Source organism: Thunnus albacares, chromosome 22 (assembly GCF_914725855.1).
Source record: "Thunnus albacares chromosome 22, fThuAlb1.1, whole genome shotgun sequence".
Classification (NCBI taxonomy): domain Eukaryota; kingdom Metazoa; phylum Chordata; class Actinopteri; order Scombriformes; family Scombridae; genus Thunnus; species Thunnus albacares.
The window spans coordinates 12,100,278-12,204,839 of record NC_058127.1 but is presented as its reverse complement, the minus strand read 5'-3'; the positions used below and the strand labels follow the sequence as shown (position 1 = coordinate 12,204,839).

The 104,562-nt window shown below is 36.7% G+C and overlaps 5 protein-coding genes and 2 long non-coding RNA genes across 7 annotated transcripts; 6 read left to right on the top strand and 1 right to left on the bottom strand.

Moving 5' to 3' along the window:
- The first annotated feature begins 9,854 nt into the window (after window positions 1-9,854).
- On the top strand, window positions 9,855-12,019 carry LOC122973505 (pre-mRNA-splicing factor 38B-like). Its single transcript, XM_044341078.1, has 4 exons — window positions 9,855-9,969; window positions 10,100-10,125; window positions 10,210-10,250; window positions 10,362-12,019. The coding sequence occupies exons 1-4, from the start codon at window positions 9,955-9,957 to the stop codon at window positions 11,801-11,803; spliced, it is 1,524 nt and encodes a 507-aa protein (XP_044197013.1). The 5' UTR covers window positions 9,855-9,954; the 3' UTR covers window positions 11,804-12,019.
- An 8,962-nt stretch (window positions 12,020-20,981) lies between these two features.
- LOC122973521 lies at window positions 20,982-21,983 on the top strand. Its single transcript, XR_006400058.1, has 3 exons — window positions 20,982-21,022; window positions 21,643-21,738; window positions 21,931-21,983. It is a non-coding gene; the product is annotated as an uncharacterized LOC122973521 (long non-coding RNA).
- A 19-nt stretch (window positions 21,984-22,002) lies between these two features.
- Window positions 22,003-24,067, top strand: LOC122974490 (ubiquitin carboxyl-terminal hydrolase 12-like). Its single transcript, XM_044342525.1, has 6 exons — window positions 22,003-22,062; window positions 22,148-22,279; window positions 22,409-22,446; window positions 22,531-22,571; window positions 22,683-23,365; window positions 24,053-24,067. The coding sequence occupies exons 1-6, from the start codon at window positions 22,003-22,005 to the stop codon at window positions 24,065-24,067; spliced, it is 969 nt and encodes a 322-aa protein (XP_044198460.1).
- A 10,696-nt stretch (window positions 24,068-34,763) lies between these two features.
- Window positions 34,764-94,158, top strand: LOC122973502. Its single transcript, XM_044341075.1, has 21 exons — window positions 34,764-34,855; window positions 34,949-35,057; window positions 35,162-35,286; window positions 35,843-35,913; window positions 36,054-36,179; window positions 38,462-38,557; window positions 89,136-89,267; window positions 89,353-89,484; window positions 89,615-89,652; window positions 89,737-89,777; window positions 89,889-90,086; window positions 90,268-90,364; window positions 90,469-90,593; window positions 90,924-90,997; window positions 91,101-91,226; window positions 92,600-92,695; window positions 92,888-93,019; window positions 93,105-93,236; window positions 93,367-93,404; window positions 93,489-93,529; window positions 93,641-94,158. Exons 1-21 carry the CDS (start codon window positions 34,798-34,800, stop codon window positions 94,063-94,065), a joined length of 2,412 nt encoding a protein of 803 aa, XP_044197010.1. The 5' UTR covers window positions 34,764-34,797; the 3' UTR covers window positions 94,066-94,158.
- LOC122973514 (E3 ubiquitin-protein ligase RNF19B-like) lies at window positions 60,261-62,793 on the top strand. Its single transcript, XM_044341092.1, has 3 exons — window positions 60,261-60,335; window positions 61,572-61,721; window positions 61,872-62,793. The coding sequence occupies exons 1-3, from the start codon at window positions 60,270-60,272 to the stop codon at window positions 62,331-62,333; spliced, it is 678 nt and encodes a 225-aa protein (XP_044197027.1). The 5' UTR covers window positions 60,261-60,269; the 3' UTR covers window positions 62,334-62,793.
- LOC122973513 (probable E3 ubiquitin-protein ligase ARI8) lies at window positions 73,536-78,720 on the bottom strand. The gene is made up of 4 exons (XM_044341091.1): window positions 78,545-78,720; window positions 78,304-78,404; window positions 74,485-74,634; window positions 73,536-74,334 (listed from the first exon to the last, which is right to left on the bottom strand). The coding sequence occupies exons 1-4, from the start codon at window positions 78,630-78,632 to the stop codon at window positions 73,879-73,881; spliced, it is 795 nt and encodes a 264-aa protein (XP_044197026.1). The 5' UTR covers window positions 78,633-78,720; the 3' UTR covers window positions 73,536-73,878.
- Window positions 80,467-81,140, top strand: LOC122973522. The gene is made up of 3 exons (XR_006400059.1): window positions 80,467-80,551; window positions 80,861-80,931; window positions 81,038-81,140. It is a non-coding gene; the product is annotated as an uncharacterized LOC122973522 (long non-coding RNA).
- Window positions 94,159-104,562: the final 10,404 nt, after the last annotated feature.

Genomic DNA, 104,562 nt, shown 5'->3' with positions numbered 1-104,562 from the left:
TACCCTTTATTGAAAAATTGAAAAGTAAATTAATTCATTAGAATCGCAGGTTGGAAACAAGCCACTAACACTATGCAAAATCTTAAGACTGTACTAACAGCCATTCTCTACGGCTGCTATGAGTCAACAATGTCAGTGTCAAGAATCTGCATCCTGGAAATTTGAATGACTTTGAATTCACTTGGAGTCTTGATTTTTGGTCAAGGTCAAACTTTGACTACAAGTGTCATATTGTGAAGGGTTACTGTGTAAATAGCATTTAAACATTTGTTAATTAATTCCCTCTATCACCTAATGAAACATAATATCCTATTCTTGGTATTTCTAGGGTTGTATCGTCAAATATATGATTATTTCATAACTTGCTGTAATCAATTTCTATGTCAAATCAATTGTTGGTCAATATTGTGACTGATGACCAAGTATTAATGGATTTCAACTTTGATTTGTTACAGTAGGAAAAACACAGGTGTTACTAATACTCTGTCTAAGTTACCCAGTGAACCAGCATCCTCAGTATCAGTGGTGGAAAGTAATTAAATACATTTATTAAAGAACTGTACTTAACTATAATTTTGTGGAACTCGTGCTGTTGTTGAGTATTTTTTGCTACTTTAAAGGCTACTTCTATTTAAATATTTTAGAGGCAATTTGTGTACTTCGGGTAAAAACAACTAAAAATGGTGCAAAAACCATGAAAACCACCCCTTAATTTATACCTTTAAATGCCTTAATTTTCTAATTAAGGGGGAAACTCAGGGGTAGTTTTCCAGGGTTTTGGTCCATTTTAAGGGGTACAAAACCCTTGATTGAAAATTAAAACACCTTACTTTAATTTATTTCAATCCAATAATTTATACATGAATTATCCCCTTAAATACTCATCAATAAATACCTTAATTCCATCATCATTAATGGGTAAATTAATTGAATAGGGCTATTTTCAGGCTTTATAGCCTACAGTAATAGATCAGTGACAGGATCCTTTTTCTGTGGACGTGTACTTTTACGTTTGATACTACTTTTAGTCTACATTTTGCTGCTAAGTACCCGTACTACTTTTAGTGTAGAGTGTTTTCTTTAAAAGTTGGAGCATATTAGCCTTCTTAAAGGTAGTACTTCCTCAACTGCACAATAACAGCACCTCAAGCAGCTAAAAGGAATTCATCCTCATTACACCTGAGCTTTTGCTACGGCGACATTTCAAAATGTCTTCCGTGAAGTATTTTTGAAATGCAGGTCATAACATCCTACCTCGTCTAATAATCTGCGACACCAGTTGGTGAGAGACGTCGGAGTTACAGCATGACCACAGGACATCTGCGCTCTTCTAGACTTGAAGCCTTCACACAGAACTGAGAAAAACACACGAAAGCGTTATTAAAAGCTTGAGCATTAGGCTTGTGTTTATCTTAGCTCAAAAAACATAAACTGATTTTCAAATTACTTTTCTTTTCATGCAAATTACTTTTCTTTTCATGGATTGACCGAGGACAAATTCGGCTACTTACAATCTAAATCATCATCTCTATCGACAAATTTAAGACTGGTGTCGCGAGGGTCATAACACTTCTCCATTTTACGCTGCTGTCTGCTGTAAATAACGACAGACAGCAGTGGTAGGCGAGTCTCTATGCTACAAGACAAGACGTTTTCGGTTTCATTTCTGATTAGGTTTCACATTGATAAGTAACTTTCATAGAAAGTACCCAGGTCTACGAAGCATGGACAAAATAACAGGAACTTATCTCGAGAAATAACATCAACTAACACAGTTACACTGTTATGATGTTCTTGTCAATCTTTGCGGCATTGAATGTGCCATGTACGATGACCCGATATTCATAATAGGCCTATGATCACCAGCCATCAAAACAGTTTTCTTCAAACCACATTATGAGTTACATTCATTATAATATTTGTAACGACATAAAGTCAAAAAAGCTAAATGCAAAAAAGTGAAGTAGGTCTATGAGTTACAGATAAGTACAGACAGCTACAATATATTCTGCTTAAATACATTGATGATCATGATTAATAGAAATATCGTTAAAAATTAAAGCTGCAAGCAGCGTTGAACAGGCCTTCGCGCCCTTGCGCAATCGAAGGGCTTCTGTGACGGGCATGTAGATGTCTTCAGACCCAGGCTGTTTTCAGACTGTGCAAGAAGTAGATAAACATCACTTCCTTTGTCCACTATTTTGCCCGCTGTTGGGGCTGATTTACTGAAATGTCGTGGGGGGCGCTATTCAGCCGGTTTGCATCACTGATGGAATATTGTCATGCACACGCGTTCAGGCCAGGAGTCTTATCAAACATGTAAAGTTTGGTGCAGATTGGAGCATTTACAATAAAGTTACAGCAACTTCCTCTGTCATGGCGAAACATCAAATCTCAATTGTGTGAGGATGAGAATTTTCTGCAGGGTGAGACATGGCTGCCTTGCTCACACCTGTGCCATAAAAATCATGCAAGTTTTGTGCCCATTCACTTGAATTTCAATTAGTAAATTGAAAACCTTTGATGAGTTTGTGTGTAAAACAAATTAATTTCCTAATTTTCATCAAGTCTATTTTTAGGAATGTAAAGACTTTTAACTTGGGATGCACAACATTAGATTTTTGCCGATATCCGATATGCTGATATTTCCAACTCATTGTGGCCGATTGCCGATGTATGCACATATTTTTACCAGCTGGCTGAGGAGGCTATTATGCACGCAAGCATAGATTATACTATGATCAAGAAAGACAATATATGAAGGAAGGACTTAGGAAGACTGGAGTTCAGTAGCTCAGCATTAAAGTTCTTCCCTCATATTGGCTATAGTCTTTCTTGATCATTAATACAATATATGATTACATGTATAATAGTCTCCTCAGCCAAGTGGAAAATATATGTGTATATATCAACATCAGCAATTGGCAAAAATGACAAAAAGTGATCATGTTAAATAATCATGATCTCAATATTGAACAAAAATAATTGTGATTATGATTTTTGCCATAATCGAGCACCCCTAAAAACAACATAAATTTTGATTTACACACACACACACACACACACACACACACACACACACACACACACACACACACACACAAAGAGTTTAAATATGTATGTGATAAATTGTAAATATGTATGTAATGAATTGTTTTCTTTTAGAAACTTGAACATTTTTCAGTGTGCTCCTTAAGTTATATGTGTGCTCCTATTTTTTTTTTATTTAGGAGCACATGTACTCCTTGAAAAAAAGTAAGGATTGAACACTGCTGTCGGATGTGTAGAAACACTGGTGCTGGCAGAATCAATTTGCAAGACTGTTCAGGATTATTGTCATGCTCCTTCACACTGTCATCTTCCCCATAGTCAGCCTGACTCATGTTTTTCCTGTTGTTCTCCTGGTTTAACCTGATCTGAGATAATGTTATGTACACTTTGATAGAACTCTTTGAACCAGGAAATATATCTAGATCTAGATACCTCTGCCAATGACTCAGAAACCTGTGAGTGAAACATCAGCTGTGAAATTCCTGCACATCGAGCCCTGCCCTGAGAGACTATGTTGTGCCACTGTCAAAACACTTGCATTTGATTTTCACTTGCAGTCTCTTGCACATTTACAGGAATTCACTTGACTTCTGGACAGTCAGGTGTGTGTTTCTCTTCTAATCTCCTATAATTGAATGTTTATATGTCACTTTATATTGTAAGTAATCATATGGCCATTAGGACATCATGTATTCAGAGTCAAAACTCAGAATGATGCACCAGTTTACTTGTTTACTGTTTAAAATAAAAAGATTCACTGCATGGATTACTTCACAGTTAAAATGCAGCCTGATCATTTATTTCAAGATTCAATAACTTCATATTTTTATAATGAAAAAGTAGTCAAAAGTCCAAATCCAGATATTCTATGTAAACCTTAGCACACTGTATAAAATGTACTGTATTAAAATGAGAATTACTGAAAGAATCAAGCACTTGGCCTCCGCCCTGTCCTAAATAAAGCTGTCATCAATCTAATAGACTGTGTTGTGTTACTGTGTTCTGAGATTCGAGTTTCACTTTCATTTATTTACATTTACAGTCATTTACAGGAATCCACATGACCTCTGGACAGTCAGATGTGTTTTTATCTTCTGTATCTCCTTTGATTGAGTGTTTAATGGTGCTGAAACTAGACTATGATTGATTATATGTAATATATTAAGATCATTTATTTCAAGATCTAATAGCTGCATATTTTGACAGTGAACTAAATGAAGAATAGAAATAGTCAAAATTCCAAATCTAATTAGTTAAACAAAAAACAAAACAGTAGCCTACCAGGCAGCATGAGCAAAGCAAATCTTTTTAAGTGTGGTAAAATCTGGTTTAGTAGCCCCTGCCTTCACATTTAAGGGTCTGACATAAAAAAGAAATGACTGATGCTCATAAAACCAGTAACTTTAGAAAGTCCCAAGTAAAAAACTAATATCCAACCAGGATTTTGATTCTGACATACAATTAACCTCCACTAATCAATGTGCTTCAATACACGCTTTGATATGGACTGAATGGATGAGTGTCTGGCTCTGTAAGAGGGAGGAGACATAGAGAAACTCAGGGTTTGTTGAAGAAAACCTGCAAGCGAGCAGACACAGGCTCCTGGTCTATAGAGGATGGACAAAACAGCAGGAACATGATACGAGAAATAACATTAACTAACACAGTTACACATCAGGCAAGTCTTCTAAAAATGTCATAGAAGACATCAATGATAATAGTCTGTGCCATTTATAAGGACCCATTATGCATAATATGCCTATGATCACCAGCCATCAAAACAGTTTTCTTCAAAGCACATTATAAGTCACATCCATTATATTATTTGTAATGACATAAAGGCAAAAAATGCTAAATGCAAAGTAAAGAACCATGTGTTACAGATAAGTACAGACAACTACAAATACCGTGTAAACATAAAATATAAAATAACTCAACAGTATGAGAACATTTGGACATTAAATATTTTCTGACAATTGTATTACAGTATTACATAAACACCACAAAAGCATAGGCATATGTTTGTGGTACACGCAGGCACATCCTGTTTGATAGGTTTTAGTATCAGTTCCTGTAGGCAGTTACAAGAAGTCACATGAATGATTATTATGTCATGTCATAAAGCCATTAGTGCCGATATAGGAGGTCTAGCCAATGACCCAAAGCACATATTCTTGAATAGAGCAGTACATTCTCTGGTTGATAGGATCCTGAGGGCCCTGAAATATCTAACAAGTCCCCAACAACATGAGGACAAGAAATAACGTGTTAATAATTAATTCAACTGTCACAACAATAGCCTGCCTTTTCCACATATTGCAGAAAATTAAACAATTACAATTACAGCCACGTTTTTTTTTAAATGGGCTATCTTTGACAAAATTACATTTATCAAATTTCACTTGACACTTGGGGGTCTTTGATGCTTAATATATCCTATTCTGAAACGCTCTTTCATGATGAAATAATTACACAGTTACGCAATTTACCATTTCTCACCTCTTTAAAAAATATATTGCACCTATGCATGGGCAGATGTTACTATAGTCCTCCTCTAGACTTCACTCTGTAAATTGGTCTTGTACATACATCCTAACTGATTTTGGCTGACAACAAATAATGCTTTTGGGTGTTGAACTATTTTGAAAAAACATATCAAAATGTGCAAGCACCATTGTAGGATATGTCATTATTAGCCAAATCCAACTTGCATTTCTATTTTTTATCATTTAGTTTTGATAATAATACTATAAACCTTCCTTGTGGGTCGTGCTAAACCTGATTCTAATGCAATGTTTCCAATACCCATGAATGCAGCATTCCGGTAGGTGTGGCGTTACGCGAAATAGAAAGTATTCCGAGGTTTGTATGATACGAGTGTACATGCACGACAAACGCGAGAACAAGATCTTCAGGAGTGCCTTTGAATTGTTAATCTAACAGCGCGATGAAGATTTGGCAGTCGTGGACTGATATTTTCGGCAGATCGAAGGAATCAAAATGAAAGAAAGCAAAAAGAGTGTTATCCCTCCAGGTAAAATACACGCCTCTGCAAGGCCAGTATTTCATTCACAACAACGTTTTGGAGATAGATGTGTAGTTTACGTGCATTACTGATTGTCGCCTTTCAACAGCCAATAGATACCATGGCTTAAAGAACCAGGGAGCTACATGTTACTTGAACAGTGTGCTGCAGGTGCTGTTCATGACCAAAGAGTTCAGAGAGGCTGTGAAAAGGTTTGTTACCAAACTTATAATGCCATGCTATTTTTGTCTTTTATTATCTATTCATGTATATTTAAGTGACGCTACAGTGTTTTTTGCATTACTCATGGCCAATATGTGTTTATTTTGTTTAGGGAACAACCTGAGACTGAGCATATTGATCTTCATCTTACAAACTTGTTTGATAATTTAACAAAGTGTACAGCTCAAACCTGTCAGATCACAGAGAATCTGGGCATCAGTAGAGGTACAGTATGTGTTAGCAAGTAGACTTACATGAATGTTTAAAGACAAAATGGAAAAATCTTTCACTGATCATTTTACATTTGGTTACATGAAGCAACATCTTAAAGTAGTTCTTAACATGAAAAGCCTCAGTTAAAGTCTGTATAAGAATACACACATTTTATAGATTTAGAGATAGTGTTTCTTCTGCCAATGCTGTCATCAGATAAAGTATAAGTTAAACAAATGACCAGTTTTCTGAAAAGTCACATGATAACTGTACCCCTCGAGTAAAGAAGCACATTTAATTTGTACTCATTACACCTCCAGTGCATGAACAACGTGATGCTGCTGAGTACTTTGAGAAGATTTTAAGTCACACCAGTCCAAAGGCTTCGCAGGTATTGACATTATCAACATGAAATCTAACAGACATTGTTGTCTTAAGTGAAGTGTTAGTGAGTAAATTCAGATGATACCACTTTAGCTTTCTCTGTATTCTTTTAGATATTTCAAGGACAGTTGACGCATAAGAACATATGCTCTAAGTGTCACACAGAGACTGACACTGATGGACCATTTTGGAGTTTACCTCTTGCATTGAAGGACTCTTACAGTGAGAACTATAGAGTGGTAAGAACAAAACTGCCAGCTTTAAAACATTTTATTTCGCCAGAAGTCATTTATTGGAATAAATATGCCATTTGCAGACTAAATTAAATGTTTTCAGACATTTAGTTCAGAACTGTGACTGAGGAAAATAAAATCTCATGGTTCAATCAAACATTATTCACATGGGCCTTTGTGATATATCACAGGATGGGAAATATTCCATGTATCAAGTAAAACTCAGTTTCCATGAATGTATTTCAGGTGGATGGGATTAAAGAGTTTTTCAAAGCTTCAGATGTCAGTGGAGATAACCAGATGTACTGTGATGAGTGTGATGACAAAGCGGACGCTACTATGGTGAGTTATAAGTAAACACTCATTGTGTACATGAACTCTAAGAACACCAGTCAAGGCAGTAAACTGATGCTAACAGCTGATAACACCAGCGGTCCTGTTGCACTTTAACTGAGGAGCTAGATGATGTATAGTGATGTGGGTGTGATAGGAATATTTCACCTACTCTGCCTGTTATCTGAAGAGTCTTTGGACAGAACACACAGATGTTCAGTCTCTGTCATATTATACCGATAATCTGTCTGATTAGAGCAACACATTTCACATTGTATTGATTTATTGGACAAAGTGTGATACAAATAGTTTCTTCTTATTTAGGTACCAACTAATCTTCATCTCTTCTTATTGTTTTTGTGTATTTTGATTAGAAATGTGTGATGAAGCACCATCCAGAGGTTTTAGTGCTGCTGTTGAAAAGGTTCGAGTTTGACTATCGTTACATGGAATATGTAAAAATCAGCCGCTGTGTGGATGTTCCCTGCACCCTAAAGATACCAGAGGTATACTATATACAGATTATTTTCTACTTCTTAAAACATTTTTAATTAGGGCCCGAGCACCAAGCGGTGCGAAGGCCCTATTGGATCTGAAGGAATTATTATTATTCTTCCAAACCAAATGCATTTTTGAGGGCCTAAACATGCACGAAAAGTTGTTTAACTTTGCACATACATCAGAAGTGGTAAAAAAATTTAATATTTATGGGTCTCATAAAAAGGCGGAGCAAAATGTCTCGACAGCGCCCCCTAGAAAATTAAGAAAATTGAGCCCCTTGACACGGATTGTCGTAGAAGAACAAAATTTGGTATGCATATGTATCATGACCAGACGCACCAACAAGTCTCTTGGAGACATACCCTAAATCCAACAGGAAGTCAGCCATTTTGGATCAAATCTGTGATTTTGACGCCGATTTTGCCATTTCCAGGCCGCATACTTTAGCCAACTCCTCCTAGAGATTTGACCCCAGCGACTTCAAATTCAGTCAGTATCAATTACAGGCCTTGGAGATTAAAAGTTATCAAAACGGTGAGTTTTTGACATTGCCAAGGGGGCGTGGCCGGGCGGTTAATTTCGATCCTTTGCCATGAAAATTGAAATGGCTATAACTCCGGCATACATGATCCTAAGAGACCCAAATCTTTTTAGCTTGGAAAGAGTCCCGCCCTGAACACATTCATGTGTCAATACTGGATCTGAGTCATAGCGCCACCTACTGGCAACATGAAGCTACATGTTTTACACTGTGACGCCCTGTGGGTAGCACGGTGATAACTTATAACTTGACTCCACATGATCTGATCTTTTCCAAATTTCATATGCTTGTTAAGAGTCCCGGTCTGAACACATGTAAAGGCCCATATTTAGTGACAGTCATAGCGCCACTCTTTTGTGAACTACTCCTAGCAGGTTAGTCAGAAACACATCAAATTTGGTCAGCCAAGGTGTAAAACCTTGATGATGATAACTCGTGAAGCTTTTGAGTTTTCATCAAAAGCCGTTGCCATGGCAACACATTGTTTGCCACAAAATACGAAGCTGTTTTTAAGGGCCAAGACATGCTTTAAAACTCAAAACTTTGCACACACATGGCAGTTCTTAAAGTTTGTAATTTCATATCACTGGCTGACATAAGTGTGGCAGAATGGCTCTACAGCACCCCCTACAATATTTCAACAAAGCAGCCCCCGCCCCACGTTAAACTTACATGTATGAATAACAGTACATACATGTATCATGCCAGGGCGCATAAAAAGTCTCTTGGACCCATAGCTGAAACCCAACAGGAAGTCGGCCGTTTTGAATTTAGTGGTCAATTTTGGCAATTTTGCATGTCTTATATTTTAACGAACTCCTCCTACAGAATTCATCATAATGACTTAATTATCAATGTGTGTCATCTAGACTACTATGTGATCAAAAGTTATCAAAGGATTTAGTTATGGTTGAAGTGTGTGGCCGTGGCGTGGCGTTGAGTTTTGATGTTTCGCCATGACAGAGGAAATTGCTATAACTTTAGTGTACATGGCTGGATCTGCCTGAAACTTTACATGTTTGATAAGAGTCCCGGCCTGAATACGTTTACATGTCAATATTCAGTTATTGATGAAAACTGGCTCCATAGCGCCCCCTACAACATTTCAATGCAGCAGCTCCTGCAGCAGGTAAAATAGTGGACAAAGGAAGTGACGTTTATCTTGGGCTGTCTGAACACAGCCCGGGTCTGGAGACATCTACATGTCCGTGACAGAAGCCGTTCGACTGCGCCATGCCCCGATGTGCGCAAGGGTGCGAGGGCCTGATCATCGCTGCTTGCAGCTTTAATTCAATACTTGATTTCTGTCTTTTCTGTCCTTTATTGGTTTTCAGAACAGGACATATGAACTGTATGGGTTTGTTGATCACTTTGGTGATCTGAGAGGTGGACATTACACCGCAACAATCAAGTGCCAGGATGACAAGAGTTGGTATAACTTTAATGATACCATGGTTACCAGACTGGTAAGACTGATCACCTCCACTCCAGTGTTATTGTTCCCAAAGTATCAGTAGTTCATCTTGTGCAGTTATGTGACAGATGACAAAAAAAACTATTCATCATGTAACACCTTGTTATTCTTTTCATCAACAGTCATTCCAGATGAATAACACTATGAAGTAAGTTTTCATCTATTTTTCCTCAATATACATTTTGCTGAATATGAAACAGACATTTCATTCTTGTCATGTTTCTCCCGCTAGATCCAGCAGTGCTTATCTTGTGTTTTACAGGAAAAAGACTGGTAAGATAGCAACCATTTCCATTATGCTCACTGATGTGTTGTCTGAATGATTGTAGGACATTAGTAGTTTGTCTGAATTAATTTTACTTTTATCTTTGTTTCATTTTCCAGTGAAAGCTGCAGACAAGGAGGTGTCCACCAATGCAGGCTCCCAGTCTGATTCCAGTCATACCAGAAAGAGGAAAAAGGATGAGGAAGCAGCAGGAGGGGATTGTTACACTGTGGACAAACAGGAAAATAAGAAGAGAATAGTGGATAATAATAGAGACACTGAGATAAAGACTGGAGATGATAAGCCTGCAGTAAAGAGAGAAAATATCCTAGTGAAAAATAACCATGGTGAGGGACAAGACAATGTTGATCAAACCAGTCAGGAAAGTACAGCTGATTATCAGAACAGTGAACAGACAACAAGACACAAACAGTCTATGAGAAGTAAAGGAAGAAATCCCTCAAAACAGCACCACAACAAGGATGTCAAGCATCAGGGCGAAGAAACATTAGATAATGTTAGACAGAATAAAACTGAAGATCAGGAGGGTAAACAGGAGCAAGATTCTGTTCGTGTGGACAAACAGAGAAATGAAGAGAAGCCAGTAAAAGATGTTAAGGTAGATGAGGATATCACACCTGAAGCTAGTGAAAGAGAAAAGGCATCAGTGAGTGGAAAGGGGAACTCTGATCCCTGTCATGGGTTTCAGAAGAATGAAGGAGTTGGTGATTGTGAAGAAAACATGTCAAAGAATCAGGGAATCAGTAACACTTCACCTACCAGACATGAGCAACCGGGAGAGGAGAACAGGGATGTTAAGAAAGACAAGAAACAAATGACAATAGAGTGTAAATATGCACAAATGGGAGACACATCCATGACACACCAGGACAGTAGAAAATTAGGTGATGTTAGAGAGGAACAGAGATCAAGACAAAATTCTCTCGTGGAGAATAGAACAGCTAATGACTTTAGTCAGAACAAACCAAATGATGCGCAGGAGGGCAAACAGGGAGAAAGCAGGGATAGTGACAGAGACAGACAGCAGAAGAGAGGACACAATGAATGTACACAAAGGAAAAGGACATCAGGGAGTCACGGTAGTGAGGGTGTGGAGGACAAACCACAAGAGCGACTGGAAAAGGAAATTGGACATAAAGATGTTGGTGATGAGACAAGAATCAAGGTGGCAGAAAAATGTAATAGACATATTCAAAACAGAAAGGAGTCTTTTAGACAAACAGGATCAGCAGGAAGCAGAGATCTGACAGAGAACCAGAGAGTACACAGTGGACAGATGAGACCATGTGACCAATATAAAAGACAGGGGGATACTGCAGAAGAGGGATCAGAGTTGTATAGTCTGAAGAAAAATGTGATGGAAGACAGAGGCGGGCAGTTAAGTGATGATAAAAGAAAAGGTGAAGGAGAATTTAGTCCAAAGGCTGAACATGAAAGTAAGAAAAAGCGACGCAAAAAAGGAAGAAAGAGTTGGCTGGAGCGTTTTTCATGTGGTCTTCTTCGCAAAAGAAAAAGAGATCGGCATTCAGAGTCAGAATAATATGGATAACAGGATATATGATATACCAGGATAACGCAAATTGTTATTTTACAACACTGCATGTTGTCATCTTGACACATAAGATTATTGTATTGTTTAGTTTTTGATTGATGCTTTGCAGTTTTACACTCTCATTGCCAGAGATCAGTTGGCAACTTTGGCAGTGCTGTAGAATCATTTTCTTTTGATTTTTGTTTCATGTATTATGAGTTTCTGTTTGTAGTGCTCTGTTGTAAGTCTTTCATTGTCTTCTTCAGTCCATCTAACGATAGAACAGAGGAAATTCAATCTCACATGTATCTTAGATAGATATTTCATATAAATATATGCATCAGTAGATATTTCATAGATATTTTAAGTTTTTTTCATTTTTGTTTTTTTTGTTTGTTTTTTTATTTTACCGTTATACACTGTAATAAACTACTTTAATAAGGGGAAACGGCCTTTTGGTCTCAGTGAGTACACTTGTGAACCAAACCCACTGACTATTGTTGTGTAAAAAGGTTTAAATTTTGTGTGTCACTTGTATAAATTACACATCAAACATGTGGCTGCAGATATGTGTAATCTGTACTACAGGATATATTAATAATATAAAATATTAAAAAACAAATGCCTTGGACTCATCTCACATGTCATATAGTTATGAGGGCAGGAGAGATTGCCCTGCCTTATTGACTTTTATTGAACAGTTGGAGACACAAGTGTTAACTGTGATATAAATATGCAATTACATGTGGTGTTATAATCTAAAAATGAAAGTGGTAAAAGTTAAAGTGTTACCCAAATTTCTATGAACTTTTGGAACTTTTACAATGCATGTGTTGACTAAATTCACTCATTCACTAATCACATCAAATCAAGGTGTTTAGAAACTAAGGACCAGCATGCATTGTGTTTGTGTTAAAGTCACTAATTAGAGGAAAGTCATTAATGAAGTTTGTTGTGTGTGATTTTATACATGTGTCTCTGATGAGTCACATGGTCTTCTCCCTGTTTATCATCTCTCTGATATGTGTCCACTGCAAACACTCCCTGCACTCTTTCTAACACACTTCAGCTACAGATTGTAAACCATGATCTATTGAACATCATGTGACTGTCACCTGTACAGAAATAGTTGTTGTTATTGGGGAGTGTTGGACATGAGGGAATCACACTTGAAACTATTTTACTGATGGAAGATGAATAAAGTTGGAAAACATGTTAAATAGATGTTGAGAATGTTTTCACTATAAATGTTCAAGTTATCTAAATAAAAACAAATGATCAGTGGACTGAACTATAAGGAAGTGGAAACAGCAAATCACTTTGCTGATTCAAATTGTTTCTCACTGTCGGTGCAGCCAGATTTGATCATTTAAAGACTTTTGACCACATTTGTCTTTGTGGCAGAATCAATTTGCAAGACTGTGTTCAGGATTATTGTCATGCTCCTTCACACTGTCATCTTCCCCATAGTCAGCCTGACTCATGTTTTTCCTGTTGTTCTCCTGGTTTAACCTGATCTGAGATAATGTTATGTACACTTTGATAGAACTCTTTGAACCAGGAAATATATCTTGATCTAGATACCTTTGCCACTGACTCAGAAACCTGTGAGTGAAACATCAGCTGTGAAATTCCTGCACATCGAGCCCTGCCCTGAGAGACTGTGTTGTGCCACTGTCAAAACACTTGCATTTGATTTTCACTTGCAGTCTCTTGCACATTTACAGGAATTCACTTGACTTCTGGACAGTCAGGTGTGTGTTTCTCTTCTAATCTCCTATAATTGAATGTTTATATGTCACTTTATATTGTAAGTAATCATATGGCCATTAGGACATCATGTATTCAGAGTCAAAACTCAGAATGATGCACCAGTTTACTTGTTTACTGTTTAAAATAAATAGATTCACTGCATGGATTACTTCACAGTTAAAATGCAGCCTGATCATTTATTTCAAGATTTAATAACTTCATATTTTTATAATGAAAAAGTAATCAAAAGTCCAAATCCAGATATTCTATGTAAACCTTAGTACACTATTAAAATGAGAATCACTGAAAGAATCAAGCACTTGGCCTCCGCCCTGTCCTAAATAAAGCTGTCATCAATCTAATAGACTGTGTTGTGTTACTGTGTTCTGAGATTCGAGTTTCACTTTCATTTATTTACATTTACAGTCATTTACAGGAATCCACATGACCTCTGGACAGTCAGATGTGTTTTTATCTTCTGTATCTCCTTTGATTGAGTGTTTAATGGTGCTGAAACTAGACTATGATTGATTATATGTAATATATTAAGATCATTTATTTCAAGATCTAATAGCTGCATATTTTGACAGTGAACTAAATGAAGAATAGAAATAGTCAAAATTCCAAATCTAATTAGTTAAACAAAAAACAAAACAGTAGCCTACCAGGCAGCATGAGCAAAGCAAATCTTTTTAAGAGTGGTAAAATCTGGTTTAGTAGCCCCTGCCTTCACATTTAAGGGTCTGACATGAAAAAGCTTTAAATGCTTTATACTAACAACAATTGCTAAAATCGCTTTGACTCCATAAAGAATATAGAACCGAGGCTTTCTGTTGATTTATGTGTTAGTGTAGTCCCATCAGCACCAAGCTTTATTTGTTTTACTTTATTTATCCAACAAATCCTTCCTTGCAGAACCTTTAACTGTGTCTGTGGAAGGAAGTTAAAGGACAGTTCATAATTCCAATATTTCCGAAAACCTTGAATGCAGCATTTCAGGAGGCGCGTCATCGAGTGAAAAACAAAGTATTCTGACCTTTATTTTCAGGACAGATAGTCCGCTGTATGTCTTCCCACTAAACTGTATTAATGGTGCTGAAGGTATAGACTCTATAATGGTCTAGTTAAACTGAGGTCTTCAAATAGCTTAATTCAAGGGACTGAAACAAATTGGTGTGCGGTGTCTGAGCATCAGACAAACAGTAAACAGATGAGCTGGTAAACAAAGTCTTGTCCTGATCACAGCTGCTGGGAATATCAGGTGATTAATAATTAACATCGGCCATTAATGGGCTAATTACAAGTCACACAACCATGAGTCTTTTCCAAGAATACCACACTCAGTGACAGAAGCAACATTAGATTTCGGTCTCAACACATCTGAAATGTTTTGATATTGGAGGTGGTTGTTTAGCTGACACGTGAATGTGTTATTAATGCTTTATTTGCTTCAGTACTAATGATTACATATTCATCAAGAATTCATCTGTATCTGTCTTTTGCTATGAAAGAACTTAATGCTGCATCCCAAACCAAACTACTTGTTAGGTTGGTAGTGCTGTACAATGCTCTTTATTAACTGACGGGACAGTTAAAACTGTCAATTACGGGTAGAATATAAATAATGCACAGTAATGATGCTTTCACGGTAACAATAGATTAATTCACCAGTTTACACGATTGACGATGGTGAAAACGATTCACTGGCTACTTGACTAAACTCCCCTTAACTAACAGTTGTAAGGAAACTTGGTTAGTTTTTACAAGTTTCAATAAAAATAAGCACCTTGTTGGCTGTTTTGTTTTTGGAATAAAATCAGCACATTACTTTGTTTAGAGGCAATAATCACACGAGGAGGCTCAATTTTATAGTAAAATGTATTCCTCTCTTTTCTCACACGTATAAAAATCTGAAACCGTGAACATCTCCAAAGGCGAAATATATCGTGTATTAAAACGTTAGTTGGTTATGTGCGTAATTATTAAAATTCCGAAAACCTGGAATGCAGCATTTCAGTGGGGGTGGTGCTCAGTGAAAAAGAAAGTGTTCCTTATTTTGAAGACAGACACATAGACGGCTGCGCGTTTGCTATTAAAAAATAGCAAACGGTAGTCTTACTTGTTTTCCAATTAAGCTATCTGTGGGAATTTTGTCAAAGTGTGACGGTTATTCCAGAAGAATTTAAGTTTACCCTTTCGTTGGTAAAATTGCAGAGCTCAGTTGCTCAGACGACGTTTAAATGGACAGGAAAGCTCAGCAAAGTAGCATCATATCATATTTATCCCGCATGTTTACCACTCCAGGTGAGAAATGCATGCTGTTTGACTGGTTTGTATTTACAATAATGATATCAAGACAGTTCTGCAATAACATGTATTTTGATGATATTTGCTTTACAATTACAGTTACAGTTTATAATGGCTTGGTGAACCAAGGAGGTACGTGTTACTTGAACAGTGTGCTGCAGGTGTTGTTCATGACCAAAGAGTTCAGAGAAGCTGTGGAAAGGTTTGTTACAAAACTTATATTGTAATATAATGTTGTCTTTATTTGAACTGAACTGAGGTTGGTGCTGTTCTGCACCACTCATGGTCTGTATTTACTTTCTGTAGGCACACCAGTGAAAATCCTGACACAGAGTGTTTTGAGCTTCATCTTAAAAACTTGTTTGAGGACTTAAAGAGATGTAATCCAGTTTACACCGTTAACATCACAAAGAAGCTGGGCATCAACAATGGTACAGTATATTCTTTACACCTTACATGACCAAAGTTACAGTTACTTTGGGAAACTGCATGTAGTATTACAGCCTAAAATAATATCTAGTGATTTAGATATCTGCATCTTGTGTGCAGAACACATTAACAGTTATCAGTAAATTAAGCCTCATTAATGGACAGCATATCTGATATAAGGACAGTCCCAGCTCCTAGAAAATCCAGAGTTGGTGTTTGTATTTTTCTTTTCTTTCTGATATAATTTCTTAGTTGGCCAAAATGGTCAATATGGTTATTTTGCCCTCTATGGAAAGACAAACACATTTGATTTCTAATCTTCCCACCCTCAGTGTTTGAACATCGGGATGCTGCGGAGTACTTTGAGAAGATTCTGACCAGTCTGACTAGTCCTGAGGCATCACAGGTATCAACATAATATTACATCAACCAGGCATCACTGAAACTGAAGGATCTGTAAGTTTAAAAAATAAAAACAATGCTAGCAGTCTGTGTTCTTGTTCTTTAAGATATTTCAGGGACAGCTGACACACCAGAACAAATGCTCTAAGTGTGACACAGAGACTGACACTCATGGACCATTTTGGAGTCTACCTCTTGAGTTGGTCGTTTCTGACAAGAAAGGCTATAGTGTGGTAAGGACACATATTATTTAAGCTGCCATTTTTAATACATGAGTGAGCATGCGATAGGGAGGGGAATGACAGAGGGTTTGAGACATAAAACTACAGATGTGAGCATGCAAAAGATAGTCTTCCTGACTGAACTTTTGCTAGAGCTCCATGATACTGCTTCATGGATTCAGCTTTAAAATGTTTGGAAAAACCCACAAAAATAACAAATGGATGTTTTATATTATTATATTATTGTTTTATATTATTTTATGATTCAGATTTGAATTGGATTGATGCAAAATGACTCATGTGAATGCTGGCATGAAGTGTATTTCAGCACTGTACTGAATTACAAAGTCAGAATATTTTTTATGTTTTAGTTCTTGTTGCTTGTCAACAACTTTTTCATTGTAAACTAGCAATGACACAGTTGTTGGTATTTCAGAGGAATGTTTCTTCACTGCCCTCTACTGTATGTGTTCAAACTGTCAACCATGCTGCACCCCAGTGCTCACTGATGTCACAGCAAATGTTTTGCCTTCAACTAGTGAAGAAAACACCTGCTGTGACATAATTGTTTGCAGTGAGAGAAATCTGCTTGAAAGTTTTCTCCTTGTGTATATATAGATGAGTGTACAAACACCCTGTTCAGTTTATTGGTTAACAAAAAATTCAGGAGCAAGAAACATATCTGCATTTTTCAGGTGGACGGCATTGACAAGTATTTCAGAGGGTTGGATGTCAGTGGAGCCAACCAGATGTACTGTGATCACTGTGATGCCAAATCTGATGCAACTATTGTAAGTGATGGAAAATGATGCTTTATGGTTTGTGTGAAATCAACTCTGATTTAGGGGTCGCATTATGAGTTTATATGTTAAAAAGGTCATGATGTCATGTAAAGTTTGTCACATTACGTCATCTTATAATCACTGTTTCTATTGCATCACATTTAATTTCATTTAATTTCATTGTTTTTGTGTTTCAATTAGAAATGTGTGATGAATCATCATCCAGAAGTTTTGACGCTGCTGTTAAAGAGGTTTAAGTTCGACGACATTCACATGCATTATGGCAAAGTCAGATGTAGTGTGGATGTTCCCTGCACCCTACAGATACCAGAGGTATATACTGTATATTTTACAATTTTATAACATAATCTTTATATTCCTGGTCCTGATTTCTGACACTTTTTCTACTGGTTTCCAGGACAAGACATATGAACTGTATGGGTTTGTTGATCACTTTGGTGATCTGAGAGGTGGACATTACACCGCAACAATCAAGTGCCAGGATGACGAGAGATGGTATAACTTTAATGATACCATAGTTACCAGACTGGTAAGACCGATCACCTCCACTCCAGTGTTATTGTTCCCAAAGTATCAGTAGTTCATCTTGTGCAGTTATGTGACAGATGACAAAAAAAACTATTCATCATGTAACACCTTGTTATTCTTATCATCAACAGCCTGATAACCAGCCAATACAGATGGATAACATTATGAAGTAAGTTTTCATCTATTTTTCCTCAACGTACATTTTGCTGAATATGAAACAGACATTTCATTCTTGTCATGTTTTTCCTGCTAGATCCAGCAGTGCTTATCTTGTGTTTTACAGGAAAAAGACTGGTAAGATAGCAACCATTTCCATTATGCTCACTGATGTGTTGTCTGAATGATTGAAGGACATTAGTAGTTTGTCTGAATTAATTTTACCTTCATCTTTGTTTCACTTTCCAGTGAAAGTTACAGACATTTCTCAAGACATCAAGGAGGGGTCCGCCAATGGAGGCTCCCAGTCTGATACCAGTCATAGTAAAGAGCAATGTGATGTAGAAACCAGAAAGAGAAAGGAGGATGAGGAAGCAGCAGAAGAGCATCATAACACTGTGGAGAAACAGGAAAATAAAAAGAAGAGACGAGTAGATGATCAGGAAGGTAAACAGGAGCAAGATTCTGTTTGTTTGAACAAACAGAGAAATGAGAAGCTGGTAAAAGATGTTAAGGTAGAAAAGAAAAGCACAGATGGAGCTGATGAAAGAGAAAAGGCATTAATTTACAATAATGATATTTAGACAGTTCTGCAATAACATGCATTTTGATGATATTTGCTTTACAGTTTATCGTGGCTTGGTGAACCAAGGAGCTACGTCTTCCTTGAACAGTGTGCTGCAGGTGTTGTTCATGACCAAAGAGTTCAGAGAAGCTGTGGAAAGGTTTGTTACAAAACTTATATTGTAATATAATGTTGTCTTTATTTGAACTGAACTGAGATTAGTAATTTTCTGCACCACTCATGGTCTGTATTTACTTTCTGTAGGCACACCAGTGAAAATCCTGACGCTGAGTGTTTTGAGCTTCATCTTAAAAACTTGTTTGAGGACTTAAAGAGATGTAATCCAGTAAACACCTTTAACATCACAAAGAAGCTGGGCATCAACAATGGTACAGTATATTCTTTACACCTTACATGACCAAAGATACTCTTACTTTGGGAAACTGCATGTTGTATTACAGCCTAAAATAATATCTAGTGATTTAGATATCTGCATCTTGTGTGCAGAACACTTTAACGGGCATCAACAAATTAAAGCTATAATATGTAATTATTCCGCATTAAAATGTCTAAAAACAACTAGACATATGTTATATATGTTGTTGAGTTTTGTACTTACATTATCCCAAATGTTTCCAACAATTTTCAAATCCAGAGAAATCTGTAATCTTAATCAAAGAAACGGACCGTTTCATTTGGTCGCATATCAACGGCGTCATACCCCTCTACCAAAGAGTATAGTGCACAAGATGCCTGTGTCGGCGCTGTGTTTGTCTGCTACAATGGTTTCTACCGAAGAGTAACTTACACACATACAAGATAATACATTGGCGTTGTGGTTGTTTGACAGAAACTGTTATAAATTGACTTTTATTCAGTTTTAAACCACATTTTCTTGATAAATTTTTCATCATTTTTAACTATATATTTTAGCCGGATAAAGGATTTTTGTCATTGGACGTCTGGATCTTAAATTATCAGAGAAATAAACTGGGCAAACGTTAGCAGTAGTTCAACTAACAGCTCCCCAGGAAGTCCGGTGGTCACCAAACACCATCAGAGAAACACTGATTTTTTAGGTGAAACAGCTTTAATTAGATTTTTAACGATTTTAATCTGCGTGTATGTTTGTTTTTGGAGAGGAGGAGACCTCTGTGGATAATTCGGCTCCCGGGAGAAACCGGCCAAACGTCTGGATCTAAAGTTATAAGAGAAATAAACAGAGCATATGTTAGCAGCAGCTCGGCTAACAGCCCGTACCGGATGTCCGGTGCTCGCTGAACATTGTTGGAGAAACACTGATTTTTTAGGTGAAACTGCTTTATTCAGTGATTTTACCTGTAATCTCCGGTTCCGTTTGTTTTGGAGAGGAGGAGACGTCTGCGGGTAATTCGGCTCCCGGTAAAAACATCCCAAACGATTAATACTGGAGCAATTCTATTCCGGTGAAGCTGGTTGTTTAACAACGAAGACAACAACTCCCATGATCCCTTGCTACTTCACACTGTCATCACACTCCATATTTTGTTATTGTTTTGATTGAGAGACCCCTAGCGGCTGAAATGACATATTGTGCGTTTAAGCCTCATTAATAGACAGCATATCTGATATAAGGACAGTCCCAGCTCCTAGAAAATCCAGAGTTGGTGTTTGTATTTCTTTTTCTTTCTGATATAATTTCTTAGTTGGCCAAAATGGTCAATATGGTTATTTTGCCCTCTATAGAAAGAGAAACACATTTGATTTCTAATCCAACCCTCAGTGTTTGAACATCGGGATGCTGCGGAGTACTTTAAGAAGATTCTGACCAGTCTGACTAGTCCTGAGGCATCACAGGTATCAACATAATATTACATCAACCAGGCATCACTGAAACTGAAGGATCTGTAAGCTTAAAAAATAAAAACAATGCTAGCAGTCTGTGTTCTCGTTCTTTAAGATATTCCAGGGACAGCTGACACACCAGAACAAATGCTCTAAGTGTGACACAGAGACTGACACTCATGGACCATTTTGGAGTCAACCTCTTGAGTTGGTCGTTTCTGACAAGAAAGGCTATAGTGTGGTAAGGACACATATCTTTTAAGCTGCCATTTTTAATATATTAAATATTTGGCAGGAAAAATGATTTAGACTAAATATACTATATCCAGACTAGATACAGGTCAGCACACATTTGGTAAGAGCTCTCATCCGTTGAGTGAAACACCATTCACATGAGCATTTGTGATATTTCAAATAATGAGAAATATTTTATATATTGAGTGAGACTTGCAGTATATGTTGATGTAACACATGGATTGATGTAGAGTTTGTGAAAAAATGTGAAAAAATGTGTAAATGCTGTCAATCCAAAAAAAAGTAAACTTCTTCAGGGATTCAGCTTTAAAATGTTTGGAAAAACCCACTAAAATTGCAAATGGATGTTTTATAATACAGATTTGAATTGGATTGATGCAAAAAAAACTGTCAACCATGCTGCACCCCAGTGCTCACTGATGTCACAGCAAATGTTTTGCCTTCAACTAGTGAAGAAAACACCTGCTGTGACATAATTGTTTGCAGTGAGAGAAATCTGCTTGAAAGTTTTCTCCTTGTGTATATATAGATGAGAGTGTACAAACAACCTGTTCAGTTTATTGGTTAACAAATTTCAGGAGCAAGAAACATATCTGCATTTTTCAGGTGGACGGCATTGACAAGTATTTCAGAGGGTTGGATGTCAGTGGAGCCAACCAGATGTACTGTGATCACTGTGATGCCAAATCTGATGCAACTATTGTAAGTGATGGAAAATTATGCTTTATGGTTTGTGTGAAATCAACTCTGATTTAGGGGTCGCATTATGAGTTTATTTGTTAAAAAGGTCATGATGTCATGTAAAGTTTGTCACATTACGTCATCTTATAATCACTGTTTCTATTGCATCACGTTTAATTTCATTTCATGTCATTGTTTTTGTGTTTCAATTAGAAATGTGTGATGAAGCATCATCCAGAAGTTTTGACGCTGCTGTTAAAGAGGTTTAAGTTCAACGACATTCACATGCATTATGGCAAAGTCAGATGTAGTGTGGATGTTCCCTGCACCCTACAGATACCAGAGGTATATACTGTATATTTTACAATTTTATAACATAATCTTTATATTCCTGGTCCTGATTTCTGACACTTTTTCTACTGGTTTCCAGGACGAGACATATGAACTGTATGGGTTTGTTGATCACTTTGGTGATCTGAGAGGTGGACATTACACCGCAACAATCAAGTGCCAGGATGACGAGAGATGGTATAAGTTTGATGATACCATAGTTACCAGACTGGTAAGACCGATCACCTCCACTCCAGTGTTATTGTTCCCAAAGTATCAGTAGTTCATCTTGTGCAGTTATGTGACAGATGACAAAAAAACTATTCATCATGTAACACCTTGTTATTCTTATCATCAACAGCCTGATAACCAGCCAATACAGATGGATAACATTATGAAGTAAGTTTTCATCTATTTTTCCTCAACATACATTTTGCTGAATATGAAACAGACATTTCATTCTTGTCATGTTTTTCCTGCTAGATCCAGCAGTGCTTATCTTGTGTTTTACAGGAAAAAGACTGGTAAGATAGCAACCATTTCCATTATGCTCACTGATGTGTTGTCTGAATGATTGAAGGACATTAGTAGTTTGTCTGAATTAATTTTACCTTCATCTTTGTTTCACTTTCCAGTGAAAGTTACAGACATTTCTCAAGACATCAAGGAGGGGTCCGCCAATGGAGGCTCCCAGTCTGATACCAGTCATAGTAAAGAGCAATGTGATGTAAAGTCCAGAAAGAGAAAGGAGGATGAGGAAGCAGCAGGAGAGCATCATAACACTGTGGAGAAACAGGAAAATGAGGAGAAGAGACGAGTAGATGATCAGGAAGGTAAACAGGAGCAAGATTCTGTTTGTTTAGACAGACAGAGAGATGAGAAGCTGGTAAAAGATGTTAAGGTAGAAAAGAAAAGCACAACTGGAGCTGATGAAAGAGAAAAGGCATCAGTGAGTCAAAAGCTCACAAAATATGACCTTGTTTATAGTAATGGGAACATGTCAAAGAATCAGGGAATCAGTAACACTTCACCTACCAGACATGAGCAACTGAGAGAGGAGAACAGGGATGTTAAGAAAGACAAGAAACAGGAGGGCAAACAGGGAGAAAGCAGGGATAGTGACAGAGACAGACAGCGAAAGATAGGAGACAATGAATGTGCACAAAGGAGAGGAACATCAGGGAGTCACGGTAGTGAGGGTGTGGAGGACAAACCACAGGAGCAACTGGAAGAGGAAATTGGACACAAAGATGTTGGTGTTGAGACAAGGATCAAGGTGGCAGAAAATGTGATGGAGGGTGGAGGCCGTCCAAACGAAGTTCAAACAACTCATAGTAGTATTCAAAATAGCAACATAAATACGAAAACAGAAACCTTTGGGCTTAACTTGAGAAGACAGTTAAGTGATGATAAAAGTAAAGATATAAGAAAATTGGATCCAAATGAAGATGAACTGAACACTTTGTCAGAGGGTTTTGGCAATTTAAAGCTAAATGATTCACTTATACCAGGAGGTAGAGAGGAAAATTAGACAAATAGTGCAATTGAGTCAAATGCTGGAAAAATGGCAAAAGAGTAAAAATCTCAATGTCCCACTGAAGCAACACAGAAAAGAAGAAAAGAAGCAGAACAAAACTTCTGGGTGTTTTTGTACTTTAAGAAGAAAACAGAAAAATGCAGACTAGATTTCAGAGTTGCAATAAGATAAAATACATTCTTTTAATGAGGATAAGAGACGTTATTTTACAACACTGCATGTGATCATGGTGATCCACAAGATTGATGTTTTTATTTATTGATTGATGCTTTATTTTTCTCTGTACTTGCCAGAGGTCAGTTAGCAATCAGGCAGTGTGGACAGTACTGTGATATATTTTCCCTTTGACTTTTTTGTTGATGTATTTTGAGTGTCTGTTTTCTTTGTTCAGTGTGGTTCAGTCTTTGTAATAGATCACCTTTGCTGGTTTTTGATCATATAAAATGCATCACTTCCTGTTTTCCACAGGAGCAGCAAATGTAAAAGGTTTAATGAGTTAATTTTAGTTAAAATGTTCATAAATATATGAATAGATGGCACAGAATGCAATGTGTAATATGATTTCAGTCAAGAGATTGTTTATAAAGGAAATGACACACTCAATGAAAATCTTTGTATTTTTACATTTTATGTTTTCTTATTTTACTGTGTTAAATTAACTCTCTTAAAATAGGCATTTTGGTCTCATTGTTTATCAGCAAAGCAAACTACACTTGTAAATTAATACTGCCCACATATTAATTTCATGTAAGAGGCTTTAGATTTTATGTTTATCACTTAAAATAAATAGATAAACAAAAAAACAAATCACAAATTAGCCTCAGGGGACTTTACAATCTGTACAGCAATATAACATCCTCGATCCTCAGACCCTGTAATGTAAATGTTTGTATAAATATTTCATTTTTTACTTTTTATGTGTTTTGTCATTTTACTGTTATGTACTGAATTATAGTAACTCTCCTTTTGGTGTCAGTATTGTTAAATAGAAAAGCATAATTGTAAACCATTACTGCCCACAGAATAAGATGCTTTGAATTTAATGTTTATCACTTTGAACCAAACTATTGTGTTGTCATTAAATTTCTGTGTCATTTGTAGATTCTGGTGGTGATTTTAAAAATAAAAAACACACATTATGTAAAATTTAAAAAAAAAGAAAGAAAACAAAATAAATCATTGTTTTGTGGAAGGTCACAGATTATGATGGTTGAAGAGATTATCAGTTACAAAATTAAGAGAAATAATATATATGCAATAAATATGCAATTGTGTTGATAAAAATGTCAATTTTGTATGAATTTATAATCTGTTGAATGTTACTTGTCCTTAAAATCATCAGATCTGTCACCTCTTTGGGGCAGAGTCTAGTAACAACCACAATCTGTGACTGTGTTCAGGATTGTAAATCATCCTCCTTCACACTTTCCTACCGTCAGTCTGCCTTTGACTGGTGTTTTTCCCCTTGTTCTTCTGGTTTAACTTCACCTGAGATCATATCATAATATAACAGGTTCTTAAGGGGTTTAATAAGTGGTGCATGATGTCAGAGCAGCTTTTTAATCAAACAAACAGCAGCAGGAGAGCTCATAACAAAGTCTAGTTCAGACACCAGCTGCTGGCAATATCAGGTGATTAACAGTTAACAGGTCAACAACAATGTATTATTATCACACCCTGTGATAGCAACATAGCATCGCCGCCAAACAAACCTCTTTTCCTATGTGGCCCAGAAACAATCTTAACAACACCAGGCTGTTCTTCTGTTGATGCAACACTGTGGTCTTTGACAAATGTACACAGCTATGTGTTTTGTTTGAGAGAAACAGCAGCAGAGGTCATCATCATCACTATCATCATCATCATGAATGCTGTTTGTTTTAAAGTAAGGCCCTGAACGATGAAGATGACAAATGTAACATATACTGTAAGTCTGAAGCATTTAACAACTCAGAAATTGTAAATTACCTGAAATAAGTGTTTTATTTGTGAAAGAAGTATTTTCATTTTCCCAGGAAACCTTTGTCTTTATCACGATCTATTGTTTCAAAGTTTTGGCGTTTATTTTGACAACTAAACACATCAAGTTCATATTCAAATACCTATTAAGCCACATTACTACATAATATATAAAGTATCTGCATGTAGTTATACTTCAATTTCTACATTTTTTAATGTCATAAAATATCATTATCATTTTGCCCTTTTTATCTTTATAATATCTTTATCCATTCTCTTATTTCTTCTGTTTATGTCAATGCTTGTTGTTTATTATTATTCTGTTTTACTGCTTCTTTGTCCTTTAAACTTTGCTCGATTTCCTGTTAAATAAAAGTCAAAATATAGAATTTGATTGAATCAATTATTTCTGTTTCACATCAAAATGATAATGTAAACAACAAATTAGTCAAACACAAAGTAATAATTTGTTCAAGTCTCAACACTGAAAGTTCACATTCAAAGGTTTTCACAGCTACAAATCACCACTGTGATCCTCTGGGTCAGTGTGGATCCTGATCTTGTAGGAGCAACATTTCCTGTAAGACACCATGACTGCAGCCAGGAGACACACAGCAGCAGTGAAGCAGAACGCTGTGGCTACAGTGACCTCTGTATCTGAGAAACAAACACAGCAAAGAAAGGACAAGTAAAATGATTAAATGTCAATTGAGAACTGTGGATCTGTTTGGTGTTGTAGTATTTTTAAACATCAGTCTGCCATTGTCACATCAGTTGTGATGATTTATCTGTAAAATCACTGTAAAGAAAATCTGAATAGTGCAGAAGGAAAAGTTTTTCCTTGTAGCATCCAGCTTACAGTTAACTAAAGATAAGAACTTATGCGTCAAACATATTTTAACGTATTACTGTATACTGTACAATTATTTAAGTAATAGATAAGTATATTTTAAAATATCTCTGACAGTATTTAGCATGTACAGTATCTCTCAACAATCCAGCTGATTTATAATAGAGTAAAGTCAGTTAAGTGTTGTGTCATGTTACCTGAATGGAGCCTCCTGCTGCACAGTCCACCCATTCAGAACCAGACACCTCGATCTGGTACCTGTTAGGTCCAGTACACCTGTGTCTGTAACAGCGGCCCTCTGCAGAGCTGCTGGACAAGAGAAAGTGACTCTAAAAGAGAGACAGGTGGAGAAAGAGGACAGTAGTGTTAAACATAGGAAGGCGTTGAGATGACTTTGAATAGGAAAACACAGAAATTCTCTCTCTCACACACGCACCTGTCTGTTCAGGATGGAGAGGAAACGACTGTCAAAGCCAAAGATCTCTCCGCTCCAGTCCTCTTCAGCTGACTGTCTGTCATTTTCCTTTTTCCAATACTCACTCTGAAGAACAAAGAGGAGGAAAAAAGAGTGAAACTATGGGGCTGCAACAGCAATAAAATGGCAACGATCACAATTAAATGCACAAAAATATAGAGCTGACAACATATTCCTGCTCCACAGAATTTTGGAAATGTAAGAAAAGCAATTCGTTCTAGACATTTTGGAATTAAGAAATGAAAAATGATTAAAATAGAATTTCCTTCTCAACAAAATCACATGACAGTAAACAAAACTTACTCCATTCTTGAGGGGTTTGTAAACAAGACACTTCTCCAGGTATTGATCAGTCTGGCACTCCCTTTGTGGAGGTGAAGATAATGACACCCAAGTCCACTCAGAAGGAAGAATAATACAAATATCCATGCTGAAAATGTACTATGAAAAGGAAAAGTGACCCACATCCCACTTAAAGATATAAATTGTTGTGTAGAAAATAATGATACAACTTTAAATCTACCTGCCAGTGCAGAAAAAGGTTGAGGAGTTGTTCTGACAGGTTGACACAGAGCCAAACATAGCTCCTTCACCTATATAAAAAAAACATTTATCATTAAATTTTATTAAGTTTTCTTCTGCAAACAGTCTTAAGACACAGAAGTCAGACTGTTGGAATTATATGTAAACATATCCTGTTTGTAATGCATATTTTCAGTCCTCATGATGCAGATTTTCCATGTATTTATGTTTTTATATGTAATATCTACATTGCTCTGCTGTTCTCTCAATGTCTCCCCATGGAGGTGATGTTGCTGGACTTTTCTTTGCACTCCTTTGAACAAACTCTCACACAATAGTGCCACCCTCTGGTCATTGCTCTTATCAACAGTCCCCTATGGCCAAACCCAGATTTCCTGACCCACTTTTGTGTCCTTTCACCCTTGGCAGATTTAACTATCACTTTGACTGTACTTACTGCAATACAGCTTCTGAGTTGGTGGAAATGCTAAACAGCTTTATATTCACACATCAACTCTCTGGTCTTGAATTCACCATCTCTGACACATTGGCCATCACCTTAATCATAGTCAACACTCCTGATCCAAAACAAAAATGTACTGTAATCTTCTGTAATCTCAAATCCATCAACCTCTCCTCTCTCCAGATTCCCTGGTTGAAAGAAATGTCCATGTCTTCTCCCCATCTACCTATTGCTGTCTTTATCAGCTGATCTTGCATTATCCCACAACAGATTTTCAAATATTCCAGTTTATAGATGTTTATAAAAGAGACTTAAAGCCTTGACTTTCCCATCAAGACTCATTGATAGTTTGGTTTAGAATCTCTCTTGATTTGACATTCACAAATCTTGTTTGTCACTGTTCTGACTTTTCATTTCTAATTAAATGAATGTATTTGCTCTTTAAATTAGCCCAAGACTTTATTTAGATCCAATGAGAAGGACCTTTGTCAGCCAATTAAAGACAGACATTACTTCACTATTGCCTGCTTGAAATGTAGTTTATTACAAGGCTAGGTCTGTACACTTCTGCTGTTTATGTATGTTAGAAATAACCTCCCTTCTTTCTCTTCGAAGTGAACAGAAATCCAGGACCAGGTGACCAGGAAGCTTATTTTACACATTCAGATGTTGAATCTGAAGGAAGACGTGACAAAGCAGAGAGAGGAGAGGTTCCTGTTCCTCGTCATCAGCTGAAGGACAACGGAGGGAAACACTTGAGACACTCCAATGGTGATATAGTAAAGAAGAGCAACGATGACACGGTTAGGAAGAAAGTGCTGAACATTTCTGGAGAACCGAAAAAACAGACAAAACAGAGAGCAGCATGCGTGAGGTCACTCAAATAGATGTTGCCTCAAACAGACTTTGTAGCAGATGGAGACAGTTTAGATCAAGTTTGTGGAAATCTCATTTTCCAAAGCCAGAAAATCATGAAGAACAAAAAAGTCATGGGCCAAAAACACAGCAGCATGCTATAAACTCAGAAAGAAGCATTAAACAGAGAGTTTAAAGAGTATTAAACAGAGAAGAGAAGCAGGTGTTAGGTCAAATATGGGAGATTGAGATGTTTCATCAAATGGCTGCTCTTCTTCATGTATGCGCTCAAAGAGTCTGTTGACACTGAAGGAACCCACTGAGTTTAATTCACCCAATCTATGCAGAAAATCAAGCAACTTAAGGAGGAACAAGGAGAAAATGCAGCATGTTATTCATGTAGATGACGGCTGCAAACTGCAGGCTGCACAAACTGTGACAAAAGGAGAAAACACTGCAAGTCTGAGAGAGAAAAGAAATGCTAGGAAGAGTGAGGACAAAGTCAAAAAATGTTTCTGCTTCTGAAACAGGATTAACATTGAAAAAATACTTCTGTAGCAAGACTCATGCAGACCTTTTGACATTGTTGGCTGTCTATTATGTATTTCTATCAACTGTGACACATAAACTGACTGTGATCAGGGATTTTTTTGTTTGTTTGTTTGTTTGTTTTGATTAAATGTCTTGCTTGTTATTGATAAATGTTACCATTTGGTACAGCATACAGAAATAGGAAGTGGTGGAAAAAGTACTCAGATCCTTTACTTAAGTAAAAGTAGCAATATCTCAATGTAAAAATACTCCATTATAAGTGAAAGTCCAGCATGAAAAATCCTACTTAAGTAAAAGTACAGAAGTACTATCTGCTAAATTTACTCAAAGTATTAATAGTAAAAGTACAAGGTTTGTAGAAAATCCACAGCAGTGACTGATACATTAAATATGTTTGATAAAGTACATTATTAATACTAATGAATCGGTGTGTAAGCAGTATTTTACTGGTTAGTTTCGACTACTTCATATTTGCTAGTTCAGTGGTTCCCAACCTAGGGGTGGGGCCCCTTCCAAGGGTCACTAGATAAATCTGAGGGGTCATGAGTGTCACTTCCTGCCAGGACTTTCTGTATGTGTCTGGATTTTTAGTTTAGTTCCTGTTTTATTTTGATATCATTTTTGTACCTTTTACGTCTGTGTCTCAGTCTTTTGAGTTATTCAATAAATATTCTGCTTTTGATCCTGCCTGCCATCCTTTGCGTTTGGGTCCACCTGCTCCACTCACTGTGACAGTGATTAATTAGAGAGGAAAGAAGAAAAAACTAAGTTTTGCTATAAATTTGGATTCATTTTCAGACTTTTCTCTAATCTTTGATTTGGAATTTTACTCTTTGGGCTTTGAACCATGAAACCATGTGAGAAGTCTAGAGGGAAAATGTCTCTTTGGTGGAACTTCTAACAACTCATAAATATCTTAAACATGAGCTAAAACTACATGCTGATATTGTAGAGGAGCTCAAGAGACAACGTTTGGAACTAGGGGTTTAGTCTTTAACAATGCAGCATAACTTCTAAACTCATGATTTTGTGTAAAATTTTAATCTGAAAAGTAACTAGTAACTACAGCTGTCAAATGTAGTGGGGTAAAAGGTATAAAGTAGCACAAAATGGAAATAGGCTACTCAAGTTAAGTAAGCTACAAGCATCTTAAAATTGTACTTAAATACAGTACTTAAGTAAATATACTTTGTTACATTCTATGTCTTGTGTCTGCACAAAAAAGCAGAGGAGCAACTAAAATCATTATCAAGGTTGTCTTGGATGGCTTTAGAAGTGAAGAGATGTTGATCGACCTGTGCGACACTGAGGAGCACCAGAGGAACATAACAGTACACAAAAAATAAAAATACCAAAGTGTGGAAAAACTCTGAAACTATTCAGGATATATCAGTGCCTTGCACTGTCATGCTTCACACTGATGTTACACCAGTGTGGCACTCTGGTGGTCCAAGTGGCCCCACTATCTGTGCACATGAAGTCCTGAACTATGGACAGACTGGGACACTGTAACCAACCATTTTGACTCACATGAACCACAGAAATTTGCCTGGTTATTTTGCAACAGGTACTGGTCACATAAAATCAAATTAAAGCATGTAGCATGGCATTATTGTCCAAAGAGGACAGGAGGAAAGCTACTGAATGAAGAAAAGGGAGAAAATTATACATGTACAATATGTGCGCACATACACATACATCACTTGGAAGTGATATCAGTCCAAGAATATGCCAAAAGTGAGGCACAACTAGCAACAGTCAAGCCATCTCCGGAAAGATTAATGCAGAGGATTTCCTACCAGACACTCAAAGAAGCCACACAGACAGACAGCAAGATGTTCTCTACATCACATTAACAAGTCTCACCTCAACAGTTCAAACAAGAAGTGACAAGCAAAATTATTGGAGTAAGTCAGGCTGCTGCTATCCGTCTCTGTCCTGTACCCTTCTTGTTTAGTTTAGAGTTATTGCCATTTGGTCGTCACTTCAGGATTCAATGGACAAAATCATACAGTCTACTTTTTTTTTGCTGGACTTGAGTTATGTATCAGGTTTTGGATGATACAGAATCAGGGATCTTTTAAAATAACAGTGTTGGACTCTAATAAAGTTGTATTGGATTTTATGACTTACGATTTTTTTTTAAATTTCCTGGTACTCTAGTATTAACTGATGTGGCTGCAAAACAAACTGAATGATACTGACCAGCACACACTGATTATTTGTACTAACCTTGTAAAAACAAAACCTTGTTTGACCTTGTCTTGTCCCTGTAAATGATAAACACTCTGTGGAGCTGTTTATAGCCACCATAAAGCTGTTAAAAACCTCTAAATTGTATCCTTAAATCCTTAACTCTTAATTCCTACGTGTGAGGCATGTTGTGTCTACTGATAGCGCTACAATTTACCGATGTCCCTTAAATGCCTCACAGGCAGGCTATCAGTAGACGCTATAATTTAACGATGCTCCCTAAACACCTCACATGCACATTATCTGGAGACTACAGTTTTGAGTTGAGCTGAAGTTGATTGGATTTATGTCTGAACGTGCCTGAGACATTCAGCACTAAGTCTCGAATGTACATGCCAAGTTTCATTCACAGTACACTATTTAATAGTAGAGCTTAAGTCTCTTAAACGTTTTCAAATCATTAACACTATGGATGTAATCCCACCTCTACTTCCAACCACAGTGTGGGTTGCAATGGCAGAGTAGCGCTGTCCGTATTTCTGTTCGTTGACTCCACGGGCAGAAGAAGAAGAAAATTAACGTTATTTATTAGGTATTTTTATATATTTCTCGAGAACTGCTCATCGACATTGCACTTTCGACATTGCACTTTCTCCTTTCCCCAGCAATCCATCTGCCAGATATGAAGTAGATCGGATGAAAGGCTCTCGAGATATGCGAAGGATAAACCCACATATATACATACATACAGACAGACAGAGATTCCTTGCTTTACATAGAAGGAAGAGAGACAGAGATATAGAGAGAGGATAAGAGAAAAGAGAGGGTGAGTGAGCTGAGAGCACGAGCGAGCCACAGAAAGACAGACTGGAAAGCTTTCTCTGAGAGAAAGAATGACTGAAATATAACTTATTTTCTGATTGTTTCATGACCCTGGGAAGGAAACACCCTTGTCTCATGATGTCATTGTCATTGTCTCATCATTTGTCTTAATCTTTCTATACAAGTTTATTTTGTTAAAGGTTGTGGCCTATTCTTTTGATGTGTGTGTCAGGGCACCATTGAAAATAAATTGGGTTAAATAAAAGTTTGAATGAATTTTGAAACTACGGAGCCCCTAAAGTCTCAAAAGGTGGTATTTTTTTATCTTGTTGTTGTTGATAATTATCTTGTTATCACAAGATAATTATCTTGAGGGAACAGGTTAATATCTGTACAGTAAAGGCATCCAAACCTAACAGGGGATTAATGGGTCAACAAAAAATGGCTACCCCAACCAAGGCATTGTAGTTCAAATGGTCCAACACTTACCTGATTTAAAGCACTTCGACTAAAACAGGCAAAACAAAGTTAGGTAAGTAAAACCAAAACAGAGGATAAGTGCTGCACCTCCACCCCAAACCCCACTAAACAATTGCTACCCCAAATCCTGAATTCAGGGAAGAAAATAATATGCAATTTCATGTATGAAACCCCTCCACATTGGCAACAACAGGCAGCCATCAAGGCATACACACATGCCATGTGGATACCACAACATATGCAAGATTTTAAACATGACAGGCCAACAACAATCCTACAAAAAGCGAAAATTGACAAAAATTTACAAAGGATTAGGTTTACCAGAGAAAAAGCCCTCATTTGTCACACTCAAGCTAGACTCAAAAAGTTTGGACAAGCCCCCATTTGTCATGAACTGGCTCAGAGTCAGTGACAAAGGAGGGAATCACACATGAATAAAGCTTTTAAAAATGAGATTTATTGTTAACTTAATATAGAATATAATAATGTTAGTCAGCTAAATCAGTCATGAATGCAATGTATGGATGAGTGAAGTGTGTGATGCGTGCAAGCAAAACAAAACCAAAGTCTAACCCATCTGGCTGGTGAAGGCCTGGAAGGAAGAGAGAGAGAAAGAGGTTAACAAGAGGACACGTAAATTGGCTGGAGGCCTACTCTACCCAGGTGCAGGTAGTTCCCTGACCCACGCTGCTGTCTGAATATGGAATCCAGCAGCAGTCCAACATTCATATGGTGATAAAGGTTCCTGGAGGACTGGCAGCTTGATGCAGACAGAGAGACCGTCACCATCTTCAACTCCTAGTGATTTTCTACCTCTGTGTTCTGCTGCTGCTTTATGTATTGGAGATACAAAGATTTTACTGTATATGCTATTTTATTTAACATTCCTGCAAAAAAATCATATTGCTAATCTAATCAGTGACAGCTGAGCAACCTACAAAAAGGCCCTTCCTCCAACTCCTCACCCTCTCTCTCTCAGCCAGCAGACTCTGCAGATGTAGTCTCCTCCACACTACATTATTTCTTCTTTGTTTTCTTTTGATGTGTATTTAATAAACTGACTTTTGTTTTATTCAGTTCCCCATTGTCCATGTTACTTCCCCGAGGTCATAACATTGCTTCTAAAATGTTTGCTGTTTTCTGACAAATGAAGCACAGTAAGCTGTAATTTAGAGCATCAGGTTCTTTGATTGTTATACAGTGTCCATTATGGCTCCCTGAAAGGGTTTTAGCAACCTACAACAATTCCTAAAACTGTCAAATCTCTTTAATTTGCATCACACTATAGAAAGTTGGATAATTACATTCTACATCAGCAATATACAAATCTTTCAAGGGAATTTAGCATGAACCCATTTGTTCAAATTATAAAAAATAAAAAAAAATCACTGCCAATAAAGATTTTGTGATATGCAAAGAACTCTTAAGCTCTGGATATGGTAAACACTTCAATATATGATACACAAATAGGCCATTTGCAGTTTCGTATACCAGTTTCCAGCCGTACATATTTATGTTTTCCTGAAAAAAGCTCCTACATCTAATATGTTACCATTTATCTTGTGTTATACAAAACTTATTTTAGTTGCTGAACTATAACAGAGAAGCTTGTGCTTCATTTTTACAACTAGATCAATATAGAGCTATTTGTGCTACATGACACATGTAGGTCTATTAGGCTATGTGGTTCTCCGGATCTATTATCTACATCCGTCTTTATGCATACGTTGAAACATTAGGCTTTAATACAGGCTTTTGCATTTGTTTTTTCTCACTAATAATATTCGATTTCCATGTTAGTCACGTGAGCCGTCTGTAAACAAATCCAATATTTCCGACACACTCTGAATGCAGCCTTCCAGCAGGCGTTTGCGCAAGCGAAAGAGAAAGCATTAAGAGGGATATATTTCGCAGGAGATAGAAATGGTATCCATCGACAATAAACAGAGAAAAAAAACGTATTCGTTCCCAAAACAACTGAGTGTCAACTGCAAATACTTTGCACCGAGGTAAAAGAGGACTGATATCCAAAAAGAATCAAAATGAATACATTGGTGGAAAATGATAGACGGTTTCTCAACCATGGTTTTACCTCTCCAGGTAAGATATACAATATGTGCTGTTGCGTGTTTTTAATTCATAGTAATGGCATGAAGACCGTTCTGCAGTTCACATGTATTAATGTTCTCCCAGCAGCTGATATTAAGTACTATGGCTTGATGAACCAAGGAGCTACGTGTTACTTGAACAGTGTGCTGCAGGTGTTGTTCATGACCAAAGAGTTCAAAGAAGCTGTGGAAAGGTTTGTTACAAAACTTATATTTCAATATAATGTTGTCTTTATTTGAACTGAACTGAGGTTAGTGCTGTTCTGCACCACTCATGGTCTGTATTTACTTTCTGTAGGCACACCAGTGAAAATCCTGACACTGAGTGTTTTGAGCTTCATCTTAAAAACTTGTTTGAAGACTTAAAGAGATGTAATCCAGTTTACACCTTTAACATCACAAAGAAGCTGGGCATCAAGAATGGTACAGTATATTCTTTACACCTTACATGACCAAAGTTACAGTTACTTTGGGTAATTACATGTAGTAGTACAGCCTAAAATAATATCTAGTGATTTAGATATCTGCATCTTGTGTGCAGAACACTTTAACAGTTATCAGTAAATTAAGCCTCATTAATGGACAGCATATCTGATATACGGACAGTCCCAAATCCTAGAAAATCCACAGTTGGTGTTTGTATTTTTTCACAAAGACGCTGGGTATACAGTAAATTGGCACATGGAACAACAAAGTCTTTGAATAGGCTATGTGTCAGAGGACCAAAACTTAATTGGTGGAAACTTTCTCAATTTAAATTTAGGTTACATGAAGTGTAATATCTTGTGATTTAGATCTGCATTGTGTGCACAAAAAGTTTTAACATACAGTAAATTAAGCAAAATAGATTTTCTGGTGTTAGGAGATATCCCCTGTAGTAGTACAGAGTTTGTGTTTTTATTTTTTCTTTAGTTATAAGGGATACCAAAAGTTAATAGCTGAAGAAATAAACACTGATTTGTAATCTTCCTACCCTCAGTGTTTGAACAACGTGATGCTGCTGAATACTTTGAGAAGATATTAAGTCTGATGAGTTCTAAGGCAATGCAGGTAAATTCATCATTAATATCAAATCAAATAGACATGGCCTCAAGGAAAATTATCTGTAGCTGAAATTAAATGTAACAATTTAATATCAATTTCTGTGTTTTTAAAAAAATATATCAATCTCTGCATTTTTGTACTTTCAGATTTTCCATGGCGAGTTGACACACAAGAACAAATGCTCTGAATGTCGTACAGAGACAAACACTGATGGTCCATTTTGGCATCTTCCTCTTGCATTGGTGGATTCCTCCAGTGAAGACTATAGTGTGGTAAGAATCTGAAAATGTAAAGGCAAGCATCAGAAAGAAGATCCACACACTGTACTAATAGTTCCCAGCAATTTTAATTGAGCAACATTTCTATCTAACAGAGATTTTCGTCAGGCATTGTCAAATCACAAAGCACAACAAGCAATATATAGACACAAACATAACTATCACTCAGGTGACTGTGATCTGCATGATTGAGAGTCAATCTACTCTCAAGCTGGACCAATCAGAGCAGAGCTGGACAACACTGTCGGATACTCCCACATGAGGGACAGAGCACGCCTCTATGAAAAGGCCAAAAACAACTGGAAACATCAAGATCAGTATTATACAGGCACATACTAAATACACACATCAGAATTTGAGTCAAACATATATCATAAATCACATTAATCGTCCAGAAAAAAATAATTATCATGAAAACTACTAGAAAAATACATAGAAAAAGATAAAAAGTTTTTCAGGAATAGAGACAAATTCAGCCTAACAACTGGACAGCGTTAGTATGTATGCTACTTGTATGCTCTGAAATACTAGTCTTGAGACAGCGTGTTGTTTCTCTTGTGTAAGCCAAACCACAGGGGCATTTCCAAATGTCCCTGTGTGGCTGTGCATTTCAACTCATTCAAACACAGCCTGCCCACACTGAGATACACTGAGGCTACAGTCAAATAGTTTTTTTTTCTTATGAAGATTACTAACTGAGTTAAATGAAGTATGCAGTAAATGAAGTATCTAAGTGGCAGCCATGATAAGAGTTATGCCTGTGTAATATTGATCTTGATGTTTCCAGTTGTTTTTGCCCTTTTCATAGAGGCATGCTCTGTCCCCAATGTGGGAGTATCCAACAGTGTTGACCAGCTCTGCCCTGATTGGTCCAACTTGAGAGTAGATTGACTCTCAGTCATGCAGATCTATATATTGCTTGTTGTGCTTTGTGATTTGACTTTTCCTGATCTCTGTTAGATCAAAACATTTTCAATATTTTTTGAATAACATTGCTGGAAGCTGTTAGTACAGTGTGCAGATCTTTTGTCTGATTCTTGCCTTTAGTTTGATTTTTGATCCAACACCTGGTAAAGTTTTTGGATGTGCATACTCTACACCCTGTTTGTCTAAGGATCTGACAACCTGAACATTTTGAAACATTTTTCTTTTACCAGGACACATTCAGTACACTAAATGTGCCATTTGCAGACTAGATATTCAATTTGTTAAGTCAGTTGAATGAAACATTTGTGATATATCAAAAACTGGGAAATATTGTTATATATTATATGTTTTTGGGGTGTGTCACAGTCCACAATTTCAGCTAGTTATACTTAAGATGAAGCTTAAGTCATCCACCAACAGACTTCATTATATAATGATATTTGAACAGACAGTCTTACAGGTTTTGGCCACACCCACAATGATGCAACATGAGATGTTTCAGTGCAGACCTGATGAGATTTGAATAAAATCAATGCTAAATGTCTTGTATGAAAATGGCATTGAATCATACAGATTGGAAAGATTCTTTATTTAGATCCCCAATAGCCTCCTCAAAGTTGTTGTTAGTCTTGGGGTCCACAGAGAAATGCTGCTGCACTGCCCTCTAATGCATGTGTTGAAACCTTTGATGACACAGGATGACACAGCTGAATGGTCAATGAGGTCACAGCAGGTGTCTTAATTTGAGTGATGAAAGAGATGAAAACCTGTAATGATGCCGTTTAAGGTTCATTATAAAATTCTACTTAATAAACTAGTCTTTAGGTCAAGATGATGTTGCACTCAATTTGTAGCACGCTTACCTTACAGGGAAAACTCAGACTGTTGTTGGTGATGGTGTTGAGTCAAGATTTCTTGCAATCAATAATGGGGTGCCACAGGGGTCTGGTCTAGGTCATTTACTATTTACATTATGTAAGCACTATTTATATGGCCCTGGCTCTACTCCAACCTCCTAACTCATCTTTAGTCTGCCTCTGACGCATGCCAGACATCCTTTTTTAATCGTCACTTCTTTTTAATACATGTAAGACCAAGTACAGTGATATTCAATATCTACAACCAAAATTAAAGTAGTCTGTTAAATTAAATAAATGGAATTACATTTAAAAGAAACAGTGGGGTCCCTTATGACCAATACAAAACAGGTAACAGTAGGAAATACCCAAAATAATAAACATAAACAATCTTTTAAATATCAGTTGACCTCTGACACACTCATTAAAGCTGTTTAGGACATCTGTGCAGAGGCCAATTTCAAACGCAAATGACATCAGTGTATTTTTCAGGTGGATGGCATTGAGAAGTTTTTTAGCACCTCAGAGGTCAGCGGAGAAAACCAGATGTATTGTGAAAAGTGTGATGACAAAGCTGATGCTACTTTTGTGAGTATCTAATTTGTGTATATTAACTCTATAGTTGTGCAATGATAACATTAAGAGTTTATGATGTTTTAAGGGAATTATAACGACATAACAACTAATGTTGGGGACCGGTGTTTTTCTTTCAGAAATCTTTAATGACACATCATCCAGACGTTTTGATGCTGCAGTTGAAAAGGTTCGAGTTTGACTACCGTTACATGGCATATGTTAAAATCAACCACTTTGTGAATATTCCCTTCACCTTGCAGATACCAGAGGTATGCTGAATATTTTACTATTTTATTTCAATTTAATTCAATTCAAAGGGCCTTATTAGCATGAAAGTTTCAAGAACAATGTTACCAAAACATCTAAGTACAATTTGTCCAAATATTTGGACAGTACACAATAACAGTAATATGAACATAAACACAACATTAAGATTGATATATATGAATCATATGTATATACAGTATATCCTATGCATGTATTTGTGTGTGTGCGTGTGTGTGTGTACATTTAGAGAAGGATGAATGGGCATCACATTGCATTTCTTTTTAAATTCTGATCCTAATGTCTAATTTTTTTCCACTGCTGATCAGAATCAGATATATGAACTGTATGCAGTTGTAGATCATTTTGGAGATCTGAGAAGTGGACATTACACTGCAACAATCAAGTCTGATGATAATGACATATGGTATAAATTTGATGATGCCAGAGTGTCAAGGGTAAGAATGATAACTTCAACTAAAGTATTGTGGAAAATTGTTCCAAATTCACTTTTTATGATAATTATTTATTCATCTAAATGCTTGGTTATTCTTTTCATCAATAGCTTGAATACCAGCCATTCCAGGTGGATAACGCTGAGAGGTAAGTGTCCATCTGTCTTTTCTTTCCCACTGTACAGTTTGCTGATATGAAAATAACTTTACTTTCTTTCTATATTTTTTCCTCTAGATCCCAGACTGCTTATCTTCTTTTTTACAGGAAAAAGAAAAGTAAGAGGCATACATTTTCATTATACTTATAGTTATGTATGTGTGAATGACTGCATCAAATTGTTTGGTACTTGATTGATTTTATACTTACTTTCTAGCGGATGCTGCAGATACTTGTACTCAAGACACCAGGGAGATGTCCACTTCTGAAGGCCTACCAATGGACATCAGTGATAATGTCGAGCAACTTCAAGATGCTGTTAAGATTAGAGAGAAACATGAGGGTGGGGAAAAAGTAGAAGTGCGTAATGACACTGCAGAGGAGGACATGGGAGGAAAGACAGGAGCAGAAACTTACTTTGATGAGAATGTAGAGGATGAGATGAATGACAATGGAGGACTAGATGATATTACACAGAGGAGATCACGTAACATGTTGTCTAAAAGAAATCAGCAACAGAGGAGACAGAGAGGAGAGGAGGAGAAGGGTGTTACGGGAGAAAAGGAACAAGAGAGAAGAGATGATGAAAAAAGGGAAAGAGCATCACATAAACAACAGCACTTCAGTCAGGGTGCAGAGGATCAGAACAATGTAGGATTTGATAATAGGCAGAACATACCAGAGCAGATAATCAGTGTTACAACACATCAAGAAGTTGGTGTGGAGAAACAAGCCATAGAGCAGGGAAAGAAAGGAGATAATGAACATATGCAAAACAGGGAGGACTCTTCTCTGCGACAGGCAGGATTAGCAGGAAGCGGCAGACTGACACAGAACCATAAAGTTGGTGACAAGATGACAAGAGATGTTAATTCTCAGCCAAAAGCAAAATCTGGATTTCAAAAAATATGGAAATTTATAATTAAGAAAGAATATGAAACTGATAGTGGTATTGAAATAAAAGTGATGGATTACATAATAAAAACTCGTCAAGGCAGCGTCATGTTGTGACCCAAGACCAATAGCCACGGTGGTGAATGGAATGCTACAATGTGTTTTTGACGCTCATACCTTTAGTTAATCCTTTGTCACTTACTTCTTCTGTCTTGGTGTAACTGTAGATTGCAGAATGTAGTTTCCTTGGCTTTGGTAGTACTTGCACAATGTTTAGAATCTAGCCTATTGTTTTGTGTTACTTAATTGGGTTGATCTATATTGTACCATTTTGTGGTGACAACCATTACATCGCCTGCAGTCCAAGCACAATGAGGCTACACTTTTGTGTTTATTTGTTGCTTGATTGTGTGACATTACCTATCACTAACATGTTAAATGCCCTCTTGTAGCCTGGCATACTAATACCCAAAAATATAAACAAGTCTTTCAAAAAAGAAACCAAAAACCACCCATATTGGCTCCAATAGTAAGATTTTTTCAAATAAATGCTAAGAGAAAATCTGATCCAAAAACAGAGCCACAGGACACTCTGTCAATGGGTGTTTGCAATTTAAACCTGAATGAGTCAAAGAAATAAACTTTGCATCTGATTCAAATGCCAAGAAATTGCAAGTTGCACCTGATGCACAGGCTGTCGGAATAAAACATAAAAGTAAGAAAAAAGATGTGGATGGGAAAAAAGAAGAAAAAGGAAAAGGGAAAAAAGGGACAAAACAAAACCACTTTTTGTTTCATGTTCATGATAACACACATAGATATTTTATTTTCAGTGATCTTCAAGATTATATTTTTTAGCTTTTATGATGATCTCTATAATAGGCACTGTTAAATGGTCCATCAATGTAATATGTCTGTATAGGTACTGGATTGATTTGCATGGAAATTTGTTAAATCATTCATGGTCCCCAGAAGATGAATCCTCCTGACTTTGGTGATCCCCTGAGTCTTCCTGTAGTGCCACCACAAGGATGACATTTTGGCGTTAAGTGATTAGTTTAGAAAAGTATTGGATTTATTGTGATAAAACTTGGTACAGACAGTCATGTTCCTCTTGTGTTTACTGCTGTGAGTATGTAAATGTAGTGCTATATTAATGTGAGCATAAGACGCTGAACTAAGAGGTGAACATGGTAAACATACCTGCTAACATTAATATGTAAGCATCATCAGTGTGAGCATATTTGCATGCTAATGTTAGCATTTAGTTAAAAACACTGCTGTGTCTAAGTACAGCCTCACAGAGCTACTAGCATAACTGTAGACTCTCATTTTAACAATTGATAAGCTGGTGATTTACACTGTGTCAGCAGTATTATGACATATTTTTCCTTTGAAAAATACTTTTTTGCTTTTTCCTTTGTTTTTTGGTTAATGCAGTTTGAGTGTCTCTTTTGATTTTCAGTATGGTTCAGTTCATGTAACATGACCTTTTCTGTTTTTTGGTAATGTAAAATACATCACTCTCTGTTTTTTGTGTGTATATAGAGCAAAAAATGTATAAAAGTTTAATTTAAAAAATGTCAAGGTATGAAGCAATATGTTTTTTTGTGTGTGTAAAATTCATTTCACATTTACTGGCTGAGTGATCATATTTCTTTTTGTCTTTTGTTGCTCCTTAGAAGTTTCTTCAAATTTACAATGTATACAGACAAATGTATCGACCTATAGGCTAACATTTTATTTTCATGTTGAATTGCTCAAAGATACATGAAAAGACGGCACAGAACGTAACGTATAATATGATCTACGACAAGAGATTGTTTGAAGGAAATTAAATATTATCTGTAAACCTTAGTATAAGTGTTTTATTTCCATTATATGTTTTCTTATTTTACTGTTATGAATTGTATTAAAATAACTCTGTCCTAAATGAAGTCATCATAAATCTAATAGACTGTGTTGTGTCACTGTGTTCTGAGATAAGAGTTTCACATTCATTTATTTAAACTTACAGTCATTTACAGGAATCCACATGAGTTCTGGACAGTCAGATGTGTTTTTCTCTTCTGTATCTCCTTTAATTGAACATTTAAAGGTGCTGAAGCTAGACTATAATTGATTATATATAATATAGTAAAGACAATTTATTTCAAAATTTAATAACTTCATATTTTTAGAGTGAACTAAATGAAGAAAAGAAATAGTCAAAAGTCCAACTCTAATTAGTTTTACTCCTAATCTGTCCTCACATGACAACCTCACAAAGCCATAAATCACCTAGTGTTAACAACAATTGATGTGCTTGTTGCTAAAATAGCTTTGACTCTATAAAGAATATTAAACAGAGGCGTCCTGTAGATTCATGTGTTAGTTTAGTTCTATCAGCAGCAAACTTTACTTGTGGGCATTAATGAGAAAGTTTTACTGTATTTATCCAACAAATTCTCATATGCAGAACCTTTAATAGTGTCTGTGTCAGGAGGTTAAAGGACAGCTCCTAATTCCAATATTACAGAAAACCTTGAATCATCATCAAGTGAAAAACAAAGTATTCTGACGTTTATTTTTAGGGCAGATAACTTTCTATATGTTTGCAATAAACAAAAATGCAATAATAACTTTTCAGTTATTGGTGGAGACGTCTGTAGATACCAGTTGAAGGTATGCTAATATCTTCTTCTGTCCTGAATTTGGATTTCTCTTGTAATCCAGTGTATCAGTTTCTAGAAAATGTGTTGTAGTTGACGACCTATAGGCCTATATGAACTTCAAATGAAAGCTGTCAAAATGAATCTCTATCTGCATTCTATACCAACAGTAATGTTCCTAAGACAGTCCTGCTATAAACATGCATTATTAAAAATCTCATCCCAGCAGACAATAAGTACTATAGCTTTGTTAAGTCAAGTTTTATGTCACAATGTATTTTTAAATGCACCTCTGTGTCACTTTTAAGGGATAAAGAATGTTGTTTGTGTGTGTACAGGAGAGAATTTGGGGACTGCGGTTGATCTTCATGGACAAGATGCTGGATGGAGACTCCACGCTACTGTCTGAATATGGAAACCAGCACGTCCATCATTATTAGTCCAGGTGATATGTAAAAATGATGTTCAAAAGTGTACCAAGAATGAAACTTGGCCCTGAACATTTACAGAAATTGGGCCATCACAAAACGCTTCGTGGCAGTCATGGTGGCCATTTTACTTTCTGCCATAATTGAGTTATGTATTTTGCATCATACCTCCTGAACCAAACATGATAACACGGAAAAGGTGATGTCTATCCCAATGTTTTGATGGTCAAGGATTACAGTGATACAATGTACAACATCATAAACTGTTCAGGTTAAGAGTTAATGACAATGAATGCTGTGACGCCGTGAGAAGGAAATCACAGTATTTGAATATGTAGGCTAGACTTAATAATATCATGTCTATTGCATGCATGTTGTGTAGAGTTTTAAAAGCTTAAAGGTTCAATATACGACATTTTGAACATTGATATAGCAGCAAACGACTATTTGTTATGTACAGATATTTGTTATGTATTTGTTTGTTGAGTCTGGCTTCAACCTGAAGCCAGACTCTATATAATCAATTATACAGAGTTTGGCTTCAGCACCATTAAACATTTAATAAAAGGCGATACTGAAGAGAAAAACCACAACAGACTGTCCAGAAGTCATGTGGATTCCTGTAAATGTGCAAGAAACTGAAAGTAAAAATCTAATCTCAGTGAACACAGTGACACAGCACAGTTTATTAGATATGTATTCAGGGCGGAGGCCAGGTGATTGAATTCTCAGCCTGTATGAGTCAGTGGAAGAGGTATTTATATCTCAAAGATGTATTTCCTGGTACAAAGTGTTCCTGATATTATGATATGATCTCAGGTGAACTTAAACCAGAAGAACGAGGGGAAAAACACCAGTGAAAGGCAGACTGACGGTAGGAAAGTGTGAAGGACGATGATTTATAATCCTGAACACAGTCACAGATTGTGGTTGTTACTAGACTCTGCCCCAAAGAGGTGACAGATCTGATGATTTTAAGGACAAGTAACATTCAACAGATCATAAATTCATACAAAATTGACATTTTTATCAACACAATTGCATATTTATTGCATATATATTATTTCTCTTAATTTTGTAACTGATAATCTCTTCAACCATCATAATCTGTGACCTTCCACAAAACAATGATTTATTTTGTTTTCTTTTTTTTTTTTTGAATTTTACATAGTGTGTGTTTTTTATTTTTAAAATCACCACCAGAATCTACAAAGGACACAGAAATCTAATGACAACACAATAGTTTGGTTCAAAGTGATAAACATTAAATTCAAAGCATCTTATTCTGTGGGCAGTAATGGTTTACAATTATGCTTTTCTATTTAACAATACTGACACCAAAAGGAGAGTTATTAAATTCCCTAGTGTTTCCCTGTTGTTTCCAGTGCTCCCCTGTCTGTCTTTCTGTGTTTATGTTTGTGTGGGTGTGTGTGTTGGCCTGGGCGTGGCTCTCCTGGTCGCCTGCCTCATCCCCACTCCATCCACCTCCATTCCCCCCACTTCCCTGGCAATAAAGCCTTACTTCATTTACTGTCACTCTAGTCTGTGTCTGCATTTGGGTCCACCTTGCAAACCATAACAGTAAAATAACAAAACAGATAAAAAATGAAATATTTATACAAACATTTACATTACAGGGTCTGAGGATCGAGGATGTTATATTGCTGTACAGATTGTAAAGTCCCCTGAGGATAATTTGTGATTTGTTTTTTTATTTATCTATTTATTTTAAGTGATAAACATAAAATCTAAAGCCTCTTACATGAAATTAATATGTGGGCAGTATTAATTTACAAGTGTAGTTTGCTTTGCTGATAAACAATGAGACCAAAATGCCTATTTTAAGAGAGTTAATTTAACACAGTAAAATAAGAAAACATAAAATGTAAAAATACAAAGATTTTCATTGAGAATGTCATTTCCTTTATAAACAATCTCTTGACTGAAATAATATTACACATTGCATTCTGTGCCATCTATTCATATATTTATGAACATTTTAACTAAAAGTAACTCATTAAACCTTTTACATTTGCTGCTCCTGTGGAAAACAGGAAGTGATGCATTTTATATGATCAAAAACCAGCAAAGGTGATCTATTACAAAGACTGAACCACACTGAACAAAGAAAACAGACACTCAAAATACATCAACAAAAAAGTCAAAGGGAAAATATATCACAGTACTGTCCACACTGCCTGATTGCTAACTGATCTCTGGCAAGTACAGAGAAAAATAAAGCATCAATCAATAAATAAAAACATCAATCTTGTGGATCACCATGATCACATGCAGTGTTGTAAAATAACGTCTCTTATCCTCATTAAAAGAATGTATTTTATCTTATTGCAACTCTGAAATCTAGTCTGCATTTTTCTGTTTTCTTCTTAAAGTACAAAAACACCCAGAAGTTTTGTTCTGCTTCTTTTCTTCTTTTCTGTGTTGCTTCAGTGGGACATTGAGATTTTTACTCTTTTGCCATTTTTCCAGCATTTGACTCAATTGCACTATTTGTCTAATTTTCCTCTTCTACCTCCTGGTAGAAGTGAATCATTTAGCTTTAAATTGCCAAAACCCTCTGACAAAGTGTTCAGTTTATCTTCATTTGGATCAAATTTTCTTATATCTTTACTTTTATCATCACTTAACTGTCTTCTCAAGTTAAGCCCAAAGGTTTCTGTTTTCGTATTTATGTTGCTATTTTGAATACTACTATGAGTTGTTTGAACTTCGTTTGGACGGCCTCCACCCTCCATCACATTTTCTGCCACCTTGATCCTTGTCTCAACACCAACATCTTTGTGTCCAATATCCTTTTCCAGTTGCTCCTGTGGTTTGTCCTCCACACCCTCACTACCGTGACTCCCTGATGTTCCTCTCCTTTGTGCACATTCATTGTCTCCTATCTTTCGCTGTCTATTTCCCTTACCATCCGACTTCTCTCCCTCTTTCTCCACCAAATATCTTGAAACATTTAACTTGCCACTGATTTCCTGTTTGCCCTCCTGCTCATCATTTGGTTTGTTCTGTCTAAAGTCATTAGCTGTTCTATTCTCCACGAGAGAATTTTGTCTTGATCTCTGCTCCTCTCTAACATCACCTAATTTTCTACTGTCCTGGTGTGTCATGGATGTGTCTCCCACTTGTGCAAATTTACACTCTATTGTCATATGTTTCCAACTTCTGGATGATGCTTCATCACACATTTCTAATTGAAACACAAAAACAATGACATGAAATGAAATTAAATGTGATGCAATAGAAACAGTGATTATAAGATGACATAATGTGACAAACTTTACATGACATCATGACCTTTTTAACATATAAACTCATAATGCGACCTCTAAATCAGAGTTGATTTCACACAAACCATAAAGCATAATTTTCCATCACTTACAATAGTTGCATCAGATTTGGCATCACAGTGATCACAGTACATCTGGTTGGCTCCACTGACATCCAACCCTCTGAAATACTTGTCAATGCCGTCCACCTGAAAAATGCAGATATGTTTCTTGCCCCTGAAATTTGTTAACCAATAAACTGAACAGGTTGTTTGTACACTCTCATCTATATATACACAAGGAGAAAACTTTCAAGCAGATTTCTCTCACTGCAAACAATTATGTCACAGCAGGTGTTTTCTTCACTAGTTGAAGGCAAAACATTTGCTGTGACATCAGTGAGCACTGGGGTGCAGCATGGTTGACAGTTTGAACACATACAGTAGAGGGCAGTGAAGAAACATTCCTCTGAAATACCAACAACTGTGTCATTGCTAGTTTACAATGAAAAAGTTGTTGACAAGCAACAAGAACTAAAACATAAAAAATATTCTGACTTTGTAATTCAGTACAGTGCTGAAATACACTTCATGCCAGCATTCACATGAGTCATTTTGCATCAATCCAATTCAAATCTGAATCATAAAATAATATAAAACAATAATATAATAATATAAAACATCCATTTGTTATTTTTGTGGGTTTTTCCAAACATTTTAAACCTGAATCCCTGAAGCAGTTTCATGGAGCTCTAGCAAAAGTTCAGTCAGGAAGACTATCTTTTGCATGCTCATATCTGTAGATTTATGTCTCAAACCCTCTGTCATTCCCCTCCCTATCGCATGCTCAGTCATGTATTAAAAATGGCAGCTTAAAAGATATGTGTCCTTTCTTGTCAGAAACGACCAACTCAAGAGGTAGACTCCAAAATGGGCCATGAGTGTCAGTCTCTGTATCACACTTAGAGCATTTGTTCTGGTGTGTCAGCTGTCCCTGAAATATCTTAAAGAACAAGAACACAGACTGCTAGCATTGTTTTTATTTTTTAAACTTACAGATCCTTCAGTTTCAGTGATGCCTGGTTGATGTAATATTATGTTGATACCTGTGATGCCTCAGGACTAGTCAGACTGGTCAGAATCTTCTCAAAGTACTCCGCAGCATCCCGATGTTCAAACACTGAGGGTGGGAAGATTAGAAATCAAATGTGTTTGTCTTTCCATAGAGGGCAAAATAACCATATTGACCATTTTGGCCAACTAAGAAATTATATCAGAAAGAAAAGAAAAATACAAACACCAACTCTGGATTTTCTAGGAGCTGGGACTGTCCTTATATCAGATATGCTGTCTATTAATGAGGCTTAATTTACTGATAACTGCTAATGTGTTCTGCACACAAGATGCAGATATCTAAATCACTAGATATTATTTTAGGCTGTACACTACATGCAGTTTTCCAAAGTAAGTGTAACTTTGGTCATGTAAGGTGTAAAGAATATACTGTACCATTGTTGATGCCCAGCTTCTTTGTGATGTTAAAGGTGTAAACTGGATTACATCTCTTTAAGTCCTCAAACAAGTTTTTAAGATGAAGCTCAAAACACTCAGTGTCAGGATTTTCACTGGTGTGCCTACAGAAAGTAAATACAGACCATGAGTGGTGCAGAACAGCACTAACCTCAGTTCAGTTCAAATAAAGACAACATTATATTACAACATAAGTTTTGTAACAAACCTTTCCACAGCTTCTCTGAACTCTTTGGTCATGAACAACACCTGCAGCACACTGTTCAAGGAAGACGTAGCTCCTTGGTTCACCAAGCCATTATAAACTGTAAAGCAAATATCATCAAAATGCATGTTATTGCAGAACTGTCTTGATATCATTATTGTAAATACAAACCGGTCAAACAGCACGCATATCTCACCTGGAGGGTGTGTAATAGAGAGAGGAATTTGTCGTTACTTTGCTGAGTTTTCCTGTCCATGTAAATGTCATTGATTGTTCTGCAGTTTTATTACTTCTGGAATAAATATCACACTTTGACAAGATTCCTACAGATAGCTTAACTGGAAAAAAGCACTTTTTGCTATTTTTAATAGATATACACAAGCATGCAGCACTCTATATGACTGTCTTCAAAATAAGGAATATTTTCTTTTTCACTGAACACCACACCCACTGAAATGCTGCATTCAAGGTTTTAAGAAATTAAAACAATACGCACATGACCTATTAACACAATATATTTCACCTTTGGAGATGTTCGCTGTTTTATACGTGAGAGAATTGACAGAGGAATAAAATTACTATGAACGTTCCTAATTTCACTGGCTGTGAACCCAAATAACTAATTGTTTTTCTCTTTAACATGAAGCTACTCCAACTCTGTTAAGGTCATATGATCTCTGTTTAAAAATCAATAACCTAAACCTTGTGTTGTAGTATTAACATTACCACTGGTATATGTGTATGTGTATGTACTTTTACTTGTATTATCGTGTGCCTCTTTTTTCTTCTTTCTGTTGTCGTCCTTATTGTCTTGTAAAATGTACAGAGACTCTCTGGGTGATGTGCACTTTAAATAAACTGAAGTTGAAGTTGAATAAAATTGAGCCTCCTCGTGTGATTATTGCCTCTAAACAAAGTAATGTGCTGATTTTATTCCAAAACACAACAGCCAACAAGGTGCTTATTTTTATTGAAACTTGTAAAAACTAACCAAGTTTCCTTACAACTGTTAGTTAAGGGGAGTTTAGTCAAGTAGCCAGTGAATCGTTTTCACCATCGTCAATCGTGTAAACTGGTGAATTAATCTATTGTTACCGTGAAAGCATCATTACTGTGCATTATTTATATTTTACCCGTAATTGACAGTTTTAACTGTCCCGTCAGTTAATAAAGAGCATTATACAGCACTACCAACCTAACAAGTAGTTTGGTTTGGGATGCAGCATTAAGTTCTTTCATAGCAAAAGACAGATACAGATGAATTCTTGATGAATATATAATCATTAGTACTGAAGCAAATAAAGCATTAATAACACATTCACGTGTCAGTTAAACAACCACCTCCAATATCAAAACATTTCAGATGTGTTGAGACTGAAATCTAATGTTGCTTCTGTCACTGAGTGTGGTATTCTTGGAAAAGACTCATGGTTGTGTGACTTGTAATTAGCCCATTAATGGCCAATGTTAATTATTAATCACCTGATATTCCCAGCAGCTGTGATCAGGACAAGACTTTGTTTACCAGCTCATCTGTTTACTGTTTGTCTGATGCTCAGACACCACACACCAATTTGTTTCAGTCCCTTGAATTAAGCTATTTGAAGACCTCAGTTTAACTAGACCATTATAGAGTCTATACCTTCAGCACCATTAATACAGTTTAGTGGGAAGACATACAGCGGACTATCTGTCCTGAAAATAAAGGCCAGAATACTTTGTTTTTCACTTGATGATGCTCCTCCTGAAATGCTGCATTCAAGGTATTCAGATATATTGGAATTAGGAGCTGTCCTTTAACCTCCTTACACAGACACAGACACTATTAAAGGATTTGTTAGATACAGTAAAACTTCCCCATTAATGCCTACAAATGAAGTTTGGTACTGATGGGACTAAACTGAGACATGAATCATCAGAAAGTCTCTAATATTCATTAGCATTTTCCTAAGACTTTTATATTCTTTATGGAGTCAAAGCTATTTTAGCAACAAGCACATCAGTTGCTGATAATATTATATGGTATTTTAAGGTTTTTTATGTCAGACCCCTAAATGTGAAGGCAGGGGCTACTAAACCAGATCTTACCACACCTGGAAAGATTTGATTTGCTCATACAGCCTAGAAATGTTTTTTTTTTTTTTTTTTTTAGTTGTCATGTGTGGACAGATTCATTATAAAAGTTATTTAACCTTGAAAACAATGATCAGGCTGCATTTTAACTGTGAAGTAATCCATGAATGCTACATAGCAGAGACAGAGTCTAACTTCAGTACCATTAAACATTCAATTATAGGAGATTAGAAGAGAAACACACACCTGACTGTCCAGAAGTCAAGTGAATTCCTGTAAATGTGCAAGAGACTGAAAGTGAAAATCAAATCTCACACACAACACAGCCTATGAAATGTGTATTTATGACATTTATGGCAACTTAATTTAGGTCAGGGTTCACTGTGCAGGAATCTCACAGTGGCAGAGGTATCTAGATCTAGATATATTTCCTGGTTCAAGAGTTCTATCAAAGTGTACATAACATTATCTCAGATCAGGTTAAACCAGGAGAACAACAGGAAAAACATGAGTCAGGCTGACTATGGGGAAGATGATAGTGTGAAGGAGCATGACAATAATCCTGAACACAGTCTTGCAAATTGATTCTGCCACAAAGACAAATGTGGTCAAAAGTCTTTAAATGATCAAATCTGGCTGCACCGACAGTGAGAAACAATTTGAATCAGCAAAGTGATTTGCTGTTTCCACTTCCTTATAGTTCAGTCCACTGATCATTTGTTTTTATTTAGATAACTTGAACATTTATAGTGAAAACATTCTTAACATCTATTAAACATGTTTTCCAACTTTATTCATCTTCCATCAGTAAAATAGTTTCAAGTGTGATTCCCTCATGTCCAACACTCCCCAATAACAACAACTATTTCTGTACAGGTGACAGTCACATGATGTTCAATAGATCATGGTTTACAACCTGTAGCTGAAGTGTGTTAGAAAGAGTGCAGGGAGTGTTTGCAGTGGACACATATCAGAGAGATGATAAACAGGGAGAAGACCATGTGACTCATCAGAGACACATGTATAAAATCACACACAACAAACTTCATTAATGACTTTCCTCTAATTAGTGACTTTAACACAAACACAATGCATGCTGGTCCTTAGTTTCTAAACACCTTGATTTGATGCGATTAGTGAATGAGTGAATTTAGTCAACACATGCATTGTAAAAGTTCCAAAAGTTCATAGAAATTTGGGTAACACTTTAACTTTTACCACTTTCATTTTTAGATTATAACACTACATGTAATTGCATATTTATATCACAGTTAACACTTGTGTCTCCAACTGTTCAATAAAAGTCAATAAGGCAGGGCAATCTCTCCTGCCCTCATAACTATATGACATGTGAGATGAGTCCAAGGCATTTGTTTTTTAATATTTTATATTATTAATATATCCTGTAGTACAGATTACACATATCTGCAGCCACATATTTGATGTGTAATTTATAGAAGTGACACACAAAATTTAAACCTTTTTACACAACAATAGTCAGTGGGTTTGGTTCACAAGTGTACTCACTGAGACCAAAAGGCCGTTTCCCCTGATTAAAGTAGTTTATTACACTGTATAACAGTAAAATAAAAAAACAAACAAAAATGAAAAAAACTTAAAATATCTATGAAATATCTACTGATGCATATATTTACATGAAATATCTATCTAAGATACATGTGAGATTGAATTTCCTCGGTTCTATCGTTAGATGGACTGAAGAAGACAATGAAAGACTTACAACAGAGCACTACAAACAGAAACTCATAATACATGAAACAAAAATCAAAAGAAAATGATTCTACAGCACTGCCAAAGTTGCCAACTGATCTCTGGCAATGAGAGTGTAAAACTGCAAAGCATCAATCAAAAACTAAACAATACAATAATCTTATGTGTCAAGATGACAACATGCAGTGTTGTAAAATAACAATTTGTGTGTATTGGTTCATATTATTCTGACTCTGAACTCTGGTCTGCATTTTTATTGCTGTTGAAACAACTACATGAACAGAATTCTCTTATCCTGAACCTCTTAACTCTTCTTCCTTTTCTGGATTGCTTTGTCTCATTTTTCTCTTCTACCTCTCCAATCACCTTTCTGTTTCTGTGTTCCTGTGGTCCTGGTGAGGGTTCCAGATCTGCCTTTGGATCTTTTCTTGCCTGCCTGCTTTTCTCTTTCTTTCTGTTCAAACTGCCCCCAAAGGTTTCTGCTGCAGTTTCTGTTGTCATATTTGTCTTGCTATTTTGAATACTACTATGAGTTATCTGAACTTTTTCTTTTGGATTGCCTCCACCTTCCATCACATTTTTCTTCCGACTATACAACTCTGATCCCTCTTCTGCAGTATCCCCCTGTCTTTTATATTGGTCACATGGTCTCATCTGTCCACTGTGTACTCTCTGGTTCTCTGTCAGATCTCTGCTTCCTGCTGATCCTGTTTGTCTAAAAGACTCCTTTCTGTTTTGAATATGTCTATTACATTTTTCTGCCACCTTGATTCTTGTCTCATCACCAACATCTTTATGTCCAATTTCCTTTTCCACTTGCTCTTGTGGTTTTTCCTCCACACCCTCACTACCGTGACTCCCTGATGTCCTTTTCCTTTGTGTACATTCATTGTGTCCTCTCTTCTGCTGTCTGTCTCTGTCACTATCCCTGCTTTTTCCCTGTTTGCCCTCCTGCTCATCATTTGGTTTGTTCTGTCTAAAGTCATTAGCTGTTCTATTCTTCATGAGAGAATTTTGTCTTGATCTCTGTTCCTCTCTAACATCAGCTAATTTTCTACTGTCCTGGTGTGTCATGGATGTGTCTCCCATTTGTGCATATTTACACTCTATTGTCATTTGTCTCTTGTCTTTCTTAACATCTCTGTTCTTCTCTCTCGGTTGCTCATGTCTGGTAGGCGAAGTGTTACTGATTCCCTGATTGTTTGACATGTTCTTTTTACTATCACCGACTCCGTCATTGTTCTGAAACCCATGAAAGGGGTCAGAGTTCCCCTTTCCCCTGACTGATGCCTTTTCTCTTTCACCAGCTCCAGTTGTGCTTTTCTTGTCTACTTTAACATCTTTTACTAGCTTCTCATCTCTCTGTTTGTCCACACGAACAGAATCTTGCTCCTGTTTACCCTCCTGATCATCCACTTTTCTCTTCTTCTTATTTTTCTGTTTATTCCCATGGTAAAGATGCCCTTCTGCTGCTCCCTCATCCTCCTTTCTCTTTCTGGTCTTTACATCACATTGCTCATTAATATGACTGGTATCAGAATGGGAGCCTCCATTGGTGGACACCTCCTTGTCTGCAGCTTTTACTGGAAAGTGAAACAAAATTGAGGGTAAAATTAATTCAGACAAACTACTAATGTCCTACAATCATTCAGACTACACATCAGTGAACATAATGGAAATGGTTGCTATCTTACCAGTCTTTTTCCTGTAAAACACAAGATAAGCACTGCTGGATCTAGTGGGAGAAATATGATAAAAATTAAATGTCTGTTTCATATTCAGCAAATTGTATGTTGAGCAAAAATAGATGAAAACTTACTTCATAGTCTTATCCATCTGGAATGACTGTTGATGATAAGAATAACAAGGTGTTACATGATGAATAGTTTTTTTTGTCATCTGTCACATAACTGCACAAGATGAACTACTGATACTTTGGGAACAATAACACTGGAGTGGAGGTGATCAGTCTTACCAGTCTGGTAACCATGGTATCATTAAAGTTATACCAACTCTTGTCATCCTGGCACTTGATTGTTGCCGTGTAATGTCCACCTCTCAGATCACCAAAGTGATCAACAAACCCATACAGTTCATATGTCTTGTTCTGAAAACCAATAAAGGACAGAAAAGACAGATATCAAGTATTGAATTAAAAATGTTTTATGAAGTAGAAAATAATCTGTATATAGTATACCTCTGGTATCTTTAGGGTGCAGGGAACATCCACACAGCGGCTGATTTTTACATATTCCATATAACGATAGTCAAACTCGAACCTTTTCAACAGCAGCACTAAAACCTCTGGATGGTGCTTCATCACACATTTCTAATCAAAATACACAAAAACAATAAGAGGAGATGAAGATTAGTTGGTACCTAAATAAGAAGAAACTATTTGTATCACACTTTGTCCAATAAATCAATACAATGTGAAATGTGTTGCTCTAATCAGACAGATTATCAGTATAATATGACAGAGACTGAACATCTGTGTGTTCTGTCCAAAGACTCTTCAGATAACAGGCAGAGTAGGTGAAATATTCCTATCACACCCACATCACTATACATCATCTAGCTCCTTAGTGTAAAGTGCAACAGGACCGCTGGTGTTATCAGCTGTTAGCATGAGTTTACTGCCTTGACTGGTGTTCTTAGACTTCATGTACACAATGAGTGTTTACTTATAACTCACGATAGTAGCGTCCGCTTTGTCATCACACTCATCACAGTACATCTGGTTATCTCCACTGACATCTGAAGCTTTGAAAAACTGTTTAATCCCATCCACCTGAAATACATTCATGGAAACTGAGTTTTACTTGATACATGGAATATTTCCCATCCTGTGATATATCACAAAGGCCCATGTGAGTAATGTTTGATTGAACCATGAGATTTTATTTTCCTCAGTCACAGTTCTGAACTAAATGTCTGAAAACATTTAATTTAGTCTGCAAATGGCATATTTATTCCAATAAACGACTTCTGGCGAAATAAAATGTTTTAAAGCTGGCAGTTTTGTTCTTACCACTCTATAGTTCTCACTGTAAGAGTCCTTCAATGCAAGAGGTAAACTCCAAAATGGTCCATCAGTGTCAGTCTCTGTGTGACACTTAGAGCATATGTTCTTATGCGTCAACTGTCCTTGAAATATCTAAAAGAATACAGAGAAAGCTAAAGTGGTATCATCTGAATTTACTCACTAACACTTCACTTAAGACAACAATGTCTGTTAGATTTCATGTTGATAATGTCAATACCTGCGAAGCCTCTGGACTGGTGTGACTTAAAATCTTCTCAAAGTACTCAGCAGCATCACGTTGTTCATGCACTGGAGGTGTAATGAGTACAAATTAAATGTGCTTCTTTACTCGAGGGGTACAGTTATCATGTGACTTTTCAGAAAACTGGTCATTTGTTTAACTTATACTTTATCTGATGACAGCATTGGCAGAAGAAACACTATCTCTAAATCTATAAAATGTGTGTATTCTTATGCAGACTTTAACTGAGGCTTTTCATGTTAAGAACTACTTTAAGATGTTGCTTCATGTAACCAAATGTAAAATGATCAGTGAAAGATTTTTCCATTTTGTCTTTAAACATTCATGTAAGTCTACTTGCTAACACATACTGTACCTCCACTGATGCCCAGTTTCCTTGTGATCTGACAGGTTTGAGCTGTACACTTTGTTAAATTATCAAACAACTTTGTAAGATGAAGATCAATATTCTCAGTCTCAGGTTGTTCCCTAAACAAAATAAACACATATTAGCCGTGAGTAATGCAAAAAACACTGTAGCGTCACTTAAATATACATGAATAGATAATAAAAGACAAAAATAGCATGGCATTATAAGTTTGGTAACAAACCTTTTCACAGCCTCTCTGAACTCTTTGGTCATGAACAGCACCTGCAGCACACTGTTCAAGTAACATGTAGCTCCCTGGTTCTCTAAGCCATGGTATCTATTGGCTGTTGAAAGGTGAGAATCGAAAGAATGAATGAATAAATGAATAGTTTTTTATTTTATTTTCTGGTCATTTACATGATCCATCCCTCATGAGATTATTCAGACACATTAACCAACAACAAACCAAACATTCTGACATCTTACCTACCATTATCTAACAGCACAATACATACATATCAGCCAAACATGAACATAAGCGTCATCAAACTTAAAACATAAACCTCCAACAAATAATGCTCCAGGATCAAGTGCATAAACCAATAGTCTGGAGTCCATATACAATAAAGTCTGGGGAATTTAACTATCATATGTTACTTTTCTCCTCCTACCCCATGCTTTAGAAAGGTATTCAGAAAATGCCAAAACATTATCAAAAAGATATTTAATTAAAAAGCTCCATTCTCAAAACCTATCAAATCGAAGTCTGGGACATTAACTTTTTTTAAAATCATGATATAAAGGACAGTATAAAATGAAATGAATTTCGTTCTCCACCTCCTTCAATCAGTGATATACCTACATAAACCTGCCACAAATAATGCTCCAGGATCCAGTGCATAAACCAATAGTCTGCAGTCCGTATACAATAAAGTCTGAGGAATTTAACTATCATATGTTACTTTTCGATCTGATAGGTTTTGAGAATGTAGCTTTCGAGAATATCTTTATGATAATGTTTTGGCATTTTCTGAATACCTTTCTAAAGCATGGGATAGGAGGAGAAGTCTGTGACATAATTTTTAAAAAAAATCATGATATAAAGGACAGTATAGAATGAAATGACTTTCGCCATGGTATCTATTGGCTGTTGAAAGGCGACAATCAGTAATGCACATAAACTTCACATCTATCTTCAAAACGTTGTTATGAATGAAATACTGGCCTTACAGAGGCGTGTATTTTACCTGGAGGGATAAAATTCTCTTTGCAAGTGCTCATTTGGATTCCTTCGATCTGCCGACAATATCAGTCCATATCATCTTGGATTATTGAATGAAAGCAAATAGAGGAAAGAAAAAACAAAATATGAGTCTATGTCGAGTTGTTAGATTAACATTTTGAAGACACTCCTGAAGATCTTGTTCTCTCGTTTGTTGCGCATGTACACAAGCTAGTGCCGCATCATACAAACCTCGTAATACTTTCTATTTCATTTAACGCCACACCTACCGGAATGCTGCATTCATGGGTACTGGAAACATTGCATTATAAACCAGTGGTTCCCAACCTGAGGGTCGAAAGCCTCGCAAGGGTTGCTGGGTTAATCAAAGGGTCGTGAGATGATACGATACAGGAAGATAAAAAACCCCAACATATTTTGGAAATTGGGATTTTCCTTCAACCTTCCTTCTGACATTGCTTTATTTTTTGTGGATGTCTGTATTTTACCTCCTCGTGCCTCTAAGTTATTCAAATGAAACAAAATAAGTTCTCTTTGTAGAGCTGCAAGAATAGTCGAGTAATTGATTAGTCAATCAACAGAAGATCAATCGACAACTATTTGATCATTGAATAATCGTTTTAGTCATATGGTGATTTATTGATTTTCTTTGAGGAACATGATGATAAACTGAATATCTTTGAGTTCTGGACCGTTAGTCAGACAAATCTATGTAAGATGTAAATGAGGGGTCTGATGTAGAATTTGCTTTATTTTAAGGGGCCACAGGCCAAAAAGTTTGAGAGCCACTGTTGTGCGCGACTGACAAGGAAGGTTTACACTATTTCAAAACTAGATGATAAAAAAAATGATGCATGCAAGTAGGATTTGGCCAATAATGACACATCCTACAATTGGTGCTTGCACAAACATCTGAACTTCCTTAACACCCAAAAGCTTTATTTATCGTCAGCCAAAATCAGTTGAAATGAAGATGTATGTACAAGACCATTTACAAAGTTATGTATGTTATGTAGACCTAGAGGAGAAGAGAACTGGCAAATTTCTTATTTGCGTAATTATTTCATCATGAAAGAACATTTCAGATTAGGATATATTATGTATCACAGACCCCTAAGTGTCAAGTGAAATTTGATAAATTTATTTTTGTCATAGATAATCCATCATAGAAAAAAATGTAGTTGTAAATGTAATTGTTTAATTCTCTACATTCTTTGGAAAAGGTAAGGTATTGTTTTAACAGTTTAATTAATTAATAATTTAAAACATTATTTTAGGCCTCATGTTGTTGGGGACCTGCTTCAGGGCCCACAGTCTCTTACACATCAACCAGAGAAAGGTTATGTGCTTTGGGTCATTGGCTAGACCTTCTATGTATGCGATGAGGAGACGATGTCTGCTTTAAATAGAGAATCAGAGAGAAGCTGTTTATTTTTTCTATTACAACAATTTATTTTTCAAAAATCTGTCAACAAGATGTACATATTGTAATAAAAGTCTGGGCAGTAAAGCCTTGGAATCTATTAGCATCAAGGGTCTTTTGAAGATATGACATAAAGCAGCAGAAGCACGAGGAGATGATGATGATGACGATGACGATGACGATGATGATGATGATGATGATGATGATGATGATGGTCTCTGCCTCTCTCTAAGGTGTCAGAGCTGTCAGTCCTCCAGGAAGTCTCGCCACCAACTGGATAACTGACATGTGTTGGATTCCATATCCAGACAGCAGGGTGGCGTCTCCTTCCAGCTCCTTGTTTGTGAAGATCAGCCGTATATCTACACACACACACACACACACACACACACACACACACACACACACACACACACACACACACACACACACACACACACAAACAAAATAAATTCATCATTGATCGTTAAAATTTAATCGCAAGTTGATTTAATACTCAGCTGCATTAAATGTTATTATTGCTATTGGAAACACAGTGAAAATCGCAGGTGGCAGTGAGTTATGAAATAGTTCAAAGCTACGTTTGTATTTCAAAATATACAACAATGAATTGCATTTGAAAACATTCGACATGTATGAAGTAAATACTTCGATTTTCTAGCTTAAGTGTGTCAGATGGCTAAGCTCACTCATGGCACTGTAATTTTCTATTCATCAGTTTTAAGTATAGCTATTACCTTCTTCCCAATGAAACTTATCCGATATTTTCTTCTTCAGCATCAGCACAGTCATGCTCTTCATCTCCTCCTCTGTGGTGCACAGGTCGATCATTTTCATCTCACCTGTAATCCCGAACACCTTGACCTGGTAGATTTTACCCATTTTATTCACTATATTCGTGTGTGAGGCTCACCGGGTTTAACAGGAATGCAGATTGAGTGTGTTGTTCTCTATAAATGGGATGCTACCTACGTCACAGAGGGCACGCCTATCACTGTCGTTTTTTTTTTTTTTTTTAAAGATATTTCTATTAATCATGATCATCAATATATTTAAGCAGAATATATTGTAGCTGTCTGTACTTATCTGTAACTCATAGACCTACTTCTCTATTTTGCATTTAGCTTTTTAGACTTTATGTCGTTACAAATAATATAATGAATGTAACTCATAATGTGGTTTGAAGAAAACTGTTTTGATGGCTGGTGATCATAGGCCTATTATGTATATCGGGTCCTCGTACATGGCACATTCAATGCCGCAAAGATTGACAAGAATATCATAACAGTGTAACTGTGTTAGTTGATGTTATTTCTCGAGATAAGTTCCTGTTATTTTGTCCATGCTTCGTAGACCTGGGTACTTTCTATGAAAGTTACTTATCAATGTGAAACCTAATCAGAAATGAAACCGAAAACGTCTTGTCTTGTAGCATAGAGACTCGCCTACCACTGCTGTCTGTCGTTATTTACAGCAGACAGCAGCGTAAAATGGAGAAGTGTTATGACCCTCGCGACACCAGTCTTAAATTTGTCGATAGAGATGATGATTTAGATTGTAAGTAGCCGAATTTGTCCTCGGTCAATCCATGAAAAGAAAAGTAATTTGCATGAAAAGAAAAGTAATTTGAAAATCAGTTTATGTTTTTTGAGCTAAGATAAACATAAGCCTAATGCTCAAGCTTTTAATAACGCTTTCGTGTGTTTTTCTCAGTTCTGTGTGAAGGCTTCAAATCTAGAAGAGCGCAGATGTCCTGTGGTCATGCTGTAACTCCGACGTCTCTCACCAACTGGTGTCGCAGATTATTAGACGAGGTAGGATGTTATGACCTGCATTTCAAAAATACTTCACGGAAGACATTTTGAAATGTCGCCGTAGCAAAAGCTCAGGTGTAATGAGGATGAATTCCTTTTAGCTGCTTGAGGTGCTGTTATTGTGCAGTTGAGGAAGTACTACCTTTAAGAAGGCTAATATGCTCCAATTTTTAAAGAAAACACTCTACACTAAAAGTAGTACGGGTACTTAGCAGCAAAATGTAGACTAAAAGTAGTATCAAACGTAAAAGTACACGTCCACAGAAAAAGCATCCTGTCACTGATCTATTACTGTAGGCTATAAAGCCTGAAAATAGCCCTATTCAATTAATTTACCCATTAATGGTGATGAAATTAAGGTATTTATTGATGAGTATTTAAGGGGATAATTCATGTATAAATTATTGGATTGAAATAAATTAAAGTAAGGTGTTCTAATTTTCAATCAAGGGTTTTGTGCCCCTTAAAATGGACCAAAACCCTGGAAAACTACTGCCTTAATTAGAAAATTAAGGCATTTAAAGGTATAAATTAAGGGGTGGTTTTCATGGTTTTTGCACCATTTTAAGTTGTTTTTACCCAAAGTACACAAATTGCCTCTAAAATATTTAAATAGAAGTAGCCTTTAAAGTAGCAAAAAATACTCAACAATAGTACGAGTTCCACAAAATTATAGTTAAGTACAGTTCTTTAATAAATGTATTTAATTACTTTCCACCACTGATACTGAGGATGCTGGTTCACTGGATAATTTAGACAGAGTATTAGTAACACCTGTGTTTTTCCTACTATAACAAATCAAAGTTAAAATCCATTAATACTTGGTCATCAGTCACAATATTGACCAACAATTGATTTGACATTGAAATTGATTACAGTAAGTTATGAAATAATCATATATTTGATGCAACCCTAGAAATACCAAGACTAGGATATTATGTTTCATTAGGTGTTAGAGGGAATTAATTAACAAATGTTTAAATGCTATTTACACAGTAACCCTTCACAATATGACACTTGTAGTCAAAGTTTGACCGTGACCAAAAATCAAGACTCCAAGTGAATTCAAAGTCATTCAAATTTCCAGGATGCAGATTCTTGACACTGACATTGTTGACTCATAGCAGCCGTAGAGAATGGCTGTTAGTACAGTCTTAAGATTTTGCATAGTGTTAGTGGCTTGTTTCCAACCTGCAATTCTAATGAATTAATTTACTTTTCAATTTTTCAATAAAGGGTAAAAGCAGATTTGTGTGTGGCTGTTGTCGTCAAGAGTGGTCTTACGTGGAGGTTCGTAAAATGGCCCTTCTGACCCCTGAAGAAATGGAGTACTTTGAAAAGACCATGGCTGTCAATGCCATCAGGGACAACTTTCATGCCAAATTAGTAAGTGTCTCATTGAAACCACAATATTTAATAGCTGTACTTGAAAACAACATTTGCTATTTAAATGTGTTCTTCATGCTAATAAAATGGTGAAATATAATAATATCCTTCTCTATTTTCCCTCTTCTTTCACCACCTACAATATCACAGTGTCCTGGATGCAAATCTTCTGTGGTGAGAAAGGATGAATCTAATCTGAGTGTCCGCTGCACATTTTGCACTGCTAATAAACAAAAGCCCTATGAATTCTGCTGGCAGTGTTTAAATGAATGGAAAGGTCCATCTCCAAGATCAGACCGCTGTGAAAATGATGGCTGCTGCAACGAGACACTAAAATTACTGAGAACCTGTCCAGACATCGTCTTTAAGGACGTTAAGGGGGTCTCTGGCTGTCCCTCCATCCGTGCCTGTCCCACCTGTGGTGCACTGGTGGAGCATGACAAAATAAAATGCAAAAACATAGTCTGTCTCCGGTGTGAGAAGGAGTTCTGCTTTGTGTGTCTGAAACTCAATAAAGATTGCAAGAAGGAAAAGCTGTCCGACTATAACACACTCTGTTCTAGCGGTGTAGCACCTAGACAGACCTCTATACCTGTATGGCAGCAGAAATAATGTAAACAACACCAGACCATATGTGCTTTGGTTTCTGTTGATATCTGGCATAGAGGCATCTTTCTGGCAAATATAATCATCTTTGTGTTTTGTTGGTGAGAAATTGGCAACTAAATGTAATCATCATAACTAGTCTCTGAAATGTGAAGCATTTATCAATTCAGAAATTTGAAACTTAGCTGGAACATACATATACTTATCCTTTCATATCCACCACCACCTTTTGTTATTTGTTATCCTTTCTTTGTGTGTTGCTTCTTTAATGTCAGCTAATTGTAATTTAGCCCTTGTAATCTCCACAATGTTACCCAATGTTTGTATATTTTTTGTCTTATTTTATCACTATACTACTTTGTTCCTTTGTCCTCACTGTGGGACAACTGTCAGGCCTACAGCAGACAATGTTATCCTTGTAGAATTTAACTGTTTTTCTTGTTAAATAAAAGTTAAGATACAAACATGCTATTTGTTTAACTAAATAATTTCTGTTTCACATAAAAATAGTAATTTAGACCTGGATTAGAAAATCAAACCATAAAAGTCATATTTTATTCAAGTTTCTGTACTAATTGTTGATTGATTGATTATTGATTGGTATTGTATATCACAGAAACCCTAAAGGCAAACAAATGTCAAGTGAAATTTCATAAATATAATTTCGTCCCAAATAAGCCAGAGAGAAGATAGAGAAATTGTCATAAAGTAAACCCTAAGTTTCGCTTTTGTAGTTCAGCAACCAAAATAGGAGTTTTGTATGACACAAGATTTGTATACTGCTGATGTAAAATTTAATTATCAAACTTTCTATAATGTGATACAAATTAAAAAGAGATTTGAAAGTTTTAGGAATTGTTGTAGGTCACTAAAACCCTTTCAGCGAGCCATGGTGAACACTGTACAACAATCAAAGAGCCTGATGCTCTAAATTACAGCTTACTGTGCTTCATTTGTCAGAAAATAGCAATGAGACTTTCTTTGCGTAGTGTAGGCCTCCTAATATCTGCATATTCAAGCAAAGATGAAGCATTAGAGAGGACTTTTACCTTTTTATTTAACAAAAAACATGAAATTTTCACCGGAATGTAGCAATAAAATGAGAGCAGAGCAGTCTCCAAACTCTCTCCTGTACACAGACACACACACACACACACACAAACAGAGAGAGAAATGAAACCATCAACGATTAGTCATCCAAAACCAAAAACATCATTTTTTATCCCATAAAGTGACACAGAGGTACATTTAAAAATGCAAACATTGTGGTACAAAGCTGGACTTAACAAACCTTTCCACAGCCTCTCTGAAGTATTTGGTCATGAACAGCATCTGCAGCACACTGTTCAAATAATCTGTTGCTCCCTGGTTTATCAAACTATGGTACTTGTCTGCTGGGATGAGATTTTTAATAATGCATGTTTATATGTATATGTATTATGTTTATATGTATGATATTATATAACACTTATCTTACCTTGAGAGGTAAAAATGCCAGCCATTTTCCCAGAGATTCATTTTGACAGCTTTCATTTGAAGATCATATAGGCCTATAGGTCATCAACTACAACACATTTTCTAGAAACTGATACACTGGATTACAAGAGAAATCCAAATGCAGGACAGAAGGAGGAGATATTAGCATACCCTCAGCTGGTATTTACAGATGTCTAAACCCATAACTGAAAAGTTAATTTTGCATTTTTGCTTATTGCAAAGATATAGCAAGTTATCTGCCCTAAAAATAAAGGCCAGAATACTTTGTTTTTCACTTAATGACGCTCCTGCTGAAATGCATTCATGGCTTTCCGAATTATTTAATTAAGGAGCTGTCCTTTAATCTCCTTACACAGACACCATGCTGACAGTTCACACAATGCTGATTAAGCCCATCACCGCCAGGTAAATCTCTCTGTATTTCACAGTATATGTAGTTTTTAATCTCATGTCGGCATCATTCAGGTTGCGCATGAGAGCGTGCTACATGCCTGTGTCTCAGGCCTTTATTTATTAATTTATTTTTGCTAAATGTTTCTTTTGTAAATTTGACAACCTGGCCTTTGGTGGAAGATAAGGCCAAGATTTTGTTGCTCTCCATAATTGGATAACAAAATAAGAAGAATAAAACCCCCACGAATTAGCATTTGAAATTGTGTGTTGACTTTATCCCCGGCTCCAAATCTTGGGGTCTATTTTTCCTTTTTTTGGCAACTCTAAATTTGAGGGCAATAGTGTGCACAGTACAATATAATAAATATGGCAGTGGTGAAGAGGGGCCTCGCGGCACATCCTGGAGGACAGAGATAGCCGTGACCACCGGTGCAAAGGACCAAGGAGATTTCCAGAGGGTGCTGGTGTGCAGGACCTGCGGAGACAGACCAGATGGAGAGGGACTCCAGGCTGGAGCAGACATCACTCAGGGACATTGGTTGAACTCCTGTGACAAACTTATCCTTTACCTGTGCAATAAAGACTGAACTTTAAAGACTGCATTGTGGAAAATAGAGGTGGAAAATGTCAATCCAAGGTGAAGATGGTGCAGTTGAGCATGGACAGGGGATTGGAAGTAACCAGGACAGTGGGTCTGAGGATGGAGGAGAACAAGTTGATGTGCAACAGCAGATAAGTGAGTTAGCTAAAAAAACAACAAGAAGTCATGACTGCCATATCCTCATTGAACACTGTGCCTACAAGGTCATATATGTATGTGCCTAGGGAGAGACATATTGCACCTTTTAGTGGGGATATTGATAAAGATGGAAGGTCGGCAGATGAATTAATTGAAGAGGTAAAATGAGCTCTGTCTGCCAGAAACCAGTCCCCATCTGAGCAGTTTCATTTTGTGATGTCAGGAGGTGCATTTACGCAAAGGTGAGGAAACTGACCAGATAAGTGACTTGTTTTGTTATCTCAGAGAAGCTTTTGGAGATAAACGCAGTGCCTCTCAGCTGTCACAGAACTTCTATAGCTGCAGACAAAAGGAAGGAGAGGACATACGTGACTTTTCACATGCCTTATCACAAGCACCAAACTCAGTATTGAAACACCATCCCTGCTCGGTTGCTAATGAGAAAGTGGCATTAAGGGATCGGTTTGTAGAGGGTGTACAAGACCCTTCATTGAGATGAGAGCTTCATAAATATGTCAGAGCTCATCCTGAGTCATCTTTGATAGATGTACGTGAAGAAGCTTACATGTGGGTTTCAGAGGAGCCAGCAGTAAGTGCAAAAAATGTAAAGACTAAAGTGAAAGCCTGTAGCCATATGACAACAGATGCACAGTGTACAGCTGTTACTGCTAATGAGAAACAAGTGTATCTTGAGGATGTCATGAAGGTTCTTACAGAGCAAGGGAAAGTTATCACAACTGGCAAATCAAGTGAAAAGTCTGTTTCACTTTATGTTATGCTAGTACTTGCAGAATAAGGAAAGTAATCACTGAGCTAACTAAGGCAGTTAAGGATTTGACTACTCAGAACCAAAGCCCTAGCACTACAGCAGCTAGTAAGCCAAAAACTTTGCCAAAGTTCACAGCTGATTGCAAACCAATATGCTTTAAGTGTCAGACTGAAGGACGTGTTGCTAAGCAATGCTCACAGAGGAGCTGTAGGGATGCTGAAAGCTGTCCCATTTCAAGTCAGCAGGGAAATAGGACCCCCGGTTGCAGTGAGTTGGGCAATGCCGGGGCAGACGTTAGACTCGAGAGCAAGTGATTGTGCGTGCCATAGGTCAATGTCCAGTAGTCAACCTTAAGCTAAACAGTGCACCAGCTGGCTTTTTGCTGGATACCGGTAGTGAAGTTGGTACCATCAAAGATGAATTTTTTCCGAAAGCATTTGGTTGGGGATGATGAAGCCATGCTTGCTACTTCTAGTTGGCTTAAGATTGCTGCAGCAAATGGCCTTGAAATCCCCTATCAAGGTTATGTGGAACTGGAAGTTGAGACCATAGGCTTGAAAATAAACTGCAGATTCTTGGTTCTAAAAGACTGATAGTTCAGCCATTGAAGGACACTGCGTCATTGGTATGAATGTCATTCGCAGGTGCCGACAGCTTGTCACATTAGAGTTTGATACCGTGTTGGAAGGGACCTTAGATTCTGGTTGGAGAGCTGCATTCCAGCAAATGCAGACATGTACTGTTCAGAGGAAAGGGATGGCCAGGGTTGCAGGCAGAGACAGGGTGCATGTACCAGCGGCTACTCTTGCAACTGTCATGGCAAAGGGTCACTCCAAAGTGGGAGGCAAAGAAACACCACTGCTAATCGAGCCTGTAAACGCACCACTTCCACCAGGTCTAGCTGTTATCCCAACACTTGTAGACAGCAAAAGCCACATCCTTCCAGTCCAGATTTTCAATTTCTCACAGGAGGATGTGTGGCTGTGCCCAAGGACCAGGCTAGGCATCATCTCTGCTGTTGACTGTGTTGAAAGTGACCTGACATGCGAAGTTAAGTTTCAGCATATCTCTGCAGGTATTGAGCAGGTTTCTGTTGACACAAAAGATGAACAGTTTGACAGTAAAGTGCAGTCTGTCTTAGACAAACTTGACATTGGTGGTACAAATGATGAGCGAGCTGCACTGTGCACGCTACTGGCCAGGTATATTGACATGTTCACAGATAATGACGATGACATTGGTTTTACTGACAAAGTAAAGCATGAAATTAATTTGATTGATGATGTGCCGGTAGCACAACCCTACTGCCATATCCCACCCAACCAGTATAAGGAAGTTCAGGAACACATCTCAAAGCTTTTGAAAAAGGGCATAATCCAGGAAAGTGGAAGTTCATATGCATCTCCTGTGGTTGTAGTCCGAAAGAGTGATGGCAGCATAAGTCTATGTGTAGACTATCGCAAGCTGAACCTGAAAACAAGGAAAGATGCGTTTCCACTGCCTCACATCAACGAGAGTTTCGACGCTTTGAAAGGTGCCAGATACTTTTCCACCATCAATCTTGCTAGCGGCTACCACCAGGTGGCAGTAGATGAGCATGATAGGGAGAAAACAGCTTTCACAACGCCATTTGGGCTTTTTGAGTATCTGCACATGCCTATGGGTGTTTGCAACAGTCCTGCAACTTTTCAAAGTTTAATGCAGGCAACTATGAATGACTTGATCTTTGAGATAACGCTAGTGTATCTAGATGATATTCTGGTGTACTCACCCTCTTTCCAGTCCCACTTAGAAAGACTTGGCATAGTGTTCAAGCGTCTCAAACACTCAAGGTTGAGTGGGGGAAATGTCATTTCCTGCAGAAAGAAGTCAAGTTTCTAGGGCACCAGATTTCCGCAGATGATATTGCAACAGATCCCTCAATTTGGCAGCAGTTAAGGACTGGCCTGTGCCGTCCACAGTGAAGGAGCTACAGTCCTACCTTGGCTTATGTAGTTACTACAGACAATACGTTGAAGGGTTCTCAAAGATTGCTGCCCCATTGCATGATGTGGTGAATCACTGTCAAGGTGCTTGCAGTTCAGCTAAGGCCAGCCAAAGGCTCAGTGCATCATGGGACACAGAGTGTCAACAGGCCTTTGACATGTTAAAGGAAAGACTCATTACTGCATCAGTTTTAGGGTTCGCAGATTTCTCTCGCCCTGTCATTTTAGAAACTGATGCAAGTGGTCAGGGTTTAGGAGCTATCCTATACCAGTGGCAGGATGAGAAGAAAAGGGTAATTGTGTATGCAAGCAGAAGGCTAAGAAATGCAGAGAGAAATGATAAAAACTATAGCAGCATGAAGTTAGAGCTGTTAGCACTCAAGTGGGCCATAGTAGAGAAATTTCGGGGTTACTTGCTGGGCTCAAAGTTCACTGTCATAATTGACAATAATCCCTTATGTCATCTCCAAAACGCAAAACTTGGAGCCATTGAGTAAAGGTGGGTGGCACATTTAGCTGCTTTTGATTTTGACGTACAGTATCATCCAGGACGATGCAATTCAGCAGCAGATGCTCTCTCACAACACCCTTTAGCAGGGGAGCCGGAAGCTGACAGAGATGATGTAGAGTTTGATGACTGCATTGCTATTTGTAACGTGAAATGTAGGGGAACACCCCTTGAGCCTGAGGTAGTCAAAGCAGGGGTGAGATGCTGCCAGGTCAGTCGGGTCAGGGCTCTAGAAGCGGGTCTGTGCCAGTCAGGTGTCAAGGAAGCCACACCAATTCTCCAGGGCCATTCCAAGGAAGAGTTACAGACATTTCAGGGTCAGGGTTCAGTGCTCAGTGTTTTCTGCAAATTTTGGATCAAAAGCGTAAGCGAGGTCCACAGGAAAGGAAAAGTCTTCGCAGAGCTGTAAAGTCACTGTTCAAGCAGACGAAACATATCAGAGAGAGAGATGGACTTTTGTACCGGGCGGTTGATGATGAACATCAAGGGGAGTGTTTTCACTTGCTTGTTCCTAACTGTTTGCAGAAACAAATACTGGAGAGTGTGCATGACTCTATGGGGCACCAAGGTATAGGGAGGACCCTACACTTGCTGAGACAGAGCATTTTGGGTGGGTATGCACAGAGATATTGAACAGTGGGTTAAAAACTGCCAGTGCTGTATTTTAACAAAAATGCCACATCCCAAGATTCACCCACCTATGAAGTCTTTTCTTGCATCCATCTCCTATTCTGGAGACAAGAAACTTGACTGGCTTGCAGTTCATCAGCAAAGGTTGAAAGAGGCACATGTCAGGGCTATGGAATATGCAGAGCAAAAAGCAGCAGAGTGTATTGCCCATCAAAGTGACGAAGTGTACTGCCCATCAGAAGATGTAGGCCAGGATGTGTATCTGCGACATAGGCCCGCAGGTCGCAACAAGATACAGGATGCATGGGTTGCAACTGTATACTAAGTTGTAGATATACTAGGGACCACTTACACAGTACAGCCTGTAGAAGGAGGACCAGAAAAGAGGGTAAACAGGGTGGATATCAGACCATGTGTTAATCTGCTAATCCAAACCCCCAGAAATGTGACAGAACCTGTCTGTGAACCTAATATGGTCATGGAAACACAAACTGGTTCAGTAAGTTCAGATGGAGAGGTGGAGGAGGAAGTTATAGTTGAGGAGGTTTCCTTTGCTGTAAACCCAAATCTTGATACTGTGAGTTGTCCTGTCAGGGACTGTGAGTATGAGTCGGCAGAGTCTGAATCTGAACTGAGAGAAGTTGAGGTTCCTTTGCTCAGTCAGGAAGAGACAGAGTCTGTTGAGCCTGAGTCCAGGTCTGATCAAAAATCCTGTGTGCAGGCTCCTGTTCCAACTGTTCAGCCGAGACAGTAACTGAATTCTGTGTCAAGAGTTCAGCCTCCTACACCTGCCCCTCGCAGGAGTAAAAGAGTAAATGCAGGAACTCACCCAAATCCACATCATGAGCCCAGGTCAGTTCTAGAGACTCTGCCTCTAAGTCCAGCAGTGGTATCTCACATTGTTGCAAGTTTAGGAACTGTGTTTTTCAGAGAAGCATTGAACAAGGTTGAACATTAATCAGTTAATGTCAGTGAATAGGTCACAGAGAGAAGGAAGATGGATGAGACTGACAGGACTGAAGGAGCAGGTCTGATGGAGGTTAGTGATCAAGAAGAAAGCGAGTGGGAGTTGTTAAAGCTTTCAGTTAAAATTAATACTGAATTTTATGACATAGGTCTCTTACTCATACTAGGCATAAACTTAACCTAAACCTAAATTATTTTATGACATTTTTAGTGTTAAAGGTTCACACATCAAACATCAGTCTTTCATGACAATTTTTCTTTCTACCATAGAAATCCACTAAATGGGTGATTCGGATGAGGGATGAAGGGATGAGCAGAGGGAAGGATGAGGTAGGAGGCTGAAGGGATAAAGGGAAGGGAAAGGGAGGGTGGATCGAGAAATCTGAGACAAACAGGGTAGGATGGGTTGACCTGGTATAAGTAGGCTTGGCGAGGTGATTAGAGGTGTGGTTGAGGCGTGGTTCTGCTCCCGAACCTAAGTTAACAGGTTAAGTACATTTTAGCAAAAATGGAGTAGGCTTCAGGGTTTCATTCATTTAATGATTATTTTATCAAATGTGTGGCCTTATCTTAAAAGGTCATGCAGAAGGAGAGGCTGAGAAGAAAAGAAGCAAGCTGTTTGAGTGAAAGGGAGAAAACGCATCCAGAGAGAGAGAGGGAGCAAACCGACGTTGGAAAGTGATCAAGCAGCTGCAGCAACTCCTTCCAGACGTTACAGGGATGGTTTAGGTGACATGTTCTCAGTTGGTGACAAAGACACTGGGCCCAGACATGTAAAGCTGAATAGCTACCCACAAGACAGTTTTGGTACACAGAACAGGTCATTTCTATACTGTTGGTTTGATAAATACAAATGGCTAGAATATTCTGTCAACCAAAACACAGCTTTCTGCTTTCCATGTTGAGTATTTGGCAAAAACATAAAACATGATGCTTTGGTCAGTAATGGCTGTAAAAACTGGAAGAAAGCCTTGTTTATCTTTGGAGAGCATGAGATGGTACAAACCCATAAAGACAGTGTTGTAGCATAGCAAAGCTACCAGGCAACTGGCAGCCAGAGAAACATTGCTCAGATTGTAGCATCTGCTCATGTAAACGAGAGTGAATGAGTGTTGTACTCAAGAAATTACTAATGTCATAATCTCTGAGATGACAAAGTCCAGAATGTATGCCATTATGGCAGATGAGGCCAGGTATGTTACAGATGGGGCAGCTAAGGGGCACTTTCAAGCACTAACAGAAATGAAGTCATTCGATGCCCAGTCCAAAGCAACTGAGTTGCAGCAACAGCTCCAAATCAATGGGTTAGCAGAGCTAAAATGTGTTGCACAAACATACAATGGTGCAGCCGTTATGAGTGGGTCCACTGGGGGTGTGCAACCACATTTCAGAATCCTGCATCCAGAGGCAATTTATGTGCATTGTTATGCTCATGAGCTGACCTTAGTGTTGTGCCATACTTGCAGGGCTGTTTTGGAGGCTACAGAGTTTGTCAGTTTGTTGTAGAGTGTCTATTACTTTTTCAGCACCTCTCTAGTTAACCACTACAAGTTCAAAGAAGCTCAGTCCAAACTTGGATTGACATCAGCTGAACTTGTACAACTTTCAACCACTTGCTGGACATGCCAGCTGCGATCTTTTGCTATATTTTGTGATGGAGACAACCTTGGGTTCAGGCACAGATTGGTTCAGCTCAGGAACCCTGAAAACAGAGTTGCTGTTGAACAATGATTTTCTAGTGTAGATGCAAGCCTACTAAAAGGCATCCAGGTATGCAGCCCTAATTTAGAGCACTTCTTGAGTGCATCATATTTAGCTGAGCTTGCCAAGCACTACAACATTGATCTCAAAACAGAAGAGGTGCTGGTGGCCAAAAACTTTCTTGCCCACAAAACAGGCTGGATGTCCACCCCAAGACATGTTAGCTGTGGACAACCTCATAGATCCAGATTTTTTTCCCTCTCTAAAGGCAATCGTTCAAGTTGCCCTAACAATACCAGTGAGCAGCTGCTCTTGTGAAAGGGCTTTTTGCACACTGCTACACTCCTGGCTCCGTGAAATAATGGGGCAGAAGAGGCTTCAGAACCTTGGAGAGCTGTGTTAATGATTCTTCACATGATTAAAATTAATGATTTAATTTTTGAACAATATTTAACAAATATTCTTTAACATTTTTGAGAGTACAGTGATCAGGTTTCCATACTTTCCAGCATTCCTTGACTTCAATACCTTTGCTTAATCTGTGCCTGTTGTAAGTGGATGGATAGCATTTAAGTCATATTAGATCCATGTCTAATACAAACTATGATAAGAGACAGATCTACTGTGAGCCAACTTGACCAAATAGCCATTTTTTTGATTGATTTTACACCTATTGCTACTCCAAAGATTCATGACAAACTGACTTTTTAAAAAAAAATTCCTCCCCTTAGACCCCACTGCTAAAGGCTTAGCCCCCCTATCCATAAATCTCTAGTGACATCCCTGCTGAAGCCTCATATAAGCCTCAGATAAACTTTTAAATGCATTTTTGCATAAAATGACTGTGTGGACACACTGTGGACTTTGGCCCCCACCACTTACATTGAAAGCTATTTGAAGGGGATCTTTTAATAGCCAGTATGAACAGGAGGAATAATTACAGTGACGAAAACCTCTTTCACTGTTCATATGGACACCTGTTGTTTTAAGACTTAAAAAATTGTGAACCTGTCCTTTAATCTAAAGTTTCTTTCATTCTCTAGTTTTAACACTTATACCATCACTGCAGCTCAGAATAACTTTTTATGCATATCACATATTAATAATAGTTTGTTCATCATGACAAAAACAAAGCAAAAACTACTCAGTATGCTACTGAGCAACATGTACTGGTGTTAAAAATGCACACAGCATATTTTACAAACTGGTTTTCATTTAATCATATTATCTGTCTTTTCTTTGCTGTTTTTACAGATAAAAGGATACCAGGGTTTAGTTTTCTGCCCTGACAGAAGTTTGTCTGTACGCTGACATCACTCCTCCCTCAGATGATGTCAGCACATTTCCTATCTCTATCACAAGGCGGGTTATAGAAGCACCCGCTTTATGGAGCCTTGCTTTGTTGCCTATAGTAGCATATGTTCTCAAAAGACACTGTACTTTGTTATCATGTAATTGCTTTTTTCAGTGAACCCTATGAGACATTACTCTCAGTCAAGGACAGGACCTGGTTTTCCCTCAGACCTCCTACAGAGTTCACTGTAGCCACAGCGCTCTGCTTCACTGCTGCTGTGTGTCTCCTGGCTGCAGTCATGGTGTCTTACAGGAAATGTTGCTCCTACAGGGTCACAGTCCACACTGACCCAGAGGATCACAGTGGTGATCTGTAGCTGTGAAAACCTTTGAATGTAAACTTTCACTGCTGAGATTTAAATAAATCGTTACTTTGTTTTAATTGTTTTTTGAAATGATCATTTTGATGTAAAACAGAGATAATTTATTCAATCAAACAGTATATTTTGACTTTAGTTAACAGGAAATCGAGCAAAGTTAAAAGACAGGAGCAGTAAAATAGCATGATAATCAAGAACAAACATTGACATAAACAGTAAAAATAACAGATTGAATAAAGACATAAAGATAAAAAGGGTAAAGTAAGGATAAAAATAAGAATGATAATGACTATTTTAATAGAAAAAAGAAATTAAAAGTATAACAGCATTAAGATACTTTTATATATTTGTAATGGAGAGTAATGTCGCTTAATCTGGTTTTAAATCATATTTTCTGATAAACTTTTATGTCTTTGAATATGAACTTGATGCGTATAGTTGTAAAACAGTTTTCAAAATTAACATCAAGGCTTTGAAACAGCAGTAAAATACATACTTTTTTCACAAATAATACATTTATTCCAGATAATCTAATCTGAGTTGCTAGATTTATATTTATATTATACCAGATTTATATTATATGATACATTTGTCATCCTCATCATTTGGGGCCTTACTTTCAAAGAAACAGTTGTGTACATTCGTCAAAGACCACAGTGTTGCATCAACAAACACAGTATGGTGTTAATATTACTTATTCCTCCACACAGGTATAGAGGTTTGTCTGGGAGCAACACCACTGGAGCATGGTATGAAATGTGAACTTGACTCCAAACACTCTTTAGTGACCTTCAGACACACAAAACAGAACTCCACCTTACACCGGAGACAGACTATGTTTTTACACTGAGTTTTGTCATGCTCCAGCAGTGCCCCACAGGTGGGACAGGCACGCATGGAGGGACAACCAATGACCCCTTTCACGTCCTTAAAGACGATGTCTGGACAGGTTCTCAGTAATTTTAGTGACTCGTTGCAGCAGCCATCATTTTCACAGCAGTCTGATCGTGGAAATGGACCTTTCCATTCATTTAAACACTGCCAGCAGAATTCATAGGGCTTTTGTTTATTAGCAGTGCAAAATGTGCAGCGGACACTCAGATTAGATTCATCCTTTCTCACCACAGAAGATTTGCATCCAGGACACTGTGATATTGTAGGTGGTGAAAGAAGAGGGAAAATAGAGAAGGATATTATTATATTTCACCATTTTATTAGCATGAAGAACACATTTAAATAGCAAATGTTGTTTTCAAGTACAGCTATTAAATATTGTGGTTTCAATGAGACACTTACTAATTTGGCATGAAAGTTGTCCCTGATGGCATTGACAGCCATGGTCTTTTCAAAGTACTCCATTTCTTCAGGGGTCAGAAGGGCCATTTTACGAACCTCCACGTAAGACCACTCTTGACGACAATGGCCACACACAAATCTGCTTTTACCCTTTATTGAAAAATTGAAAAGTAAATTAATTCATTAGAATCGCAAGTTGGAAACAAGCCACTAACACTATGCAAAATCTTAAGACTGTACTAACAGCCATGCTCTACGGCTGCTATGAGTCAACAATGTCAGTGTCAAGAATCTGCATCCTGGAAATTTGAATGACTTTGAATTCACTTGGAGTCTTGATTTTTGGTCACGGTCAAACTTTGACTACAAGTGTCATATTGTGAAGGGTTACTGTGTAAATAGCATTTAAACATTTGTTAATTAATTCCCTCTATCACCTAATGAAACATAATATCCTAGTCTTGGTATTTCTAGGGTTGTATCAAATATATGATTATTTCATAACTTACTGTAATCAATTTCAATGTCAAATCAATTATTGCTCAATATTGTGACTGATGATCAAGTATTAATGGATTTTCACAGCAGACACTTTGATTTGTCATAGTAGGAAAAAACAGGTGTTACTAATAACATTACAATTACTCTAAGTTTCCCAGTGATCCAGCATGCTCAGTATCAGTGGTGGACAACAATTAAATACATTTGTTAAAGAACTGTACTTAAGTATAATTTTGTGGAACTCGTATTTTTGTGGAGTATTTTCTGCTACTTTAAAGGCTACTTCTACTTAAATATTTTAGAGGCAATTTGTGTACTTTTTACTTCACGGTACTTATTTAAGAGACATAGTTTGTACTTACTTTTCATATTACAATTTTTAATAAAAACATGATAATTTTATAACACACAAGACATTGCTGTAGTGGATTAAATGAGTGATTGCCACCCTTTTTGGCAGTGCGGGGCTGCTTGACTTGTTTCAGATGTCTATGAGTTGTTACCATCTCTAGAAAAAAGTGTTTCTCACGCTAAACTTTTCAGATGGTTTAATTTAAATAACTGTTTGGGGTCCAAAGGGGTGAAAAACCCAAATATAAATATACATTTAGTTTTTTCTTGTTTCTTTCTCTGTTAATCATCTCACGACCCCTCAAAATTAGCCTGACCCGTAGCTCCTCAACCAACTATTTACTGTATTTATGTACATGTATATACCTGTACAGTAGATACACACTCACCAAGAACTTTATTAGGGACGCCTGTGCAATCTAATACAATCCAATACAACAGCTCTGCCATAAATTCTACTTTTATGAAGCTCACCTATTTTCAGTTTCAGTAATGTGGGAACAGCTGAAGATAGATTCATACTGATTCGTATAATAAGTGGCAGAACTTCAAATGGTATAGTAAACAAAGAGAAAAAGAATTGTATTGTGTTTGGAAGTTTATACGTGGGAGTGTGTGTGTATATATATATATACGGGACTTGGTCAGTAATACATATGGGAGGTTTGTTGATTTCTCTGAGGAGTATTCTCATTTGTATGTAACTGAGCTATTGTTGTGTTAAAAAATGGGGACTGCGATGCTTATGGATATATTTATGTTTAACTGAGTCTTGGTGGCACAATGTGTGTATATATGTATATATACATTTCTTATTCATGCTTAACAGTGATTATGTCCTGACTTATGTCCTGATGACAATACTAGTGTTGAACTGCCCCCAAAAAACACGGCTGGACCACAGCACAGTTCAGAGAAGATTTTACGTGTCCTCATCTTTATTCCTGTATCCTGACCGATACACCATCCTGTTTACTGCCAAACCTAAACAAGTTAGCCCTGCCTAATTGGCTCACTAACACACACACACGCACACACACACACACACACACACACACACACACACACACACACACATATATATATATAATCTATTAATTTATGTTATTACCAAATATTGTTAATACAAATCGTATTAATGGTATATATGTACTGTAGGCTATTAGTAATCATGTCAATCAATTTTGGTCTTCTCTTAGGAATCATGGGATTAGGGATTTAGATTTATACTAATTAGCAGAAATATTTTAATGATATTTTAAAGAATTATAATTTTACCTCCAACCAGTATTTGGGTTTATTTATTATTTAAATTAATTTTAGGCAATCATAAAAATCTTGGTTTACCTGAAAGTCTGAAATATTTTCAGGTGAAATTGATGATATTTTGAGAGATTTGTATCCAAACAGTATAAAGGTATTTATGCTTAAAGTGGGGATTAAAATGGATTAATACATGAATTTCAATATATTATGGTATTTTTAAGCATTTATATTCATAGTTCAAGGAGTTTAGAAATATTAGAAAATAACATTAATTTTAATTTGATTAATGTGTAACTTAATGGACTGAAATGCATGTGGTTTTCTAATTAAGGGGAAAATTCCAGGATGGTTTTGTGGCTTTTGATCCATTTTAAGGGGTACAAAATCCTTAATTAGAACTTTATTTTTGAAACACCTTACCTTGATTTATTTCAATCCAATAATTTATTCATTAACTATTCCCTTAAGTACCCATTAATAAATACCTTAATTCCATAATTAATAATGGGTAATTTAATTGAATTTTAAGGTAATTTTAAGGTGTTTTGAAGCCAGTTTAACACCAAATATTGAGGTAGATAAAGCTGTCTTTAAGCTTTTGGACGATCTTGATGCACCGGTCAGTTACAAATAGGCCTATTCAGCTGACAAATTTTCATAGGTCTATGAAACATGAGGTCTAGATTACAACAGTAAAATGATACTTGCACTCTGATAAATCAGTATTAACATAACACGTTCACATCCCCCGACCATTCAAATGGACTTTCTAGGATTGTCTAGATCTATGATTATTGTCATCTCACTTGACACAAGTGGACAAACTTTTTTGTCTATAAGCCTATAAGGATGTCTATAAGGATGTCTTTAAGCCAGTGTTCACATCATCTAAAGTGGACAGCAGTAAAGCCTCACCCCCTTTTTCAGCAAGCATGGCTGACCGTGAGGCAAGGAGGAAGCACATGGCACATTTTAATCTATTAATCATATTAATATAGAACATAATTTGTGTTTAAACTATGTTTAGACATTATATTACTTATACATGTTAAAATATCATATGACAGATTGCTTTTACTCAGGATTTAAAAAAAAAAATCCATCCATTGTAATGGTCGGGGATCTGAATGATTGTTAAAATAATACCAAATATATAGCCTATGTATGTATGTGCTTTAAAACATCACTTTATTCATTGATATGAGTTTAACATTCATGAAAAATAAATAAATTCATGCTTTTTGTTGAAAAAAAGTTCTCAAGACTATAGTAATTTTTTACTATTAGTTGGTTTCTCACATTCAGATTCTATGTTCATTGGCATGGACAGAATAAATACATAAAGTATTTATTGCTAATGATTTATGAGTGCATTTAGAGTAGAAATACACTATTACAATATTTTTTTGTGTTTGGAACATAATTGGGTTCTGAATTGGATAATAACTTCATAGGGCTGTGTACAGTCTTAAATAAGTGACAGTGTCCATTTTCTGAAGAACATGAAGGCTAATTTTACTTTTGATATTATTTGTAGCCTACATTTTGCTTTTTACCTAAAAGTACTTCCTCAACTGCACAATAACAGCACCTCAGGCAGCTAAAAGGAATTCATCCTAATTACACCTGAGCTTTTGCTACAGCGACATTTCAAAATGTCTTCCGTGAAGTATTTTTGAAATGCAGGTCATAACATCCTACCTCGTCTAATAATCTGCGACACCAGTTGGTGAGAGACGTCGGAGTTACAGCATGACCACAGGACATCTGCGCTCTTCTAGACTTGAAGCCTTCACACAGAACTGAGAAAAACACACGAAAGCGTTATTAAAAGCTTGAGCATTAGGCTTGTGTTTATCTTAGCTCAAAATACTTTAAAATCCGTATTCTTTCCATGCTTCGGCAAATTTAAAATTGACCGAGGACATATTCGGCTACTTACAATCTAAATCATCATCTCCATCGACGAATTTAAGACTTTTGTCGCGAGGGTCATAACACTTCTCTCCAGCTGAAAAATATGGGTCCATTTTACGCCACTGTCTTCTTTGAATGACGACAAACAGCAGTGGTAGGCGAGTCTCTATGCTACAAGACAAAACATTTTCGGTTTCATTTCTGATTAGGTTTCACATGAATAAGTAACGTGGTTTTCCATCAACTGGAATGTAAACAAGCCAGTGTGACCTGTATGAAGCCTGTATAAAAAGTAGCTTACCAGGTCTACAAAGGATGGACAAAATAACAGGAACATATCACGAGAAATAACATTAACTAACACAGTAACACATCAGGCAAGTCTTCTAAAAATGTCGTAGAAGACATCAATGATAATAGTCTGTGCCATTTATAAGGACCCATTATGCATAATATGCCTATGATCACCAGCCACCAAAACAGTTTTCTTCAAAGCACATTATAAGTCACATCCATTATATTATTTGTAATGACATAAAGGCAAAAAATGCTAAATGCAAAGTAAAGAACCATGTGTTACAGATAAGTACAGACAACTACAAATACCGTGTAAACATAAAATATAAAATAACTCAACAGTATGAGAACATTTGGACATTAAATATTTTCTGACGATTGTATTACAGTATTACCTATGCGTATGCCTATGCGTACCACAAACGCATAGGCATATGTTTGTGGTACGCGCAGGCACATCCTGTTTGATAGGTTTTAGTATCAGTTCCTGTAGGCAGTTACAAGAAATCACATGAATGATTATTATGTCATGTCATAAAGCCATTAGTGCCGATATAGGAGGTCTAGCCAATGACCCAAAGCACATATTCTTGACTAGAGCAGTACATTCTCTGGTTGATAGGATCCTGAGGGCCCTGAAATATCTAACAAGTCCCCAACAACATGAGGACAAGAAATAACGTGTTAATAATTAATTCAACTGTCACAACAATAGCCTGCCTTTTCCACATATTGCAGAAAATTAAACAATTACAATTACAGCCATGTTTTTTAAAAAATGGGCTATCTTTGACAAAATTACATTTATCAAATTTCACTTGACACTTGGGGGTCTTTGATACTTAATATATCCTATTCTGAAACGCTCTTTCATGATGAAATAATTACACAGTTACGCAATTTAATTTTTCAAAATGTGCAAGCACCATTGTAGGATGTGTCATTATTAGCCAAATCCTACTTGCATTTCTATTTTTTATCATTTAGTTTTGAAATAGGTTCTCATAATACTATAAACCTTCCTTGTGGGTCGTGCTAAACCTGATTCTAATGCAATGTTTCCAATACCCATGAATGCAGCATTCCGGTAGGTGTGGCGTTACGCGAAATAGAAAGTATTCCGAGGTTTGTATGATACGAGTGTACATGCACGACAAACGCGAGAACAAGATCTTCAGGAGTGCCTTTGAATTGTTAATCTAACAGCTCGATGAAGATTTGGCAGTCGTGGACTGATATTTTCGGCAGATCGAAGGAATCAAAATGAAAGAAAGCAAAAAGAGTGTTATCCCTTTAGGTAAAATACACGCCTCTGCAAGGCCAGTATTTCATTCAAAACAACGTTTTGGAGATAGATGTGTAGTTTACGTGCATTACTGATTCTCACCTTTCAACAGCCAATAGATACCATGGCTTAGAGAACCAGGGGGCTACATGTTACTTGAACAGTGTGCTGCAGGTGCTGTTCATGACCAAAGAGTTCAGAGAGGCTGTGAAAAGGTTTGTTACCAAACTTATAATGCCATGCTATTTTTGTCTTTTATTATCTATTCATGTATATTTAAGTGACGCTACAGTGTTTTTTGCATTACTCATGGCCAATATGTGTTTATTTTGTTTAGGGAACAACCTGAGACTGAGAATATTGATCTTCATCTTACAAACTTGTTTGATAATTTAACAAAGTGTACAGCTCAAACCTGTCAGATCACAGAGAATCTGGGCATCAGTAGAGGTACAGTATATGTTAGCAAGTAGACTTACATGAATGTTTAAAGACAAAATGGAAAAATCTTTAACTGATCATTTTACATTTGGTTACATGAAGCAACATCTTAAAGTAGTTCTTAACATGAAAAGCCTCAGTTAAAGTCTGCATTAAGAATACACACATTTTATAGATTTAGAGATAGTGTTTCTTCTGTCAATGCTGTCATCAGATAAAGTATAAGTTAAACAAATGACCAGTTTTCTGAAAAGTCACATGATAACTGTACCCCTCGAGTAAAGAAGCACATTTAATTTGTACTCATTACACCTCCAGTGCATGAACAACGTGATGCTGCTGAGTACTTTGAGAAGATTTTAAGTCACACCAGTCCAGAGGCTTCGCAGGTATTGACATTATCAACATGAAATCTAACAGACATTGTTGTCTTAAGTGAAGTGTTAGTGAGTAAATTCAGATGATACCACTTTAGCTTTCTCTGTATTCTTTTAGATATTTCAAGGACAGTTGACGCATAAGAACATATGCTCTAAGTGTCACACAGAGACTGACACTGATGGACCATTTTGGAGTTTACCTCTTGCATTGAAGGACTCTTACAGTGAGAACTATAGAGTGGTAAGAACAAAACTGCCAGCTTTAAAACATTTTATTTCGCCAGAGGTCATTTATTGGAATAAATATGCCATTTGCAGACTAAATTAAATGTTTTCAGACATTTAGTTCAGAACTGTGACTGAGGAAAATAAAATCTCATGAAAAATTATTCACATGGGCCTTTGTGATATATCACAGGATGGGAAATATTCCATGTATCAAGTAAAACTCAGTTGCCATGAATGTATTTCAGGTGGATGGGTTTAAAGAGTTTTTCAAAGCTTCAGATGTCAGTGGAGATAACCAGATGTACTGTGATGAGTGTGATCACAAAGCGGACGCTACTATGGTGAGTTATAAGTAAACACTCATTGTGTACATGAACTCTAAGAACACCAGTCAAGGCAGTAAACTGATGCTAACAGCTGATAACACCAGCGGTCCTGCTGCACTTTACACTGAGTAGCTAGATGATGTATAGTGATGTGGGTGTGATAGGAATATTTCACCTACTCTGCCTGTTATCTGAAGAGTCTTTGGACAGAACACACAGATGTTCAGTCTCTGTCATATTATACTGATAATCTGTCTGATTAGAGCAACACATTTCACATTGTATTGATTTATTGGACAAAGTGTGATACAAATAGTTTCTTCTTATTTAGGTACCAACTAATCTTCATCTCTTCTTATTGTTTTTGTGTATTTTGATTAGAAATGTGTGATGAAGCACCACCCAGAGGTTTTAGTGCTGCTGTTGAAAAGGTTCGAGTTTGACTATCGTTACATGGAATATGTAAAAATCAGCCGCTGTGTAGATGTTCCCTGCACCCTAAAGATACCAGAGGTATACTATATACAGATTATTTTCTACTTCTTAAAACATTTTTAATTCAATACTTGATATCTGTCTTTTCTGTCCTTTATTGGTTTTCAGAACAAGACATATGAACTGTATGGGTTTGTTGATCACTTTGGTAATATGAGAGGTGGACATTACACGGCAACAATCAAGTGCCAGGATGACAAGAGTTGGTATAACTTTAATGATACCATGGTTACCAGACTGGTAAGACTGATCACCTCCACTCCAGTGTTATTGTTCCCAAAGTATCAGTAGTTCATCTTGTGCAGTTATGTGACAGACGGCAAAAGTATTCATCATGTAACACCTTGTTATTCTTTTCATCAACAGCCTGATAACCAGCCAATACAGATGGATAACATTATGAAGTAAGTTTTCATCTATTTTTCCTCAACATACAATTTGCTGAATATGAAACAGACATTTAACTTTTACCATATTTCTCCCACTAGATCCAGCAGTGCTTATCTTCTGTTTTACAGGAAAAAGACTGGTAAGATAGCAACCATTTCCATTATGCTCACTGATGTGTTGTCTGAATGATTGTAGGACATTAGTAGTTTGTCTGAATTAATTTTACTTTTATCTTTGTTTCACTTTCCAGTGAAAGCTGCAGACAAGGAGGTGTCCACCAATGCAGGCTCCCAGTCTGATTCCAGTCATACCAGAAAGAGGAAAAAGGATGAGGAAGCAGCAGGAGGGGATTGTTACACTGTGGACAAACAGGAAAATAATAATAAGAAAAAAGTGGATAATAATAGAGACACTGAGATAAAGACTGGAGATGATAAGCCTGCAGTAAAGAGAGAAAAGATCATAGTGAAAAATAACCATGGTGAGGGACAAGACAATGTTGATCAAACCAGTCAGAAAAGTACAGCTGATTATCAGAACAGTGAACAGACAACAAGACACAAACAGTCTACGAGAAGTAAAGGAAGAAATCCCTCAAAACAGCACCACAACAAGGATGTCAAGCATCAGGGTAAAGCAACATTAGATAATGTTAGACAGAATAAAAGTGAATTTCAGGAGGTTAAACAGGAGCAAGATTCTGTTTGTGTGGACAAACAGAGAAATGAGGAGAAGCTGGTAATAGATGAGGAAATTACAACTGGACCTAGTGCAAGAAAATGTAAGAGGAAATTAATTCTAAGGATGTCAGTATTTTTTTTAATTTTTTATTATTACTATTATTATTATCATTAATTGTTTATTTGGATCATTAATTGCTACCAAGGCAACAGCTACTTTTCCTGGGGTCCATGTTAAGAATTTAAATGTATACACATGCTTTAACTTACATGCATACATAAATACAATTACATCACTAACCCCACCCCAATTAAAACACTATAAACATTACACACACCAAATACAATGTCAACAAAACCATGTGAAACTTTATACATATCTCTCTCTCTCTCTCTTTATGTATATATATATATATATATATATATATACACATACATGCATATACTAACAGTAAGGTAACAGGCCTCTACCCAAGAAAACTTTCTTGTTGCTTGAGTAATAAAATAGGACAAACTATGCTACTGAGAAATGGCTCTACATATAATAGGTTTTTTCATTACATTTGTTCTAAGTTGAAGAATTGTAACATCACCCCTCCTAACCCGTCTTTTTTCCTGGTCATGTCTGTCCTGAGAAAAAGTTATAAGCAGTAGGGTTCTTCTGAAATATTACTGAATAAAATTAGAAGACTATGTATTAATCTGTCTTCCACTTTCAGTTGGGCAAGATCAGTTAATCTTAGCATTCTGAAGAGCGAAGTACCGTTGTGAACCTTACTCACTGACTTATGTAAAATATGTATAAAAAGTTGAAAAATTTTAAAGTTTGTGTGTCACTTTGAACCAAAAATGAGCTGAATTTATTTTTGATTTTTTTTAAAAAAAAATTGCATTGATGTAAGTACACTGGAAAGAATGTATAAATTGTGATGTAAGATGTGAGTAATGTGTACTACAGGAAGGAAATGTTACTTTTGGAATCTTCTAATAAATAATTGTACCTTGATGTCTCAACATTGTAATGGAAGTTAAAAAAAAACATTGAAAAATGATCATAAAGATTAAAAAACAAATGCCTTGGACTCATCTCACATGTCATATAGTTTATAGGGCAGGAGAGATTGCCCTGCCTTATTGACTTTTATTGAACAGTTAGAGACACAAGTGTTAACTGTGATATAAATATGCAATTACATGTAGTGTTATAATCTAAAAATGAAAGTGGTAAAAGTTAAAGTGTTACCCAAATTTCTATGAACTTTTGGAACTTTTACAATGCATGTGTTGACTAAATTCACTCATTCACTAATCACATCAAATCAAGGTGTTTAGAAACTAAGGACCAGCATGCATTGTGTTTGTGTTAAAGTCACTAATTAGAGGAAAGTCATTAATGAAGTTTGTTGTGTGTGATTTTATACATGTGTCTCTGATGAGTCACATGGTCTTCTCCCTGTTTATCATCTCTCTGATATGTGTCCACTGCAAACACTCCCTGCACTCTTTCTAACACACTTCAGCTACAGGTTGTAAACCATGATCTATTGAACATCATGTGACTGTCACCTGTACAGAAATAGTTGTTGTTATTGGGGAGTGTTGGACATGAGGGAATCACACTTGAAACTATTTTACTGATGGAAGATGAATAAAGTTGGAAAACATGTTAAATAGATGTTGAGAATGTTTTCACTATAAATGTTCAAGTTATCTAAATAAAAACAAATGATCAGTGGACTGAACTATAAGGAGGTGGAAACAGCAAATCACTTTGCTGATTCAAATTGTTTCTCACTGTCGGTGCAGCCAGATTTGATCATTTAAAGACTTTTGACCACATTTGTCTTTGTGACAGAATCAATTTGCAAGACTGTGTTCAGGATTATTGTCATGCTCCTTCACACTGTCATCTTCCCCATAGTCAGCCTGACTCATGTTTTTCCTGTTGTTCTCCTGGTTTAACCTGATCTGAGATAATGTTATGTACACTTTGATAGAACTCTTGAACCAGGAAATATATCTAGATCTAGATACCTCTGCCACTGTGAAATTCCTGCACAGTGAACCCTGACCTAAATTAAGTTGCCATAAATGTCATAAATACATATTTCATAGGCTGTGTTGTGTGTGAGATTTGATTTTCACTTTCAGTCTCTTGCACATTTACAGGAATTCACTTGACTTCTGGACAGTCAGGTGTGTGTTTCTCTTCTAATCTCCTATAATTGAATGTTTAATGGTGCTGAAGTTAGACTCTGTCTCTGCTATGTAGCATTCATGGATTACTTCACAGTTAAAATGCAGCCTGATCATTGTTTTCAAGGTTAAATAACTTCATATTTTTATAATGAATCTGTCCACACATGACAACTAAAAAAAAAAAAAAAAAAAAAAAAACATTTCTAGGCTGTATGAGCAAATCAAATCTTTCCAGGTGTGGTAAGATCTGGTTTAGTAGCCCCTGCCTTCACATTTAGGGGTCTGACATAAAAAACCTTAAAACACCTAATATTATCAGCAACTGATGTGCTTGTTGCTAAAATAGCTTTGACTCCATAAAGAATATAAAAGTCTTAGGAAAATGCTAATGAATATTAGAGACTTTCTGATGATTCATGTCTCAGTTTAGTCCCATCAGTACCAAACTTCATTTGTAGGCATTAATGGGGAAGTTTTACTGTATCTAACAAATCCTTTAATAGTGTCTGTGTCTGTGTAAGGAGGTTAAAGGACAGCTCCTAATTCCAATATATCTGAATACCTTGAATGCAGCATTTCAGGAGGAGCATCATCAAGTGAAAAACAAAGTATTCTGACCTTTGTTTTCAGGACAGATAGTCCGCTGTATGTCTTCCCACTAAACTGTATTAATGGTGCTGAAGGTATAGACTCTATAATGGTCTAGTTAAACTGAGGTCTTCAAATAGCTTAATTCAAGGGACTGAAACAAATTGGTGTGCGGTGTCTGAGCATCAGACAAACAGTAAACAGATGAGCTGGTAAACAAAGTCTTGTCCTGATCACAGCTGCTGGGAATATCAGGTGATTAATAATTAACATTGGCCATTAATGGACTAATTACAAGTCACACAACCATGAGTCTTTTCCAAGAATACCACACTCAGTGACAGAAGCAACATTAGATTTCGGTCTCAACACATCTGAAATGTTTTGATATTGGAGGTGGTTGTTTAGCTGACACGTGAATGTGTTATTAATGCTTTATTTGCTTCAGTACTAATGATTACATATTCATCAAGAATTCATCTGTATCTGTCTTTTGCTATGAAAGAACTTAATGCTGCATCCCAAACCAAACTACTTGTTAGGTTGGTAGTGCTGTATAATGCTCTTTATTAACTGACGGGACAGTTAAAACTGTCAATTACGGGTAAAATATAAATAATGCACAGTAATGATGCTTTCACGGTAACAATAGATTAATTCACCAGTTTACACGATTGACGATGGTGAAAACGATTCACTGGCTACTTGACTAAACTCCCCTTAACTAACAGTTGTAAGGAAACTTGGTTAGTTTTTACAAGTTTCAATAAAAATAAGCACCTTGTTGGCTGTTTTGTTTTTGGAATAAAATCAGCACATTACTTTGTTTAGAGGCAATAATCACACGAGGAGGCTCAATCTTATAGTAACGTATAAAAATCTGAAACCGTGAACATCTCCAAAGGCGAAATATATCGTGTATTAAAACGTCAACATTGGTCATGTGCGTAATTATTAAAATTCCGAAAACCTGGAATGCAGCATTTCAGTGGGGGTGGTGCTCAGTGAAAAAGAAAGTGTTCCTTATTTTAAAGACAGACACATAGACGGCTGCGCGTTTGCTATTAAAAAATAGCAAACGGTAGTCTTACTTGTTTTCCAATTAAGCTATCTGTGGGAATTTTGTCAAAGTGTGACGGTTATTCCAGAAGAATTTAAGTTTACCCTTTCGTTGGTAAAATTGCAGAGCTCAGTTGCTCAGACGACGTTTAAATGGACAGGAAAGCTCAGCAAAGTAGCTTCATATCATATTTCTCCCGCATGTTTACCACTCCAGGTGAGAAATGCGTGCTGTTTGACCGGTTTGTATTTACAATAATGATATCAAGACAGTTCTGCAATAACATGTATTTTGATTATATTTGCTTTACAATTACAGTTACAGTTTATAATGGCTTGGTGAACCAAGGAGCTACGTCTTCCTTGAACAGTGTGCTGCAGGTGTTGTTCATGACCAAAGAGTTCAGAGAAGCTGTGGAAAGGTTTGTTACAAAACTTATATTGTAATATAATGTTGTCTTTATTTGAACTGAACTGAGGTTAGTGCTGTTCTGCACCACTCATGGTCTGTATTTACTTTCTGTAGGCACACCAGTGAAAATCCTGACACTGAGTGTTTTGAGCTTAAAAACTTGTTTGAGGACTTAAAGAGATACAATCCAGTTTACACCTTTAACATCACAAAGAAGCTGGGCATCAACAATGGTACAGTATATTCTTTACACCTTACATGATCAAAGTTACAGTTACTTTGGAAAACTGCATGTAGTATTACAGCCTAAAATAATATCTAGTGATTTAGATATCTGCATCTTGTGTGCAGAACACATTAACAGTTATCAGTAAATTAAGCCTCATTAATAGACAGCATATCTGATATAAGGACAGTCCCAGCTCCTAGAAAATCCAGAGTTGGTGTTTGTATTTTTCTTTTCTTTCTGATATAATTTTTTAGTTGGCCAAAATGGTCAATATGGTTATTTTGCCCTCTATGGAAATACAAACACATTTGATTTCTAATCTTCCCACCCTCAGTGTTTGAACATCGGGATGCTGCGGAGTACTTTGAGAAGATTCTGACCAGTCTGACTAGTCCTGAGGCATCACAGGTATCAACATAATATTACATCAACCAGGCATCACTGAAACTGAAGGATCTGTAAGTTTAAAAAATAAAAACAATGCTAGCAGTCTGTGTTCTTGTTCTTTAAGATATTTCAGGGACAGCTGACACACCAGAACAAATGCTCTAAGTGTGACACAGAGACTGACACTCATGGACCATTTTGGAGTCTACCTCTTGAGTTGGTCGTTTCTGACAAGAAAGGCTATAGTGTGGTAAGGACACATATTATTTAAGCTGCCATTTTTAATACATGAGTGAGCATGCGATAGGGAGGGGAATGACAGAGGGTTTGAGACATAAATCTACAGATGTGAGCATGCAAAAGATAGTCTTCCTGACTGAACTTTTTCTAGAGCTCCATGAAACTGCTTCATGGATTCAGCTTTAAAATGTTTGGAAAAACCCACAAAAATAACAAATGGATGTTTTATATTATTATATTATTGTTTTATATTATTTTATGATTCAGATTTGAATTGGATTGATGCAAAATGGCTCATGTGAATGCTGGCATGAAGTGTATTTCAGCACTGTACTGAATTACAAAGTCAGAATATTTTTTATGTTTTAGTTCTTGTTGCTTGTCAACAACTTTTTCATTGTAAACTAGCAATGACACAGTTGTTGGTATTTCAGAGGAATGTTTCTTCACTGCCCTCTACTGTATGTGTTCAAACTGTCAACCATGCTGCACCCCAGTGCTCACTGATGTCACAGCAAATGTTTTGCCTTCAACTAGTGAAGAAAACACCTGCTGTGACATAATTGTTTGCAGTGAGAGAAATCTGCTTGAAAGTTTTCTCCTTGTGTATATATAGATGAGATGTACAAACAACCTGTTCAGTTTATTGGTTAACAAATTTCAGGGGCAAGAAACATATCTGCATTTTTCAGGTGGACGGCATTGACAAGTATTTCAGAGCGTTGGATGTCAGTGGAGCCAACCAGATGTACTGTGATCACTGTGATACCAAATCTGATGCAACTATTGTAAGTGATGGAAAATTATGCTTTATGGTTTGTGTGAAATCAACTCTGATTTAGGGGTCACATTATGAGTTTATATGTTAAAAAGGTCATGATGTCATGTAAAGTTTGTCACATTACGTCATCTTATAATCACTGTTTCTATTGCATCACATTTAATTTCATTTAATTTCATTGTTTTTGTGTTTCAATTAGAAATGTGTGATGAAGCATCATCCAGAAGTTTTGACGCTGCTGTTAAAGAGGTTTAAGTTTGACAACGTTTACAAGAATTACGTCAAAGTCAGATGTAGTGTGGATGTTCCCTGCACCCTACAGATACCAGAGGTATATACTGTATATTTTACAATTTTATAACATAATCTTTATATTCCTGGTCCTGATTTCTGACACTTTTTCTACTGGTTTCCAGGACGAGACATATGAACTGTATGGGTTTGTTGATCACTTTGGTGATCTGAGAGGTGGACATTACACCGCAACAATCAAGTGCCAGGATGACGAGAGATGGTATAAGTTTGATGATACCATGGTTACCAGACTGGTAAGACCGATCACCTCCACTCCAGTGTTATTGTTCCCATAGTATCAGTAGTTCATCTTGTGCAGTTATGTGACAGATGACAAAAAAAAATATTCATCATGTAACACCTTGTTATTCTTATCATCAACAGCCTGATAACCAGCCAATACAGATGGATAACATTATGAAGTAAGTTTTCATCTATTTTTCCTCAACATACATTTTGCTGAATATGAAACAGACATTTCATTCTTGTCATGTTTTTCCTGCTAGATCCAGCAGTGCTTATCTTGTGTTTTACAGGAAAAAGACTGGTAAGATAGCAACCATTTCCATTATGCTCACTGATGTGTTGTCTGAATGATTGAAGGACATTAGTAGTTTGTCTGAATTAATTTTACCTTCATCTTTGTTTCACTTTCCAGTGAAAGTTACAGACATTTCTCAAGACATCAAGGAGGGGTCCGCCAATGGAGGCTCCCAGTCTGATACCAGTCATAGTAAAGAGCAATGTGATGTAAAGACCAGAAAGAGAAAGGAGGATGAGGAAGCAGCAGAAGAGCATCATTACACTGTGGAGAAACAGGAAAATGAGGAGAAGAGACGAGTAGATGATCAGGAAGGTAAACAGGAGCAAGATTCTGTTTGTTTGAACAAACAGAGAAATGAGAAGCTGGTAAAAGATGTTAAGGTAGAAAAGAAAAGCACAGATGGAGCTGATGAAAGAGAAAAGGCATTAATTTACAATAATGATATTAAGACAGTTCTGCAATAACATGCATTTTGATGATATTTGCTTTACAGTTTATCGTGGCTTGGTGAACCAAGGAGCTACGTCTTCCTTGAACAGTGTGCTGCAGGTGTTGTTCATGACCAAAGAGTTCAGAGAAGCTGTGGAAAGGTTTGTTACAAAACTTATATTGTAATATAATGTTGTCTTTATTTGAACTGAACTGAGGTTAGTGCTGTTCTGCACCACTCATGGTCTGTATTTACTTTCTGTAGGCACACCAGTGAAAATCCTGACACTGAGTGTTTTGAGCTTCATCTTAAAAACTTGTTTGAGGACTTAAAGAGATGTAATCCAGTTTACACCTTTAACATCACAAAGAAGCTGGGCATCAACAATGGTACAGTATATTCTTTACACCTTACATGACCAAAGTTACAGTTACTTTGGAAAACTGCATGTTGTATTGCAGCCTAAAATAATATCTAGTGATTTAGATATCTGCATCTTGTGTGCAGAACACATTAGCAGTTATCAGTAAATTAAGCCTCATTAATAGACAGCATATCTGATATAAGGACAGTCCCAGCTCCTAGAAAATCCAGAGTTGGTGTTTGTATTTTTCTTTTCTTTCTGATATAATTTTTTAGTTGGCCAAAATGGTCAATATGGTTATTTTGCCCTCTATGGAAATACAAACACATTTGATTTCTAATCTTCCCACCCTCAGTGTTTGAACATCGGGATGCTGCGGAGTACTTTGAGAAGATTCTGACCAGTCTGACTAGTCCTGAGGCATCACAGGTATCAACATAATATTACATCAACCAGGCATCACTGAAACTGAAGGATCTGTAAGTTTAAAAAATAAAAACAATGCTAGCAGTCTGTGTTCTTGTTCTTTAAGATATTTCAGGGACAGCTGACACACCAGAACAAATGCTCTAAGTGTGACACAGAGACTGACACTCATGGACCATTTTGGAGTCTACCTCTTGAGTTGGTCGTTTCTGACAAGAAAGGCTATAGTGTGGTAAGGACACATATCTTTTAAGCTGCCATTTTTAATATATTAAATATTTGCCAGGACAAATGATTTAGACTAAATATACTATATCCAGACTAGATACAGGTCAGCACACATTTGGTAAGAGCTCTCATCCGTTGAGTGAAACACCATTCACATGAGCGTTTGTGACATTTCAAATAATGAGAAACATTTTATATATTGAGTGAAACTTGCAGTATATGTTGATGTAACACATGGATTGATGTAGAATTTGTGAAAAAATGTGTAAATGCTGTCAACCCAAAAAAGTTCAGTCAGGAGAGACAAGTGAATGAAGCAAAAAGAATATTTATCATACAGATGATGTTGATGATTAAATGTTGTCAAAAGTCTTTGGCACTTAGACTCTACAGGGAGATTTTGTAATCAAGGGACATCAGTCCCGAGCAGCAGCAAGATAAATCCCCCCATTGAGACCAGACACTGGTGGTGGCTGATGACTTCTGCCGAGGCTGATGAAGTGATGAAGTGATGAATCTGCAAAGACTGGGAGGTGATGGGGAGGTGGTGGTACATGCAAAACGGCACCATGAAAGCATTGAGGCAGAGAGGGAGAAAACATTTGAAAAGACAGCCGCAATATGATAGGCTGACAATGAAGGTGTGTCACCGTGCTATTGGTTAGATGTGACCAGCTGATGTGAACAGCTGACGTCGCAATTGACATTTCAGGCAATGACAGTGAGGAAATTATGAGTAAGCATGCGATAGGGAGGGGAATGACAGAGGGTTTGAGACATAAAACTACAGATGTGAGCATGCAAAAGATAGTCTTCCTGACTGAACTTTTGCTAGAGCTCCATGAAATTGCTTCATGGATTCAGCTTTAAAATGTTTGGAAAAACCCACAAAAATAACAAATGGATGTTTTATATTATTATATTATTGTTTTATATTATTTTATGATTCAGATTTGAATTGGATTGATGCAAAATGGCTCATGTGAATGCTGGCATGAAGTGTATTTCAGCACTGTACTGAATTACAAAGTCAGAATATTTTTTATGTTTTAGTTCTTGTTGCTTGTCAACAACTTTTTCATTGTAAACTAGCAATGACACAGTTGTTGGTATTTCAGAGGAATGTTTCTTCACTGCCCTCTACTGTATGTGTTCAAACTGTCAACCATGCTGCACCCCAGTGCTCACTGATGTCACAGCAAATGTTTTGCCTTCAACTAGTGAAGAAAACACCTGCTGTGACATAATTGTTTGCAGTGAGAGAAATCTGCTTGAAAGTTTTCTCCTTGTGTATATATAGATGAGAGTGTACAAACAACCTGTTCAGTTTATTGGTTAACAAATTTCAGGGGCAAGAAACATATCTGCATTTTTCAGGTGGACGGCATTGACAAGTATTTCAGAGCGTTGGATGTCAGTGGAGCCAACCAGATGTACTGTGATCACTGTGATACCAAATCTGATGCAACTATTGTAAGTGATGGAAAATTATGCTTTATGGTTTGTGTGAAATCAACTCTGATTTAGGGGTCGCATTATGAGTTTATATGTTAAAAAGGTCATGATGTCATGTAAAGTTTGTCACATTACGTCATCTTATAATCACTGTTTCTATTGCATCACATTTAATTTCATTTAATTTCATTGTTTTTGTGTTTCAATTAGAAATGTGTGATGAAGCATCATCCAGAAGTTTTGACGCTGCTGTTAAAGAGGTTTAAGTTTGACAACGTTTACAAGAATTACGTCAAAGTCAGATGTAGTGTGGATGTTCCCTGCACCCTACAGATACCAGAGGTATATACTGTATATTTTACAATTTTATAACATAATCTTTATATTCCTGGTCCTGATTTCTGACACTTTTTCTACTGGTTTCCAGGACGAGACATATGAACTGTATGGGTTTGTTGATCACTTTGGTGATCTGAGAGGTGGACATTACACCGCAACAATCAAGTGCCAGGATGACGAGAGATGGTATAAGTTTGATGATACCATGGTTACCAGACTGGTAAGACCGATCACCTCCACTCCAGTGTTATTGTTCCCATAGTATCAGTAGTTCATCTTGTGCAGTTATGTGACAGATGACAAAAAAAAATATTCATCATGTAACACCTTGTTATTCTTATCATCAACAGCCTGATAACCAGCCAATACAGATGGATAACATTATGAAGTAAGTTTTCATCTATTTTTCCTCAACATACATTTTGCTGAATATGAAACAGACATTTCATTCTTGTCATGTTTTTCCTGCTAGATCCAGCAGTGCTTATCTTGTGTTTTACAGGAAAAAGACTGGTAAGATAGCAACCATTTCCATTATGCTCACTGATGTGTTGTCTGAATGATTGAAGGACATTAGTAGTTTGTCTGAATTAATTTTACCTTCATCTTTGTTTCACTTTCCAGTGAAAGTTACAGACATTTCTCAAGACATCAAGGAGGGGTCCGCCAATGGAGGCTCCCAGTCTGATACCAGTCATACCAGAAAGAGGATAAAGGATGAGGAAGCAGCAGGAGGGGATTGTTACACTGTGGAGAAACAGGAAAATGAGGAGAAGAGACGAGTAGATGATCAGGAAGGTAAACAGGAGCAAGATTCTGTTTGTTTAGACAGACAGAGAGATGAGAAGCTGGTAAAAGATGTTAAGGTAGAAAAGAAAAGCACAACTGGAGCTGATGAAAGAGAAAAGGCATCAGTGAATCAAAAGCTCACAAAATATGACCTTGTTTATTTTTATGGGAACATGTCAAACAATCAGGGAATCAGTAACACTTCACCTACCAGACATGAGCAACGGAGAGAGGAGAACAGGGATGTTAAGAAAGACTAGAAACAAATGACAATAGAGTGTAAATATGCACAAGTGGGAGACACATCCATGACACACCAGGACAGTAGAAAATTAGGTGATGTTAGAGAGGAACAGAGATCAAGACAAAATTCTCTCGTGGAGAATAGAACAGCTAATGACTTTAGACAGAACAAACCAAATGATGAGCAGGAGGGCAAACAGGAAATCAGTGGCAAGTTAAATGTTTCTTCAAGATATTTGGTGGAGAAAGAGGGAGAGAAGTCGGATGGTAAGGGAAATAGACAGCGAAAGATAGGAGACAATGAATGTGCACAAAGGAGAGGAACATCAGGGAGTCACGGTAGTGAGGGTGTGGAGGACAAACCACAGGAGCATCTGGAAAAGGAAATTGGACACAAAGATGTTGGTGTTGAGACAAGGATCAAGGTGGCAGAAAATGTGATGGAGGGTGGAGGCCGTCCAAACGAAGTTCAAACAACTCATAGTAGTATTCAAAATAGCAACATAAATATGAGAACAGAAACTTCAGCAGAAACCTTTGGGCTTAACTTGAGAAGACAGTTAAGTGATGATAAAAGTAAAAATTTGATCCAAATGAAGATGAACTGAACACTTTGTCAAAGGGTTTTGGCAATTTAAAGCTAAATGATTCACTTCTACCAGGAGGTAGAAGAGGAAAATTAGACAAATAGTGCAATTGAGTCAAATGCTGGAAAAATGGCAAAAGAGTAAAAATCTCAATGTCCCACTGAAGCAACACAGAAAAGAAGAAAAGAAGCAGAACAAAACTTCTGGGTGTTTTTGTACTTTAAGAAGAAAACAGAAAAATGCAGACTAGTTTTCAGAGTTGCAATAAGATAAAATACATTCTTTTAATGAGGATAAGAGACGTTATTTTACAACACTGCATGTGATCATGGTGATCCACAAGATTGATGTTTTTATTTATTGATTGATGCTTTATTTTTCTCTGTACTTGCCAGAGATCAGTTAGCAATCAAGCAGTGTGGACAGTACTGTGATATATTTTCCCTTTGACTTTTTTGTTGATGTATTTTGAGTGTCTGTTTTCTTTGTTCAGTGTGGTTCAGTCTTTGTAATAGATCACCTTTGCTGGTTTTTGATCATATAAAATGCATCACTTCCTGTTTTCCACAGGAGCAGCAAATGTAAAAGGTTTAATGAGTTACTTTTAGTTAAAATGTTCATAAATATATGAATAGATGGCACAGAATGCAATGTGTAATATGATTTCAGTCAAGAGATTGTTTATAAAGGAAATGACATTCTCAATGAAAATCTTTGTATTTTTACATTTTATGTTTTCTTATTTTACTGTGTTAAATTAACTCTCTTAAAATAGGCATTTTGGTCTCATTGTTTATCAGCAAAGCAAACTACACTTGTAAATTAATACTGCCCACATATTAATTTCATGTAAGAGGCTTTAGATTTTATGTTTATCACTTAAAATAAATAGATAAATAAAAAAACAAATCACAAATTAGCCTCAGGGGACTTTACAATCTGTACAGCAATATAACATCCTCGATCCTCAGACCCTGTAATGTAAATGTTTGTATAAATATTTCATTTTTTACTTTTTATGTGTTTTGTCATTTTACTGTTATGTACTGAATTATAGTAAGTCTCCTTTTGGTGTCAGTATTGTTAAATAGAAAAGCATAATTGTAAACCATTACTGCCCACAGAATAAGATGCTTTGATTTTTATGTTTATCACTTTGAACCAAACTATTGTGTTGTCATTAAATTTCTGTGTCCTTTGTAGATTCTGGTGGTGATTTTAAAAATTAAAATACACACACTATGTAAAATTAAAAAAAAGAAAAAGAAAACAAAATAAATCATTGTTTTGTGGAAGGTCACAGATTATGATGGTTGAAGAGATTATCAGTTACAAATTAAGAGAAATAATATATATGCAATAAATATGCAATTAATTGTGTTGATAAAAATGTCAATTTTGTATGAATTTATAATCTGTTGAATGTTACTTGTCCTTAAAATCATCAGATCTGTCACCTCTTTGGGGCAGAGTCTAGTAACAACCACAATCTGTGACTGTGTTCAGGATTGTAAATCATCGTCCTCCACACTTTCCTACCGTCAGTCTGCCTTTGACTGATGTTTTTCCCCTTGTTCTTCTGGTTTAACTTCACCTGAGATCATATCATAATATTAAGAACACTTTGTACCAGGAAATACATCTTTGAGATATAAATACCTCTTCCACTGACTCATACAGGCTGAGAATTCAATCACCTGGCCTCCGCACTGAATACATATCTAATAAACTGTGCTGTGTCACTGTGTTCACTGAGATTAGATTTTTACTTTCAGTTTCTTGCACATTTACAGGAATCCACATGACTTCTGGACAGTCTGTTGTGGTTTTTCTCTTCAGTATCGCCTTTTATTAAATGTTTAATGGTGCTGATGCCAAACTCTGTATAATTGATTATATAGAGTCTGGCTTCAGGTTGATTTCAACAGGCTGCTCATATGTTGCTGAAGTTGAATTATTTTGCTATTTTGTATTATTTTTGCAAAAATGTATTTAAAAGTTGATCTGAAGCTTATATTAGGCTTCAGACAACAGGTACTTAGACAAATTGAGTGGATATCTGCCACATTTACAGTCTTTTCAGTAAAAACAATTCCCTCTTTATGTTTCCTCGCACAGTGTTTCCCTGTTGAGCTGCAGTGGAAGTATAGTAACAAAAAGAATGAATTTGGCACTAAAAACTCTCTAACTTTGAAAGATATCTACTTGATTTGATGAATTTGGACGACTGAAGCTTCATATTAGCTTCAGATAAACTTTTAAACACATTTTTGCACAAAATGAGGCTTGTGGATTTTCAGATTTTGTAATTTTTTATTTTATTTTTAAATTGTTTTGATATGATTTTCCATGTTTGACAAATGTTCACAGCTGCGTGTTAGATTTGAGAGAAACAGCAGCATAGGCCATCATCGTCATCATCATCATAACTGCTGTTTGAATGTAAGACCCTGAATGATGAAGATGACAAATGTAACATATACTGTAAGTCTGAAGCATTTAGCAACTCAGAAATTGTAAATTACCTGGAATAAGTGTTTTATTTGTGAAAAACTATTTTCATTTTCCCAGGAAACCTTTGTCTTTATCACGATCTATTGTTTCAAAGCTTTGGCGTTTATTTTGACAACTAAACACATCAAGTTCGTATTCAAAGACATTTTATCAGAAAATATACAGTTTGCTTTAAAACCAGATTAAGCCACATAACTACATAATATATAAAGTATCTTCATGTAGTTATACTTTAATTCATTTTTTTATTTTGTCATTAAGTGTTCATTATCATTGGTATTTAGCCCTTTTCATCTTAATAATGTCTTTATTCATTCTCTTATTTCTACTGTTTATATCTATGTTTATTGTTGTTTATTATTATGCTATTTCACTGCTTCTTTGTCCTTTAAACTTTGCTTGATTTCCTGTTAAGTAAAAGTGAAAATATATTTGATTGATTGATTGAATTATTTCTGTTTAACATCAAAATGATAATTTAAACAACAAATTAGTCAAACACAAAGTAACAATTTATCAAACTGTCAACACTAAAAGTTTACATTCAAAGTTTTTCACGGCTACAGATCACCACTGTGATCCTCTGGGACAGTGTGGATCCTGACCCTGTAGGAGCAACATCAAGACACCATGACTGCAGCCAGGAGACACACAGCAGCAGTGAAGCAGAGCGCTGTGGTTACAGTGACCTCAAATACCCCTCACCCCCCGGGGGTTGTTGTGTCTTCCTCAAGCTCTGGTCCTCTGGAGTTTGCCTGGGAGTTTGAGGGTTCTGCCCAGTATCTTAGCTGTTCCTAGGACTGTGTTCTTCTGGGCAGAGACCTCAGATGTTGTACCTGGAATCTGCTGGAGCCACTCTCCCAGTTGGTAGGTCACAGCCCCCAGTGCTCTGATGACCACTGGCACCACTGTTGCCTTTACTCCCCACATCTTTCTAGCTCCTCTCTCAGCCCTTGGTATTTTTCGATCTTCTCGTGTTCTTTCTTCCTGATGTTGCTGTCGCTTGGGATTGCTACGTCTATCACCACTGCCTTCTTCTGTTGTTTGTTGATCAACACGATGACCGGTTGGTTCACCATCACCAGCTTGTCAGTCTGGATCTGGAAGTCCCACAGGATCTTGGCTTGGTCATTCTCAACCACCTTAGGAGGTGTCTTCCATTCTGACCTTGGGACTTCCAGCTCATACTCAGTGCAGATGTTCCTGTACACTATGCCAGCCACTTGGTTATGGCGTTCCATGTATGCTTTTCCTGCCTGCATCTTACACCCTGCTATTATGTGCTGATCTGTCTCAGGAGCATCTTTGCACAGCCTATAGTGGCCTGCACCTGGGGTCCTGTCTGGTGTGGTAGATCCCCGCCTCTATTGATCTTGTACTAAGTGCCTGTTCTTGTGCTGCCATGATTAGTGCTTCTGTGCTGTCCTTCAGTACAGCTTTTTCCAGCCACTGGTAGGATTTCTTGATATCAGCCACTTCTTCTATCTGTCGGTGGTACATGCCGTGTAGGGCTTGTCCCTCCATGATGGTTCCTCCTCCTCCTCTGCATCATTTCTGCTGCCTGAGGTATTCACTTAGCAGCTCATCTTTGGGGGCCATCTTCCTGATGTATTCCTGGATCTTGGTTGTTTCATCCTGGACAGTGGCTCTGACACTCACCAGTCCTCAGCCTCCCTCGATCCGCCACTCCTTTCTTTGGCCAGCCTATTATACCGGCAGGGTATCTGATGACTGGCAGGGCTGTAGGTGTTGATGGCGCGTACCTCCCATTCAGATGACTTTTCAGGACCTGCTTTACTTTGCCTACCACCTGTCTACTATTTATTTAAACTATTTAAACCTATTTAATCTTTAAAAACTGCAACCAAAGAAAGTACTCTAGTAATTTTCACATTTAAAATCATTTTATAGAGATTTTCTTTTGTTTTCAGGTTGAGCTGAATGTTTATTGTCCTGTCATTCTTTTAATTGAAGACAGTAAAATGTTTGCAAATCAATTTGGAAAAAAATAGCACAATAGAAAAAATCTGAATCGGTTGATTTGCATCCGATTAGACAGCCTTTTTCTTTGGTTTTAGATTCTTGCCATTTTGGGAAGTTCAAATGAAACGAAATCCCACCTGTTATCTCCTCAGCAGTGCTGACTGCATATAGACTATTATACTGAAAACACACACTATTATACTGAAAACGCAGACAATGTTGATAAGACAAGGACCTTTTCAGGTCTGAAAATCAATTAAAGGCCATAGAACCTCACGTGATTCAAATAATGATTTAGCACCAAAAGCAGGTATGTCAGCTATTACAGGTAGGTATAATAGGTTATGGTAGGCCTAAATACCCCGTACCAGCTTCTAGCATAACACAATTCAAACAAATAATAAATCAAGCAGACAACATTTCGATCTGACACGAATCTTCTCAAGCCTGTAAACCAATTACTTCCTTGAAGGTCACAGGATTACTAAGCAACAAAAGCAGGTACTTCAACTATTCAGAAGTATGGTAAATAATAATAATAATAATAATAATAATAATAATAATAATAATAATAATAATAATAATAATAATGATGATTCATGCAAAACAACAGTGATAAATGCTGATGGGGATGCAAAAGTGTCCACCTTTCTGTCAATAGTCCCTTTTCCTGGAAGATATAATATAACGCAGTAGGAAAAGCACAGATGTAAATCATAAAATTAATTATGTCCAAATTGGTTATAGGTATAAGCACTCTTTGTGATTACACCTAACCAGACCTTAACCACAGTGTTGTCGCATAATTAACATGATTATTTTTAACACTGATGTGTAATGGTTTGGGAAGCACAAACAAATGATGTCCTACTGATTACTGCCAATAGGGGCACCAGATACACTCCTCTGTGTTGTTTTAAAGTCCACATGGTCAATCTTTTCCCTTTTGAGGTCCTTGAGGTCCAAAGCTGAAAGGCTGTCATCTCTGTCATTGTTTGATAGTTAAAATGAACAGTAAAATGTTTGTTAATTAATTTGGAAAAAGCCTTAATCTGAAAATCTTGAAGTACTAGGTTTGTTCTACATTATTACATACATTACATTATACTGTTTTTATTCATATGAATAAGAAGAAAACTTTTCAGTTGTTTACTGTAACACTTACAGTATGAAACTGTTCATGTAAATTACAAGAGCAACACTGTAAAAATACAGTGTATTACTGCAGGTCTAACAGTATCAAACTGTAAACCTCACATTCTACACCAAAATGCGGTAATATTTTTTTACACCAATTAACTGTTAAAGTATAACTACAGCTGCCAGAAGTTTACTGTAATTTTACAAGGAAATTTGTTACAGTGTATTCTTGTTATTCACGTATGGTAAATACCTGCTATGTGCCAGCTGCAGTGATGGCAATGATTCATACAAAACAACATTGATGCATGCAGATGGAGATGCAAAAGTGTCAGTCTTACTGTCAATAAATAGTCTTTTTTCCTGGAAGACATATTATGACACAGTAGGAAAAGAACAGGTGTAAATAATAACATTAATGATGGCAGAATTTCATTTAGCTGTTACAGTTTCAGGGCTACTGTATTGTTCACCACTATGGCACAAACTTAAATTGAGAGGGCCTAAAGATGGCACCTGCATCTTTATTTTACTTGTCAATTGCTGCCAGTTAAATACTGTAAATATAAACACAGTAAACTCACCATAAAATGAATTACAGTATAGTAATATTGCTACTGTAAATAGATTACAGCAAATTTAGTGTGTTTTTATTTACAGCAGCAATATTGTAACTGTAAAATGAAACACAGTAATATAATGATACTGTATCTACTGTTACAGTAGCTATACCTAACTGTAAAATAAAGTACAGTAATTTTATGTTACTGAGTATTGGATTACAGCACCAGATATTTTGCAGTCAGTTAGATTACAGTTATTCATATAATGCTGTAAACTTTCAAGCCACACTTTTAAATTTCAATAAATGAGTGCAGAATCAACTCTTTAAATGACAATTATTTATTAACTGTTGAACAGCAACTACTACATTTTATTCACTTATTTCCACTTTGTGCAGGGATTGTGCATACCATGTTTACAGAAATCTAATGGCCTTCTTCCATATGGCAGAAATACCCACACTGAATAGTGACCTGCTGCAATAATATCTGTGATGCACAATTCAAAACGTAAAAGAGCCTGTTTCCTGCACTGTAAAAAACTTACTGTGATTTTTACAGTAATTAACTGGCAGCAATTGACAAGTAACTTACTGTGAAATAAATTACAGTAAATAACTGGCAGCAATTGACAAGTAACTTACTGTAAATCATTTCACAGTAAGTTACTTGTCAATTGTTGCCAGTTATTTACTGTAACTAAAAACACAGTTTGCTTACTGTAATTTATTTTACAGTAAGTTTACTGTGTTTATAAACTTACTATGAAATAAATTACGGTAAGTGTACTGTGTTTTTATTTACAGTAGCAATTGTAAAATAAAATACAGTAATTTTATGCTACTGTGTAATGGATTACAGCACCAGACATTTTGCAGTAAATTAGATTACAGTTATTCATATAATGCTGTAAACTTTCAAAAAATATTTAAATTTTAATAAATGAGTACAGAACCAACTCTTTAAATGACAATTATTTATTATCTGTTGAACAGCAACTACTGCATTTTACTTATTTTCACTGTGCACAGGGATTGTGCACCATGTTTATAGAAATCTAATGGCCTTCTTCCATATGGCAGAAATACCCACACTGCAATTCTATCTGTGATGCACAGTGCAAATGGTTTTCCCTCAGACAGGACAGTAGAACAGAAGAAGTTGTTTACCCTTAATGACATAAACTGTAGTAAAAGAGCCTGTTGCCTGCAGTTCTACATCTACCAGCTCACTTCAGCTGTTTCCTCTTTTACCAATTCTCCTTTGCAATATATAGAACTGATCTGCTGACCAAACAGCACAAAACATTTTGCATAGACCAATGTCTTCTGACCAATACTGCAGTCTGTTTTACATTTCCTGTACATGCTTCATAATAAAAGTCACACAGTGGTACACCAGTGAGAAGCTTTTAATGTGAAGTAGCAAACGCAGGAAATATTTGGACTGCATGGGCATCAACTTAACACAGTAAATAAATATATAGAAAATAAGAATGAAGTAAATAAATGTTTACTTTTCAGTGTTTGCCATAAAAGAAGCAGGGGCCATATGCAACTTTCTGTCCTCTAAATATCATTCTATAACAAAGTTTTCAAATGTGTATATTACAAACATTAGCAAATATTACAATGACAACGTTAAAAATGCAATATGTAAAAAGCTTGTTTAAATCTGTAACCACAGTTACAGTCCTCATGAAAAAATAATACAGATACAATTTAATAAGCCCACTACAAGTTAAAAAAAAACAAAAAAACAAAAAAAACGAATAATCTTTCTCACTGAGCATAGAGACAGAAAAGTGCAACAAACACTGAGTTTTATTAGTTATGCTGTGTACAGATGTTCAAATTTTCACCTCCCCTTTGAAGTTTCTTTTCATGGTCACTTTTTTCATATGTAAATTAAAGCAATTTGATCGAATTGGTTAGGGACCATATTAATACAGCTCTATGCTCAATCGTGCTTATGATTCCCCCAATCAGAGTGTGACGGAATTAGTGGAGTTTTTTTTTCTTTACTGAAAAGACCAGCAACTACCGTTTTTTTTCTATGTTGCTTGCAGTTATGTACCACTGACCGCTTATTCTGCCATCTACTGGTGAATGGAAGACTTCGTGTAACTCTGAAACAAGAACTAAATGTAACTAAATGTAATGTATGTAAGTATTAAACAAAATGTTAAATGAAATAAAGTTTGGTGTTATTTTAAAAAACACTTGAAAAACATTTGTTGTAAATACATCTACATCAGCATGAACCAGCTGGAAGTTCACTGAGTGAGTTTATTTGTCGCACTCATATAAAACATGTTGACAGCCATGACGTTTGTCTTAAGTGCGATAATCATAATCTTGACATTTAGTATGTAAACTGGGATCAAGTGTTACTTTAAATCACATTTTTCACTAATAAAAGTGTGAATAGTCTTTCAACTTGCAACTCTTTCCACTTAGGGACATCAAAATGAGCATTCAGGGACATGAACTTGTGCAGAAGAGATACGACCCTGAAGTTTGTCAACAGGAAGGATGACTTGGATCCAGTGCGTAAGATTCATCTCCTCTCTCACTGAGCAGAGAGACAGAAAAGTGCAACAAACACTGACAGTTTTACAGTGTGTACAGATGTTCAAATGTTTACCTCCACTTTTGAAGTTTCTTTTCATGATCTGCTGCATTTTGTTGTAAGTCAGTGTTACCCAAAGCACTCCTCCTCCTTCCCTGTTTCTGACAACTGCATAATGCATTCCTGAGACAGCTGTCTAAGAGCACAGATGTCCTGCGGTCACGCTGTCACTCTTGATTTTCTGACACAACGATGTCACAGCCAGCTGGATCAGGGACCTCATATTTTAAAAATGCATTTTTCATGTGTACATTTTAATTAAAGTAATCTGATCAAATTGGATAGGGACCATATCAAAACAGCTGTACGCTCAACTGTGCTCGTGTTTCCCCCAATCAGACTGTGATAGCATTAATGGAGCTTTGTTTGTTTTGTTTTTTTTACTGAAAAGACTAACTAAAAGCAAAACTAAAAAAAAAACCCCAAAAAACAAAAAGCAAATCTCACTCTAAAGCAGATGCAACTACTATTTTTTTCTGTAACTTGCAGTAATGCTGCCATCTACTGGCGAGTGGAAGACACAGCCCTATAAGTTGATAACGTGGATGTTTTTATCCCTAACTAGAGTGCATCTATAGTCTTGTCAGGTTCATACTCACTGTAAGTTTAGATGCACTGTTTCCTCAGGTATTCCGTGATTTTCTAATTAGCCTAGTAAAATTACATCAACATACACTTTAATGTATTTAATTTAAATTGTTAATTAATTAATAAGAGTTTCCAGTGAGTCAGCATCTGTGTCTTAAAAAGATGTGTAAAAAAGTGGTAAAACATGTCGACAGCCATGATGTGACTTATCATGACTTTAAGATGAAAACGATATTAACTACATAATTACTTTAAACCACAAATGTGTGATTCAACCTGTTCCAATGATTGTATGTATGGAGGCTTTGGCTGAGCTGGCAGATGGTTATTCATTAATCACAAGTTTGGTGGTTCGATCACTGACTCCTCCTGTCTATGTGTTATGATACATACGCTGTACAGTATAGATAAAGTTTATTTAAAGCTGATCAGAAAAGTGCACTTGCTGCTTGAAGTGTGAATCTCAGTGCTTAATCATATAGCAAATATTTGCTGTATATTCCTGATC

Bases quoted from the DNA above. Each gene is read 5' to 3' on its own strand.
- LOC122973505 (XM_044341078.1), top strand. The intron at 10,126-10,209 runs GTAAGTTTTCAT...TTCTCCCGCTAG, and splicing joins CAGATGAATAACACTATGAA to ATCCAGCAGTGCTTATCTTG. The intron at 10,251-10,361 runs GTAAGATAGCAA...TTCATTTTCCAG, and splicing joins GTTTTACAGGAAAAAGACTG to TGAAAGCTGCAGACAAGGAG.
- LOC122974490 (XM_044342525.1), top strand. From the start codon at position 22,003: ATGCATTATGGCAAAGTCAGATGTAGTGTGGATGTTCCCTGCACCCTA. The intron at 22,280-22,408 runs GTAAGACCGATC...TATCATCAACAG, and splicing joins ATACCATAGTTACCAGACTG to CCTGATAACCAGCCAATACA. The intron at 22,572-22,682 runs GTAAGATAGCAA...TTCACTTTCCAG, and splicing joins GTTTTACAGGAAAAAGACTG to TGAAAGTTACAGACATTTCT.
- LOC122973502 (XM_044341075.1), top strand. From the start codon at position 34,798: ATGAATACATTGGTGGAAAATGATAGACGGTTTCTCAACCATGGTTTT. The intron at 35,287-35,842 runs GTACAGTATATT...TCCTACCCTCAG, and splicing joins GAAGCTGGGCATCAAGAATG to TGTTTGAACAACGTGATGCT. The intron at 36,180-38,461 runs GTAAGAATCTGA...TGTATTTTTCAG, and splicing joins CCAGTGAAGACTATAGTGTG to GTGGATGGCATTGAGAAGTT.
- LOC122973514 (XM_044341092.1), top strand. From the start codon at position 60,270: ATGTCCTGTGGTCATGCTGTAACTCCGACGTCTCTCACCAACTGGTGT. The intron at 60,336-61,571 runs GTAGGATGTTAT...TTTTCAATAAAG, and splicing joins GTCGCAGATTATTAGACGAG to GGTAAAAGCAGATTTGTGTG. The intron at 61,722-61,871 runs GTAAGTGTCTCA...ACAATATCACAG, and splicing joins ACAACTTTCATGCCAAATTA to TGTCCTGGATGCAAATCTTC.
- LOC122973513 (XM_044341091.1), bottom strand. From the start codon at position 78,632: ATGGACCCATATTTTTCAGCTGGAGAGAAGTGTTATGACCCTCGCGAC. The intron at 78,405-78,544 runs GTAAGTAGCCGA...TGTTTTTCTCAG, and splicing joins TGGAGATGATGATTTAGATT to TTCTGTGTGAAGGCTTCAAG. The intron at 74,635-78,303 runs GTAGGATGTTAT...TTTTCAATAAAG, and splicing joins GTCGCAGATTATTAGACGAG to GGTAAAAGCAGATTTGTGTG.